This window comes from Chamaea fasciata, unplaced genomic scaffold (genome assembly GCF_029207755.1).
Source record: "Chamaea fasciata isolate MVZ Bird 193981 ecotype frontalis unplaced genomic scaffold, bChaFas1.0.hap1 SCAF_6, whole genome shotgun sequence".
In the NCBI taxonomy this organism is placed as follows: domain Eukaryota; kingdom Metazoa; phylum Chordata; class Aves; order Passeriformes; family Sylviidae; genus Chamaea; species Chamaea fasciata.
Genome location: NW_027094091.1, coordinates 14866399 through 14988294, shown reverse-complemented (window position 1 = coordinate 14988294; position 121896 = coordinate 14866399). Strand labels below are relative to the sequence as shown.

Below are 121896 nucleotides of genomic sequence, written 5' to 3'. Positions count from 1 at the left end.
TGGGAAAAGCAAACCCGCCTGACCTCGAACCAACCCCCAGAGGCAATCGCCAAGAGGCGATGCCACGGCCATGTCCAGGACGGCGAGGGCGGGATGTGCCTCGGCGGAGCCCGGCCACGGGTCCCGGCGTGGCGGAGCACCTCGCCCACCGGGAACAGGGATGCAACAGGTCACCGATCGCTGCGCACTCACAGGGGTGAGGCTGCAGCCTGACCCGCTCGGCTGCGTTAGAGCGCCCGCGGCAAGGAGCCTATCGCTATCCCGAGCTCCGCTCGCCCAGCACATCCCACCGGGGTTAAACCCCTCACGCTCCTCCTCTTCCTCCCCCCACCATCCCGGCCTGTCGGGGTGGTCCTGCAGCCCCGGCCCGGGGCAGAGCCCGCCCTCCATAATCCATGCGCGGGCGGCACCGCCACCACGGCTGCCGCGGCGCTCTGAGGCGGAGCGGAGCGGGCTGTGCTGTGCTGGCCGTGGCCCGCCGCCTCCGGCTCGCTGTCCCCGCTCGACCGGTGAGTGCTGCGGGCGGGGGGGTTCGTGAGGAGGGCTCCCGGCCAGCTCCGGCGGGGCCGTGGGGGGCAGCAGGCGGGATGAGGCTCCTCCGCCTTCTCCCGCTGCGGTCGGGAGGTCCCGGCCGGGAGCGCGCGGCCCCTTCCCTTGCGGGAGGAGAGCGTCGGCGGGCGGGGGAGCTCCGTGGGAAGCCGGATGAGAGGGAGCGGTGGCCGTCGAGGGAGGCGGGTGCCCGAGGGAATAGGGCTGCCCGCGGGAAGGGATCCCAGGGGGCTCGACAGCGGGTGGGAGAGCGACCTGTTGGGAGCGGCGGGATGGAGGCGCCCTGGGAGCGCGGGGTGAGGCGGGGGCAGAGCGGCGGCCGGCGTGCAGGTCGGTGCTGCGGGGGGCTGGGGAGCGGGATGGCGGGAGAGACGGGTTTGGCCGCGGGGAGGGGGCTGCGGCACGGCGGGGGAATGCGGCCGGTCCGCGGGGAGCCAGGGCGGGTCCGCCCGCCGAGCAGAGCGGGGCGGCGGGCACGGGGTGCGCGTTCCCTCCCCGGGGGTCGTGTGTGGCGTCGGCGGCTGGGGAGAGGTCGGGGACAGCTGTGAGCCACCGGCAGATGAACAGAGAGGAGCGGCGGGAGCTGGGCGGAGAGAGCCCCGGAGATCTCCGGGGAGAGGGGAAGCCGCTCCACGGGGGTGGAGGAGGAGGAAGAGGGCGGCCGCTAAGGGCACCTGCCCGGGGCGAGGGGGGGGAAGGCGGGCAGTGGGGCTCGTCTGAGCTGTCTCGGGGAGGCGGACGGGGACGGGGCTGTGCTGTCCTCGAAATCGGCTCGTCAGGGGCGGCAGGGGGGCCAGGGAGGCGACCCCCAGGCTGGGCTCTGCGGTGGATGTCAGCGGGGAGAGGGCCCGTGCGCTCCTGCGGGCTCCGCGCTGGGCTCGGCAGCGCTGCGGCGGATGCCGCCCGCCTCGCAGGAGTTCCCTGAGGCGGCGCTGCCGCTGGCTGCTCGCTGTGCACCTGGGCAGATCGCGCCAGCCCGCCCCGGCTGGCCAGACGTTTTCCTCAGCAGAAGGGAGCTCTGCGGTGGGCCGGGGACCTCATCCGAGAGCTGTGGAGAAAGGGCGGTCGTGGTAGTAACTGTGGGCTGTGTCTCCTGCACACAGATGCAGAGGAGCCGGTGAGGCAACTACCGCTCGGTCGGTATTCCAGCAGAGGCAGAGCTGCGGTACCCGCGCTCCTCTGCAGTTTGCAGATAAGGACGAGGCAGCCTGTAAGAGAAAGAGGTCTCTACAGTTTAAGCAATTGGAAAGAAGGTGAAGGAAGGGCTTGGTCTCAACTAGAGGGAAACATGTGCATCGTGTTGCGGTACCTTGGTGTTGGGACGTGTACGCAGCACTTACCAGTTCACACTTGCCAAAAACTGCCTGTTTATGGGCTGGACTTACTGTGTTTTACAATTTTCTGTGTGATGCTGAAAAGTAATTTAACAAAGAACGCTCTATGAATACTGGAGTAAATGCACCACTTAGAATCAAGTTAAGTAATTTTTTTGTTTGGTTGGTGAAAATGTACTTTAAATATTCAGGCAGTCAGCTGAAAATCAGACCTGCTTATACCTGGGGGATGGTATCTCACCTGGAGTTTTTACAGTTGTGCTTCTGCTTGCAAATGGCTGTGGCTTGTAAAACAGAATATTTTTTATGTTGATTTTTTAGTTTATTAATTTTGAAATTAGTAAGAAGCTGCTCAAAGCAAACTGGATTCTGGATATATAATTTTTCCTGACCTGAGCACTTACTTGAACATGTAGCAGGCAAATCAGATGGGTATCAAGGCTGCCTTGTATGGGAGATGCTGTTTGTTTACAGTTTTTCTCAGTGCTGCCAAGCTCTGTTCTTCAGTCCCTAGTGTTTATTAGGTTTATCTGCTTCATAATCCTCCTGTGGCAACAGGTTGTAATTGTTGGTAGGCCTAGGCAGATTTTGGAACAGAAAACTGTACCTTTTTAACCTGCCAGTATCTAACTTGGCTTGCTGCGTTGGGTCTCCTGAATGGGAAGGGAGTGGTGTGGGTTTGGGTTTTTTATGCACTTTTAGGAGTTTCAGTCTGCCTGTAACTGTTCTGTGGCTGTTTTAATTTCACCTCTGGCGGTTGCTGGCATGGTGCATGGGGATTATGGACTTGGATTTTCAAATGTGTAATTGACAAAATGTAACAAATTTACTCAGAACCCTTGTGTGGGCTTCCTATGGACAACTGCATCTACCACTCTCCCAGCCCATCCTGGTTCCCTGCCAGCAGGGACCCTCATTGAGCTTGAGCAGTCTAGCCCCTGGTTGATTGAATTTCAGTTCACGGGGTTAATCGTGGTTGCATCACTGCACTGCAGTGTTGTATTTGCATGGATTGCAGTGTTAAACAGAAGGAGGCCAGTCCCACTGGAACAAAGAGCTGGACATCATGCCGCCTCTGAGCTCTGTTATTCAGAGCTGATCATGGAAGTTGCTGAACTAAAGCATCTAGCTCCGTCTCCTCTTCCCTTGTTAAACTTAAAGCAGAGGTTGGTTTTGGAAAATATTTTTAGTAACAGGTATGGGATAGGATATGTCTGAGATGATAATGCTGCTGTATATTTGAGTGATGGTGTTCTCCACAGGTAGTGTTTAAAACCCCAAGGAGTTATGCTTAGTGACGTGTATGTATAGAATATTATTGTCAACCACAGAGTAAAATGCAAAAGTTTGAGTCTTTTCCAAATGGACATTTGCAAACCACACATAACAAGGAAATTCTTTAATTTATTTTAACTTGTTAAGTACTTCACAGGGTTTGCAGTAATGAAATTGGTAGCTTCTTTGATAATTACTCTAAGCATTTCAAAGTTTCACACAGCTTCTTTTCATTCACTGTTTACTTGAACTTGGAGAGAGTTGTACTGGCAGTTCCTGTAACTCATTGACTGCAGTGATGCCACACTGTGTCTGAGGAAATGAGATGCCCACATGCTGCAGTGAAGATTAGCATAAACTGCTATTCAGTTCTCTTTATTTGTGTCACTCCTGTGTATGTCATTTTTGAAGTTCTCAGAATTACAGATTACAGGGATAGATTTCTCCTGTTTAATGCTGTTTGTCTAGCATATTTAACTACTAATAAGCTCCCAGCTAAGTTTCTTTTAGATATCAAGAAAAGGAGAACTGCTGGAAGCTTTTTACATCTGAGTTATTTTTAGCTAGATTGAATACATATTAGATGCTCAGAGGCATCTTAAATTATAGGTTTAATAGTGTTTCTGCAAGTTTCTGATGATGATTATTATTATTATTAATGTAGCCTTGAAAATATTAGTGTTTTATGTAGTATAGAGAAGAACTGGTGTCAGTCTGGAGGAATTGCTCAGTATAGATTATAGTATAGTATATGTCATGTTTACTGTGATATATTTGCCAGCAAAGGGAGAAGAAGAAAGTATGGTCGTAATTCTGCAGATTTGTTGATTTTCAGAAAACTCACCTGAATTTTATAAATTCTCGACTGAAAATTGTGTATAGTTGGAGACTTACATGTTTCCACTTAGCAGAATATTGTTAGTTTTCTTCGCAGTACGGGGAGTGTCCTTGCAATTTCAGTAGTGTCCTTGTCTTAAAACTGCCCACTTCATCTTGGTTAATACATGACTACTTACTTCTGGAAGGTGTAGTGATTGTTTTCCTGTATTAGAGGAACATTTTATTTACCTGTTTGTGCAATTAGATAGACTTTAAGTTGGTTTTAATCTGAAATCTTACAAAAAATTGTGTGTGTACTTTACCATCTTCTGCCCTCTCTCTGATATAACAGAGCACACTTCAGAGAGCTTTGCCTTAAGACTCCAGTTAGAGAAGACATCATCTTCTCAATTTCATCTTTCTCAACCACATTTCACTAACATTTCACTGAAATGGATGCTTTTGCATCTGTTTCCTTAACTGTTGGAATCAAGGCTCAGTTACCATGTGTGAGCCTTTTCTCCTGACTCACTGAAGTGTTGCAACTGTACTTGAGAAATCTCCAGAACACTAAACCTGACTTAGAAAAATTGTTGAAATCTCTTTCCAAGGAAAAAATTTGAACTGTTGCCTTTTGAGCCCCAGAATCAAGAGCCAAACAAGGTTAAGGGGATAAAAAGTGGTTACCATTTAATGGAGGTCCCTCCAGGTGCACAACATGCTGACGTGCATGCTGAAATTGCATTGGAAGTGTTCAAGTCATATAGGGCTTTTACACTTTTATAAGTTTAACAAATTAGCATAATTGACAAGAATCCCCAAACAGAAGTACAGTTAATGAAGTAATTCCCCTCTTGGTTTGACCCCCTCTGAAACCCCCCAGCCTTGCTACTAGCTATACCTTGTTTATGTCTAGAATACGAGAAAGTGTCTTGGGAAGGTGGCTCGGCCTTGATTCCCAAAGAAGAAAGATTAGAACAGGCCTTCAGAAATTTGCCTAATAGGAGAAGTACTAGAGTTAGCTAGGAAACTCTATAGCTACACAATAATAGTCCACAGAGCCGGGAATACATATGAAGGATAAATGTAAAAGCAAAGATAATTTTAGCTTTAGAACAGTAGTGTATCAAACTTGCACAATTTTCACTGTTCTACCATGAAGGCAAAATGATTTTTTTTTTCACCTAGTTGTGGTCTTGTGATATTTTGTCCTGTATTGTTTCTGGAGATTTGAAAATAAACTGCAGCCTAAGCAGTTTTCACTTTTTGACCATTTCTATGCCTTTTATTTGGTTGGTTTTGGTCTGTTTCCTCAGAGCCTGCTGTGACATGAAGTGAAGGAGTCTTACCTGGCTTCTTGTTGATGAAGACATGGTCACTTGATTTGTTGGAAACTCAGGGGTGTTTCTGTTTACATTTTTTAAGTAGCAGTAGATTAAGCTGCTGTGATTTTGTAGATTCAGAATGTTCTTAAACATGTATAGCCATCCAAAGTTATCTAATGACATTCAGCTTTTCCAAGCTGTAAATAAAAATTGTTGACTTCTCCAGTTCCTAAGGAGAGCCTTGAGATAGCTTGAATTAATAGAAAGTAATTGCTGACAACCACTGTCGTCTGTCAGGAGGGTGATATTTTGTTGGTTCAAGGTGGCTTTTTTGTTTGGTTTTGGTAACTTTTCAGTGATGTATAATTTTTTTCCTCAATTTTGGAAGACAGTTGAGAGTATCTAGGATTGAAGGTTTTGCTAAAAGGTGTAAATTAAAGAATTACAGGGTATGACTTATGAGTGTCATCAACTACAGAACTATCAGGTGGTAATTAAATGCATTGTGTAATTTTTGTGACATGACATATTGTACTTAGTCAAAAGCGGAATTCATACAATGCTCCTTTAGTTTTGTTTCCCTTGGAGCTGTACCAACGTTCTGCTTTGTTTTTGAAAACTCACTGACCTGGAACTGTGCATAATTCTTTTTCCACCCCTTTTAAGTACAATGTATGTCGTATAACATACTATTCACAAACCTCAGTATTTTCTTCTTCCTGTCCTATCAGGCTCACTTTTGCAACTGTTGATATATTCAATTTCCACAGATGATTGCAGGTTGTCTTGCACTTTCCTATTTGCTTACACACACCTTAATGAGCTGTTTCTTTTTTTGCCAGAGATGATGCGCTGAGTCATTTTCAAGAGAGGCTGCTGTATCCCTCTGAAGTAAAATTACTCTGAAGGTGTGAGAGTGCACCAGCGTTCTCCTGGCTAGAAAGCTGCCCCCAAAGTGAATGTACTGAAGATTTCTAGACCTGGTTGGACAAATATCTCTACCTCCAATTTTATGAATACTGCTCGCTATGGCTGTGGAACTCTGTTTGCTGCTGCTGCTGTTTTGTGGAAGTACGATTTCAGAGGTACAGCCTATATACAAACCACCTCCTGGAACTTTGGATTTCGGATTTGTACCATCCAAGACGTATGATACAGGTGCATACCATGAACCTGGGGCAATAGGAGTTCTGTTTAAAATAGTACATGCATTCCTGTACTTAGTGCAGCCAAATACTTTTCCTCAAGGTAAGCAGATAAACTACTTTTGTTTAAAATACAGGTTTGTTCTTGATATATTCACCCTATTGTAGATACCAAGGCCATAATCAGGAAGTAAAATGTATGAAGGGCCTTGTAAGTAGCACGTGTTACAGCTTGGAAATCTGTACAGTTCTGTATAAAAGAATATTTTTCTGCTAAGCATAATGGGGAGGAGCCTGTGAATGAAAATGAAATGTTGGTGACATTTCACAGAACTTTGCTTACATATCTCAGAGCTGTCACTGATGGAATTGAGGTATGTTTTCTTACCTGAAACAGCATGAGATAGAAGTAGAGGATAAGCTGCTTTGTATTTAACATTAAATCCATAAGAGACAGCTTAATGTTGCATATTGTAATAAACAATCAGGTGGTAATAATATTACAAGATGTAGCCCAGGAAATCTGAAATAAATTTAATTTGTTTCCATATATGTGCCTCCATGGTCAAGTTTTATATAAGAGCAATTCCTTTACATAGCCATGTGTAGCTTCTTATGCCTTGGAAAGCTGTCAAGTTAAAACTTGGAACTGCACTTGTTTTAATGAGACTTTTTTTCTCCATTCGTTTCCTACTAAGCTGTCCCTTCTAAAGGAAACCTTAAGATGTTGGAGAAGTGAGGTTGCATTGATTAAAAGGTGCTTTTAGAAAGTGTGTTTTTATGGATGTGGTAATTTTATCAACTTTTCAAAAGGCTTTTTGTTTCATTGAGCGCTAATAAGTGCTAATGTGTTTGTATAATACTGGCATTTATATTATTATATATAATATCTATTATTTATAAAATTATATCAAGGTGCACTTTTAATTATATCTGAGAATGGGTTTGGTTTGTAACTGATTCCTTTTGGTGGTTTAGCTCCAACTGTGTATAAAAGCTGTTTATATTATTTTGTAATACAGCTTTCAATTTATACATTTAAACTTTTAGTAATCTAAAGCCTTAAATTCTTTACTCTAATTGGTCACATACATGTATGATATCTGTGAACTACTGTATGGTTGGATTTTTGACATTTCTTCTTACATCTCTGACATAACTGTAGAAGAATGAGCTCAGCTGAACTAGAATGAGTGAATTCTCTTTAGGCAAGTGCTCAGAGTCCCAGGGGTTAACCACAGAATAATATCCTGGCCTGTTTTTCTGCAGGATGTGTCTTTTGAGCAGGTCTTACACAAGGTGTAATGAGGGCAGTTGCATGAAGGTGACAGTAATCTCACCTTTGGGAAGCACTGTTTCCAGATACCTCTGCTTGTTTTGCCTCTTTCCTTCTGATAAATATGCAGGTGAACTCCTTGTGTGTCTCTGTGAGGCCTGATTCTGAGGATTGCCATCTGCATTCAGCTCCTAGAAACAGGCCTCCACTCTGCCTAAAGCCCTGCTTGAATATTTTGTTCTCTTATGATTGTGGAAACTTGATTTCACTGAGAGGTTTACTGTGGTTTTATATTACCGAGAACTTGGTCTGTAGTCTTGTATTTCAAAATTAATATCCTGTGTCCTAAGCATATGAATAATTAGTGAGACTTTATGGTCAAGGTTATTGTCCAGTGGGACTGCTTGTAGTAAGTTCTGCGTCAAGTTGGTATAATGCTGGAATTCCAACATTACAGAAGTCAAGAATTTGTTCTTAGCTTGTAAGCTTTAAACATTTCATACTTCTCCTTACTTCCTCGAAGATACTTTTTTGCCAAATCAGTTATTTTCAGAGCTTTGCCTTTCTTATTTGCATTAAGTGAAGTCATGTTCCCATGGCCCCACATACTTCACTGCAAAACACAGATTTGATGGATCATGTTGGCTTGAGTCATACCATTTAATTGGCTAATCCCCATAATCTCTTTTGCCATATGCTGTTCTATTTTCACATTCAATGTATTAATGGTGCAGTTACATATTTAAAATGGTTGTTTTGTTTTGTTTGGTTTTTTTAAGTTCTGGCTTGAAATAGAGTTAATTCTGATTCAGAGATGAAAATAAACATGATGACAAATGGGCACAGAAATCAAGTCTTTTAATGTTTCTATTTCAGACTTCATCATTCTGATGGGACTGGTGCTTCAGAACAGTTAGCTCCAGGTTGATGCCCCAATGTATTGCATATAACCAGAACATAGAGAAGTATCATTTGTGTGTAAGCCTTGGCAGCAATCACTCAGACCTTTGATCTTAGTAGTCTTACATTTTTTTCCTAATACTTGGGAGTACTCAATGTTCAGTTTTCCAACCTATTAGTACTCTTACCTGGGAGAAAAATAAGTGATAGGATTGTCTAATTACATGTAGATACTCCTGCTTTGCAAGTCGTCTTCTAATAGTGCTCTGATGGGGCTGAATATGTTGCAGGAAAACATTTCATACTCCTTCAGTCCAAAGCATGCCTTTGTACCTTATGCTTTATACTGTATAAATATATACAATATATTAATACATATACTATAGGCCTTTATGCTTTATACTGCTATGATAAAACAAGATATGAAGTATATGAGAGTCTTTGGGAGATGTTATTCTTCATTGCATGCTGCTAAGACTCAACAGTTAAAAGGGATCACTTAAAGAAGAAAATCAGTCACTTTCACTTAAAGAAAAAGAGAAATACTTTGTGAGATGGTTTTCTTTTAGTTACATCTAGATACACAATTATTTATTCCCTTTTAAATTTGTTCATGCCATCAAGTTTGTGGAAATATAACTTTAACCTAAGTTTAGATTTAGTAAGTAAGTTATTAATTAGATTAAATTTAGTTCTCATATAAAGTACAGTAACAGAACCAGGGCAAGGAACTGTAACACCTTTAAGATTTTTTAAATTGCTGAAACTTTACTGACCAGCGCTGTGTTTTTGGTTATGGTAAGAAACTAGCTCTAAAGAAGTGAATTAGGATATCTGATTGCAGTGCTTCAGCGGGTCTAAATAGATTCTGCTTTCAACTCCACCAGTCAAATATTTTTGTACTCATTACCAGATGATGTAAATAGGAATGAGTTTACTTAAGTGTGTGCTGTTATTCAGGGAAGCAGCCTCCACTTGGAGTTAATGATACGCTGGAGTGGAAAAGACTGTTTTGTCACTGATTTGCTACTTGAGGCTCATTAGGTCACTTTAATCTCAGTATGCCTTTGTTCCTCCATGGTAATGATTGCGGTCCTATTCCTTTTGTTGAGAACTGTTTAGGATAGAGGCATCGTTTTCCTTCTTGTTAATAACACCACTTAAAGAGATGATAATAGGAAAATTACAAGTTGCTTCTATCACTTAGCTAAGAAGGAGGACTTCTAACAAAACGAATAATCAGTCTTTCTTACATAAAATTTTTCATAAACTGTAGCATTGATTAATTGATAAATAATGTTAAATAATGATAAATATTGTCATTTCATGATTGTGAGATGATGCATGTCATCTTTTGTGTTGGAAACCTTCAGATATGAACTTGATATGGACAGGGCATGGTCAGCGTGATGCTGTGGCTGCTGTGAATTATCGTAGTTTTCTCTTTGTTCCCATGGAAACAGTTGTTAGTTGCAATAAGAGAATGTTAATCTGAGATTCCAGTTGCCAGCAGGATGTGCCCAACAAATCTTTGGCTTCACAACTTGTGTCTTGTAATAAAAATACTAAGCCTTCACAAAGGAAAGAAGCTGGGAATAAAGCTCCTGCTCCTATTTTTAGGCGAAATAAGCCAAAAATTTACAAGCTTGTTTACCCTACTGTAGCTGAACATACTGCAGAACAATTTTACCAGTTAAGTTACAACTGCTTTTCTCCAGCTTCTGACCTCTACTCTAGGTAAACATTTCTGCTGAAGTGGGAGTACAGCTTTAACATAAAAGGCAACTGTTGAATGCAGGTACTTTCTGGGCAAAAGATAGTATGAAGAGTTAAATGTACTGTTTGCTGTGGGGAGCAAAACCAGGATGATTTTTAGACCTGAACTACACCTCTCAGTTCTTTCTGACTGCAAGCAGCATCTTGCTTGGTGAACAGTTTAATTAGACTGAGGATCAGAACTTGAATATTGTAATGTCAGGTCCTGTGTTTGACCACTTTTGGTCTTTCTCTCCTCATCTAGTCAGCCTTTAAAGCAGCTGCAGATTGTGAGGTTCAGCAGGTTAGTCTTGTGTTATCTCAGTAATAAATCATGAGTGTATTCAGCAATTAAATTATTTCCAGATATTTTAAAGAAGAAACTTGTAACTTGCTGTGAAAATAAACTATATCTGTAGCTAGTATAGCTGTAATAGAAAATGCATATGCAAAACCCTGTTGTTTTGGGTAGGTTTGATGAGCTCCTAGGATACTGACTTTTTTAATCTGTTGCCTGTGTTGAGGTTCTAAAGCAAGTAATCAGAACGCTTTATCACCCCCTCACTTAAACTTAGTAAGGCAGAATTTTTTTGTGTGTGTGTCAAACTAGCTTCTCTACCTTTTATAACTATTTCTTCAGTGCTCATTTTTACTTTAATTTTGCGTCCTGTTAGTAATAAGTCTTCCACAGCTCCCCTACAAGAACAAATGCATGTGTCTGGATGTTGGAGCTAAGCTCAGTTATGTGTAGTTGGTAGTACCCTTATATTTTTAAATTTAAGATTTTCCCAGGGATGTTGGGTGTGTCTGCAAAAGGTGAAAGGACTGTGCTCTGGCTCTGACTCTGCAGGTGCTACAACCCAGAACCATAAAATTTTTGCACAGGTACCTGTAGCGATTATGACATTTCATAAAAACATAATTTAGGATACCCTTTTTTCCAGTTGTGTGAAGTTAGTTTTAGTTTGGATATGATTATACCACTTTTTTGAGCTAGTGTTTGGTAGCTGCCCCCCCATGCAGGTAAGTTAGTTTTCTCAAAGCTTACATCCTGGAGCTGGGTTGGGAGCCCAGGTGGAACCGGTGCAGGATCTGAGAAGAGGGGAAGAGCAATCTCCCCATTAGTAAGTTAGCTGTTAGATTGGCCTGTTAGATTGGCTCAGTTCTGTTGTCACTTGACAGTCAGTGCCTTCACTCCATCCCTCTGGTGTTTTTCCACAGCTGTGAGTAGAGCTGTGGTGTGAATTTAGAATAGTGGCTTAAGTGTGTACATCAAAAATGCAGGTACACTACAAAATGCAGGTGATATAGACAGTGGTGGTGGGGAACTAGGACAACAATGCTCCTTTATTTGGAAATACAGTGTATACATTGAAAGAAATTTCGTGTACATAATGTTGGCAATGCTGGGGAAGATGGAGCAGCAGGAAGATGAGATAATTTAGCCTCTTCTTTTCTGTGCCCACTCATATACATTTAAGAAAATAGTGTTAAAAAAAATCACTGCTCATTTTGTGTTGGGAAGTTAAGAGCTGCTCTGCTTGGTGACATGCCCATGTAGATGAGGAGCAGTCTGAGAACATTTCTGAAGCAGATTTAAGGCTGGCTTTTTAGTTTTCTTAGGCATCAGAAGAGTAATTCTTTTCCCCCTGATTTATTCAAAACGGCAGACTAACAGATTGCTTGTCAAAAGGACTTTCTGTGGGCAGGGAGGAGGCAGGGGTTTTAGGGAGGGGAGGTTTGTATAGATATCTACTGGAGATTACCACAGAAAACTAGGGTTGCAAATGTTAAGGGTTCTCTGATGCCTTCCCGCCTCCTTCTTTTGGATTATGTAAACAGGGAATCTCATTTGCAGACAGGCATTTAATGGAAAATACGGAAGTAATTTTTTGATCAGTATAGCACAGCTGATAACCTGAGATTCTGGCTCTTTATGCCCAACTGGAATCCTTTCTCTACAGTATCCTCTGTGCTTGCCCTGATCTGGTATAATTCTGCCTGCCAGCTGTGCCTAGGAGAAAAAACATGCTTTGACAGCAATTGGAAAACATCAGTTCAGCTTTACAATTTCAACACTTAGGACAGAAGGGAGAAACTAAAGAAAACAAGCCTCAGGTAGAGCTTGAGGGCATTGGGTTACTTTCCATGGGAAGGGTACTCAAAAGTGGCATTAGCACAGGTGGCTGTGGTAATTCCTGCAGGGTGCCTCAAACAGGCGTGCCTCTTGGAGTTAAATAATAATCATAAATTGAAGAGCCTTGTAGTTGTGTGGTATTCAGACAGTTCATATTTCCCCAATCTAAACTGCTTTCTCTCTGTTCCAAATGAGACAGCTGCATATTTTCTGTCTGTGGGAACATCTCTGGCCAGTGGGTTGAGCATGTTCTGCGTGGAGTGCTGAGGAACTCAAGAAACCCGCTGATAGTTACAGCATGGACAGTCCTTAAAACTGTCCTGACCTTGTTCTGTTTGTCTGTGGATGTTAGTGGGAGACACACGGTATAGCCAGAGAGCTGATCAGCAGCCTTTCCTGCTTCGGTGCACAGGGGATAAATTCTGGATGCAACTGAATCCAGGAGTGCTGGTTACAAGGAAGGGAAGGGTGGGAGTACAGGACGGTATTGTCAGTGAACATGGCCTTCTTGTTTGTCATACTAAGTAGAGTCTTCATTGGTGGGGTTTGCATATTTTTAAAGAAAAAAACCCAAAGGTACCATGTTCTAAAAATGCATATATTTAGAGAATTAGCACTATTGTACTTTTAGTACCACTAAAGGCATGGCAGCTTGTTTGAGACTTGGAGAGCATACCTCCAGCATCTCCTACAGTGAGAAGTGGGACAGAGCAGGTTTTGAATCAGCCATATTGTCTGGAACCATGGAGGAGCCTCTTCAAAAATTACCAGCAACTGCAGACATCTGCGTTTCAGGCAGCTCTGCTGAGGCACCATGGTTTCCCAGCTTAGCTGTGGCTGCTGCTGTGCTCTCCATCCTGCCCCTTCAGTTAATTTTTACAGGCTTATCTATCCCCTTAGTGCTGAACCTCATTCTGATTTCTTACTTGTAGCTCTGGAGCCGATAGGGAGAGAGAGGGGGGGAATATCACTGAACTTATTGGAATTATGTTTGCAGAAGCGTCTAAGGGACTTCTCAGTTCTTTCATCATCTTGGCTGTTATGAAGCATTTTGAGTTAATCATGTGAAATACTGTACAGACACTGCCTGCTATAGGAAAAACAGTCATTTGAGCCTCTCTTTTCTTTGTTACAGACCATCATAATAAGATAGCACAGCCCTATTATATTTGTCTGGTAATTTGCTTCGGTGGTTGTTCTCAGAGCAGTAAACTCCTAAGTCTTGTTAAGTGGTGGCTTTTTCTGTCTGATGTCAGCTGAAGTAAGGACAGCTTGATAGATCTTTGCAACAAATCTTTCCACCATCCTGCTAGTCAATGTTTCATTGCAGTGAAAATGACAAGCAGTATTTCTTCCTCTCCCCTTTTCTCACTATTGTTTTTGCTTCTCAAGATGGTCTCTGTAACTTTCAGATCTTAACCAAAGTGATGCCTTTTCCAAGTGAATATGCAATATTCAAAAGTTGTTGGAGCAAAATAAATGTGTAAATAATAATTATAGTGGGGTTTGTAATCCTTTTAACAGTATTACAGTTTTCCATATATGTATTAAAGCTTTTGAGTATACATCTTCCTTTTTCCAAAAGTGAGTTATCTTCGTGTTAGAAGAGAAACCAGGTGCCACAAATGTCAGTCAGTGTAGTTTAAGCTGACTAATCTATCAGTATATACATTTTGGTGTAAGCCTGCCAGTTCTAAGTCCCACAAACCTAGTTTGGTACCTTTTTCAATAAGCACATAAATTTCTTACCTAAAAACAGTTGTGTGATTGAATTATGACTTGTATTGCATGATGACATAGTCAAGACCTTTCTTTTGACAGAAAATATACAAAATTATTTTATTTTGGTGAGCTTTAAAATGTGATTATGGTTGTGAATGTGAATATTGCCACTTCTATTAAGTATCGCTTTGGCTGTTTAACTCAGCTGAAAGGTGACTGTACATGTACCAAATAAATCCAAGCATCAGGCCTAATTAGCTCTCTTCAGAGTAGCAATCTTTACTTTTGCTTTGATTTTGGAGTGAAGTAGTGGTCTCTGTAGTGAACCATAACCCAGTTATCAAATGTATGTGGAAAGCTGTGGCTCTTGTGAAAATGGGGAAGCAGAGAAAGGGAGTCCTGAGGAGTCTCAGGGAAGCTGCCAGAATGCCAGTCACTGAGGTAATCTGGTCAGCAGGGCTCCAGCATGTCATTCCCAATTAATTATCTGTGCTCATATTTCCAATAATCCAAGTTATGCAAGAGAGGATTTTCTGTGCTTTTCTCAGTTTACAGCAACTCCTGAGGAGATAAAGGGAGAGAAAAAATGTTCATACAGTCCAAATATTTACTGCTTCGATCAATGTTACAAGTCCAGTATGTCTGCACAACTCAACCTATCAAGAAGTTGCTCTGCCTGTGCAGCGTGCTAAACCAGACAAACTTACAGTGCACCAGGTTAAATCTTTGCATGTAATCTGTTGTAAATCCTTACCAGATGGTGGCCTAGGGAGAACTTGAGGTAGCTACTGCAAACAAAGCAAGTGGCGAAAAATAGCTGGCATGGCACAGTGTGCTACAGAAGTTTTGTTGCCTTCAGAAAAAGAGAGAATGTAGTTTCTGTGTGGAATACTTCTTCAAAGCTTTCAACTTCATTTTGTGTCTGCGTGATGCATGCAAATTCATTGCAGCCTCCTAAAGAAGGATTTTTCTAAAGGCCTCACTTTCTTTTTTCTTCTTCCAAAACTTCAGCAAGAACAGAACTTTCTTTGTAGCAGGGAACAACTAGAAAGCCCCTGCAAAGGTTATGTTCAAAGGAGAAATCTTTCATTCTATGTGGCCTGTAATGGTTGATACTGTGGCTTTTTCTTTTTTCTTCAAACCTTTTCCTTGGCCGGGCTCTTTAACGTTGTCTGTGCATGTCAGTGGAAAGCAGAATGTGCCTAAAGAGAAAATGTGACTGCACTGAAGAGTGACCTCAAGTTAATAACCTCAAGTTTTACAGGGACAGCTGTATAGTGTGAGGATTGCCTGTGGAAGACTTAAATTACCTGTTTGGTCTTCCTGACTAATAACTTCCATTTTGGGGAAATGGGGAACTTTTTTGCGTGTGGAAACAAAGTTCATTGACTGTTACTTTTATCTGATCCAGTGCTGTATAATTTATTTCTTCAGTAGACCAATTTTATTTTCTGTTAGGAAAGGTATAAAGGGAGTCCCCTTAATTTCACATTCCAGTTTCCTTGGAAGCTGTTGCTGCCATGCAGTTCCTTGTCTTCAGCAGTTCCACCATGCTTAGTTCTACCTGTGCCCTGGCTAAAGCTCTCCCTGCTAGGCCACTCCAGGTTTCAACCCTGGTCATAGCTGTTCATCTCCTCCTTACTACTTCATATTGCTGCTCCCTGCTGTCTCTCACATTGCTCCACACTGCATGCAGTATAAGATAAGGTGCACTTCTAGGTGCTCTAGTAGCTTGTCCTTTCAGAAATGAATAAAGCAGCATATGCTCTACAAATCTGCTGAGACCTTAAAATGTATTTATTGTGGTTTTACTTGTGTCATATTTTGTGTTGTTGAATTTTTTGACAGCCAGAGTGCTGTAGGATAACAACATCTAATTAAAGAATGCGGAGTCAAAGAATGGGAATGGACAGTGATCACATTGATGAGAGGAAACTGCATGCTGAAGGCAGAAGAGGGTGGCAAGACAGATTGCCATAGCAGATGAGAGGTTAAAATACTTAAGCAATTGAGTATGTATTTGTTGGATTTTAACCTCCATTCAAACAAGTTGTTCTGGGCATTGTGTAATAACAGGTTCTAGGGCTTTATTTTGCACATTAGTAGTGAAATACAGCAGCAGAGTTTCTTTCTTACTTGCCTTTTTCTCTTGTCCAAAGGACATGGTGATTTTTTGCTTGTTATTTTTTTAATGCACATGAATAGGTGGTTGAACAGAGAATTTCCTTTCAGCACCTCTGTAATGGAAAATGGGTGATCTTGTGTTTGGGCTGCTGAAGCAAGGGAAGATCCGTGTGTTGTTCAGGAGTTGTGCTCAAAGGGAAGAGGGTGAGAATCCACTCTTGTGAGGAACAAGAGGGTGGAAGCTGAAACAACCTGATGTTCCCAGTTACTCAGTGGAAAGAAAACAAGTGAATTGTATAGAGAGAGACTTTGCCTAAAAAGAGGGGGTGGGGGGGGAAATTATCTAAGGAGCCTGTTTGTTTGGTCTTTTTTAGTTAAGGACAAGAGCTATGTCCCAGGCCTGTCTGAGGAAAATATTGTGAAGAGGGGAAGGGAAGCTTTTCAGTCTGAAGTTGGAAAGGCATAGGGTAGACTGTATGAGTGAATGCCTGGATTAGATTCCTTGTGTGTGCACCAAAGTGATCTCTTATTGTGCGGGAATTGGGATGATCTCCTTGTCTATGAGACTTCCCACTTGTCCTACAGAGTGAGTTTTCTTCCTGCTCTGCACAGAGAGGGCAGAGCGCATGGCGTGTGCAGTGTGAGTGTATCAGGGCCCTCCCTCTCTGCAGTCACCAATCGTGCCTGATGGATTCTCGGCAGCCATCAGCATTCCTGAGCTCTCACCTTGCTCTGCAGTGGAACCAGAGGGAAGTGATGCTGTGGGATTAGGGACACCAAGAGTGAGCAGAGCCCTGATGGAGGCAGGGACAGGAAAGAGGACCGAAAGTAACCTTGGTTACCCTAAGGAGACCTCTTCAGTGGGAACTGAATCTGACTGTGGTAGAGGCTACTGGCTTGAGGCTTTGGGGAAACAACCAAAGTTCCACTCAAGTCAAATCAAGTGTTTTAAAATGTCAGTAAACTGAACTTGCTGTAAAACTTGCTTTCAGATACCTGGAAGGTTTTGTCTCTGATAAGTCTGGAAGGCTTTCCTGGTTATCTGGGCTTTGCAGGAGATATTCATTAGTGTGACTCATAATTAGGAAAAAAAAAACCCCAAGTTTGAAGTCATTTTAATTCATTAATGTCAGACTAATTGACCTACATTCAGAGAGGTTCTGAACTGTTCAATGTGTATGTAGTCCATTGACTCTATATCTATTACAGATGAACAGGAATGAACTGAAATATTGTTTTATACATGAGAATGTTACAGCAATAAAGCAGTTACTGATTGATCATTTGTATTATCTATGAAATTCTCCCTGGTATTCATAGATCATCTTCTTTTAATTCAAAAAACACCTTCTGTCTGTGCGATATGAATGCTTCAGTCATGGTTCTTACTGGCTCGTTTGAAGACCTTTCAGAATAGAAGCCTAATATATTATATTATGCATAATTCCCTAATATATTATATTTATGCATAAAAAAGCCAATAATTTCTGGCATAATTTGATTAATGCTAGAGTTACACTACAGCTGAACTGGCTCAATGGAATTTTTTGAGTGAAGTGGAAGCATAGCATTCCCAAAGGTTTTACTTCAGCTATTTTCCTGTCACCTAGATTTGAAAAGCTTCCTTGGCAGAAGAATTTTAATTAATTTATATTGGTACTTAATAGCCAGACAGCTTATTTTTAAATCTCTGGGTTTTTGCTATCCCTTTCTTTAGAGCAGTTCTAAGGAGCACACTTAGTGATAACCTCATTTTCCTGCCAGAGTAATAAGATATTGAGTCTATATACACAGTACTCTTGCAATGCAGGAGTTAGTGATTATGTTTTCTTAACTGGAGATCCTCAGAGGTACTTAATATTTCTTCACAAATTGCGTTGGTAAATTAAGAGTTCATCTGGCTAGTTAGATTTACTAGGGCAGATGGCATTTCGCATGTGTGATGAGAGTGGAAAGGATTCAGCAAAGCAATAATGTAATTAGCTGTGTAAATGAGCCTCACAAGGTAAATCTCTTTAACCCCAATGATAAAATGTGTTTTGTGCTAAAGCCGTGGATTACTGCTCCTGTGAAACAATGTGTACAGCTGGGCAAGCCAAGATTTCAGAAGTAATCCAGTTAATTTGAAAATTAGGGGACACCACTTTTTATCACACCTTCCTAACACTTTTATGTTGGAAACAGAAAGCGGCCTCAGGATGTTGCTTTGCAATAATACAAGAGAGAGTTTTGTGGAGTTACCTGAATTCAGTTGTAAATAAAAGCTTCTTTGAATGCTAGAGGTGAGTTGTTCTAGCTAGGGAGGAAAGATGCTTCATAAAAGCTGACCAAAATCCCAGGCTGAATAAAATGTGACCTGAACTGTCTTTTCATTGTGCTACAGTGATCAGTGTAGCCATATGTAGCTCCTGTTTACACAGTACCTGGCACAGGATGTTCCCCTATTTAACCCTTAAGCTCTGCAGTAATAACTGTGATTATCATCAATGTGCATTAAAACCTGTAAAATCACAGTGGTTTGGGTTGCAAGGGACCTTTAAAGATCATCTGAGCAGGGAGGATTTTGGTGCTGCGAATTCACCGAGGCCTGTTTGTGTGTGCAGTAGGTGAGTAACTGTAGGTAATCTCACATTCAGTTCTAGCCAAGAATATTTTTTATGGAATATATACAACTTCCACATTTCATTTGAAATTAATCAACTGGGGAAAGTCTTACTGTGTTGCTATTGAAACCTATTGAAATTACAAATTCATGGTAAAGACTGGTCAATCACTGTGTGCTGCCTGGTTAGAAAAACACCCTGCAGCATCGTGTTACTTCTGAAAAAATCATCCCAAAGTAATCTAAGTAGTGAATCTTTATTCAGCAGGGCAGTCTCACATTCTGTAAAATTCAGGGGAAAAAATGGACTGTGTAGCAGCCCTTGTGTTGTGCATGAAACCTGTATTGTTCTCAGTATTAAATTTACTCAATCCATGTGGGAACCTTTTGTACCAATTTTCAGGCTTTCTTGTTTATTATTAAACCTAAAGATGTTTTACTTTCTGATGAACAAGCTTTAGACTCTAAATTTCAAAAAAAGATACAAAGTGCTATTTTCTGCATAAGTTTGTCATAGGGTATTCAGGTTGACTTCTGTCATTTTTTTTACTCACAGGCTATGAAATACAGAAACAGTATAAATAAAACTGTGAATCAGGAGCACTGAGAAATTTAGGCATATCACAAGAAATCAGAGCGAGTTTTGGGATGTTTTAGTTTGATTTTTTTAAAGTATTGTCTCTTCTATTTGGCGATACTCAAAACCTGACCAGACATGACCCTGGGTAACCTGTGGGGGGTCACTCTGGCCTGAGCTGGGAGGTTGGACTGGATGATTTTGAGGGGTCCCTTCTGATCTCAACTATTCTGTTTCTTTTAAGTAGTTGCTTTCATATGCATAATGTGGGCCTACAGAGGTCCATAAATCTGTGTGGTTGTGAGTGTGGGTGTGGTTGTGTGTTTATACAAGTATGTAAAACTTCATGTAGCATGTTTGAGGGGTTTTTCTAATGTTTAACTTACTATGGGGGCAGATACTCAACTAGGAGAATGGGTAAATGCCTTCAATTTTTATTTAACAGGAAAAGCTAATGCTTTTAAGATTTTCTTGTACCAATTCTCAATAGTCGGAAATGTATCAAAGTACATTTTTGTCAATAATAAAATCTTGATTTCTTACATGCTTCCTGCAGTGTTTTTACTACTGCACTAAATACTTTATAATAGAAAGTCATTATGATTGCAGGATAACTTTGGAATAATTCTCATTGGAAGGGACCTTTGGGCATCATCAAGTCCAACTGTTTTCCAAAGCAACATCAACCTCGAAGTTAGGAGCAGCCTGGAAATGAGAGCAGGTTGCTGGGGGCTCTTCTGGTTGCCTTCAGAGCAGCATCAAGGAGAGTGATGCCAGAGAATCTTGGACAGTTGGCTCCTGCATCTGATCACCTGCACACAGTCTGTGCTGCTTCATGCATTGAGGAGCACAAAAGCTTTTCCTTTTTATTCCTTCCTATCACATTCTATTTGAAGCTGGTCAGTTTCTCATCAGTGGCTGTCACACAATGCTAAATAGTTGAATCAATATGTAAACAAGAGAGCTAATTTCTATGCCATGTAAAAATGTTTTTTTAGAAGAAAAAATTGTTACCTCTGCTGAAGAAGAAAAAATTGTCTAACAACCAGTGTGAATTTGGTCTTTGGGATTAGTGCAGCTTTGTCTCACTTAGATTTGTGTCTCCTTGTTAGTGAAATTTTCAGAGAAACACAGATGCTGCCAGGGCTGCTCACGGGGCAGGGAGGACTCTGCTGGTCCCAGTGTGCGAGATGTTACAGAGTTGCAGCAGTGGATCAGTTGTGTGTTGACTGTACAGTGGTGTGTACCCTTTCTTTCAGCAGTCTCATGATTCCCAAGGTGCAGAGTGTGAAAGGAATTGCAGAGATTGTAACTCTTTTGTGCTTTCCAGGCGCTTATTCCATGTATGTTTTGGTTTTATTTCTCTTATTTGTGGCATTCTGCCTTATCTTGTACTTTATGTATGGTCTTTCCAACATGAGGCTGCTTCAGGATAGAGTCCTTGCTTACCAGCATTCTCTGAGTGTTTCGGAATGTACTCGCTGTGCAAGGAATGATTTGTGGCTTGGCACTTCACCGATGCATTAACAGATTTTTATTTTTTAATTGGCAGTCTTGCGGGCTGCAGCTCCCTTGCAGGGACTACATGCCTTAAACCAGCAGTTGGTGCTTTGCTGTTGTGTGTTTTCTTTCCTTGGACAGTTTTCTGTGAGGAAGTCTTCAAGATCCCTTCAATCAGTCAAGTCCATGTTCCCACTGCAGGGTGTTGAGGAGGCAGAACTATGGCCACTGCTTGCTTAGGAATTTGTATTCCTGAGCCATGTGTGGGGTGAGAGAGGACTGAGATCACAGCCCCTGTGGACTCCCTGAACATACTTCACAAGTGCTACAATAAATTCTGAGAGGCCTTGTATTTTTGGGAGCTGAACAGTGAGTTTTATGCCTTCAGGTCCTTTATGGATCCCCAGGCTAGGCAACTTACTAGAGGTTCTTATCCTTCAATTGGAGGTTGTTTATTAACTATGTTAATTTGCACACGGACAGACTAAAAGTAAGGCAATAATAGGATGAAATCCAGCTCTGTATGAGCATAGGGGTAGAGTTCTTCCTTCAGCTGTTTGGGGTGTAGCGTGCTCTTTCCTAGTGTGCTTCCTCCTCATCAGAGGAGACCAGAAGTTCGATCAATTATTTCTCCCAAACATCCAAGCACTGTTGCTTCTACACTGCCTGGCATGGAGCATGCCCAGGGCCACTGGTGCTTCTCTGAGGCAGAGGGTCTGCAGAGCTGGTGGTGCCCCTCTCCTTCAAGTGCAGGGTGTCACAGAAGTCACCAGGAGCCACAATTCCCAATTTAGTTTCCAGAGGGTTGTCAAAACCTCAGTGATGGTAGGCTGGTGATGTCCCAAAAAAGGAATCCATTTGTTGCAGCTGCCAGAGTTTACTGAAGGTGGCACTAGTTGTGTTAAATTCCTACCTTTTTTTTGTGATTGCTGTATTTTTTGATATTGTGAATAAGTTACAGTGAGTGTTGAATCAATGCACAGTAAATAGTAACATGTTAGGCTTTCTGATTTGTTTTGGGTTTTCTTTGTACCTTTCAGTCAAAAAGTCATCATGAGAATGCTTGTTTTACACTTTACGTATCTAATGCTGTGTGTATGTATGTATATTTATGCATGTATGTACTTGGCATAAACATGAAGCAAAGCTGACAGCCAAAACATTGCCCAAGTAATTGATAGATTTGTGATGAAATTATTTTATGGTACAGAGGAAGACCTCGGGAAAACCTTCACTGTATTTCAGTAGCAACTAATTAATTGATAGACAACCTGGCTATATTCCTGTGAGCTCATAAAACACACAGTTGATTAGAAATGTTGTTACTAGACAGATTTATGGGGACACTTATATGCTTGCCTATACTGTTGATTGCTGTTCTTAATTTCATCTTGCCAACCTAACAGTAGAATTCATACTATTCTCTTTCCTTTGCCTTTATAAACTATGTTGTTTAAAACTGTGGAATATTCTTGCTTATTTTCAGATCTCATCAGAAAACTAGCACAGCAGCAGTTTGGAAATACACAGGGCGATTATCAAAAGGTAAATTGTCTATGTGTATCTGCATAAAACAATGAAAATGATGACTTTGAAATTCAGGGATTTTTCTAAACATTTTAAAATGATATGAACAGAATAAAAATATGATTTTTTTTTTTAGTAATAAGTATGATGTTTTAATGAAAAATGTGAGACCAATTATAAAGAAAATTCCACAAGCCTCTGTAAAGAAACTACTCATGGATGACTTAAAAATTCCAGAGGTAATGGGATTGTTGCACGGAGATTGATGGCTATTTGTATTGAAAAATGTCACACTTTGGGACACGAAAGAATGAAGCAGGCAGCAGGAAAGTTCTATCTTTAATTTTCTGACTTCATCTTATATACAAAATCATCAGGAGGCCCAAGATTGGCTACATAGTTTGCCACCTCTTTGACCTCATTGGTGAAGACAACCATCAGTCACCTTTCTCCTCCCAGAGAAGCAATACATAAACAAAGAGATAAATTCTAAAAGTAAGCATTGTTTTCTTGAAGCTGCTTGAGAACAAAATGCAAACTCTGAAAAGCTGGCAAAGTTAGGGCGACAGAAAATTACTGTTTTTATTTCAAAAATCTTAGGGAGAACCATTACTGCTTAGCTCTGATGTAAGCTTCAGCTATTGTTTTCAAAAACCTGATTTATATTATAAATATACTATTTATATATTAGCAAGAAGATGGAATGGAATGTGCATGAGTTTTAGGCTGTCCTGGAGCAGTGTTTCACTTTTGAATCAGGAGTTGAGTTTCTGCTGTAGGAATTGAACTATGCCCAGGCAATGGACAAGTTACTTCATGCGAGCTACTCGCTTCTAGTCCTCAGAGTGTGGTATCCCCGTCAGGAGGATGAGTGTGGTGCTTGCACACAGACAGACACTGAGCTATTGCTGTGACCAGGATGGCCTTACTGGGCTTCCATGTCTTCCCAACCACAAGCCTGTTTCTCCAGTAGCTTGATAAGCTCTGCATGACATCCTGGTGTGTGGGTTTTGTTGTTCTGCTGCATCAGGTGACTCTTGCTGATCCCATGTGCTTGCTTGGTGGGACTCTAGAGAGTGGTGCAGAATGTTCCTGCATACCCAAGGATAGGTCTTGGATAGGAGAGTCTCAGGACAAAACCGTTAGACTGTAGGTAGTATCCCTGACCACAAGCAGAGTATTTCGTAAGTCATGAGAAATCTGAGACTAGTCCTGTGTAGGAGATGTGATTATAGGGTGGCAATTAAAATATTAGGAGTGCTTAAGAAGCAGAACAGATACAGGGCATTCATCAGTCCAAATTCTGACCTGAATACAGTGCAAAGCCTTGAAACAAATTTGGAAAACGAAAATACATCAGGACAAGTAGAGTGTCCTTCAGAAGACAGAAGCATCAGTGAGAGTCAGCTGTGAAGCAGCCAGCATGGCTGTAGATGTGCCCCTGGAAGAATTTCCAGTGGAGCTAGGGTAGTGTGAGTGTTGCTGAAGGTTGTGAATAACTAGTTAGAAATGTTTATCTGTGGTTTTGATCACTCCAATTCAGGGAGAATGAATTCAGACTAGATTGAGTTCAGAAAGTGTCCATTAGGGTGATCTGGGAACCCTGTGGATCTTCAGAGGAAACTGGAAGAGTTTGCTTAGTTTAGGAAAAGAGTTGGTAAGGGGTGTGGTTACTCTTTTAATATATTTATGGAGAGGAAGCGCTAGGAAGAAGGTTCTGCTTCTTGGGCAAAATGCAGTGCTAGCACAGAAGCATGGGGGCTGAAATGGACATGTGAGAAGACTTGCTCACCAAGAACTGAGAACAGCCCTTCAGTAGCAGGAACAGGAAATCTGCTTCTCCTATTTATCCTGTTAAATTTCTGCTGTCATTCCTCTGTATCATTTTTTTTAACCTGTTTATAGAATGTATTAGTGACCCAGGAGGCCCTTCCAACTTCTGTGCTCTGTGTGTGCTCGTGTTCCCAGCTGGATTCTAACCATGAACATCTCCCTGTGCCCTGCCAGGGGAGCAGCCTGCCAGGTCAGCCCAGCAGCTGAGCTGTGCCTGCTCAGGGGAGCCAGCTCGCTGCTGCTGCCATTGCATTGCTGCTGCTGGGAGGCTGCATGCTTGAAACCTTCAAAATCATACTTAAGATTAAGAAGGGAGGGGAAGCATTAATTATCCTTCCATTGATACAGGAGAAAATATGTTCAAAATACGATTTTGAACATTTTAAGTAGTACTGTACAGTAGAGGTTTCAAAAGGATGCGTGTGATCCTGATAAATATATCACTTAAAACTTGAATGTTTCTGATTATCACACATCAGACTTTGGGCTGAGGGGTCTTGCCATCTTTAGCTTGTCTGCTTTTCTTCCAGTTAGGGGAAAGGGGAAGGCACTGTCAACTGTGAATTTGACAGACAGAGAAGAAGGGGAAAATACAAGAAAATATTTTCCAATGTAGAAACAAAGGGGAAATAGGGTTCTTCTGAAATTCTGTCATTGAATATTTAGTTTTCAGTGTATTTCTGGTTTACAGATTAAAAAATAGTTAAGCACTGTTAAATAGATTTCTTTGGTCTTTCTTGAATGCCTTCTTTTCTTTTGAATCATTTAAATTGAATCTCTACATCGTTCATTAAAAGTGAGTGAATTTTGTGTGTAATGTGTTAAAAAAACTGCTACTGGAGCTACTAAAATAAAATAAGCACTGAGAAGAAAAAGTTAGTCAAGAATATCATATCAGTTATGACAGGTGGAATTCATGAAGAAATCACCAAACCACAAAATAAAGCAATCTCTGGCCTTCTGTGAGATATATTGGGAATTATATGAAACAAATGCTCAATGTGGAAGTAACTGGTCTGTCATTGTTTTAAGATGAAAGTATTTCTTGGACAAATCCTAGATTCCTTTCATTCACCAAGGAAACCAGAAAATAGCTGCCATGTCTTTTATTGTAAATATTTTTCCATAATTATTTAATGGTGCTTCTGTGCATTATTTTACTTTAGTGGCCTGTTTTTTATTGTTTCTGTCTTGTTAATTGTTATGGTCTAGTCATGGTTAATTATTCATTATTCATGGGATTTGTTTTTTGTGCATGCTGCCTGTGTATTATACACATTCTCCATTTGTTTTGACTTCCACAGCCAGAAAATGTTGTCCTGACTCTTCAGGTAACGTCTCATGGTAGATGTACATAACTTTGAAAAGAAACTAACCATGTCTGCACTGCTCCTGTTAAAACAATCATAAACATTTTTAATGTTTACTTTAAATACTGTTTTCCTATCTAACCTATCTTAAAATAACATAAGCTTGTCATATAATTTTAGAAGTGTTCAGCTATATACAAAAGAAAACAGTGATTGTGTTGTAAAATCCAGCCAAATTCTTCTTTCAAGCTTGTAGTTCATATTCTTCAGAAGGAAGCACGTTTTAACAAGCAGTTAATAATAATTAAAAAATAGTTTTCATACTAGAATTGGTAAATAGGGCAGAAATTTGCAACTCTGCTAATGGTGGTAGTTGCTGTATTTGGCTCAGCTGGTAATTAGGAAGGGCATCAGTAAAGCTGGAACTAGAGCATGATTGATATCGTGAGAAATTGTAACTTATTTTACAGGACAGTTATGCAGCCTCAATTTCATCTTTTGCTGCCAAGTTGCCCTTGTGCTGGTGAATCTGTAAAACAGAAGAGGACTCAAAGTACTAGTGTGAGAACCTTAGTTCTCCTAAGGTTGGGAAAGGAAAGGAGAAGATAATTTGTCAGGGAAGAGGCGCTACTGGGGCGTGCCCGCACTGTGCTATCCTGTGCGCAGACACCTCCCTGCTCCAGTTTTGGCTGGATTGTGTTTTCGGCAGAGGGAAGCAGTGTGGCCAGCTCACAGCATGTCCCCTGGGGGCCACACTGCCTTGTGTAGGGCCCTGCCAGGGCTGCCTGGCCCAGCTTCTTGGTCCCAGGGCTCTTGCAGTGTGAAAGCAAGTCAGGGTATTGCATTGCATCGTTCCCTTTCACTCCTGCCAGCTTTTGAAAGCGTCCTTTTAGTTGCTGCTGCTTTGCTGTTTGGCAGCAGAATGAATGTCTTTACCTGAGAGATCTTGAAATCTGTCTGCTTCTTCATGTTTTCCAGTCCCTAAGCAGTTTTAAATTCAGCACTTAGGAGTAACCTCTGCCATTGTAATCGATCATCCAGTGAAATACTTCCCTTTGGGGTTCAGATGAATTATTCTACTCTTAACTGAATAAAGAGGAGAAAAAGTGAAGCCTCCTTTTCCCCCTGATGGGGTGTTGCTCTAGTTAGCCTTGCTGACATTTGTGGAGCTTTTTTGGAAACAGATGTGAGAAACAGTAAATTCATGGTCTGGGAATTCAGATGTGTTCATTTTTAACCTGTTTCCATTGCATTGATTCACATTTATATCTTGTGACCCTACTTCTCTCTTAGCACTCACTCTTGTAGTTTGCCTAGCTAATACTCTAGTGAAATAATTATTAGCTGTCAGTAGCTACAATATTATGTATCTTTTTGTTAGAAAAGTTGTCAATTATTGACAAAATATACCAAGTCCATAACCTCAGTAACCTAGCAGATGGTTTAGTCTGTAGTTTGATTTTTAATTATTTGCTCTATATTGATTGCAGTTGCTGTGTGATATCTGCTATTACCACTATTTTTGTCTGAATTACAGGCCATCTACTATGAAATCGGTTTTATAGTCTCCGCAGCCTTGGGATTGCTATTTATTTTGTTACTGCCTCTTGTGGGACTTTGCTTCTGTATGTGTCGTTGCTGTGACAACTGTGGTGGGGAAATGCATCAAAGACAGAAGAAAAATGCTGACTGTCAGAGGAGCTGTTTTGCAACATTTCTTTTTGTTGCTTCTTTAATAATAAGGCAAGTGTGATAAAGAGAACAATATGAACCTTGGTATAGCACTTATTTTGCAGTGTCAAATGACAAATAATATTACTGTATTAGCCTAAAGGTGCAGAAATTATTTTATTCGATTAAGTAGTATTATTCCTTATTAAAGAAAATGTAACTGCATTATAAAAAATGCTGCCACCATTGCTATCCATAGGTCATTACGTACTTACTTAAGCAGAATGTAGGTGTGAAACAAACAAAAAAATTATGTTTATATTGGGCAAATGACATTTCTGCCAGTCTCAAACCAGCAGTTTCAGAATGTTACATTACACTTGTGAACACAAGAGACCATGTCCTGTGTTCAGTTCCCATCCCATATCAGTTCCCAGAGAACCTGCGATATCACATACTGCTTTGTTCTTAGTGTTGTAGTGGTGAAAAAAGCAAGTGACTTCCTTCAGTATTTGCTGTACTCCATGTATTTATACTAGTTCAAAACAATGGGTTTTCCTCTGGGTCTTGTGTTATTTAAACCATGCATGGATTCCCGGTAAATCTGGAGTTTGGAGACTTATTTGCACTGTTGGTGTTAGAAAAATACTCCTGTGCTGGGAGTGTAATGGGTGATGAGGAGCTGCAACCAAAACTTCTTCTCACTTTCAAAATACGTTGTTTGCTTTCAGGCTTCCTGTTTTCCTTTAACTTCTTCATGTTTTCACCTGCCTACTATCCTTATTTTGTGCTTTTGTTAAAGAAGAAAAAATGTTTTGATCTATACAGTCTGACTGTTCAGTCGTGGGATGTACTTTGTCACTTCACTGTAATCTAATTTTTTTTTTTTTCTATTACTGTGTGTCATGACAAATGATGACCTTACTTATGCTCAAATAGAGGACAGGCTGATATCAGATATGGGAACATGCTCTTTTCTCCCAGACATCACTAACAAACATGACCCTAAAGAATTTGAAGACTCGAAAACTGAATGGTGTAGGGTGATAGGTGCGTCCCTGCCATGATGACAGGACAAAAGTTCTTTATGGTTTAAGCGTGCCTTGAAGACAGTAAGTTATTAAATTACCTCTCAGCATGTTGAAACTGGAGGTAGGTCACAGAGCTTGCCAGCTGTCTTTCCACCACATTGCAGGATGCTGTGTTGCAGGATGCTGCTTTCTGGCTATAATGACTGGGAAACATTGCCTGTTTGAAAAGAAATTAAGACTGTCCCACGTGTTGGTCTCTTTAACTTGTGTGTTTGCTGCCAGCTGTCCTTGTGGGATTAAGCATACCCAGCACAGGCAAATGCTTCTTCTCAGGTCTTGACTGGCAGATCAGTGATCCCTAGTAATGTGCTTTCCAGAACTAAGGAAATTACCTCTTTAATTTCTCCTTTTCCCCCCCCTCCCCTTTTTTATGAGTCATCATGATGTATCAGATGCTTCCCCTAAGCGGGGGGTGTTGCCTGAAATCAGTCTGCAGGTCGAGTGGAGATAATCTCATATGAGGACTCCGCGGCTGAGTCTCTAATGCTGTGAGTGATGTGCAAGGCAAGATAGAGCTTTACAAGGCTAATATCTACTGATCCCAGACTGACTGAGGGCTCAAATCTCCAGTATGCCTCTGTACAAAGAGATTCTCCTGCCCTTCCTGGGTCTTCTTTAACAAGGGACGAGAAGATGCCATGCCTGGATTTATTTAAGCCCATGCTGGGTTGCTTACTGCTGTGCTGTAATACAAAAGGACAGTCTTACTGGTAGCCATTGTCCCAACAAAAAATATTGGAGGAAGCCTGAGGTTTACTTAAAACTGTTTCTACATGTACTGTTTGTACTGTACTCAAAAAGTATCCTTGTGGAAACATTATTACCTGCTTTTCCTCAAAGTTCCTATGCAATTTCAGCTTAGGTGGAAGATTTACCTATAATTCTTCCCAAAATTACACTTCTCAAGGACTGTGCCAGAGCTGAATACATAAGCTGTGACAAAAACCAGAAGAGTTTAGTCCTGTGTGAGTAAAACGCTTATGGCTGCTTGCAGACAGAACCAAAAGAAAACTTGAATGATCTCGAGTTACAGTGAGATGTGCAATGAAATACCTGTCATTGTTTGGGTATAATTTCAAGTTCATGCAGCACAGGAGGCCTTCTTTGGGAGTAGGTCTCTCAAATCCCTGCCAAGTGACTGGAATGCCACAGACTTCCTTCACCCTGAACTTTGCTGCTTCAGAAGATGCATTTAGCAACGCTGGCGTCTCTCAGAGCACCCTGAACCCACACCTCTTCTACTGGAGCTTGCTTTAAAGGCACTCCTGTGGAACGTATAGGTAGACAGCTGCTGGAGAGCCTGGGAAGGATACCTAGGAGGTGGACTTCTTCAGGATTACCATCTAAGTGTATGTTCTCTCTCTTGCAGTGCCAGGCGTTCTGGGATTCTCTCATTGAGCCATTTTTTTCCTTTTTCTTTTTTTTCCAGTCCTTGATATCGAAAAATGGTTTCAAACTGTTTTTCCTTGGCTGGGAAAGACAGCTTAAATGCATGGTGGGGAGTAATGGCAGGGGAAAGACTGATTGTGGAGCTTGCAATGGACTGTGTATAGAGGCAACAGCTCTAGAAAACTCTAGTAACATGGGAATGGGTTTTCTTGTGTGTCAGGATACAAGTTCACACTGACATACATATGCTGTTAATGCAGATTTTACAATATTTCAGCCAGTAGATTTTAATCATGATGAACATTTCTTCTCAGTTTTCCACTGATGATGTGCTCTGGTAATTTAGAATGAGGTTTTAGACTCAGCTTACTGGAGTGATGTATAAAGGAAATATAAGTTCGGGGTTTTTTTTCTTTCAATTAAAAAAAAGGCTCCAACTAGATCTGCTTTCTACAGGTGGGGCTTAAGGTGGGAAGTACATTTTCCTCAAGGAGGGGTATAAGAAAGAAGTCAGAAAACCTGTGATTATATATGCAGTTATTTATCTTAATAGATATTTAGGGTGTCATTTTCCAGTATGTGCACTTTCTGTTTGAAGTATTTCTTTATAGATTGAGTCAAAAATACACACAGTGTTTTTGATAGTTCACAGCTTTTATACATGAATGTTTCCCTACAAAGTAGGATTCTGTTTCTGAACAGCGGAGGATGTAGAAATAATCTATCAAATACATAACTAAGTAGATTTGATATTCCAGACTTAGCATGCAAACAGTACATACTTTTCTTCACACGTTAGCTGAAAGTTTAGGGACAGAGGCCTGCTATTACATCTTACTCACTAGTCATCTGCAAGCTTAGGTAAACATGTTTTCTCTGGGAAAGAAATGTAATTTCATTAGTTCTTGTACATTATAAAGGCGAGGGAGGAACATTTGATTTTTAAGAAAGCAAATATTGCAATACCAAATTTGCTGGTGATGGAAGATGTCCGGGTTATTGCATAGAAAAACATATAGTCAGTTTTCTGTGCCTCCAAGAGAGGTTGTGTTATAACCTCCTTTTTGAAGTAATGAATGTTAGGGAAAGCCAAGTCTGGAGGAAGGAAATGGTGTTTGGCATCTTGGCAAGTACCTCATCAGGCTTCACGTGTCCTCTTGGCTTTGTACGATTGGTAATATGTGTTGTTCAGAACCTGGAAATCAATAGTATCTAAAGAATTGGTGGAAAAGTTGATACAGAAATCTCTATACCATTTTCTTAAATTTATTATCTGGTAGCGAGGAAGGGGTATTCTTCCAATATGTAAATAAGCTCAGGGTTTCTATTTTGTGACTTGAATTTTTTTGCAAGCTCATCTAAAGAAAAGATTGGGATTCCCCCTGCAGCTGGTTTAGTAACATTTATATGCATCTGTGAAACCTGACAAGAAACTTGAGTGTGGAATTTTGGACTCCTGAAGAACTGTTAAAACAGTTTTCTTAATCTGTTACAGAAGTGACATGTCCTTTTTATTCCTGCTTTATGACTTTCTCCTCATAGCTGCTTATTGAATGTTGACTCAAGGCTCTGTTACATAATAAATAGATTCTTCCTCTCATGTTGTGTGTTTGTTTAGTTACATTCAGAGTATAGTCACACTTGTTCTGAGTACCTTGGCTGCTTGAAGTGTTACCACTATCTTGTTTCCTTCCACTCCTTCCATTTAGGAAGCTAAAGAGAAAGATGGTTGTGCTGAGATTTACAAAGTACTGCTTTGTTGGCTTCCAATTGACCTTTCTGATCTCTGAGCATAAAATTGAAAGGACAAAAATGCTGTCTGTCTAAAGAATGAGGATGTGGTTATAAACTCTGAGCCTCAGAGCAATATATGTTTGCTTTTCCTGATAGCTTGAGATAGTTTGTCTTCTGAGTAACAAAGAGAAGCTGAAAATATTTTGATAGCAGTTGCTATCACAGTAGGGTGAAAAGAAATAATATATTGCCTATATCCAAAATTAAACTGTTTACTATGCTTGTCATAGAATTATAGAATGGTTTGAATTGAAAGTTTCTCAGTTCCTTGGTATTTAGGCATTCTGAGTTCGCATTCCTTGGGTGGTAGCTGGTAATAGTGTCTGCTTGAGTGTTGGTCATAGTGGCAATAAAACGATGCCTTTTGCTGTAGTTTAAGTAGGAGGATAAATGTGTGTGTCCCTTTGCTCCTTAGTGACTTCTGGGAGGTTAATTAACAGCCAGTTTTGAGGACATAGCTGTGAAATTTTGGGTAGAGAAGCAACCTTTTTATGTCAATCTCTATCATCCTGTCATGAATATTTTTGGATGTTAAGAAAAATGCTAGTAGAGGAATCCTAGTAGATCTGACTTGGAGCATATAGTCCTGCCATTTCTCCCTGTGACCTGCTTTGAAATTAGAATTTTCCTTCAGAGAGTATTATTCAGAGCAACAAATTCTTGCACATGTGACCAATTTTTATGAGAACAAGCCTTTGGAAAAGCTAAAGTTGGAAAAGCAAAATAAAGATAATGCTTTGGTATTGATTCACCAGGAGATGAGCATCATAAATCATGGTGTTTGCTCCTGTCTTGCCAGGATACACCGGTCGTGTTATTTTCGGTTCCTGTTCGCTCTCTATAATTATTTTATGTGTCTGTATTATGGCTTCCTTGGAATGCATGTTCTTTGGGGCAAGAGTTATGCTTACCATATATCTTTTTCCCCGCAGAAAGCCTGGATTAGGTTTTCTGTAAGTCTTATTTGAAAATACTGGTATCCAAGTCTTCTTGACACCCCAGCTTAGGAAGTTTGACAGTCGGGTGGGAGTACAGTACAACTTGTGTTAGTGGTTCCCTTCTCCTGTGTTGGGGTGTCCATAATGGCCTTTCAGGGCAGTGCCTCTCTAGTATTGAGCTGTTGAATTGCAATAAGAGACTTAACAAATGTGCCAGCCAGGAATTGCCTGGTTGTGATGTGCCTGACTGCAGCCTCAAGGCAGTGTCTCCCCTTTAGGCATAAATCCTGCCTGTGGTGAGTGCATCTCAGCTTTCTGCTGGTTGAATCTCAGAGATAGTGCTTAGCCCATCAGATGGGTTTGTAGTCTGCCTGGTTTTGAGGCTCTTACCACTCTGGTGGTTACTCTTGACTTTTCTGGTACTTGTCTGCAAGGTTAGTCGTTGTGAACGTGAGATATTTAAAAGTCGTCCTTCCCTTTAAGTCTGTTTTACACCTAAGCTAAAGAAAACACAAAACATGTATGATGAGATCTTTGGAGTCTCTTAAGGGACCTTTAATTGCCTTTTAACTTACTGTTTGTGCAGGTCTGCCATGCCATAACAAGAACTTTACAGTGAGGAGGGATCAAATAGAAAATAATCATCAGCAGTGCTGACAAGAAGCCTAGCTCAATTTCCACCTTTTTTTTCAGTATCAGGAAATGCATATTATTTTAGCATTACTGGGGACTATTTGTGTGCTTTTGAATGATCCATGCAATTATGTAAATAAATTATTATTTATTGTTATTATTAATAAATCTTGCTGAAGTTATCAAATGAAAAATAACTGCTTTTCACAGTTAACTGGCAAGCATTTGCTTGTAGCTGTGTCAAGGTTAATGATACTTGTAAAAGAACCTGATGTTTCTAAGTCTTATACAATTTGCTTTAGCTGTACACATTTTCTGACAGCACCCATGCAAATGGATGAGTAGTTGTACATAATAACTTTGGAAGACTTAGGGGTAACATTGCTCTTCCTTTCTTTTTTTTGAATTAGTAGTACAATATTGGCCCTTTTGGCTCAGTCTTATAGTCTGCCTCATGGTTTATGTGAGAACCTGTAGTAATTTATGGAGACCTTTCTTTCTTTTGATAATATTGACCTTTTTTGGCTATAATTTTTGATTGTTAGAATGTGCACTTACATTAACAAATATCTGTTATCTATATTTTTTGTAGTGTTGGAGTGCTCTGTGCATATGCTGCCAACCAGCATTTAACTAACCAAGTCCGAGGAGCAAAGAAACTGGTTAACAGTAATTTTAAAGATCTGAAAATTTTCCTTAACGACACTCCTGCGGTAAAGATTTTTTTCTTTATGGGGAATGAGGGTGGGAGAGAAGAGGTATAAATCAGGAATATTTCAGAAAACAATTCTTTCTTTCTGTACACCTGCAGTATTTTGTTTATTCTTTGTGTGTGAGTCTCACTAAGTAGAATAAACAGTACAAGGTAAGATGTTTTCACACAGCAGTAAGTGCTTGGGAGTTATCCTGGTGGATCAGCTTTCCTTGAACAACTTCTGAGCTGTACTTTGGGAGTATGCTGCTGTGATGCTTGTAGGCCCTTTTCCTCCTACTGAACTAGTGTAGATCACAAGCAGAAGAAAAATAATTTTGAAAAAAAAGGTTTTAAAAGGAAAACATCAAAAAAAGTATGATACAAAAACTTGGATTCCTTGTTGCTCTTTCCATTTTCCTTGTATTTTTGGCATACTCTCTGGGGCAGAGCCACAATAGCTTCTTTTCCAAGAGTGTTTTGGACTGTTTCTTCTGTATACCAGAGTCACAGTGTACGACACTGAACAGGAAAGATTGTTTTCTTTCAAATTTTCCTTAGACTTCCATAAGCAGTCCTCTGCATATCTTGTTTTGTGTTGGGAAAAAAGAATACTAGTTAGGAAAACTTATAGACAGTGTGCAATTGCAATTCTTCATCAATTTTTAGGGGGGAAAAGAGGTTTGACGGTTCTATTACCTTGGCTTTCATTAGTTTTAATTATTTGAATTCAGTTTTATTAATCTGTTTTACTTCCACCTGAAAAATTAGAAATAGGTGGAATTCATGTAGTTATGTGGAATCTACAAGTATGATAGCATCCCATTGACGGTAATTCTGAGGTGCTTTTCTGCTGACAAGGCCTGTGTGAGAACAGGAAACATCTTGGGGAATGCCTGAAGTGTTTTCCTGTCTGGAGTTGTTCCCCAAACTTAGTTTGCATGTGGTGTTGTGACAGATGGGTGGTGGAGGTATATGGCAAGAACTGGAGGTCATGCAATCCCTCTTGAAACAGAATGCTCTTGGTCATTCTGGAGTTGATGCTGGGCACAGAAGGATCAATCCAGTCACATCAGAAACCACCAGAGTCTCCTTGACAGTGTACTTGGTACTGACAACTGGGAACCTCAGAAGAGAAAATCTGTTATGTAGAAGAAACTACCTTGAGAAAAAAAATAGACACTAGCTAAAATGATAATAAAAACACTTAATTATTAAATTTAAAAGTGTCAGGACTTGAACACTTTTGCTAGAGGTTAGTCAAAGTCTCACTTAGTAGCTTTTTAGTGTCAGTGTGGGATTGTTACCTTTTCTTTTTTAGACTTGGTGTTGATGCAGTCATCAGCTGTATCTTCTGAATCATTTTGTCAGACAAGGTGCATGAGTATCATGTATACACATTTGTAAGAATTTCTTGAGGGAAGGAGAAGACCTACAATTTTTTGAAAAAAGTTCTAGTATCCAACTAATTGTCTATAAAGCTCTGAAATTCGAACTTATGTCCTTGGGTCATCAATATGAGGTGTGTACAGCGTGTAAGAGGATTTGAAAAAGAAGTCCTGTGTTAAGAGTTTGTGTCACAGGAGATTTGCAGACTGTGAGTGCTGAGCAATAGCACTGTTAGTTACACAGAATTTCCTTTTGTCTGGGATATTGCTGGAGACAATGCAAAATGTGTAGCCCTGCAAAATTTTAGTCCTTTGGTTAACCTAGGCAGACCAGTACAACAGATTGGCAAAAGTAGGCCTACAGCCTTCTTAGTAAGAAACTGAATTATTTTTGCTCCTGTTTTAGAAAAATGAGGTCCACTCTCTACTTTGTCATTTAATTAGATTCACTGATCAATAGGTTGTTTCGAGGGTGGATTTTTTGTCTTTTTTTCTTTATTTCACAGAAAGTTTGAGACAGTAATCCAGATAGACTTTGGTACACATTTGAATCATTCTTAAAATTGGAAATCCATTTATCAAGTGTGTTAACCTTTACACCACTTTAGCTTGGTTGGGGTAGAATTCACCGTGCATTATTTTAAATATGCAGAAATCGATAATGTCTTTTCAAAATTAGTGTAAGTTTTCTATGTGGGGTGGTTCTTCATAGGCCTTTTCTCCAAACCCAGGATTTGGTGGTAACTGAGTTGCTGGTTTTTATTGTTATGATATCTTGGTAGAGCTCAAGTTGAGACTGGGCCAAATGCACTTGGGGTAAGGAAAACTATTTATATTAAGACAGAGCAGTCAACTCTTTTCCACCAGAGAAGCTCTGAGAAGCTGCCCAAATACAAATCCATTGGGTTGGTGAATTGTTTCAAAATTGCCACCACATCAATGCCATGCCTTTCCATGAAAGTGGAACTGGTGCCAAGAGGAGATCAAATAACAAAGGTGAAGCCACCACAGCACTACCATTCCTGCTACTTAATATTTTTGAGCTGAATCATTGATCACAGAGATGTTGCAATAAAGTAGATGTCCCTATTAAATACTTTCTTTATGTGCAGTTCTGTTAAGCAAATAAAACAGCTGAAAACAGTAAAAGGCCAGTGTTTGGAGGCCTTGCACAAATATTTTGATTGTTGCAAAGTGACTATTTGACAAAAAATTACTTTTTTTCAGTTCTTTTACTGTTTTTTTTGATCGTTGTCTTCTCAGCAAATTGACTACTTGGTGAACCAGTACAACACAACTAAGGATAAAGCACTCTCTGACCTAAATAGTAAGTACTTTTATTTAAAGGGGGTTATCAATGTGTGTTTTAAAACTTCAATAAGATAATACATTATCTTAGCTCATAATCCAAAGTGAAATTTCATTTATGAGGATATGGTTTTCAAATAGAAGTGCTTTTCTCAGTGGTAAATGAGACTAAAATCCTTTTCACATAAAATGTCTCAGAGCTGGTGTAATGCTTAGTATTTCCCAGAATAAAAGTATTTTATTAAATTTTTATCCAATAAGTCAGGCTGATACTTTATTTTTCTTTTCAGTTTTGTAATATTTGGAATATTTTGGAATATTTGTCCTCAGTTCTTAAATTGGAGCCAAATATCAAGTAACAGAGCTACTGGCTGTTGTGATAGTTCCAATGAGAGAGATCTCTGTTTATTTTTCTTGTTCTACCTTTGTCCTCTATTCAGCTAGGAGTTGAGGTATAATCTTATCTTCTTTCTAAAGCTGCTTAATGTATTTGCCATTTCAGAACAAGCAGTTGAAGAGCAGGAGATAAAACTTGAACTGCTGCACTTTCCCCTTCAGTACAGTTACAGTATGAGACATCACTTCTAAAGCTCTCAGTAAACAAAAACAACCAGAGAACTCACCCTTTCTTTTTTGTAATTTAAGATTGACTTTCCAGAATTCCCAATAGAAAAGACTGACCATAATCAGTACACATAATGATTCAAGGTGCATTGTTGCCAGGTATTAATAAATGCATACAGGTTTGCATTGTTGGATTGAGGGATTGTTGCTGGGATCAAACTGGGCAGCTATGGCATTGTGCCACTTACAATAAATAGATTCTCATGCCCAGAATCTCTGCTTCTGTGTAGGTTTAAAATGTATATTAAAAATAGTTTTCAATTTGGCCAACTTGGCATACCCTGAGGTTAATGTGTCTTATCTGTGTGAGGCTTTATTGTACATTGAATATGCCTGTGAAAGTAGTAGGAGCAGTAGTTAACTAATCTTCCTACTTCATTCTCAGCAGGACTACTCTGGTCTGAAAAAATAGATGTAATCTTTAAGTCCATGTTAATAATAATGGTAATAACAAAAAAAATTGATGTTTTTATTTCATGTATTAGCTTGAAGCTTCCTAGTCACTTCTAACTGAAATTTCAAATTAATGTTTATTTGTTCTCAAGGCAGATTTATAATGTTAATTAACAGAAACCACAGGATCTGTGATGAGAGCAGTCATCAAATAGAGATAGCTTTTATTTTCTTGAAATACCAAAATGAAGTGTGTTACACCTTAAGAGAATCAATAGTAGCAGAAATCTCTAGAGAACTGTAGAAGAGTTCAGTTTGCCCACCGTAAGGAAATGCTGAAAAGTGTTTTCTGCTTGGTAGAAATTCTCATCCCAAGCTAGACATGATAGTGCTGACAGGAAGGGATGCCTCTGTACCATGCAGCATTCCCATTTCATCAAAAGGAAAACAACTGAAAAATCAGTTTACTGTGATCTGAAAATGGAGAGGACCAGGTGATTACCTAAAGGATGTGTCACATTAAAACGCTTCACCCAGCTCTGCTCAGCGTTTCTCAGTTGCTTTGCTGAAGCAAGGTTCATTTGTGTTTGTGGGCAGCGAGACCGGAGGGTGTGGAGGTGGGCTAGCTGGGGCTGTGGGTGTCTGTGCGGGATGTACTGCACCAGGTACAGGGGCTTAACGCGCTTAAGGGATTTCAGCAGAGCTGACTGCCTGCTCTGCCTTGTGGGTCACCTTGGTGTTGCTGGGTACATGAGGAACAGGAGAAAGGAGAGGAATCCACTTTTAGCTTTCTCTTGCACCATGAAAGCATAGTGTGTAGTGAAGTTATGCCACAAAATTCCTGTCCAGATGCTGGACTTCTTTAAGATAAATTGTGGAAAAAATCCTGTTCCCAAAAAATAGTAAATGCAGTGAAATACATATTGTGGGGTTTGTTGAAATTCTTGTATGTCTTTACCCATGAGGTCAAGTGTTAATGAGTATTTTCCACCAAACTTTGTTTTACTTCTTTCATTTATAGGCCTATAGCTAGCTAAAGTAGAACTGTCTCCCTGCATTACCTTCTGTCACTTAAGTTCTGACTGTCAGTCCTTAGAAAAATTTCAATAATATACCTGTATTTATTCATATGTATATGTATGTATAAATGAAATTGTATATATATAATATATATATATAAGCATACATATATTTATATACATGATACATGTATTTGTTAAGTAAAGAGTCTGACAGCAGGTGGTTTAAGAGACAGTTTAAATTGAGCTAGTGTGTAATGTGTTGGGGCTTTTTATCTCTCCATACTACAGATGTTGGACCTGTGCTTGGAACCAGAGTTCAAGAACAGCTGGGAAAAGAAGTACGTCCTGCACTTGATGCAGCTCTGACGATGGCAGGAGGTAAAGATGTACATGTTGTTGTATAATGTTCTGTTGCCATGGTAAAACAGGCACAGCATGGAATGGCTTTGTGCAATACCATAAGTCAACTTACCATTTTTCTACATGCCTGGATATTTCTTTTAAACTGAGGATTTCAGACATCTTAAGATTTATAAATACATTTAAAAGCTAAATCAAAATTTACGTGCTATTGTTGATACTTAGTTTTGGCAGTCGTTGGAGAGAGATGAAATCTGAGTTTCCTGCTTCAGGTTGCTGTCCCTTTCTATTGAATATAAGGGAGACTAGGAAAACGGTCCTTTTAGAGTTGCCTTATTATAGCCATAACTATTTGCAGATTAGTCTTTAACAGGTCAGGGATTTTTTCCTGTACACTGCCAAGATTGTTATGAGAGTGTTAACCAGAATTTCTTCATTATATCTTTGTGTTTGGCACTGCTCATTCTTAGTTCTCTCTCCCTTTAGTGAAAATATCCCTTTATTATTTTTCCATTTAAGGCTTCCTTTTTCAGGAATCAGATACAGCTTACAGAGCAAAGGGAAGGCATCTATGAGCTTGAGTCACTTTGGTTTTGGGGTCTTTTTTTACCCATGAATTCCTTCTCATTCACTTGTCATCGTTTTCCTTTTTTTTTTTGCTTTATTTCTGTTATTTGTCTTGAAGTCAAAGTGGAAAGGGCTATCAAAGGTAAAAATCACGATAAAACCTTGTGTGGTGTGAAGTGCACTTCATTTTTGTCACTCTGTGTATTCTTAGTTGTGTCTGTGTGGTTCCTTGTGTACTAAACACCTGTTCAGTGTTTGGGGTTCTTTTCTTTCCTTTGTTTGGTGTGTTTGGGATGGAATCTAAAGCCAGACAATGTGGAACACTAATAAATGCTTGGCTGATGCAACATGATCTCCTTACCTTTCATCTTACAGCTATGTGATTTCTGAGTTGAATTATAAGGGAAATACTGAAAATACAGTTTGATGGATATGGGCTTTTAGTTTCTAATGACCAAGTGTTAAAGTTCTTTACTGAAACCACTCAGGAAGGAGAGGTGGAGAAACGATGGAAAAGTGGGAAGTGGATGAAATTTCAGTAAAAGTAACCTGAGCACATTAATTTCTTTGTAGGAAAGCATAAGTGGTATATTTTTATATGCAATGAGTACATACTCTTTGCTAGAGGGTTTTTCTGGGAGGGAGGCAGTAATTAAATCAGTATTGTTAAGATGATGATATAATTTATGCATGTACACTTTCTCTGCATGTCTGTATCTATAGGCTGCTTTCTAACAAAAGTGTTTTTTTAAAAATTTCACATCTTGGCAGCCATCAGAGAAACGAAGGAAGCTCTGGAAAATGTGAGTGTCTCTGTAGAGGTTTTGCAGGAGGGAACAGAGAGACTTCATGCAAACTTGACAGATGTTAAAATGCACCTAAGCAACACCCTCAATGACTCTGCGTGTAATGCGGCTCAGGCTGCCTCAACTTGCAATATCATCAGAAATTCATTAGATCAGCTGGACATCAATGCCAATTTTAGTGGGGTGAGATTTTTTAATAGTATTTTTTAGATTCTCAAAGTGTGATTGCCTTGAATAAGCCCAGTAGGATTTCTGCGACTCAGTGACTTGGTTTGTGCTGTCATTTGTGAGATGAGTGACCTTCCCTCTTTCTGTGTTTCTGGGTAATTCCGGTCACTGTTTTCATCTTCTGTGTGGGAAAGGATAAAATGTGTGTCAAGCTATGTTAAAAGTGATGGTCTGGGCAGTGAAATAATCTGCCCTCCCAAAAATGCTGAGAGTTAAGCTTTGCTTTTGTACAGCAGAGGTGTCATGTGTGTTTAGGAATATTCTCATAAAGATCACTTTCATTTCTTTACCCTCTCTCCTAACTTTGAAATATTTACTGAATTAGCAAAACTGCTATTTCGATGTGACTCAGGCATGTTTTTTTCCTTCCCAGTTGCCAGGTGTGAGCTCACAGCTTGCAAAGATCAATGATGTCCTTAAAATAGACCTTTCTAGTCTGGTTCAGAAGGTATGTTTCTTGACAGATTTTTAAACTGTTAATGAATGAACTGGGATATGTGTATCACTTGTTTCCACTTGGTTTCTCAAGCAGAATTATTTTGTTGCCACCTCAACCTTCTTCATGGTTGGATATCTCTTATTGTTTGGCCAAGATTTAACACTTGAAAGTATGAATGTTGTGCTTTGTATGTCCAGGGTAATACAAATGTAAAATGTTTTGCAAGTTGTCTGCTTGAAAGAACAGTCCATAAAAAATGAAAAGACAGAAACATGGATCCAGTAGCATGCTCTCTACTTTTTGGTTCAAACTAAAGAAATAAAAAAATCCAGGGTATCCTAATGAGTTTTATTGTATTCCAGCTATCTTGAAATATTTATTTCAAAGTCTTTATGTGCATATTTAGCATTAAATCTGGTGCAATGGACCAAGTGTAATGGCTATTAGTATTTTTGCAAGACTTTCCAAAAAAAAACCCCTGTGATTTTCGCCAAGAAAAAGAATGGCTTTGTTTGAGCAGTTGAAAAATCTAGGAATGTGAAAACATGTGCTAGGAATAGAAGGGACTTTCTGAAACCAAAGGCTGTGTGTAGGGGTTGAGACCACTTCCTGCTTCTGCAGTGATCAGGCTTGCAGAGAGTAAGGCTTCAAGTATCCACTGCATTGGTTTCTCCTTTCTCTCCAAATGAGCTACTGAGCTTGGCCGCCATAGTGTGGACCCCTTCTTTCCCCTTCTCACTGAAGAAGGCATTGCAGTCTCTTTAGAGGCAACTGGATTTCATTGTTTGTAATATGCATTTCATGTTTGGAAGGCAAAGACTTGGAAACAGGAGGTGTTAGGCTGGTACAGAGTGACTCCTTTCACTTAGTGAATCTTCATATATGCGTCCCTAGCTTTTAGATGAGCTAGATCTGACAGGCAGCAAAGTTTGACGTGTCTGTGACTGATTTATGCATATTTAAATATAGATGTTTTTTTCTCAAGGAATATTTTGGAGACCAAACTAAATCTGAAATATACTTAAAGTTGCTATTTTTCGTTCACCTTTTCTTATATGCAGTGATTAAACCATATTTTTCTTAGTATTACCATATACATTTTAGTATGTGTGTACTTTTGATCCTTGAATAAAAGGAAAAAAAAAACCTGCAAACAGTTTGACAGTGAGAAACATGCCATAATTTTTTCACCTTTTTTTATAGGGTTATGCAGCATTTAATGATACTCCAGACTTGGTGGTGAATCAAACCAGGAACATTTTATCTGGTGAGGACAGACTATCTTTTCACTTTGTTTAATGTTTTTGTTTTCTTTTATTGGTAATATGTTTCCTTGGCTAAATGTCATTAAAAATGGAAATGTGAAACTTAGGTATTTTTTAAAATTTGATGTCAGTGGAAACTGTGTCTTGATGAGGACTCTAAAAATAAATCTAAAATTAGACCATGTGGTATTTTATGGAGTTTTATCTGTTAGGCTTTTTGCTGCTCATGTAATGAGCAATCTCGTGATACTCACTTAACACTGATGCTTTATTTGTTTGAAAAACTAATTTTCCTTGGCTGATGTGTTTGTGACATATTTAGGAGTGGGATGTTAGAAAAACTGACCCCCCCCCCCCCCCCCCCCCGCCCAGCTGCTGTATTAAAATGTGGCGGATGGCAAAGTGAAAGTCAAAATATGCCTTAAGGATAACTGAAATGGCTGTCTCGGTTGTTTTGTTGCTTGGGCTTTATGCTTTTTGCTCTTTGACTGTACCTGTATGGTAGTATAGCATATGTATACTAATCTGTTTTAATTTTTGTTCTTGCATTGTGGACCTGTTCTGCATTATATATAAGCAGCTGTTCCTTGTAAGTTTTTCCAGTTTGGTTTTTTTTCTTCCCCTCCTGGGCAAAATGAAGCACAGTATAGGTATAAGCATAGTGTACTGTGTGAACTTGTTTGTAGTGAGCCAGTTTTCAAAAACTGACACTACACTTCTCATTAGGAAATCTGGAGCAGATTTACTCATTTTCCGTATCTGAGATGTGTAAACACAAACAAAATATCTTAATTTATCTATTTATAAATTGTTGGGGTTTTGTTTGTTTAAAAACTGAATTTGAGTTACAAAAGCAAATAAAATAAATAGGTTTACTAGAAAAAATTGCATTTATCTGTAAACTTCTAAAACAACTGTGATTTGTTTACCTGTTGGATTTGAGGAGTAATCATCAAAACTTGCAAAGGCTTGTCCAGTTGTGTTTTGAGAAAGAAGGAAGTACTGCCTACCATGAAATTGCAACCTGTAGTTACACATCCTGCTTTTTCAAGTATGTTTGCAGTTAAAGGAAGGGAAGGGTATAGAGAAACTGCATTTTACACATAGACAATATGTATAACAAGTGAATTAATCATGTAATTGTAAAACTAAAGAGTGTCTATCTAATCTGTAAGTAGAGGATAGCATGTTTGGTCATAATCTGAGGGGAAAATGGCTTAAAAGAGGGTTACCTCAGGAGTGTTACTAACTAATTGGAATGAGACCATTTAAGTAATCTCTTTTAATAAGAATGAAAATAACTAGTATAGATTCTCAATATAGGCAGCTGAATTTCTTTCACAGTGTTGTATTCCCAAGGCATGGAGTTTAAATAGGTTTTGTTCTTCTTTGTAAACTTGGTGGCTAATTGTCTTGCTCAGTGTTGCCATTTGCAATATTGCATGAAAAGCAAGATTTAGGTTGGCTAGATAAAAAGTGACACATTCATTATAGTGAGAGCAAAGAGGAAGATCTCTGGCTCAACTCTGCATCTTGAATCATTAAACTGAATGCTAAAAACCAAGTGTGCATTTTGAAATGCCTTTGTGCTACTTTGAAGCTTGATGCTTTTGTTGCCTGCTTGTGTCTTCCTCACACTTGTCCTCATGGCTTGCTTGTTACATGTGGCAAATGGCTTAATAGCATTTTGTAGCGCATACGTGGGATGTAAATTTCCTCTGTGGATCTGTAAAAGTGAAATATGTTTGTTCTTTTAGATATCAAAAGTGTGCTGGAATCCATTGGTTCAAATATTACTACCTTCACAAGAGCGCTCCCTGTTCAGAAGATTTTGGCAGATTTGATGGTGTATCTTACACAGAGTGAGGCATACGTTCAGGATTATTTTCCAGTAGTGGAGCAGTACGATTTCTACAGGTATATACAAGAAATAAGGCAGGACTGAAGCTCTTCCTGTTGTTTATACTTTGTATTATTTTGATGTTCTGTAAAGGCAAGTAAAGTGGTGATGATGAACACAGTGAAAGAAAGATGTATAAAGCAGTTGTTTGGTACTGGCATTTTGGTAAAAGTGAAAAACACAGCTAATCAATAACTGGGTGCTGTTTCTCTACAGAGCAAGAGGTAGTTTCTACTCTGTAGACCCTCGGGTCCTTTTCAGGAAGGATAGATGCAGGCAGGTATAAAAGACGTAACACCCAAAGGAGCTGATGATTTCATGATGCCAGGTGACCTTTTATCTAGGTCTTGTTTTCTTTGTGTTGCTGGTAAATTGTGAGGGCAGAGGACCAGAGGGGCCTTGAAGCCAATCCATTGTTACTACACCTTTGGTACTGCAGAGCAGGAGTAACAGGGATTCTGCTTCACATCTTGTAAATCTTCTTGCTTGCCCCTACTGGTGTAGTACTGGTCTTTGCGGTTGATTGTACCTTGAGAAAAATACACTTTTTGGGACTTTTGTGTCTCTTACAGTTGAGTAACCTCCTATTTTGACATGTAAAGATTTTCATTTCATATGATTTATCTTCCTCCAGAGTTAGTAATTTCTGTCCACAAGCTCATCAAATTCTCCCTACATTTTGTTTGATACTTTTTAGTTGACATTATAATCAATATTTGCTTCTGTTTTTGTGTCATAATCACTTTCACTGCTATAGAATGTGTGTTGCTGGCTTTAATGCAGTGATAAATAAAAGTGAACAGAAAACTGAACTTCTAGAACCTTGCTTAGGATCTTACCTTTAGCCCATTTCTTATGTGACAGTTTTTGTGGTGAGCCGTATTTTGACAAATTTATTGATATTTTCATTGAAGCTTGTATTACATTTATTCAAATGAATATATTGTTTCATTCTGCTACAGTAGAATGTCTCATCTACACAGCACTTAAATACCTGGTTTTGTCAAACCTAACCTAACAGTACTTCAAGTACAAATGAAACCAATAAGCCTGTAGTTGTCCAAATTACTTCTTGTCTATTCCTTTCTTAATTACAGGTGCACTTTTGTAGTTCTTAAGAAGTATCCTTTTATAAATATGCCTGTCAGCATTTGTTTTTTTCTTTGTATTGGCCGTGCGTGTTCATTACAATATTTCTTTTACAGACTTTTCTCTACAAAAGTACAGGGAGGAGAAAAGGGAACTTAAAAAATAAAAGCTGAAGAAGTGACAACAGAAGGGAAAAAGAAGTGCAGAGGGCACTGGGAGAGGATGAAAGAATATATATGTGAATAAATGGATATGCTCCAAATACCTGGACAGATAGAACTGTTACATGATGTAATTAATGAAAATGAAAGTTCATTTCCTATCCAAGATTGTTCTCCTGATCAAGTTCTATTAACTGTTCCATACATTGAAAGCAGTCCAGCACAGACACATAAAGCCTAGGTTTTTACAGCCTTAAATATAGTTATTTACAATTACAAGCCTAACACGCTGTGCAAAATGTTAGTAAGCCTCACAGTAAGGGCAACTGTGCTTCATGACTAATGGCCAGTTCACATTCATAATTTTCTCCATTTATTCTTGAATAAATTGCTGTTTGAACATCTACTTCATTTGAGTAGTTGTTTGCTCCACTTGCAGCACTTTGATGCTTCAGCACAGTTCATCTGCATTAACTGGGGAACACCTTGTTCTGTGGTGTTTGTTCTCCAGTCCTTCGGTAGCAGCTGACTGCAATCCAGCAATGACTGTGTGCTGGCCCAAAATACATGCCACTGTGGCAAATATGTTTATCTTTGCTGACACTGGTTGCTCAAACAGAACTATGAGTCGAGCATTTGGGAATACAGTATTGCATGATGTCTCCTGAAGGTCTCCAGTGTGTTCTTTGTGTGAAAATAACCAAGAACTTTATCTTTTATTCCTTAGGTGGCTGGGTTGTCTCATTCTGTGCTGCATGTTGGTCCTGATTCTGGTCTTTTACTACCTTGGATTGCTATGTGGCACCTGTGGGTATGATAAACATGCTTCTCCAACAACCAGAGGCTGTATCTCCAACACTGGAGGAAACTTTCTAATGGCGTAAGTTTCACTTACCAGGGAAAAAAGGAAATAAAGGTAGACAGTTGTTTTGGTTGGGTTTTTGAAGGACGTGTATATGAAAAAAATTTGGTTTGTTACCTAGGTATATCTGCTGAGAAAAAACAGAGATAAATATTGATTTCACACATTTACATTGAGGGACGTGGGGATTTGGGGTTGTTCCTTCATTGAGGATCACAACTGAAGGATAAAACTTCTGAATTTGCCATTGTAATGCAAGTGCTGTGGCTAATGAGTTTCTTTGCAAGTCTCTCTGGAAACTGCAAAAACTGGGGAGAGACAACAGAATATATTAGGGGAAATTCATAACTTTCTAGTAGACTTGGAACGTTTCTTCAAAGTTGCAATAAAAGCCATGCAAGGAGACAAGAAAAGCTTGACCTTCTGAGAGCATTTCTCGATGTTTGGGTTTGCAAAGTGCCTAGGGGTTTAATGTCATTTCTGCTAGGTGCAGGAGAAGATGGCATCTAGAAGTCTAAATTTTTTTGAGAGCACAAGACTAGAGAGGTGAATTTAAAAAAGAAAACTGTATGGTTTTTTGTCCCTTAATTGTAATTCTTAAAGCAGTTTGCATTCCCAGTGCTAATGTGAGGTTTCAAATGCATTTTAGCTAAAGACTTTACAGGGCTGAAACATTTAAGATGTTTCAGAGGGCAAGAACATATTTGGAAAACAGATCTATTTCAATCATCAGTTACTTTTCATATTTCTGTTATAGCTGTTAACTGTTGTCTTCACTGTTGCCCCAGATATGTGTATATATATATATACAAAATGTGTTCTGATAAAGCAAAAACTTACTCAATTTCTTTTTCAGTGGTGTTGGATTCAGTTTTCTTTTCTCCTGGCTGCTGATGATTGTAGTGGTGCTCACTTTTGTCACAGGTGGAAATGTAGAAAAATTGGTCTGTGAGCCCTTTGAAGATAAAAACTTATTCAAGGTGAGGGTATTCATGTTATTAAACAATTAATAGGATCCCCCTGAGTCCTAATGATCTTGTCCATTCTGTATGGCATATCATTTTTATAGGACACTTCAAGTGAATATGGATCTGACTTTACTTCTTCTTACAAACCAAATAGAGACTTTCATCCCCTCTTGGTTTAATTTGCTGTGCAGTGTTAATACTGCATACCTGTCTTCCTTTGGAGACATATTTTTCTGATTCAGTTGTTCCTTGGTAATGGGGACCTTTAATATTCACTTTCTGCACCAAAGAATTTGAATTTGCTGTTTTGATTTGTATTTTCATTAGTGGGTAATAAGCTTATATGTGGTTATGTGTTAAAGGACCACATATGAAAAAATACATAAAGAAATCTGGAATTATAGTAACATTACTGAATTTTTTCTTCTAGGTTTTGGATACACCTTACTTACTAAACAAGCACTGGAAAAACTACCTTGCTGGCATCATCTTTAAAAATCCAAATGTTAACTTGACTTTTGAGAAAGTGTACAGGTATTAGAGTTATGATTGAGATTTAATTCGGTTCATATTTAACTCTTTCTTATTTCATTCAATTTATACATACTGGTTCTATGGTATCTTCTGTGCTTCATATTTCAGGCACATCCAAAAATTGCATGTGTTCCACAAGACATTCTGTTTCTAGTGATTCACAAACAAAACCACTTTGTTCCTATATATGAGTTATTAGAGATAGTCAGCATACTACTGGATGACAATACTAGTCAAGCTGATTGATAAAATACTTTGCATCTTTCAGAAACTGTTAACCACTTTCCTTACTGACTGAGCTTCAAAAAATATAATCAGTATTTTGTTTTCTAAAGGATTGATTTTCTTAGAATAAGAAAACATTGATAATCATTCTGTTAATGCTTGGTCCTCAAGGTGGTTTTTAAGCTGATCTGTGTATTTGTATTCTTCCAGTGATTGCAAGGAAAACAAAGGAATTTATACTTCTCTTCACCTAGAACATCTCTTTAATATCAATGAGCTTCTAAATATTAGTATGGTAAGTAAAGAAACTATGAGTGGTGCATGATTCTGAAGGATGTTGGCTCTTGAAACACCATGTAGTGTATCTGGGGTTAATGGGATTTCAGTTTTTATACACAAAACATCCTACAGGGAGGCAAGAGCTGTCCAAGCTAATATGAAAGAAATAATTTGATTTACAAATAAGATATTTTTTACCAGTCTCAGTGGGCCGGGGAAGATTTTCTGGTGTGCTTTTATTTATGTGCTGGTAATAACGTTGGTTTTAACTTTGAAACTTGTGTGGAAGGTTGAAGTCTGTCTTCCAAAGACTACTTATGGTGCTCAGTGACAGTTTCCTTATCATATAAACATCTGTCTGGGTGTGTTCTCCTCTGATTTATGTTGATCCAGGATATGATATACCTTTGGTTTTAAGGGTTATTCTGGTTTTGGTTGGAAGTAGTTGGGGTAAAACAGTCTTTTCAGTTAAGCTGTAATGATACATGACTGCACTGTCATTACAGGACTGTACTAATTTGGGATTGCCTGTAATAACTGTCTTCATTACAGCAACCCCTTGGGGATACATGTTCCATTCTGCCAGGCACTGTACCCATGTAACAGATACAGTCCCTGCCCCAGATAATGACAATGAAAATGAACAAGGCAGATTCACTAAGAGGGAAAGTTAGTTTGAATTTCCACAGTGGACTAATGGAAGAGTCTGCAAATGAATTCAGATTTTCAGATTCCTCAACTATAGCTCTGCTGCCACTGCAGGTAACATAGTTTTGCTGCAGTGCAGAAAGGTTCAGGTAACAATAATCAATCACCTTTAGTCACCACTAAAGATGTTTTGAGGAGTCTCATCCAGTCTTGTGGCAAAGAATGTCTGTCTGAGACAAAGAGTGTCTGTCACAACTGAGATACTGACTTCTCTAGGTTTCCTTTCTTAGGGCCAGGGGTAGATACATTCCTAAAGGACAACATTTCCTGAAAGGATGTTAGTTAGAACAGAAGGCAAGTAATCCATTGATATGAAAGAGATGAAGTGTCTTGGTTTAGAAAGACAGGTGTCTGCCAGGGAAAGCTGGAGCTTCCCTTGGAATGGAGAATGTAAACCCCCTCTCTCCAAATAATTATAATTTTGCAATTAGGGCCTTTCAGGCAAAGATATGGGAATAGGAATAACAGTTCTTTACTAGGAATATTAAAAATACAAATGTAGTGCAAAAAAACAAGCAAACACACAAACAAAAATCCTAGAAACCCTGACAGAGTCAGAATACAACCTGACACCCTGTTGGTCAGGGTGTTGGAAGCAGTCCAAATAAATCCTGGAGTAGCAGATGTGATTCTGTTGGAGTAGAGATGGTCCTGTAGGAGGGTCCAGTGGTGGCCAGATGGGTCTGGTCTTCCTCTAGGAGATCCAGTGGAACCACAGGCTGCCTGGTGTTTCCGAGTCTCAGTTTTTACCTAGATAGCAATGGTTTGGCTCCCCCCACTGGGTGGAGCTTCTCACAATGGAATGATGTAGTTGTATCAGTCATGTGGTGAGCCTTAATGGCCCATTAACAGAAGATACTCCCCTGCAGAGAGGATGGGTCTTTGAAGAGATAAGGAACATTGCTCCACCTGGTTTTAACAGCTGGCCCATTAGCAGAAGGCACCTGCTCCCCTTCCCTTCCGAGGAATGGGTTATACAAGAGAGAAAGAAAAAAAAAAAAACAATCCACAACACCTCCCCAGCTGCTTTCAACAGATGGAAAATAGAGTGCAGATTTTTGGTTACATATTCCAACCCAAGACACAAAGGCAGGTTAGAACATGGCCTGGTAGATTCTGTTCAGCTTAATTGAATTAAACTGATGTGAGCAAAAAATCAATGTGTGCTTCTTCCTGGAAATGAGGAATCAGCAAAAGCAGGATGCTTTGGGCCAGGGCTATAGCAGCATATGTGCTGGTTGCAAACTACTTTTGTACTTTCTTTTGTTTCTGTCTCAGTATACGGAAGATGTAGCACTTAAAATTGAACACATTCAGATAAACCTCAGCAAAATCATTCTGCTGGATGAAATTGGGAAGGAGAATCTCCTGAATTTCAGCTCTTCAGGAATAGATGGGATAGACTTTTCAGCATATTTGACTGAGGTGAGACTGTAGTCAACTACGGGGTTGCAGAACAGCAAAATCTGCTTTTGTGTGAAACCATGTTTTGGAGGTTCATACAAGTTGGGAAAGAAGCACTTAAGAAGTTAACGTTAATAAATAAAAAAATAAAGAGTAGACAGAGTAAGTGATACAGTTAAGTGCAAACTATAAATAAAATAACAGCATACTCCTTTTCTTACTGCTCACATCTTGTTTCAGATCAATAAAAGTGTTACCAAGGTTGATCTTCTCTCATTTGCTAATGATTTAGAAGCAAGAGCAGACCAGCTGGTAAGTTCAATTCAGCAATATAATAATACATAAAATATATGATTTATATACCACGTAAGTATAAATACATAGCCAGGTACACTTTATACGGGAGAATGTTTGGACTTCAAACATTTACGTACATGGTGCAATGTCATGTAAGGAAAAACTTTGAAGAACAGTGTTGCATATGAGCTGTATTTTAATTGTTGCTAATTATTGATTTTTTTATACTCTTGTACATTTTGAGCTTTGACAGTGTATTTTCTTAAATTACACTCTTTGCTTGGGCAGTGAGGGGAATGCTCCATTTCAGTATTTCCTATTATGGTCTTTACATTTTAGGGTCTCAGTTGGAAGAAAAATTGATTAGATCATGCTGGAAAAAATTATTTGAATCAATTTTTTTCAGTTAGTGAGCAGGAGATTTTTTAATTAGCAACAAAATTAATACTGTGGCAGCTTGTAAGGACTGTAATGAGAACTGGAGCTCCATTGTGGAGGGAGAATGCACAAAAGAAACTGTCTTCTCTAAAGGGCTTTTTGAATGCAGGACAATGGTCAGAGGGTATTGTTACAACATGGCCCAGAAAGGAATCTGCAAGTGGCACAGATCCGTGTTAACAGTGACTGTTCAGTTGATCGGTTTGTTATGCATGTCCAGGTCAGGTCATGCTCACTTTTCAGAATGAGGGTCGTGGTTTGGATGCTGGCCCAAGACAGATTCCTGCGCTGTGATGCCGGAGGAAGAGTTATGTTGTACATGTGCTGCAATTGCTTGGGTCGCTGAGGGACACAACAGAGTGAGACCACCTTGTTTGGAGTTTATCAGATATCCATCCCTCCTCAAGTGGAGGAGGGCACTAGGGGAAGCTCCTGGTGTGTTTGCTCTAGCTCTTGCATCATTCAGTCATACTTGTTGCTGAGTTTTTTTGTTCGAGGGTTTTTCCTGCCACGTGTGCACTCGTGTCAAGGTTAGATAGCTCTGGGTTTAAGTGAGAGCTGGGGTTCTTCAAACATAGTTCCACAAAGGAAAGTGTATTGTGCTGGTAGGTTGCTTTCGCTATTTTTTGTAGAAGACTCTTATGGAAGTATCAGAATTGAGAATAGATCAGACAGAGTAATTTCTTCATATAAAAGAAATAATTGTGTAAATAAATAAATGTGTTCACTGTTACAGAGTATGTTTTTATTTCTTCCTTTAGATGTAATTTATGAAGTGGCTTCAAAAAAGAGGCCAAAACTTGAATAATATAATGTATTTTAGAAGTTAGATTGTTAAAAAGATGGCACTGGTTTCCAAGGATATTTTATAATCTCACTTTGTTACTAGTGATAGCTCTTAGAACCAATTAAAAAATAAACTAAAAATTTATGGAATTAATTAATTTTGCATGTCTAATTTGCATCTTTTGGCACCTTACACAAAATCGAAAATAACTTTTTAGACTGGAAAGGAGCAAATGGAATAAAAACTGGATCAAACCAAGGGGTCAGGGTATGGAGGAGGGAGCAATACCACCAACATGTGGTGTTAGGTAAATTAATTCACTTGTCAGTACAGGAGATGAAGCATCCTGAAACTGCTCAGTGACCCAGCTGAGTGCTCACATGAACACTTCACCGGAAGCAAACACACCTCTGAGCACTGAGGTCTGCCATTATTACATACCCAAAATTGAGTTTTCAGAGTGTGTGCAGGGAACTAAATGGTTTTGCCACCAAAAGGAAATGGAAAATAAATTTATATCTGAAATTAAAACTAAATTTTATGGTATTTGGCAATGGTCATGAGCTCCAGACAGGCATTTGGACTTGAAAATGAGAGCAGAAACTCACATCTTCTGACAGAAAGGTGGGAGCCACAAAAATAGGAAATACCCTTCACAGATCCCTTTCCAAATGACTGGCTGAAAATACTTAAAATTCTGTGCCCCTCAGAAAGCAGAGGGTGCCTCAGGGTGATGTCCACATTTCCAAAACAAAAGCAAGTATCCATGAGTGGGAGATGCTTGTCCCAGCTGGGGTGCAGTGCTGCAGGGTTCTTGCAGTCAAGTTTGGCTTTTGGTGAGTGCAAGGGAGATGTGCTCACTCTTCTGTATTTAAAATGACTTAGTGCATCATGTGAAAATTCTCTTCAGTTAAATCTGTCCTGATAATGTTATAGTCAGAAAAGCAAGGTAGTATATCTGGTTTTGTTGATGAGGTTTTAATTATTAATAGAGTGATTTTTTTTTCCCGTCCTTGTGTTGAGGAATTCAGTTTGCAATACCCCAGTTTTCGCATGAGCTGTTCTGGAGTGGATACGTAACTTTGATTGTTTTATGCTTTGTTGAGGTTACTGAACAATATTGCATAATTGCATTTTTTGCAGCCCAAAGGAGCACTGGAAAATGCCTTAAAAGGACATGCAAACAACATTCGAATGATTCATAACCAGCAAGTTGTTCCACTGGAGCAAGCTATGGTAAAACATTAAAGCAATACTGAAACATACTTGTAGGAAATACAAATCTCTACATCTCTTAAAGAGGTTAGAAAGCTGGACTTGTATAAGCACGGATTGTGTCAATGAAGAGTAATCCGGCTGAAGTATGTGTTTAATAAATAGTTTTCTTACTTAAGATGCTACTGTTTTACACAGCTGTCTAAAATAATGGCCTTTTTCTTCCCCATTTTTTTCTGTAGCTATTTGTGATTATATATGACTAGAAGAAGAAGCAGGGGAGAACTTTACAAAGCTCTTAACCGTAAAACCCCCTAAGTCACTCCTTTTCTTTTTTTGCTTGTCAGTGGTCTTCACTAATAAAGGCCATTATCACTTCAACACTTTATTTCTTGGAGTTAGCAGTCACCTAAGAGTATTGGAATTGGAAACTCCTGGGAGTAGTTTGTCGAGCCAAAGTCTTTTTTAATTGATGCTATGAAAGTTGCAAAAGAGCTGCTTCTGCCTGATTTTGACACAGACTTGTGTAGTATCAAGTTGTGAATCTCCTGCATGTTAGGTGTTGCTTTTTCCTCTACATAACATGTAGACTTTTAGTTTATCCTAGCATCTGATACTGAGTGTCTGTACCACTTAAAGAAAAACACTATGTCTTCTGGTCCACTGTGATTCTGTGCTGTTCTTTCCTAATTAACTCCTAATTATTCTCATCTCTTTTTTCTTTTACAAAACTGACTGTCAAGAAATATGTTAAAGCTAGGGTAAGTGCTTTTTCCCTTCAGAAACTGCACAATATACAATTCTCTGAACACTTGAGTTTAACTGTTCCATCTTTCCTCCAGTCTTACTTAGTTTATTGTATCTAACTTTAGTTAAATCAGTGCTGTTGGTAAAATACTGGTTCAATGATTAAACCCACAATGTATTAATTTTAATGCAGCTGTTGTTACTGTTGTATACTGTTGTATAATGTGATATGTAGTATTAATAACAAAATAATCTGTAGAAGATCAAAACATGAATATAAGCTTAACACAGGTGGGCACTTACCTGCAGTAATGACTTGAAGCTTTTTTTTTCCCCTCCTTCCCAATAGAGCACTTTAAATCAGAGCATTAGGTTACTGAAGAGGACATCATCTGAACTTATGGTAAGCTTTTCTTTCTGGCAGCAGGAACATTTTTGTGTTTTAAAGCCTTCTCCCACATATGCAGGGCATATATTTTCAGTACAGTTTACTGAAAGTAAGTTTTTCTCTTTCTAGCTGTTCCATTGCAAGAGATTGTTATACATTGAGGAAGTAATAAGGATTTAGATCTCTCTTCTGCGTAAAAAGAAAAATAAAACCAAGAACATTTGGGATGGTTTTGGGAGTATGAATTGTAAACTGAACTGTCAGGTGATAAAATAGGCTTTAGTTCCAGCCTGTACAGTGTGTTATTAATTTTCCTGAGAATGTAAGGATTTCTTTTCTAGAATCCTTGAAAGCAAAACCTGGGGGGAACAACCATGAAACAATACAAAAGTACAACTGACAAAAGACAGCTTTGTGATTTACATCCTTAACTACTTTCTGCTCCATGCCCAGCTCCCACTAGGATCTGTTTCTTTGTGTTGTACTCATTACATTCCTGCTTCTGCCATCAGCCTTGCTCTGGGATCCTGGATCTGTATAGAGGCTTTTCCAGGGCGGCTCACGTTTCCCCTCTAAGTAGTGGCTGCACCACAGTGAGACCAGCTGGCTTCACTCTGCCACAGAGTGAGCAGCAAGGCTGCTTGCTTTCCTGGTAGTAAAGCTTTCAGCCACCAGCCTGCCTTGGCCCTGGTAGCAAGAATCCAGCCACAGTAGTGGCATAGTTATAGTCTCAATAGCATTATGGGCCATACCTACCTTAGTGCTTCTCTTTACAGTTTTCACCCATCCACAGCAGCAGAGCAGCTAGATATCTGTTAGAACCTGTGATTTGAAACTGGGTGAGGAGGGAAGAACCCATGACATAAGGTATTGATAAGAAAGGGATGTTTGACTAAAGTATATTAAGAAACATCTCTGCATTTTTAGGCTGTACATGCACTGTCTTTTATGTATGAGAGAATTTATGGGGTTGTGCATGTATTGAAAAAACATCTCAGTCCTTCAGGTAATTGGTTAGTGGCATATTCTGGCTGTGCAGAATCCTACTTCAGTCATCAAGAGTTGTGGTGGTATATGGCCTACTGTTTTCTTCCTGTGCACTTTGTGTGTCTGTGGTCTGTATACAGACATTGATGTAAGGAAAGAGAGTGGAAGATAAAACCTATCCTAGTGTATAAATTATTTTGTAGATTCCTGGAAAAGATACCACGTCATAAACACTGACACATCCTTCTTCAGAATGAGACAATATTGAGATGATCATGAATCCTTAGGCAGGCTAATGTTCTGTCTGGTTTGTCAGGTTTTGACAAGACAGTGACACTGATTTATCAGGAGAATAGGTTCCTGGCAGTGGCCATAGAGCCATTGCAACAGCCTGAAGGGGATTTGTGTATATTAAACACCATCTCTTCCTGTCCAGGTTAAGGTGAAAAATGTTATTAGCGCTGTTAATGCTGCCCAGAATCTCATAAATAACAACGCTTCTCAAGTTATTGTCCAGGTAAGCTCTATTTGATCAAAGTACATTAATTTATCATGTCATGGAGGTAGAGGTTAACTTGCTTTTTTGTTCTCTTTGATCTGGTCCTAGGAGACAAAAAAGTACATGGATACCATAATTGGCTACTTTGAGCAGTACACTGAGTGGGTCAAGGAGTCGGTAAGGTGCATCTACTTTATGGAGAGAAGCTGTGTTTAAAAATAAGAAAGCTAAACAGTATTAGTAATAAATAAATAATAATAATGTTACTTTGATAGTGTGTTTTACAGTTTCAGGTTTAAATACATTTGTACTTACTGTGAGTGGGAAAATCAGTTTCCTATAGTTTGTTGCATTTGCAGAATGGAAATGATGAGATGTGTTGGTTGGAATGCAGTGTAAATTTAACAGCATCATTTTCAGGGCTACCTTGAAATCTACCATTTGTGCTAGTACTGCACTGAACCTGACCCTGCGTAGTTCAAATTGATGTCATTAGCATCTTTTTTGGTTTTTATCTCTTTGGCTGCAGCCTTTGAGAAAGTAAGCTGATGTTTAAGACTTTCAGTTGATAGTATATCCTACTGTTATTTATTTTGAATCTGTATAGGGTAAGATATGACAATTTAGTAAGCCATAACTATAAGCAAGTTTAGAGATTCTTGTTTTATTCTGTTAGATACTTAAAACTGTAATTTTTTAATCTTTTATTTTTTCAGATTGCCATGGAAGTAGCAGCATGCAAGCCTATTGCCAATGTAATAGATACAGCAATAGATATTTTTTTATGCAGCTATATAGCTGATTCTGTGGTAAGAAACGTTTTGTTACTCAGAATTGGGGCATCAAGGGGAAAATTCTTTCAACATACATCTGTGTTTAATTATTCTGGCTAGACTATTCTGAAGTAAGATAATAAAGTGTCACATGCAAAGTTATGCAAGGAAAATGTTCTGATCTGGATCAAGTCCAAAGACAAACCAGTGCTGAACTTTCTATATTTTCAGTAAACTTAAGCTTCTATTAGCAAGAATTCTGTAAAATTAACTGATTCTGAACCACCTTGAAACAGAAAACGGTAAAGCATAAAGATCTGAAGCTTCATCTGTAACTGTTGCTAACTTACTGGGGTGAGGTGCATGCAGGAGGCGAGTGGAAAATACCAAGGAAAAACTTTTTCAGGTATCTTTCCTGAAATCTAGAAAACCTGAATGAGTTTTTATCACTAGACTTATTGCAGACAGATCTTGATTAATTTCTGTACATTGGAGACATTGAGCATGACTTCTAGCAGGATAGAAGGGCCATATTGGCTTTTTCATCTTGCCAAAAGAACTTGGAAAGAGGACAGCATGTATTAAAAGTAAAGTAAGACACCATGTGCCTTGGAAGTACCTAAAATGCCTCCTAACTATTACTGAGCTTTATGGCACTTTTACACAGATCCTAATCACACTACCAGTCAGACCTGTAATCAGTCAAAGCCAAAACACTCTGGCCTTGATAATGCTTAACCATTAAATGTTTAATCTTGGTAATTCTTAACCATGAAAACCTCTTATTCCATGTTGTAGTCATTGATTAGCTCATACATTACAGAGCTTCTGTTCTTTGTGGAGCCATTACCCATCTGGTGAGAGATGGACCATGATTTTCCTGATGATAGAACTTAGCTGAGTCACTTGGAAGTCAAAATGCCTCCAGCCAATACAAATCAGATTTGAAAAATCATCATTTTAACACCAGGTGATAACTCAGTTCAACTGTATAATAATGAAATTAATTACACAAACAGGCCTGCAGTTTGTAAGTTATAAAGTGCCTTGAGAAAGTGCTGGAAACTTATATTATGACAAGAAATGCAAGAACTAATTTCTACTATGTTCTTTTGGTGGCAATGGTTAGAATATCAAGCAAGGGTTCAGTACTGATTACTTTTCTCCATGACCTTTTTTCCTTGATTTTCCTATTGCTTTTGTTTCAGAATACCTTCTGGTTTGGTTTGGGAGGCTCTTCAATGTTTCTAATTCCTGCCATAATTTTTGCTGTAAAACTCTCTAAATACTATCGTAGGATGGATACAGAGGATGTTTATGATGAGTAAGTATATATTCCAAAATAAGCTAAACAGCAGATGGATTAAAATGTTTTTTCTAGTGTTTCACATGAAGGCTCTATAATTCTTAAACCTGTGCTGCCAGATTAGAGCTGCATGGTCATGTGTAATGCTGCAGGTTTGGGTCAGTACCTGCAAAGTGCTTCATGCAGCTGGCCTTTGGTAGCCTTGACTTGCCATGAATGATGATAGTCCTGGCTCTGACTTTAAAAATCTTATGTCAGAATGAGGTCTTCAGAGCTTTGTGGGCAGCATTTATCTAAATAAGTTCCAAATGTGCAAGTTACTAGCTTTGCTAAGTAACCTGTTAAAGTGAATTGTCCCTGATTTCTAGTCTCCTTGAATTAATTATTTGCTTTCTTGCTGTCTTAGTTATTCCTAACCAGTCTTTCCTTTTTTAATTGCAGTTCCTCTGTCTCAGGGACTTGGCATTTTACTTTATGATAACTATTCTTACATATTTTCCTATCAGTTTTTTTTTCACTGTTTTCTTTCCTGTTCTTGTTTTGCTCATTGTTCAGTTAGCCTGTGCACTGCATTTCTCCCATTTCACAGTGGTTGTTTTTCATTGCACATTCACAAGTCAGTAGAGCAGAAACAGGCATGTACAGTTGAAATTACTCACTTATTAGTGTCTAGTTAATTACTCCTCCTTTTCTGTGTTTTTTAGTTTCGAAAATATACCCATGAAAACGTAAGACATTTTTGCTGATTTTTATTAAAATTATTTTAATAATGTGAGAAGGTTTATATTTTTAATGTAACTTGTTACTTCAAAAGAGGTAACATGTTCTGTTTCTTCAGACTTGATACATTGATTATATTAGAGTCTCCAACTCAACAAGAATAGAAAAATAATTGATTTTTGGAGAATATAGAAATACTATAAAATGTAAAATTTTAACTATGACATAACTCTTGAATGTTACAAAGGAAAAGTTATATTCTATTGTACAGACACAGTTTATCTTTGCATATAATGCCATCATCCATGTACGTGTCTTAGAAGCCATATTGTACATAGTGCATCTTATAGTTAACATGGTCTTTCTCGGTGTATTTATTTTATTACAGTACGGAAAATGGTAATAATGGTTATCATAAAGAGCATTTATATGGTATACACAATCCTGTTTTTACAAGGTAAACCAAGTCTGAAACTGCATGCCTTCATGTGTCCTTACTTCAGCTTTTCTTTCAATCACATTTCCAATTTTCTTCATGCTTTAAAGTGAATCTCTTCATTCTCTGGGGGTTTTTTTGCATGATTATTCACTATAGCAAATGATGTATATGTATGATGTATATTTCTCAAATATTCTTTATATAACGGCAGATATAGAAGTAATTTCCTACAGCTTAACAAAGTGGTAAATTTGATCTTAAAATCCATGTAATCAGGTATGTAATCAGCACAGTGGGTGGTCCTAAATTGACAAACCTATTAAAATACTCTAATAGCAGATGAAAGTGATAGGATGGAAATGCATTTGTACTCCTGAGTAGTTTTACTTTTTAAATGGTGAGAAGAGCTCTCCTGTGTAAAAAAGGAAGTTTTCCAGGTGTGCAAAAAGCATGAACATAGAAAATGGGTGTTTGTGCATGGGTAGGACTAGAATGTAGCATCACAAGGCAAGAAGCTCAAGTTATGTTTAAAAAAAGGAGCGCATTTGGGTTATTTCCTGCCTCTACAGCTTCTGTGCTGTAAAACATTAGCTAGTTTCCAGGGCGATAATATTCTATATGCCACAACTTCATTATTTAGTTTTGCAAAATTTGCAAGTTGCTTAAGAAAGGTTTAAATTTATGAATAAAATCTGTAGCTCATTGTGCCTTACTTTGCAACTTCATGAATGTATAGGTTGAGTATTTATAGAGAAGATACCACTAAAATTTAAATAACAGGTGAATAGAGAGAGCTTCAAGTTTGGGTCTTGCCAGAGTTCACGGTTACATCTGATGAGGAGGAGGAGGAGGATGGTCATTATTATTATTTAGAACTGTATTTTACAATAATTATTTACTGACCAAATCTGCATTCCATATCTTCCTCTGAAGGAAGTCTTTATATAACAATATTTTTAGTGATACTTACTATCACAATTGTTGTGGTCTGTTCTGCAGCTTTAGGTTGCTTACTCCCCACATTAACTGACAAGGAGTTGAAGTCCAAAAAAACTCTCCACTGGCTTATCTAAGGACTCTGAGTTTTAAGGACTTTCAGTATTTTACATAAGAGAAAACTAATAATTTCCCAGGCTTTAGAATTCCTTTTCTGATCTTTGAATCTTTAATATGACTGTTAATATTCTTGAGGTTCATAACGTGTTTTCTTACGATATTTCAGTCATTGATAAATAGTTTAATTCAGCGTTGCTGAACAACCTAAAAATTAGTAGCATAAAATAATCTTTTACACAAAGATCCACCAGTTCAGTCCTGACTGACTTTGATAAAATGATAGCATTTAAAGATTCAGTTTGATGCAGTTCTGTCTTCTGATGTGCTAACAGAGGTAATTTGAAAAACTGCTAATTATGGCATACATGCTTTGAATTCCTCAGTATGGTATTCCCATATGAATAAAATCTTGATTTTAATTTTCATTTCAGCATATTCTTTGCTTTTATGCTATCCTTGATTTTTCTTATTTCCTACAGATTATTTTTGAGAGACATGTTTTTGAATAGATCTCTGTACACCTGTACTTTTTCAGGTTTAAAGGATCCTATAGGGTTGGGCTTGGGGGTTTTTTATCCTTCAAAATCAGCTGGATAGTTTTGCTGATAAAAGATGCAAATATTTTTATAACACTAAGATATATAAGTACAAGTAACAGCTACATGAGGTATATGTCACACAGGTGTTTTTATACACATGTCAAAGACACAAATAATCTCAAATGCAGCCACCATTTTTGTGAGAGCAAAATGTGAGGCTGGATTTAATTCACAAAGAAGGGCTGTTGAATAGACAATGCAATTAATTATTTCTGTCATGAAACAAAGATAACCTGAAAGGTTGGTGGGGAAAACCTTGAATCTATTTCCTCTTGTTTGAAAAATGCTTGATTAAATCAGTAAAACTTGGAGAATATCTTGGGCCAACTGAGCTTGTCTCTCCTAAGTTAGTCATAGTATTTCTGTTCCATTTGCGGGCGAAAGAAAATGATGTGTTTGTTTTATGTTTTGTTTTGTTTTGTTTTGTTTTGTTTTGTTTTGTTTTGTTTTTTTCTTTTCTTTTCTTTTCATGTAGCTCTGTGGAACAGTGGTAACATGCTGGAAATCTTAAGGGGTAAGTAATAAGCTTAAATCAATTCTAGATCTATTACTGCTGTATTATTTTAGGAAGGCAGCTCTGATTGCTGCAACATGAGTGGGCTGTAAGGTCTAAAACCAGAAAAAATTATTCAGTCATATTGATGTTCATATTAAAATCTGTCACTTTGGTCTGTTTAAATTACATTTAAGTTCAGTCTTTATAAAATTTTTCCTAAATTGTTTTTTGTTATTTTTTGCAGGCTGTATAATTGAGGCTCAAGACTCTTCTATGGGAGTACATCTTTATTCTTTCAAGCATATTGGCATTTCCATTCATCTGACAGATCTGAGCCACTTGTTTTATGTCAGCTGTACTGTAAATCCCAAATGTACTATTGAATGTTATGCCATAAACTACTGTACAGAATATTTTGTGATCAGGGCACTGCCTCTCAAATACCACTGTTCAAGGCTTGAATTAAAATGTTTTTTTGGTTTTTTACTTTTTTACACTGGGCTTTCTACCTTACATCACAGTATGTAAATTAATTAGATTAACAGCCTTTGCCTAGCAATTCTCTTAAAATTGTTCAAGTTCTTCTCTTAAATGGTTGATTTGTGTTAAATACAGTACATACACGTTTACATAAAAATACATTTTGTATACAGAGACTTTTGTATATACATTTTTCTTAAAACTTCTAAGTGTTTAGTTAAGATTTTAATATTGTATAATACTCTTCACAAATGAATTTACCAGCATGATCAGTGTTGCTATTTGGTGCTCTTGAATGACTACATTGGACTAAATTTGGATTGTAGTGGGGTCCATAATGTCTCTTTGTGTGTCTGAGAAGCTCAGTTGCAGTTTTGTTTTCTCCCTCTTTTTTTTTTTTTTTTTTTTTTTTTTTTTTCCCTTAACTATTTAATATTTAGTGAGTTTTGCTGTATAGACCTGAAAGGGACTTTTTGGAGAAGTTTGTTTTTAAACTTTGGGTGGGAGGGTTGGGAGCGTGCAGGATGCATAATATAGTGAAAAAGCTAAGCTTTCTAGAGTTCAGTAGTACTCAAAAAGAGCATGAGGGATGTCCTATGTTGGCAATTTTTAGAATGCTTTACATTCTCTATCTTCCTCTTCTTCTTTCACACCTACTTCTGTAATGTCCTTAATAGTATCACTGTGGCTCCTTTGGAGGCAGTGATAGTATTTTTGCTAAATACTATTAAACTGTGATTTACAATATGGAAATTCAAATCTGTTTAGCAATTGGAGTTAGCATTTGTACTGTTAGAGTTATTTCCTTGAATTTAGGCATATGGTTGAATTGCTGAATTAGTTAACAGCAGACTTTATCAACAAGGCCAAAACTATGTTACCAGTGTAAAAACTTCTGGCAGATGAAATAGTCGATATATTGATCTAAAATAGTATCTCTTCATCTATCAGTATTGTTAACTTTGTTTCAAACAGGGTTCATTGTTTTGAAGTAGCGATAATCCTGTACATCATTGTTATAATTTTAATGAAATGCTGAAAAGTGATACCAGTCTTTAATCCGGAATAACCTTAAATTTTTCATTTTTATGTCATAAATGGAAACATTTCTAATTGCCAGTATGTAGCATATGTGTATATGTAATGTTCAGAACTGCAGATTTTTAAAAGTTTCTATTTTTAATTTGAGAAAATATTCCCAGTTCATTTAAATAAAAAAGATCTTGCTTAACTACCTTATGTTTGGTTCTCCTTGTTTTGTTGTGCAGGCATCTCTCAGAAGAGTTGCACAGAGTTAAAAGTTTATGAGAGTGAATTTCTATACCCTGATTAAAAATTTTTGCTATATTTGACTTTCACTTTTGCAGCAGGAAGAATTGGGAGAACTTTGAGTCTGGATGAGGGAGCTTCCAACTTCCCCAAGAATGTGAATTATGCAAAAATGGTAGGATTCAAGCTAATGAGCTGTGCGGGGTATGCGTACAACGTGTTTCTGTATAGCACTGACAGCAGAATTAAACATTTGCTAGTTTTGCAGCTCCCAGGGTTCACTGCTGGCATCCTAGCTTACTTCATAAAAAGACAGTTGTTTTCTACTGATATGAGAGACCACAAACTGTTTAATCTGAAGCAAAGGTAGACAGGACTGAAATGTCAGATTAGAATGAGACAAACGCTTGGTGGGAACATAGTAGCTGTAACACATATATATATATTTGAGTCCAAGCTTTGATATTTCTCCTTATCCTTGTAGTTTATTTGTTCTCATTATTAGACTTGAAAAACTTTGAGAACAAGAGATCTGAAACTGGTATAAATTAACTTTTGAATTGTTTTGGACTCTTCGGCAAATCTAAAAATTCTCAGTGCAGTTGTGCATAACAAAGTGTAAACAATACATTTGTCAAATATTAGGAGGTATTTAAGTGCGTGCAGTAGGGAGTTGAAATCCTTGAAATTGAGTGTGAGGTGGGTAACCAAGATTCTTTTGTCCGGCTGGCTGAAGGATGAGAAAACTCCCCAGAAAACGACAGAAGAGTGAATGGTAAGTCTTAAGTAGGCTTATGCCGTTGTTGTCCTAAGACTTTGCTGGAGCCACACCACTGTGTCTTGATAGAGAAAGGAGGAACTAATGGAAAGAAGCTAGAGATGAAATCTCTGCTAAAAGTGTTATTGAAATAGACATGGAGGAGGAAGGAAAAGAAAACAAGGTTTTTCTCTCTGTCAAATGGTATTTAGTCATGGGAACTTGATGGCACATTGACTCAAAGAACAAAGTTAGGATATCCAGAATGGCTGTCCAGGTGGCTACATCTTTAAGCAGGCAGCTTTCATGTTATCTGGGCTGCCACAGCACAGCAGCAAGGGACTTTTGGTCCCTCTTCTATTAATAAAGCTTTTGTTGTTCATGTTGTTCTGCTTTGCCATCGGTGTTCAAAGGAATGGTTTTGCCTTGGCATTTTGTTTAGCACTACCTAGTGAGTGACTACACGAAATGTTGTTCTGTTCCATTTTGTATGGCCAGTCTTAAACCCAAGGTTTCCAGCACCCCACAGTTATTGAAGCATACCTAAACAATCTGATAGCCCTTTCCAGGTCAGGCAGGCTGTATGTAGCATGTATATCTTTGGAAGAAGTGCCTAGTGGGGGTCTTACTAGCTAGAAAAGTACTGTGGGTTGCCACAGCAGGGGAAGGATTTTTCCTCGAGACTTGGATTTTTCCTTAGCTCTGTTTTTAGTTACTGCAGCAGCAAAAGCTAGGACAGGATTCTGCACTACAAGATTTCTGTTCTCCTGCCTTTGTTTTTACAGCATTTTTACAGTTCACTTGTTATAAACAGGAAAATATCTATTTAAAAAAAAATTATTAGGCACAAGTATCGTCTGACATGGTCTGTGGTCTGTTCCCTGCTGCTGAGAACTGTGAAAAGTTAGTTCTTCTGTGTTGCTCTGTTGGCTGAAAGTGACTCGTGGTATGAAAATGATAACACTTACAAATGTTTGGTGGGTTTTTAGACCTGTAATACCTTATTTTGCTCAAGCTTTATTTATTTTTCTTGCACACATATTGCTTCTCTGATTCAAAGTTGATCCTTCCATGCATCCCCACTGCATGTCATGTATGGACAAAAAGAAGAAAAATCCACAGAAAGCCCATTCCACGCATCTTTTTTACCAGGACGCTTAACACTACCAGGACATTTATAATCATTCAGATGCAGAGCTTGCTTTGGCACTTCTATCTTTTTTTACTTTGATATGGACTTACAGGCTCTAGCATGAAGATAGCTATAAAGCAGCTGGAGAATGGAAAATATCTGTTAAAAATCGAATACGACATGTTCATCCTAGATAGGAATGTGCTTCTCAGTTACACAACTATCATTCTGTATTAAACTGCGTTTACAAGACTTGTCTTGTTACCTTCTTGGGAGTTCACACTCCCAAGGTTATTCAACACTCCCTCAGGGTATAAATTACGGGCACTTGTGCACTGAAGTGTGATTTATTATTTTTATAAAAATGCCCAACCCTTACATCCCGTGTTTTGCTGTAAAGAGGCTTCTTCGTGCACCAAGACTTTAAATTGTGAGCAGCCATTTACTTACTGCTTTCACTTCTTTGGATCGTGTTATTCAAGAATCTCTGTTCACTCCTCTCACCATGAAGAGCTTTGCTCTCCTTTTCCTAGTTGTGATATGTGGCATGGGAGGATTGGGACACAAGCTGAAGCCAAAGAAAAGGAGCAATGGTGAAGAAATCAAATTTCGGACTAAAACCAAAGATGTTTGCACAATGACCAGGAGTGGCGATGATGAGGAAATGAAGCTTAGAATTGAATGCAAAAGCCAAGGCATGTCCTACTGGTGTGAATTTACTGGCAAGCCATCAGTCTGCCGTGCTTTCAGAAATAATCCAAAGATTTACTGGAATCAGATTGCCGCAGAACTCAGAAAGATCCCTCATGCTTGCGAATCCACGGAAGTGTTGAAGACCACTATGTGCCAGAAGGCTCCCCCAGAGGCTCTCATGAGGCAAATAGCTGCTGGTATGGAGCCAGAAGATCTAGCAAACCAGGAAAAATCAGTCCTGAAAGCTTCCATTCCTATGAGAGAAGTGGGGCAAAATTCTGACCCAACCCGACGTGGTCAGGGGTCTGAAAATGAAACAGAAGCAATGAAACTGGCACGGGAACATTGCTGGGAATCTCTGCATGGTGTCTGCTCCTACATCATTGGCTTCTTCAGGGGTTAAGGATTTGCTTCAGGTAAAACTAATTTGGAAGCACGGTAGAATATACGTATGAGTAATTCTGTTGTACTGTTATTTTGATTTGGGGGTCTCAGGGATGTGGACAGGGAGGGCCTAAGCTCTCTTGCTGAAATCTAACGCTACAAGGCCTGTTTTGTGGCTTTTGAGGGGCTGGGCAGCTTAAATTTTCATTGAGCCGTATTGGTTCAGGACTCACGTACAGCCTCCTGTGAGGTCTTCACTATGTGCTGAGATGTTTTCCCTTTCTGTTGTTAATCCTATGGTATTTCAGTTTAACTGTTTGAATTGGGCTAATTTTTGCCTTCTGTCACTCCTTCCCTCTTGTGCTGACTTCTGGATTTATGCCAGGGAAGTAAGATAAATAACAAGTGCATCACTTGCAGCCAAATGCATCAGTTAGAACAAACTCCATTCAGAGACTGAGGGAATAAAGCTTATTCATCAAACCTGCTGGTTAATAACAAAATATTTTAATCTAAAAAGTCAGTTTATAAACACCTTGCAGAAATGAGTAAATGCAAGTGGACTGTCTTAGTTTGCAAGTATGTCACTGTAGAGGCAATAGGGGATCAAATGCAGGTGTTGGTTGGTAAGTCTCAGGTTTTCAGGCAGCATTTAAAAAGGCAAAGCCCTTTATTGCAGAAGTGATTGGTTTTATATCCACTTCTGTTCCAGCTCAGAGAGAAAGCCAGGAGCTGGTGAGTGGACCTGGCAAACTTGAAAGAAATGGAAATATATGCAGTGTGAACTGCCAAGCGTTTAGGCTGCTAATGATAATTTATACCTAATACAGCGAAGTGACTAATTATTTTCCTTTTTTTGTTTTTTTTTTTTGGTTTTTTTTGTTTTGTTTTTTTTTTTGTTTGTTTGTTTGTTTTTTTTTGTTTTGCAGAGCAATGATATTACAGCTGAAGAAGGGTCCTTGCTGCATTGTAATAATTTAGACGTAAGAATTTTGGTTAAAAATCTGTAATTTCAATAAATCTTTTAGCTGTTTCCTTTTTAAAGAAAATGAAACTTTTTAACACGTCTGAAATAATTTACAAAATTGGAGTGACTCTGCTTAAAGTGTTAGGTGAACTAACTGCCCCTAGGCTTATTACACACCAAAGTGCATTTATGTAACCAAGGATCTGCTTGACTTTGCATAGGTTTTTGTGTGTACTGACTTGCTTCAGTTTGTTAGAGTTGAAACCTGTAAATGGTGATACAGTTAGTGCAAAAATAAAAATAAGATTTTTGAAAAGGTACTTGGTGTGCTTTCTTGAAATTTTAACTGGTACTGTTTATATAAAGTCACAGTATTTGACTTTTTTTTTCTTAAGAGATAGTTGGTAGAACGTGTAAGAAGTTACAGGTCTGAATCATTGCTTTCCCACTGTGAACAAGTTTGCATGAATATTAAGGTTTTCAGTTTTATGAAGTTTATATTACAATAATGAGTTTCAGCCAGCAGGAAAAAAAATTGTAGGAGAGTAATGTAGTAATACATTTCTGAACATAGCAGATGAAAAGTATTCACCAGTGATGCATCTGCAGAGTTCAGTATTACCAGGACCTGTTAATGGTACTATTAATGTTTGGTTTCAGTAGATATTCTGCAAAGTAACTTACTTGGCAACTTGAGCACTTGCCTAAATCTCCTCAAAACACAAAACAAGACCTGTTGTCATAGTGCAATACAATCATTTTCAGATTATTATTTAACAATGATCTGTTTTATTCCCAAGTGTTTCACAGCAGGGATGTAACTGGAAATACTTCATACTGTAGAATGTAATAGTGCTCTGTGTTTGCCTTGCAAAGTTTCTGCAAGGTGTTGCTCACTGAAGTACTTCTCCAGCTTTACTGACAGATTTTTAATTCTCACTACACAATTCCAGATCATAGTTGTCCAGTCATTAAACTTTATGCCTTGTACCAAAAAACTTTAAATAATTTTCTTTCTTCTAACATCTTGATATATATGGAAAAGAATAGTAAGTCGTGAACACAGGATCAGAGCAGAAGGTTGTATGTACAAGGCAGAAATATAATTTGAATGCAGATACATGTGTAAACTGTATTTTTCTCTGCCATTGATACAGTGTGGTTAATTTTCACTTGTGATCTCAATTACCATTGCTAGGCTCTTGTGCTGTGAGTAAAAAATGTAGTAGTACACCTACTCACCTAATTCTGTCATAGAAATTAATATAATTGCCTGATTTGCAAACATGCATAATGCATCAAAGTGATATTGGGGAACTGTTTGCAATGTTAAGGGGAGGTTGAGGGTTTTCTTGAGGTGTGCTTTTAAATATTTTAAAACCCCTGTTACATACAATGCAAAATTCATTCTGCAGAGTGAGTATTTTACAATAGTATCCACAAGAGTAATAACCTCAAAAACAAGACAGCGACTTGTGTTGGGAGAAGTCTGGGACGCTCAGTCACCCACCATACTGTTAGCAGGAGAAAAGAGGCAGTTTCATCAGTTCACCAAAAGAACATTTTCCCCTTCATATCCTCTTCTCTTTGTGTACACAGTGAGCTCAGGAGGCAGCAGAGTTGTCTGTCACTTTGTAGAACTCTTGACATAATCTAAAATTTGCGGCAATCAGTAATTCTGCTCAGCAGAGGACAAATGTCACACACACCAGCACGCTGTTTCCCAGGGAGCTTGTGTCTCATTTCAGTAGGGCAGGACTCTGCAATGGGCTCCCTGTGCTGCCTTGAATGGTCACCTGAAGTTTCACTGTTGAAAGCAGAAATGCAAGTCTTGCACTTTAACAAAATGCTTTTTTGAGTGACATACTCAGGACCATAGTTGAGTATCACATTTTAGAAAGAGATGAAGGTGATGCATGCCATGGATAGAATTTCTTTAGGCAATGCTCTGCACCCTCAGCAAGTCAGAGTCAGTTAAATATAAAGATCTTCATTTCAAAATGTTTAAAAATTGGATGTTAATTGAAATATTCGACTTCAAGGTAACAACACTGTGACTATTGGCTACATTACCATTTACTTGTATTTAGTGCCAGAAATGTGACATTTCAGTTTCCTTTCAAGTATGAAAGTGCTATTCATTAATGAAAGGATGAATTGAGAAGTGTTTGTGGTGAGTTTAGTGCAATTTTGGGGTACCTCATGAATGAATGAAACCTGCTGTTTCATTCCTTTTAGGTGAACTAGTTAGCCCTCTATATGTAAGTAGCTCAGGAAATCTGTCCAAGTGGAGGTGGAATTTGTCTTTATTTTCCTGACAGAGGAACAGCAGGCAAAAAGGTTTGTCTGAATTCCTGCAGACAGGGAGACCATTGATACCCAGGCCTGCTACTTCTGCTGATAATTCAGTGCAATGTGAGGTATCCACCTGCTTCAGAATTCTCATGTTTAGGTTTCCACAGAAGCATCACAAGTACTTGCCACTTTGATAGCAGAAGCCTCAAAAAACAAAACAACCCCCCCGCCCCCCCAAAAAAAAACCAAAACAAAAACCAAAAAACACACACAAAAAAACCCGAACCAAACAAAAAAACCACCCCAAAAAACCCCAACAACCAAAAAACCCAAAAACAAACAAAATCAAGCATTTGGAGAACCTGTGTATGCAAGGATGTGTCTTTCACATACATAATTAAGATCAAAAAAACCTGGAGTGAGTCAAATGGAAAGCTATCACGATGGTCACGACTGGAGCACCTTCCTGTGAGAAAAGGGAATGGGTTTTGTTCAGCCTAAAGACTTGGGGAGGGAACCTAATAGCTGACCCTCAATCTGTATGAGAAAGCTATAGAGAATACAGAGCCAGGCTGTTCACTGATGTGTGTGATGGGAGAAGAAGAGATCCTGGTCAAAAACTGATGGACGTGAGGTTCTGACTAAGTGAAAGGGAAAACATTAAGGAAGATAAACACAGGAATGGATTCCTCAGAGCTGCTCTGGAATCTCCGTCTGTGGAGCTTTTCAAGAACCAACTGGACAAAGTTTAAAGCAACATGTTCTGAATTGACAACAGCTACGCAGTAGTGCACTCTAGTGTTTTCTGAGAGAATTGTTTAGGTGAGTTCTCTGGTCATTCTTGCATTATATGCAGCATTACATTTTGCATTCTTGATTTTTTTCAGTAGATGTCATAGTTAATATGGCATGGATTTTAGGGAGAGATATCTCTCACAAAAGGGCAAAGGAAAAGCTAAAATTTCCCCAAAGTTTCCCATTGCTGCTCCTACTTCTCTAGAGGCTTTATGGTTGTCACTTTCGGTTTTTCTGTTTCTCTTGCTGTTGCTTTTCCCAGTCTCTGCTTTCTTCTTGGAAGAGGAGTCAGGCACAGCACAGGAGATTATTTTTTGAGTTCTCTGCTTTTCCCCTTACCAATAAGAATTGTTCTAATCAGACTTCACAGATAGTGACAAAAAGTATGTGGTACATACATAGAAGTGGTATATACAGGAACAGGAGTAAGAACTCAGCGTGGAAGAGGTGCAGTCAGTAGATGACACGACACTGGGTTATCTCATGGACATGATGTTCACTTTCCCATCTTGAATACAAATTAAACTGTTAGAATGATAGGCAGGAGGCTAGGTCTGGATTCCCAGAGTAGCTGTGCTACTGCATGTACAGAGCAAGAATAAAATGAAGCAGATGTCTGATTTGGAGCGGAAGTTCATGTTCCCCTCCCCGCCGCCCTCCTCAGCAGGTTATAAAACAGTTTGTGTAAGCCACTGCTCCCACAGGCATCCCTCCCACGGTGGCTTCTGCTGCCTTGGGCTCACAAGGATTGTAGTCAGGAAGGGAAGCATAGGTGTCCTTTTAGATTCTGCTAGCTGCAGATGTAAAAAACCCCGCATTGTTCTGTCACTACTTCTGTGGCCCATAAAAATTAATGTGCTGGTGGTGACATTGATTGCCCCTTTATTTGTCTTACTGGTGTACCATGAGGGCACTCCAACAAATGCAGCTGTAATAAAGTGAAGAATGTGCCTAGGGTCTAGGTTAGAAGCTTCACGACGAAGGAAATGGTGAGCAAAATTCGGGCTCTGACCTCTCCATTTCCTCTGCCAAACAGCCCAGCAGGAGGGCAGGAGTGCTGCCCCCGTCCTCCCCTCTCACCCCACTCCAAGGCATGTGCCGACAACATGGGTGCTCTCACTGAGGTACTGAGATGACCCCCCTGGTTCTTAAACTCCAGAAACTTACCATGGGAATCCACAAATGTGTGTTTGCAGCTGGGGAGGGTTATGAGATGCCCTCGGAATCATTTCGGCGTGGGAAGGTGACAGGAGTAAGGACCATGGAGTAGGGTTTCCACATCCGTGTGCAGAACACATCACCTGAGGCTGTCATGGCTGTTTGGTGCCTCAGATGGCACAAAAGCTGAAGCCCAAGTGTTTGAGCAGCACCTGTCCCAGCATGGGAGGAATTCACACACCGCCATGAGCGAGCTGCCGGCCCGGGAGCGGCTGTGGGGCGCTGGGGGCTGCTCCTGGAGCGCTGTGGGGCCCTGCTGCACTGCTGGGGCTGGGCCGTGCCTCTGCGGGGCTGAACGGTGCTGAGGCTGGGCCTTTGCTGCCAGGTGTTGGATTCCGGCTTTTCTGCCGGGACTGCCTGGGAGCAGCTGTGCTCAGGGGATGGGGGGCTGCAGGACCCTGCCGGAGGGTGGAGGCCACGGCAGGAGAGACATCAATGTCTTTCAAGTCACGTTGGTAAACTTGGGCCATGGGCAGGTGGGTTCGCCCCGAAGGTGGGTGCCAGAGCAGGTGGAGGTGTGTTTTTTCAGAACAAGATGTCTGTCTTTTACAATAGACCAGACCAGGAGATGTAAGAGCCGTTAAATGACAGAACATCACCTGCAGTCGTACGCTTCTCCTGCCTTCTTGGGCCTGAAATCTTTTACATGGCTGGAATCAGTTCAGTAGCCTTTGGTTTTGCTTCACACTGATTACATGGCATCTGGACATCTCGGCTCAGGGTAAGTCAGCAGGTGAAAGAAATCAAAAACACCATTTCCCTTCACCTTAGGGAACTATAAAACTTTTATAGAACTCTACATATTTCATTTCAGCAGTGTTCTTTGGCAGGAACATACTTCATTTGAAGTACAATAGAAACAATCATAATGATTTGATGGAACAAGGGATATTTTTTTCTTCCTTACTATTAATTATTTTTTTTTTTTTTTTGGTGGAGGATTGTGTCATAAGTGTTTAAAGATTACTTTTAATCTTTACCACCGGAAAAAAAAAAAATCTTCTTCTGTGTATCTCATGGCCCTTTTTAAACATCTACATTTTAGTTTAACTCAAATAGCCAAAAATAGTATATGGCTACCTTGCAGCTACAGTATAATTTACATGAGCAAAGAAAAGTCAACTGTCTTGGACTAGAAAGCAGTGTAGAAAACTGACCAACTTTAGCATCTGTGAGAAAAAGGCACATTGTAAGTATCTGAGAGACAGAAAGAAATTCATCTGAAAAGGACATCCTCAGGTTTTCCATGTCTGTGTTTCTTCCATGTGCCATATATAAAATTTATTTAAAAAATAATTCTTGCCATATAAAGACACATATAATATTTTAATTTCTAGTGTGCTTTCTACAAAGCTTCATGTCAAGCATCACTTGTCAGCCCATAGACCCGGAAAAGAAAACTGAATGCTACAGAATACTGTTCTCAGCTACAAATTTCTCAGTGGTAGATGTTGTTTATAAAGGTAATACATTTTATTTCAACATTCCCTTCTATTTGTACATTTCAGGATATTTAAAGATAAAAAGAAATATAAATGTGTCTTCTTGCATCTATGTGACATAAATGTGCATCTTTAAAAGATTAGGAAAGAGAGATGTGTAAGAGCGCCTCTGACAGCAGATGCGTCAACAGAAAATAGGATGTTAAAGAGTTCTACAGGTATATTAAAGCAGAAGCAAAAATTTAGCACACAGTTTTGTAATTCTGCTAGATGAGTACACACATGGGAGAAAAGCCTGTCCCTCACATGCTGCAGCTTTGGGCCTCAAACGTGCAGTGAGGGCTCCCAGGCAGAGCCAGCCTGGCCCACAGCTTGCCTGTCCGTCATCAGGGGCTGATGTTTCACAGGGATGCAACACTGCCCTGCAAACCATCCCTTTCTCAGGTCTTGCTGTTTGTGGTAGTTTCTGCCTGCATACCTTTTCTTCCAAACATAAATCTGTCATGTTACAAAGTGCAGATTAATATATATAGCGTGCCATTAATATATATGTTGTGCCCAGTGAATTCAGTCCTGCCTATGTGTGCCAGCCTAGGGTTTAATATAAATCTCCCATCTGAATGCAGCAGTGTTTCTCTGATTTAGTTATGTTTATAATTAATTAAAACCATTACTCTTCACTTCTTTCTGTTCATCACCTTAAATACAATGATTTGGAGAAGGGAGAAAAAGCTGATAAGAAGAGGAACGAAAATAATGTTTAAAACTTAGTCTTGTGTTTTTTATATTTTAAAAAAGCTTTGTGCAAATTCTAAGCAGCTAGTGTGGAGTGGCTGGATCAACAGAGAACATATTTGTGGGTTAACAGGAAATGGACTTTGATGATGCCAAGGTTTCACTGATTGTTCCAAAACTAAAATTTACAAGTGTCTATATGGCAAGAAGACAGCAATGAATAAAGTGGCTTTTGCCCTCTGTAATTATTCTATTTTATGTAATGCTTAAATAAATTATTATTTGAAATTATTTTGTGAGATCACTTCATGGATTTTGTTGACCTTCAAAAATCTTTTTGTCCTTTCGGAAGCTGTCCAAAGGTTGCAATTTTAATTCTTGATCCTATCTGGTGCACCCTATCTTAGCCCCTACCACAGCAGTAGGTCAGCCATTGAGCCCTTTTCTGGTGTAAACCATAGTTATACAGAACACTTCAGTCAGCAGCTTGTCCTAGTTCAGAGCAGTTTTAGGCTTTCAGTGGTGCTGAAATGAGGTAGGTCTAAGGGTACTTTGCTGAGCTGAACAATACTGTAAAATACCCTTGTCAAAAGGAATTGGGTAGCTCCATTTATCTTCAGATCTGAGGTCAAATCCTGACCTAGCACCACAGTGTTCACCACTAAACCGTATCCCCAGGTGCCACATCTACATGGCTTTTGAACGCTTCCAGGGAGGGTGATTCCACCACTTCCCTGGGCAGTCTGTACCAATACCTGACCAACATTTCAGTAAATAAATGTTTATTAGTACCCAGTCTAAACCTCTGACAGAACTTGTGGCTATGACCTCCTGTTCTGTCACTTGTTACCTGGAAGCAGAGGCCACCCTACACCTGGCTACCACCTCTTTTCAGGTAGTTCTAAAGAGCGGTAAGGTCTCCCCCAGCCTCCTTTCCTCCAGACTAAACACCCACAACTTCCTCAGCTGCTCCCCATGGAACTGCTCCAGACCCTTCCCCAGCTCCACTGCCCTTCTCTGGGCACGCTCCAGCACCTCAGTGTCTTCTTTGCAGTGAGGGGCCAAAAACTGAACACAGGATTTGAGGTGTGGTCTCACCAGTGCCCAGTACAGGGGGACAGTCCCTGCCCTGTTCCTGATGCCACACTATTGCTGGTACAGGCCAGGTGCCATTGGCCTTCTTGGCCACCTGGGCACAGCTGGCTCATGTTCAGCTGCTGTCACCAGCACCCCCAGGTCCTTTTCCACTGGGCAACTTTCCAGCCACTCTCCCCAGCCTGTGACACTGCCTGGGGTGGTTGTGACACAAGTGCAGGACCTGGCACTTGGCCTAGTTGAACCTCATAAAATTTGGCTCGGCCCCCTGATCCATCCTGTCCAGAACCCTCTGCAGAACCTGAAGTTATTTGGACTGCGTCATCCAGAATACACATATAATACTCACTATCTGGCAGTGAAAGATTGTGTAAAATCGTCTGGGACTCCACTTCTGAAGGCTGTGGACAGGCAAAGTGGGAAGTGGCTATGGAAAGGCTGTTCTTTAATAGATACAGCTGTCAGCCCCATTTCCAACCAGCAGGTTTGTTGACAAGGACTTAGGTACTTTTTACCCACATACAGGAGAAAAATCTCTGAATTCCCTGATGACATGAAGTAGGACATAGTTGTGAGATTCCTCTACAGGCACAGAAGAAAAAATAAAATTAAAAATGAGTAAAAGGTTACTTTGGTGCAGTTCATGTGATATCAGAGGGAAAAGTGGTAATTTAAACTAGAACTGGAATTGTAATGCTGCACTTTCAGCAGTGACATTCGGATGCATTGCTTTTCACCCATTTTCAGAAAAGCTCTGGCTGAACAGGACTGAAATAGTCTAAAAAATGCCCTAAATATTTAGAATATTGCTAGTTCTCTGCAAAATCATTAAAATGTATTAATACCTAATGTTTAAGATTATTAATTTCTGGTCTGTTGATGGTCTCCACATGGAGGAGCTGTAGAGTTAAAAAAGATCCAAGAAAAAACACTTCAGAGACATCGTATCTTCTCCATTTCCTTCGTCCTTTCTCTGTGCCTTCAGAGGGTCGTGCCAGATGTGGAAACGGTGAGAGCTGCCAGCCCACACAGCAGCTGTGAAGTGCAGACCTCTATGGTCATTCTTCTGACTGGCTGAGTTTTCAGCAGGAGTTTTCAGAGCCCCTTCCAGATGTGAGCTCTGGTGCCTTACAGCTTATACTGTTTCAAGGATAACCCAAGGATCATGGAGGATAAACTTTATGGCTAATCCTGTCAGTGGTCAGGTCACACTTTGGGGCTGACATGCTTTGTGGAGCCCAAGCTTGTGTTAGCCCAAGACCATTTTTTCTATGTAGCTGAAATAGCTTCTTCAAAAGAAGAATAATCTAACTCAGTCAAATAGTTGACACAACTGTAACAGCACCTTCCTATTGTCTTTGCTGGGACAACTGCTGTGGTTTGGGAGCCAAGGCAGTGTCAATGTAGCTTGGACGTCAGTATTTTTAGTGACAGAAAAGTTCTGGGAGTGAACCATGTGTTGGTTCCTTTTCATCTGGAATGCACTGAAATAAAAATTCCTGTTATTTGCAGGATTTAGGTGTGATGGGTGACCCCAGGCACCACAGAAACCTTCCACAGCCACTCACTCACTCTCTCCAGTGGGATGGAGGAGAGAATTGGGAGAGAAATAGAGAGGGAAGAATGTGGGTAGAGATAAATACATTATAATAAGTGAAGGGGAAAGGGGAGAAACAGCAAGTAATGCAAAGACATTTACTTTACACCTCCCCCAAGCAGGCTGGTGTTCACTACATCTCCAAGCTGGGGTTACTCTAGAAGGACAAACACCAGTTTTAGTGCAATGTCATACAGCATGGAATATCCCTGTGGTCAGCTGTGGTCAGCTGTCCTGGCCGTGCTCCTTCCCTGCCTCTGGCACACCCCCAGCCCCCTTGCTGGAGAGGGGCACAGTCAGAAACAGAGAAGGCCTTTGTGCTGTTCAGTGACAGCTAAAACATGAGTATGTGTTATTAGCACTCTTCTAGTCACAAATTTAAACACAGCACCATATGAGCTGCTATAAAAAGCTAAATCCATCCCAGCCAGACCCAGAACAGTCTCCTACACCATAAAGTCCCTGGTTTTCCAGTCCTCTTTCCTGTTTTCCTTTTCCTAGAACAATTTCTTGGCTCCTGTTTCCATTTTCCCACTGTACTTAAAAAGTGTGCCTGAAAAGAATGTCTATTCCATAGCAAGTGTTAGAAACGTCTTGCTGGGCTTGGAACCAGTTCTGAACTTCACAGAATTATAAGGCAGAGATAAATGCATGAGAGTATTTGCAGTATAGTTTCTTACTCAAGGTGGGACCATCCATTCTTCTCTTTCCATGCAGGATATGCACCAGTCTTTTCAACAAATATACAAATAAAACCACTAATATTAATGACCACTAATATTAATAACAGAAAGAAATTACTCAATGCATATTACATGATATGATATGATATGATATGATATGATATGATATGATATGCTGTTTATATATGCACATGTATATTTATTGGTACAGCTTAAATATTTACTGACTTAAGCTTTATGGAAAGGGTCATGAGAGTAGATGAAGACCAGAGTTATCACTGATAGAGTTACCAGACTTTTGAAAGTCCATGTATTCTGACCAGGACTTCATTAGATCAAAACTAGAAAGGAAATCCTAATGTCTTTGATTTCTGAAAGTAAAAAGTTCAGATCACATGTGGTTTACAGAAGCCCAGACACAACCTCCAAAGAAGTTGTCAGCAGCTAGGGAAGAATGTCTCTGTAATATACCACATCTTGGCCTGTACATACTGTCTCTTCAACTCTTCTTATAATGATCCTGTGTCACTTTGCAACACCACAGTGTGGAAGAATTTCACCACTGATCTAGTTAGTACTTGAAATGTTCCATACTATAACTCTTCACTGATTTTGGTTCCTTCCACCTAGGCAGGATCAATTAGTATTTCTGCTGCATTAGAAATTGGTAGAAATTCGTATTTCTACAAAGTAATTCAGTACTGACCAGTGCATACACCAGAAAAAACCCCTAAAACAAGTACCTAAGTAATTTAAAATTCCCACTAGGAAAAATAAATCTTACCTTTATGAGAAGGTAGATTATAACTAGAAGAGGACTGAATCTCATTTCTTACCTTCATCCTCCTGAAGTAACTCTACAAGTATTGTCCTAATGCAAAAATGCTTTTCTGCCCCTCAGCTGGAAGCATATGGGTACTTTTTTGCTGCAGTGCATTAAAGAGAACTCAGGCACTCATGAAAGCTGAAAGAGGTTGGAGCCTCAGGCTCAGTGCTTATGGCAAGCAGGACAATCCTTCGTGTTCTAGTGACACTGTCTGATGATTTCATGTAATGTGTCAATTTCTGCCTTCTCATAGTTATTCACAACTTGCAATTACCCTGAGCGGACTAAAGGCAGTCAGTAATTTGCAACAGCATCTTTTTTTTTATTTTACTCACTTTATCTCTCTATAAGACACCCAACCTTTGTCTGACCGTATTTCTGAAGCTTTTCTGGGCAGTCAGAGAGGCTCTTGCCTTGCTCTAAGCTATGAAAGTCTTATCAGACTAAGACAGCAGTTGGTCAATAGTTTTTTTTCCCCTGGTTGCCAAACCAACTTGAGCGTGTCCTAAATATCCTGAATCTATGCTAATAAATCTAGCACCCAGACTGCTCAAATAAAACCACAGGACTTTGCAATGACTGTTCTTGGAGAATCTTTAGCTCTGCTTAAGGGAGAGAAGTGATTAAGTTGTACTAGAGCCAAAAGTAAATGAAAATATACAAATTCAGGTTTTGACAATAAGTTCTTCCTGATATAGGAAAGATCACTATGAAACACATTTCAGTCTAGTATCCCTTTGTTTCATGTTATTTTTATTCTGAGATTTTTTTAAAATATATAAAATGTATCCTGTGTATTCTGTGAAAGACAAATCCTACAGAAGAAGAAAAAACAGTTGTGGTTTTTTATCTATCAAATACAATCTCTTATTTGGTGATCCTGTAGCATTATCAGAAGCAATCAAAATCTTAAGGTCTGCTCAGATTTGGATATATTTACTGCCAACCTTTGTGTCTTGTATACTAATAATCATTTTTATCATGGCATCAGCATTTAATATCCTACATAAAAGAGGGCAATCATATTTATTTAATGGCAAATATTTATACTTCTTTGAATTGTTTCAAAATCAAGCAAAACTTTCTTTAAGGTTGGTCTGACATACTTTCACAATAAAATTAAGGTAGAGGAGACATCTCAAATTTCCTTTGTTTGAATTCAGAAGATCTCCTCCTGCCAAGGTGAAACAATCTGTAAACTCCATTTAGCATCAAAATTTTGGGTCTTCTGTATATTATGTGGGCTTTTTTTTTTCCTGTATTATCTCATTAAACAGGAGGAATTTCCTCAATATTTCAGAAACATTCCTCCATCATGGGCTTGGATCTGCTTAAGTTAGTCAAAAGCACTTGTATTTTTGTGAAAACACTGCTGTCCTTGCCTACAGATATAAAGTAATGCTCTGCAGGCCTGAAAGCAAACTCTGCTTTTTGCAGCAGCCCGTGACAGGATGTTCAGTGAGCAGGTCAGTAACAGATTAACAACTGCTGACTGCCACACATGAGCTGCGAGCCAGGAGGGCTGAACCTCTGCTGAACAGAACTGTGGCGGTGATAAACGTCAGGATGTTTTAATCAGAATGTTGCCCGCACAATGCATCACGTAAATAAAGAAGCACTACAAGTTAAAACTACTGACTTCATAGATGGAGAAAGTAAACAGTAATACTAGACTTAAAAATGATGGATCAAATGATGGATAAAATAATTAAGCTGTTAGTTTCACTTAGAGATAACCACTGTAAGAAGCAGGAGTGTTCACTCAATTGACTAATGTTTCAGGAATGTAGCTCTTAAACGCAAATGTGAACCTCTGCATGAACTGGAGTTTGCTATAAAATAACCTTACTATTTAATCTTGTAAAGTGATTTTTTTATTAGCTTAAAATATGAAGCAGTAACTTGACTTCTGTTGCTCTGTGATTAGCTTACAGTTATTGCTGGTTTGAATTAACTAGTGTTTGTTTCATTTGGGTTTCATGATATTAGTTTTCATTTGGATGCTATTCTGCCAAATTCAATTGCCAGTTTTGGCCAGTCGGGAAAAAATTGGACAGTGTTACAGACCCAGTGGAGAGAATCTCATGCCTTTTTTTCCATATTTATTTAACTAATATGAATTTAACCCCAGGTCAGAAATAACTGAAAATTGTCCACTGATGAGTTTGCTTCTGCTTCTTTCAAATAATTGTGCCTCCATATAGAATAATTAATTAGCAAATCTCAGTGCGCTGAAACCATCACCACATTTTAAATTAAACAGCCACTTCCAGAGAAAGGCCAATAGGCCATGGAATATTCTCCTGAATATCTCCTGGGCACAGGTAGCGAGATGCAGAAGAGCTGGTGATGGCATCACTGCCTGTGTGACAAGTATTTTGTTGCTGTTTAAAAGGGCTGCAGCACTCAGGGCTGTTAGGTTGCTGTCCTTTGTAAATCCTCAATTCACACAATCAAGAAGGAAATCAAGTTATGAGTTCCCTGCCTGAAGCTTGTTTACCTAGGGATGGGAATGCCATGCCAGAGAACAGCCCACAGCCACTGTAAAAAGTTTATTGCACTGGGAGGTAGAGGTGTGACTGCCACATCTGTTAGTTAACACACTTAGTCTTTCAGCAGGTATTCCTAGGGAAATGATGGACACCTACAGCCTGTGCCTGGTTGTATTTTGTTAGTGAACAGCACAAGAACAGGCTACTTTCTCTTAATTACAAGAAGAATTCCGTATTGATGATGTGTGTACCTATACACCAAAAATTTTTTGAATGCTGCAGGACAGTACTGATGGACCCTAATTTAAAATGTAAGTAGCTCTTCCCATCACTGATGCAGGATCTGTTTTAATTTGCTCTACCTGAGCATTTGCACAGAGAAAAACATCCTGTTGTCCACACATAGGACTGACAAATAGATGATATTCTGTGGAGACCTATTTTTAGGTGGTCAAAGGAGTTCAATCAACTATTTACTATTTATACATTAAATTAAAGTTTTACTGTTTTTATATAAAATGTTTTTATTCTGTGAGGAAAAAGCTATGAACAAACAAGAGCCTCTTGACGTCACAGAGACGAGACCACAAGAAACTGCAGTTTGCAAATAATGCATCACTGCAACTAGTAGTATAAATGGTAATAATTTCCTATACAAAAAATACATATATGTGGATAATATTTAAGCAGCATTAAGAACTAACTGAGAAAATACCACACCAATGAATCATAGCTAGGAATAGGGATAAAACCTCTTCCCTTTGCTTGAACAGCAGAATTCCATTATTGATTTAATTATAACAGTTCTGATAAAAAAATAAAGACGCTAATTACCTGTCTGAAGTTTCAGTCAAAAGGCACAAGAGTATCTCTGGACTGAGATTTTCTGTACAGAATTTACACTGAGATTTGGGTACTCATGTTTGCAATTCTCAATGACTACCTTTATTTGCTAGTCTTGCCAATTTTTTCCTATGCCTTTTTATTTTCATAACTAAACAGCTCTCCATAAGTTTTACCTTGCCAAATTAGCTATTCAGGTCTGACATTTGTTCCATGGATCAAATTGTCTTTTGATGAATTGTCTGCACTATTTGTTCTGTGGCAAAACTGCGTGTGGTTTACAAGCAAACAGCAGTTCAGCTTGGCAAAGGGCACAGCTAAGGTGGATTTTTAAATGTGCATGACAGAAAGGAAAACATGCTTTTTTGGAAATCATATCATAAACAGGTCTTTGCTGCAGCTTTTTGTTTGCAATTAGGTGCTAATTAAGCATCCAAGAAATTGAGCTCATACTTTAATTTTGTGTACTTTCTTTTCAAGATGAAAATAGAAGTGACTGTTCTGATCACCTGATAGGACAGCTCCCAGAAGGATTTCTGAGGTACAGGATGAATATGTACTTTATACCCAGGTAGGAAGAAGACATCCACAGAATATCAGTTCACATCTAATGATAACAAAACAAACCAAAAAGATATTCTGAGGGTACAGCAATAAAACTGTCTGATGTCCAGACCAACCTCCATAGACTGAGGCTGTTTTTTATGCACCGAAATATGTAAATCTCGGTTTACTGAGATTTGGAAATCATCTAAGCAGGTCAGGCAAGAGCTCCAGCTGGCTCAAGACAGATTATCTCAAGGATGATAGGGCCCCTGTCAACAAACACTTGAGTGCAGAATTCTCTACAGAAGCTTCTGCACGACAAAGACAGGAAGAGCTGACATGCCACAACCTCAGGGAGGGAGTGCCAAAGCAGCAGAAAGCAGATCTTCACTTTTGCAGCCTTTTCTTTGCCTGTCCTCGCCCATTTTTATGAAGTAGTAGGACTAGGCTGATATGTCCTGTCGACAATGGGGCAGCTGAACTGAGATTGACATTGAAACTTACTTTGCTTGTCAAAGCCATCAAAAGAGGGAATTTTGGAAGTGATGAATGGTGAAGTGCCTAAATATTTTCAGTCCCTTTTGGCTGGTTTCACCAGTAAATGGCATTTTGTAAACACTGATAAAAAAAATCATTGTAACATCATCTATAGGATATTCACTAGGAGACGCTAGATATTCTTCACCCTCTCCAGGCGAAGAATATTTGGCATTTCCTAGTGAATATCTCTGAGATAGTTTGTGACAGAGCTGGAATAGGAATACATATCTCCTTCCTGCAAATCATGTGCTTGGTCACATTTCCCCATGGTTCTTTACATACTTGTAACCTTCATTACTTACCTATCTGGTGACACAGTTCAGCTGCAGTAGGAATGTGTGTCTTGGTGGTTTGGAGAGGTTTTTGACTTTGGCAGTTCCCTGCCAAAAGAGCAGCTTGCTCAAAGCTCTTATAGCTGAACCTACACCCTCATCTGTCAAAATATTTCAATTTATAGTATGTTTACCCAAGCAATTGGGCATGTTAAAACTCTACCTAAATTAGTACCAGAACATGAGGTCATCATGGCCCTTTGGCTTTATGCTGTCCCCAGAGTAATCGGCCCTGATGAGAGGCTCATTAACTACAGCATCCAGCCACACTAATGCAGCTGCACAGTTTTGAGGATCCCAGCTAAATACTGAATACTTCAGATGGTACTGTGCCTACTATGTGGTATTAGTTTGGGGTTTCTGAGCATGACAGTGCCTCCCCTACTTACTCTTACATTGACCCGCTTCTCTGAGTCCCTTGTACCACACATTATTATATATTTTCTGATCTCTGAGTTATCGCTGCCCCTAATGCATCATCCCTTGCCAGTGTTAACTACGAATCTTTCACAATTAGTGGACTCTTGCAAATAGTTTCATACATACTCATGCCAACCAAAAGTGCACAAGGCATATTTGATGGCTGAACTCGACCAAAAAACAGACATATCTTAGGAGATAGTCCTGATATACAGACCAAACTGTTTGAATTTCAAGTAAAAGCATCCCATTCTCTACATTTCTGTCCTGCATGTGCTGCAGAATTGCACTTTTTCTTCCTAATTTTTTGTTGGTGATTTTTTAAAAAAAAGTTAACAATCTCCTCATTTCCAAAACAGTCTAGACAATGCCTTGCCTGTAGCTCTGTCCCTTTGTATCATTCCATTCATGTTGGATGGGAGAGAGCCAAAGAGGAATACGTGTCTATATCTTACACCAATTTCTGCTTTTCTCTCTTCTTGCATCCTTCTTTTATTCTGATTTTCCCCAAGCATATACAACAAGTGCCTTACATTTCTTCAGTAAAACCACCTGAAGCAACCAAACTACAAAGAGGGATGCCTATGCCCAGCTCTGAATCTGTTTTTAGATTTATCTAATGCTTTTTCTTTCAATCTGGTCCTGTAATGAGCACTCATGATGTAACCCACATCTTTACACACACAAAAGTTGGCAGAGAGGAGGAAACGTGTCATTGTTGTACAGCTGAACCTTACACCTGTCACTAATTCTGCAGGAGCTTGAATTTGTTTCTGAGTTTCATGCTTATGAACACTGTCCTAAATGCAGTCATATAATCAGAGAATCCTAGAATGGTTTGAATTGGAAGACACCTTTAAATACCATCTAGCTCCAAGCCCCTGCCATGGACAGGGAATCTTCCACTAGACCAGTTTGCTCAGAGCCCCATCCAGCTTGACCTTAAACATTTCTAGGGATGGGAAGTCCACAGCCTCTCAGGGTAACCTATCCAGTGTCTTGCCACCCTCACCATAAAAAAATTTCTTCCTCATTGTAACTTTCCATCTTATCCTAACCTCTTTCAGTTTAAAGCCATCATTACATGCCTTGTACAAAGTCCCTCTCTGGCTCTCTTGTAGGCCCCCTCTAGGTACTGAAAGGCTGCTGGAAAATCTCACTGGAGCTTTCTCTACTCCAGGCTGACTCACCCGCCTCAGTCTGTATTCACAGGAGAGGTGCCCTCTGATAAGCTTAGTGGCCCCCCTCTGGACTGGTATTCCTTACTACTCAAAGAGTTACTTATTTTGGCTGTTTGAAGCTCTTCAATACTATTTTTTTTTTTTTGTGACACAGGGTAACAAAAAGTTCAAAAGGTAACTTTGAAATGCTTTGTGGAATTGTTTTCATTATCAACATCAAATTCTGCTAAACACAATGATAGTGCAACATGCTGAGGGCATTGCAGGATACATCCCTCAATAGCCGGTAAAAAGCATTTTAGAGAAGCTCATGATCTGAAAAAGTTTCTATCATTGTTCAAGAGGGAAGGACTCGGCTAAAGGAACACCTAAATTACACAAGCTCACCTTGTCACCCCCACAGCTGAGTGCTTTTTTTGTACTAAAAATGAGAACTGGCACTTTTCCAGGGAGGTGTGTCAGAGGTAAGAGAACATGGCACTGAAGTATCCTATTGTGTTGTAACAGTCTTTCTGGAGAGCCGAAGGTGTGTCCCTGCCTTTATAAACACCGCGCCGCTCTTCCCACCAGCTCCGGCGCCTTTGAAAGAGGGGAATTTCATCAGGAATTGTGCTTGGGTGTCTCCGAGCCCTCTGCAAGGTATGTGCTTTAGTTATCTTACTTGTGCACTCTTCCACTTGCAGCAGAAGGTTACTGTCAAATCGTTATCCACTTAAACGTTATTGTTTGCTGTGTTTGCAACAGAACTGTGAATACCATATGAGGTTCCCTAAAGAGAGTTTATGAAGTGAAAATTTGTGTATAGTATAAAGCTTGAAGCAAGTCGACTAAGAACTAGGTAGAACCTGCTCACATAAGCTGCTACCTGTGTATTCTAGATTCTAAACTCATGTAACTAAGGATATTTGCAGATGCCTGAATGTTGAAATAGATTCTTTATTAGTGTGGCTGCACATGAATTTCTGCTTTCTAACACAAACTTGGCTACAGAGATAACTATGATGGAAACATCTAAAATGTACATTTAGGGATTTAATCATCAAAATGCCAGGTTTAAATCCCTCTCTGATTCTGAAAGCTGCTTTAGAAAGGCAAACACCTACAGAAATAAGCATGCTCTGTGCTGAGCAGATGCAGGGATCAGCTTGATAGTAATTTTCTAGCTAGCTACATTTCAAGACTGAAGTTGCACATTTATCTCTGGAATTTGGAGGCTTTAAACACAGCCCAGTACACTGCAGGTTATCTTCAACAGCAAAAAGGTAGTTCTGTTTGTTTAGCAGTCAAGATGGAAAAGAACGCATCAGTAGTTACTTTTTGCTGTCTGGAAAGACAACCATAACTTTTTCTCAGAGTAAATCTGGAATACTGGCATAACCAGTGAATTACAAGGACTTTCAGGATGCCTACAAAATGGTTTTATTCAACTTGAACCAAACAGTTTCCTTTCTGTCTGGCATATTTTTGAAGAATAGCCAGAGGTTGGAGTCAAAAATGCTTATGAGTCATTTTAGAAAACGGGAGATTGTGGGATGAACTGCCTTATTGTTATAATTTAAGATATCTATCTGAGATTGACAAATCCCAGGTTCAAATTCCTTCTCTGACTGCAGAAGAGATTTTAATTAAAGCACCTCAGTCACTGGGCAGTTGCATGTCCTGGCAGTGATTCTTCTGTTCCCCATTGAATAGATAACAAAGTAATTCGAAGTTGCTCCACAGTCTCTTACAAGGATAATTCATAATGGTATTTAAACCAAGTATTATTTAGACAAAGGACAGATCATTTTTCTGATAATATCACTTTAATAGGTACCAAAGAGCAGTGCGGTGCCATGTCTGAAAAACTTCAACTGTCAAATATAATAGGGCATTAAGTGAAAATGTTTTTATCCTTTTGTTTGTTTGTTTGCTTGCTTTGAAGGCAGATAATAAGCAGAACAGAGACCATGAGGATCAAAAGCTTTGGACTGCTTTGTGTGTTGATGCTGGTCACCCAGATGCTACTAGCCAACTGTGAAAGACAGAAGGAAAGAAAAAAGGGAAGGCAAGGCATAGAACATGGTGGAAAAAGACAAAAGGCATCTAACCAAGGAAAAGAAAAAGTGCAGAAGTCAAAAGGAGGAAGATCATCTCCTAAAGGCAAGTTTGAAACCAAAGAAAATGCTGAGTGCACCTGGTCAGTGACGGACACAAATGCTGTTACTGTGCATGTACAGTGCAAGAATGGTGACAGTGAGTTCTGGTGTGAATTCTCTGGAGACCCTTCTAGCTGTGCACAGTATGCAGCAAACCAGAAATCCTACTGGAAACAAGTCTCCCGATCCCTAAAGAAGCAGAAGCAGATTTGCCAAGACCCCAAAAGTGTACTAAAATCTAAATTATGTAGGAAAGGCCCACAAAGTGCTCACCTCAGGTTGACTCACTCAAGCCTACTAACAGCAGTGGCTCCTGCCAAAGAAAACACAATGCATCACACAAAAGAAGTTGTTCAGACTCCACCAGATGCCTCTGTGACTGAAAAAAGGCTAGAACACAGTCCTCAAGATTGTGTTGAAGATGTAGATTACATTGACCAGAAAAAGGTGGCTGAGGAATACTGTCCAGAAGGCTTGCTTTCTTTCTGCAACTTTTTTATCACAATGGTCCAAGACAAACGATGCTGAGGAGGTGTTTCTAAAGCTCTGAATCATGAAAGTCCGGTCTCTTTTAAGTTACTACAAACCATTCCAGATTTTATTCTCATGTTATATAGTGTATATAAGCAAGAAGGAATATATTTTTCTGATTTTGTACATACACAACAGACTACTCTAACATAGCTGAAGATGTTATAGATGTTATGTGCCCGCAGATTGCTACCCAATGGATGTGTTACCAGTGGATGTTACGTACTCTGTGCAGAAGTGTATCAGTAATCTCCTTGGCCCTCTCTGAGCTGTGCTAGCCAAAGTGATGAATTCAGTGCCATGCACTTCTTGGTTGTGTACAATGCTTTTGACCTAAAAATTATTCAGAAAAATAAACTTCAAAATACATTAAAAATATTCCCCCTCTCTCTCTGTGTATTTTGCTAGATTTCTCTGTAAGTTATAAACCTTTGTCAAAGAATCATCTTTCACAATATCAAGGTGAAGTGTTGCTTATAAAGTAGTTTTAAAAATCCTTCTGCAGCTTTGCTCACTTCAGCTTTTGATAGCGTGCTACATTATTGTTAGATTTTCATCATTGTAGTAATGAAGGACAACAAGGTTTTCTGAATTGTCAATAAGTGTGCAAGTCTTCAGTTTTTAATCTCACCAAAAAACATCAGAACACTCTGAAAACATCAATTCCCTCTTTTCTCCTACAGTCTGAAGCACATTGTACAAACGTTTTTGGTAGATAAACAGAGACACAGGGATAGAATGAGTTAAACAAGTTTGTACATAGGCCCAGGACTAGATCCCTTATTCAACAAATAAAGAGCCCATATTCCACACTGCCTGCATGGGTTTTTTTGAAATGCCATATTCTTTTATCTTTCTGTATGAAGGACACTAATATTTTTCTGTTTGTTAAACTTCAGCTGTGTTAAAAAACCCGAACGAACAAACAAAAACCCACAACATAAAAATCCCCCACAAAACCCCAAGAACAAAGACTTTTAGAAAAATGTAAAGCTAAATAATGACAGCTGATCTTTGCTAATTTTTGAAAATTCAGCTGGAAGAACTTTAAAATACAACTTACACTTTTCTTGTAGATCTGAGCACAGAAGAATGGTCTTCTGCTGGTGGTCCACTTGAGGAAACTTGAAATTTCATGAAAAATAATTTCCCAGATAATTTCTAGCAAATTAAATTAGCATTTCCATCTCTTGAGAAAACATAGCCTGTTTCCTTCTGTTAATACGTTACTACTAGAATATTTTTAAGATGAGTAGTTATGAGTTGAATGTGGAATGCTGCGATTAGTTAGTCAAACTGTGTTTGACAAGGATTCAGATGTATTTTACCAAGTAAAAATGGCAAAAATGAAGCAGATTCTTCTTACTGAAGTTTTATCCTCTGCATACCCTGTGGAAACACTGGCTGTTAGCAGGCCATGCAGGATAAATTTGACTGGACTGGTGCCCACAACAAAGAAAAATTCCAGTAAAAAGGGGCATCAACACTAACACCTGTGAGGCTGGAAGACACAGCCATTTCTGTACCAAGTAGGGTGGGAAAACAGTTACCAGCTCTTTATTATTACATAAATACTGAGAAGGCAGGTAAGTTGCAGCTGCTAGACACTTTGTGTGTTGGCCTACACCCCTTCACATTAGGAGATGATTGAGATAAGTAAGTAAAAAATGCAGAGGAAGTAAGAGCTTTATTCAGACCAAGCAGTCAAACACTGCAGTAATTCATTATTAATGTCCACGCTGGTATACAAACACCTTTCTATTAGTTCCAGATTATAACCAGAGCACGGGGCAGGCCTGGCTTAAGAGGCTTACTTGCTCCAGATGTTTTGGAAAATGTCCAATCCTACCTACCTTTATCTGCTGTTACTCTCAGGAGCACTATGGTGAGGACTTTGTTGCCCGAAGCATGATCACTCTGCTCTGAATTGCCAGAAGGCACTTCCGTCCCTGTGGCTGCCAGCCAGCCAGGCACACCGAGCCACTGACATATCCCAGAGCAAATTCCAGCCCAGGATTCCAGACCTGTGAGTTACATCTCCATGTGCAGGACTGTCAGCACCTGGACCCACGTGCTGGAGTTGCACGTTCCTCTCCTGGGATGCATTATATTTCTTCTGCCTCATCTTCTTGGTTCCATTCAGGGCTGACTTTTATCTTCACATGTGGCTCTTTGTAGAAGGAAAACATGCTCATTCTCAGCAGCTCATGGGTGCATTTCACCTTCAATGCAAGCAGTTGTGCAAGGATAGTGTGGAGCACCAGAAGAAAAAGAGGATCTCTGTGCAGCCTTTTTCCTCAGAAGGTGGGCTAATGTGAGAGTGAAGATCTCAAAACTTTTTACTTCCATGAGTGTGTGGTTTTAAATGTTCCTCAGAAGGGTGCATTTCAGAATAGCAGGGTTTGAGGCAAGTGTATCTGGAGTCTAACTTCATTACAGCCTGTTCTATAATTGTACTGACCACAACTCTGTGGCTAAGAGGGTCTAAGGTCTCATTGCACTTAGCAAGCCTTGGGTTTTTTTCAGCCAACATCCACAAAGCAATCACTTGACAGCAATCACATGTGAGTCTTTCTTTGGGGCATTTACAGAGTCACTGAAGACAGTATAACTTCGGTGATAACAACATCAATAAAACATTCCCTGGTATTGCTCATCTTAGGACCCTTGCTCATTATGAAAAAGTTCACAGCTGAGCTCTGTTCTCTGACTCCTTGTCCCAGGTGCACCAGTTGCTGTTGTGTCAGAACTTCATGCCTGAAGAACTTGATGGTAGTGACTTTTCTAACACCTTTTCTAGTGGGGCAGGCAGGACTGCAGGGAAGGAAAACAACAAATGGGTTTAAATTCTCAGTGCGTGGTCCATGTCCTCTGTCCTACCAGATTGAAAACCTAACAGTCTCATCCTTCTCAGTGTTAATGTGAGGTATGGAAAAACCAGCCCTATTTTACACCTGGAGAAACAAAGTACAGGAAGGCTGGATGACCTTGACAAGCATGGAAAGAGTATCAGAGGCTGGACCAGCAGCAGAGGTCTAGAGTTCCAGTGGTTCCCTTCTCCCATGCCTCATGATTAGACCATTCTGCACAGGAACAGCATGGATTTGTTCTTGAAGATATCCAGCTAACTTCTAGGTATTTTAAAATTATTAGGAGTATCTTGGTGAAAAAATGATTACTTTCTAGGCAATATAGTTTGTTTTCCAGACAACCCTGGGTGTTATAACTTGAATATTTACTTGGAAAGAAAAATAGGGCTTTTGAAGAGAGGAAACTCATTTTAGCCACAGAGATGAAGCTTCAGGGAGTTTCTGTTCTCCTGCAATACAGAATACATATTGGTAAATGCTTTAGATGATTGATGATCTTTTTAGAGGGACCCAACTCACACATACTCCCACAAATTCTTAAACTCTCCTCAAACTTAGGAGAGTCAAGAAAGCAAATTTTTTTAGAAGAGAAGAGGCAAATCTGGAATTTTCCCAACAGTTATCCCCTAATGTATGATGGTTTTACATGGAAAAAGTTTCATATTTCTTTGTATTCACTAGGAAATGGCAAGACATTTTTAATGCCCAGCAAACAGCTCTGGCAGTGCAGCACTACTTAAGAATCTGTAAAATTTCAGCTCCTTGAAAGTTTCATTCATTACTATTTACTGCAGTGTATTTTATGCCCACTTTCATACACAATTTCATTTGAATGAGTTTCCGTTCCTTTTGCAACCTCCCTTATTCATTTCCCACTTTGGCAACAGGACAGATTACATATCTAATCTCGTATGTTGCTTGACTACATGAAGGAGAATAAAATCCAGTGACTCAACCTTTCTGCCTCCAGGAGCTCCCCACCCTCCTCTTCCCCTGAGGGGGCCAATGGGAATCTGCCACCTGATATCACCTCACCTGGAATTGACCAACCGTAGTGGAGACTGTGTTCAGACAAGACACATTTCACACTGCCATGCTCCTTCTGTGTAGACAGAGCTGAACCTAGATAATAAATTCCCCTCCCTTTTCCACTTTTGCATTTTTTTTTTTCTGAAGCTGCCCTGAGCAAGGCAGCTCGACACTTGTTGGTTGCTGCTGCACCTCACTTGTACCTTCGCTGGGTTTGCATTCCAGTTCAGTGTATTATATAGTTTGTTCCTCCAGGCTATTCCAAGAGTGATGCCATAACAGGAATTGATCAAAAGGGAAAATCCAGCTTCAAGGATGGGAAATTCAGCAAGTTCCAGCCTGCAGGGGTTCCTTGCAATCTTGTCACTTGGATGATGCTCCTAACGAGAGCATGCATGTCCTCTGCCTGTTATCACCATAAATGCTGCAAATCCTAGGGCATTTCTGTGTTCCAACATCCTGGAACTTCATCCTGGCCCCTCCTTGACCAAACAGGAGAACTCTGAACCCTGGCTGCAGTCATCACCTCTCTGCAAAGAGCCACAGAGAAGAAGGCAGAATGCAAGGCTCCTAGTAAGGTTAGGGTTATCAGACTCTGAACACCTGGAGGGCTCAGAGGAATCTCTGTGTCTCTCCTGCTCCTTCCATTGCTATTACTACAGTGAGACAATACAAGCTCACAGACAAAGAGAGTGGACTGCCCATGCCATAAATCTTTCTACCTGTTTGCAGAGCTTTGTAGCAGGAAAGGATGCATGAGGGCCCAGCTTAGCTCTTAAACAAGGATTGATACATAAGGGATTTCTTTTGAAACATACTGCTATCCATGGAAAGTATGTGTTTTATTTAGCCACCAGAATTTCTTCAACCTTGCTTATCAACCCCACTGGAAATACCTGGTTTTAAAAGAAATAATAGTGAGCAAGTGGAAGAACAGTGAAATGTTCCCATCAAACCAATGTTACCTGCCTGCCTTGGCCACAGGTCATACCAGGCCCCATGTGGAGATGATAAACTTAATTAACCCGAAGCTCCCAGTCTCACATTGATTTCCAGGCAACAAACAGACACATCAAAGGGACTTTGTTATATAATGAGAGTCTATGACGTTCAAAACCATTCACCAGTGTGCACATATAAGTACTCTGTGGTGTTTTGTGTATGCCAAGGAAGAGAGTTGTTTCAGCCAGCCAGAACGTCTGATGTTAAAATTATTCTTAAAATGAAGGAATTACAATATTATCTGTATCAGGAATGTACTCTATACATCCATAATATGTGCACTAATTATATGTAATAAGTGTGCTTAATAGAATATTATTTAAATAATATGAACTACCTTTACGTCTTTTGCCTGAAGGTACTGTGGTCTCTAGAGTCACTCTAGAGGTGGTGTGGTTCCCTGAAAATTCTTGCACTGCTTTTGGGCACATCAGCTGAATCCCTACAGATGTATGTGCCCTGGCAGCTTTGTTCCTACAGCTTGTTCAAAGCCTGCAGCCCTCAGTGTCCAGCAGGGAGGCCTCCAGGTGAGTGTTAAACTCAGAAATGCTCTATTCCTCACTCACATGTGCAAATGACACAGGAGAGAGCTAAAGAGTAAGCTTGGAGACAGACAACAGTTGGAACACTAGGGATACTGGATTTTGTGCAATTCCAGAGGAAGTATTGTCTCCAAAGAAACCGTGACACATGGGCTGCATGTGCTGGTGCAGATGGGGTGTTGGGGTGCACAGTCCCCCATCTGGGTTAGTGATTGGTTTGCTGCTTGTACAGGGTCTTTAGAGCTCCCAGGCCACTCTCACTGCCAGGACATCAGCTGATGATGTCCTGGCCAATGTCCAGAGAGGTAATTACACTGTGCTGCCCAAGGTCTTCTCGGAATTTCAATCAGATGCAGCTTTATTCGCTGTCTTAAACTGCTTTGTGCTCTGATTGTTAATACTCTGGTGTGGCTGATCTCACATAGGCAGGGGACTGGAATAATATTTACAGAAGTCCCCCAAGTCTGAAGGAGGATCAGTAATTAAGGCAATTTTCAACTGTTATTTAGAGAGAAGATATTAAAAAAAAAAAAAGAATTAAAAGTGATGGTTAAAAAACATGCAGAGAAATCGTTGTTTTCAGAGAGGTGGATTTATAATTAACAATTAGAAACATAGTTTTCTTATCCAGTGGTTTTATCTTGAACATCCTTGTTCTTGATGTTTCATTTATACTACAATCCACAGAATCCTATGGAAATGTGAGTATCTTTGCCCTCGAAGTGTGAGCAAGGCTTAAAGACGTAAATTAAATCTGCATCAGCAGTTCAAAAGCCAAATTCTAAACACAAAGAGTCCCCTATTTATTATTACCTTAAAAATTTATTTAGAACCTAATCTCATAAGGGTGATCCACAACTTTTGAGTACTTTACACTGTGAGGAGAGGGATACCAGGCAATCAGTAACGCAAGCAGTATTAGTAGAAGTTGTATTTGTAAAGCTGACTTTTTCTAAAGAAAGGATCAAAAATGTACCTGCAAAAGAAATGTTAAGAAATGATCACATGAGATTCTGTGGGAGTGATGCTTAGTGGTGAATAAAAGTGTAATTTGCAGAAAACAGAGACTGGTAATGTAGGAGCTTGTGATCCTACCTGCACGGCTCATCTGACTTTGCCCCTTACTTGCTCCTGTAGACAGGTCTGGCGAGAGTACAGCTGACATTTCCATTAGTGTGCTGGCTTCACCCTCTGGAAGCATAGGAAGGTATCTGGAGATCAAAGCTGTCTTACTTTCCTTATACCACTGGTCTACATATCACCCTTCCTGTCTCTTGAATGTTGAGTTTGACTTCTCTTTGCATTTGTGTTCCTTGAGTGGCCTTGTGTTTTCCTGCTGAGCTCCGCCCATTTACAAGAGCACTCTTTTCAAGGACATATGCCTAGTGAGTGCTAATGAAGCTCCCCTGGACTCACGTAAGCACAGCTCAGAAGTAACTTTGGCTATCATTAGGATTAGTTTTATCGTTTGAAATAGCTACTGCAATTTACTATTGATGAGTAAGTCAGAGGAGGCCGAATAATTCGGTGCTTGCAAATAGAATTAATTGAAAAATTGAAAACAGGATCAAAGGAGAAGGTAGCAGAGGCACAATCAATGTCTATCTCTCAACAGCTCTCTCTTTCCACACTCACATGTCATGTGTTTTAGGCCATGTCTTTTAGGCTTCTTCATGAATACAAGACACAACTGCTGCAGAAGTTCAGCACACACTCCAGTCACTATGACACCACAGGTACCTAGAGGTAAGGTACCTGACCTGATGGATCGGCAACCATTGTCTGCCTAAAAAGATCCAAATGTGTTCATTCTAGCTGGGTTTGTGACTGGGACATCCAGTTATCATGGAGTGTTAATCCCACTCTTGGGCTGGGGGCTCCTGGTTTTTGCTGATGATGGGACATCCTTAAGGGTGTTACTCTTCTGCAGCCCAAAGTTCAACTGATCTTTGGTAGTGAGCAGTAGTGCAATCCAGTGGCTGCTCTCACAGTATTCCTCCTAATTTAAATACAGAAGAAAACAAACTTCACTGTTTTCAGCAGCACTTGGAATGTTGGCTTTCTTTAGTCATGTTCTCACTAGTTCAAATGTTCTTGTTACTGCTCACCATAGTCACCTCAGATTTCATCCACCAGTTGCAGGTATGCAAGAGACTACAACATGTCTGATGTTCATAAGAAACATCTTTGAGACTAGGCAATTTCATGGTCCTATTTTCTCTCCTTTATTTGGGGTGGTGCCGTTTCCAAATGTCTCTGGTTCTCAGAAGTCAGTCAACACGCTCTAAAACTTGACCTCTGAACGCCTAATGCCATAACAAAATATATTTTCATGGAATCTGGGAGTCTCTGGCTTTGATCCATCAGATGATGAGTTGGAGGGACCTGTATTTTGCTTCAGAGCTCTGATGGAGGCTGTTTAGTTCTCTTTCTCCTGTATTCCATTTAGTCATATGGTACTAAATCACCAAGCAGACATACTGCTGGTGCACAGAAAACAACAAATTAACAGGAACAATCTGGGCAGTGCATCACAGTGCAAACCATTCAGAAACTTCAGGGGCTCCAGACTGGAGTTATAAAAGAAATCTCTTTTGAAAATCATTGTAGAAAACAATTACCAATGCTCCTTTTGTGCCCAGTTGATTTATTTCACATTGGATATGCATCTGTCTGGCAACAAGTAGGACATAAGAGCAATGCCTTCTTTGCTCTTTCCAGAATCCAGTTTGCTTTACTGAGATTTAAAGAGATGTCTCACTGGGAGGCTAATAGGAAATGAAGTCTGTCTGATGAAGATATCATTACTGGTGAGCTGCTAGGTAAAGTTCAGTTTGGAAAAGGAGTTTGAAAATGCCCTTTTTCACCCAGGGAAATTCATGTGCCTCTTCTGTGGCAGCATCTCAAAATCCATGACCAATGGGTGCAACACATGAAATAAGCCAGCAACCCCAGTCACCACTGCGTGCAGACTTTTAAAATGCTCATGCAAAAACTACATTTTTCTACACAATTTAAAAAGTTTCATATCTTCTATATCCACATTTAAATTACTGAAATCTGTATCTTGCAAGAAATAACTTCCATGACCTCACTGTTTCTTTGGATTTCTAGACTACACTAATAGCTCTGCCGTATTCATCCTGCCTTGGAGGAAAAACATCACATTCCAAGAAAGATCCCAGAGATGGAGGTTAATCCCTTTCATACACCTTACAGCTGAACTGCTTGTGCTTCCACTGCATGGAAGACATGAATTCAAGTCAAATGCCTCAGTTATCACAAAGCTGTACATATAAAATATTTGCCTTCACCCAAATTTTTGGAAAAATCAAAGAGCAGTAATTTAACAATAGAATCAAGTGGTGGTTCCTGGTGCTGGAGATTTCATTTAATGGCCATTCCTATGAAGAGGTGGATCAAATGTGCAATGAAACATTCAAACAGTCACGCCTAAGTCTTCAGTTTAGTCAGAAGCCTACAGTTATTCACTACTCTTTCATTCTCTATCATCTGTTAATGAAGAAAGGTGAAGTGCCTTGGGACATGAGGGACGTGTTTCACTGCGTGTAACCAAATATTTGCTGTGCTTAGTTACAAGCAGCAGTACAGAGTGCCCTAACAGGGCGAGGTGTTGGTGTTTTGGATCAGCAGCAGCAAGACCTGCGAGAGGAATAAGATGGGAAATAATGAGCAGCAGCAGAGCAACAGCAATGGTCATGCTGAGCAGTGTTGAAGAAGGCAATGGGACACCAGCAGCCCTGCACAGGCACTCTCATCCTATCTATTGCATACCTTGTTTGCTAGTAACAGCAGAAACCTGCTACAATAAAAAACAATGAAGATAGGGGGAAAGAGAAATGCTTTGCACCATGATTTTCCTTCGTGGAAATAAACCATAACAAGGTGCACGGCCTTTCCTGAACTTCACCTATTTTTCATCAAGAAATCTAGTCCTGGATTTCTCTGAGGACTGCAGCATTCACCCAGGATTCTGGACACCTTGTAGTTTAAACATAGCTGAGGGAAACCTCAATGCACAGTATATTAACGTATTTTGGACAGACTGGTATCTCTTCACATGCCTCTTTCAACCACAGTTAAGTACGTTATTTTTCTTAGAGGAAACAGAGAGGGCAGAGACAAACTCACAGCAGCTCTAGGCGTGTGTGACACCAATGCTAATCTTATCTGTGCTTCTTGCAGTTTAGACATGTGCCTTTGATGTGTGCCATTGTCCAAGGTCCTATAGGTTACAGATTGAGTTTCTTTTACTTCTGTGTTACTTCATTGAAAGACTTACCCAAAATAACCCTATGGCTTGCAAGCAGCTTACTTTCCACAGAACCTGCTGATTGCAGAAAATGAAAAAAAATTATAACTGAAGCTGACAAGTCAAAATCCAACATTAATCAGCTTTTGTTTGCTTAGTTCTATAGGCAGGAAAAGAGCCATTACCAGAGGCTATCTTGCAAATTTTGCAGGCAGCAACATCCCACGGAGCAATATTTCTATAAGGGAACAGTTTGTTCTGTTTCAGTTGGTAACAAGAGCTGTGGTTTCGTTGAGACCTGTGTTAAGATACTATATCCATAGCAGGGAAATACATCATTGCAAAATTTAAAGTTCTTTATTATGGTAGTCCATCAACATAATTAGTAATGTGTATAAATTACTAATAAATATATACCATTTCATTCGTGCAATGATTTTTGATTTAAATTCACTGTATTTTCTGAGCATCAAAAAACTGTGGGTGTTTGGAGAGCTTTGCTGGCTGCTAAGTGTGAAAATGGTCAGAGAAGCTGGCTAATCCCCCTCTCCTCTGGCTGTGCTTTCAGCTGCAGGGTGCATGGTGAAACCTCTCAGAGATTTCAACACTTTTACCAAGCACTGACTTTTCTAGGGCAATCAAAAATCCTGGCAATCACACAGGGAATAAAGATTCACCACTGCCAATGATGCATCATATTTCTTCATTTGTCCTACAGCTCTTTTTCTGGGAAATGCTGGGTCTCTACTGACAGGGCTCCTATCCAGCCACTGGGGGCCTTTTTCCCTGCTGTGGTTCTTGCTTCCTCTTCCCCAGCTTTGAGCTGCTTGAGCAGGCCCAGGGAATGTCTGATGCTCTCCTTCTCTGGGTAGTCTCCCACTGTTGGCACTGCTCTTTGCAGTGGTGTTCATCAGGAATCCTGGCATGCCAGGGGTTGGGCTGCTGTAGGACAGTGGGGACATTAAAGGCCGTGCTCCATCCATGTGCGTGAGGCTGGGCTGTTTCCTGGTTGGACTCAGAACTGGGGACAAAGCAGCACAAAAGGCTGGGCTCTGTCTCAGTAATGATTAACTGGAATATCCCTGTCAATACTAACCGGGGTTTTAACTGAATTCAGGTAACAACAACACCCTTATCTCTGGGTAGGGATGTTTTGCAACAGACTCTGCCAAGGTTCATTGACCCACAAGTGCCTGTCAGCTCACGGGACAGCCCAGGGGTTAATATTCAGTACAAATCACCTGCTGCTGAAAATAATACCGGGAGTGATACATGAATAATTTCCTATTAATTTTTAATTTAATGCATACAGCTTTATCATGTCAAGTCATGACAACAATAACCTTTCCTGAACTAATTAAAGATTATGTTAGTGAAAAGAGTGAAAGGCGATTTTAGAGAGGCAGACTGGTATGTTTCTACTGTGGGACTGTATAATTTTTGATATTGTTATTAAAAAACAATTACCTTTTAACTGGCATGATTTGTCATGTTGCACATCCCAAGATCAAAATCAGTGATCCCCCAGTAAATTATATCTGGTCCTCTGAGACAATATGGTGAAACTGTGAACACAAACAGCCCAAACCAAAAGTACATCAAACATTAAGTGATTTTGCTCCTTTTCTTTGAAATGCAGATCATCTCTTTTTGACTTCAATGTTCGGTTATATCCCACAGTCCATGTGCTGTGCCTTCCATTTGCCTTACTTATGGACATCTCTGTTTTACTGGAGAACTGACTAAAAACAGCATAAATAGGAAAAATATGTAGAATTATGGCCAAATGGAACACTTGAGGAAGACTTGCAAAGGCACAAGTGTGGCACTTGAATGGGACTGGGAAGCTAAAGGTGTCTGCAGAGCATCATCACATCTACAGCTATGTTTCCATGATTTTCTGTCCTTCAACTTAGTATTCAAATCAGGAAATAACTCAGACATTGGTAAAGAGGTCTTTAATTTCTCAGGATTACTCTTTTTCTTCCGGTAAATTGAGAAAAATGTTGATGCTGGTGAAATCTTTTAAGCTTTAAGGAAGACTAATAATTAAAGCTTGATACATATAATTTGTACTTGAAGGTATATTACTGTGTAGAGTTCTTTTTCTCAAGGAGGATGGAGTGACAAAAGGTCTGGATTAGAAAAATAATCAACTTCTTATAGTTCTGTTAAACTAGAATGTTTGGGCTAATAATTAAAGGGAAAGGTTATTTTGTAATCAATTATCCATGGTCAAATGATAAGAGAATATTCTGGTGTAAATTTGAAAAAAAATCTTGCCTACTATAATGTGTTAATTGATGCCATGATGTTACATTACGAAAAATAATGTGTGAAATAGATCAAATGAAAGATACTTGAAAGAGAGTTTCCTTGAAACATCCCTGCAGCCAAGTATTTTAACTACGATGTCCACCCACTTCTGCTGGTAATTCTAACAGCTGGGTTGGTTTTCCACAGTAGAGAATCAGCCTCTCAACTTTGCCCCTGCAAACTTGTGAATGCTTTCTGTAATCAAATTATTGTAACTCGTTACTGATAAACACAGTAAAAGTAGGGACTGCATTTCAGTCTAGCTGTGTCAGTTAACAGGCCACAGGGAATACAAGATGAATCTTTGCATTACAGAATGATAATGAATGGGTGAGGGCGAAGAAAAAGGATACAGATTTTAATAAATGTATGATCCTGAAATATTTACCAAGGTTGATCTCTCTGATTCACCAGGAAAAGAGCATGAGAATTGCCTGGATTAAGAATCCCTACCAGGAAGAGAAGCTGCCCTTCCCCACAGAAGAAATTATCTTTAACACAGGATACAAGAGGAAGTTGTTAACACCTGAGAATAATCATAGAATGAGTCATAGGACGGCCTGAATTGGAAGTGACCTGAATGATCATCTAATTCCACCTCCCATACCATGAACAGGGACACCTTTCACTAGGTCAGAGCTCAGAACTCCGCCCAACCAGGCCAATATAGGCAAACTATAAATTAATTTTCAGTAATGGTGGTAGGCAATTACTGGAGCAGCCTGTGATGACATGAGCCTTCTCTGCCTCTTGTTATCAGAGAGCATGAGACCAGTGCTGCTCTGCAAAAGTTTTGTTACCTAAAGCACAATTTGAGGATAAAATAGAGGCTTGGCATAGAATGCAACTAAAAAGTCATAATATTCATAACATCAATTATGTATTATGATAACCCATCTGATCTAAAAATTGTAAAATATCAGCTTATCATGCCACCATTCAGGCAGGAAGTCTCAAATATGAAGATTAAATTGTTTGCCCAGTTTCCCACAGCAAGTCCCTAGCAGCCATAGAAATTAATCCCTGCCTACACAGTACATTCAGTACAGCTACAGCCCAAACAAAAATGTAGTTGATTAATGAAAAAAGACTTAAGCATACCATGACCTGCTTAAACTTATCAAGCCATGTATTATTATTTTACTTCTTCACATGAAACAGCCCCACATGCCACACATCAGCAGTGTCTGATATTACTCAAGAAAATTTGGAACACAAAAAATTTGGAAACTGTAACTGTCTTCCTGCATCCTATTTTTAGTAACATTTTTAGCACAGGGAATAAATAATCTGAATTACAATTGTGTTTATTTCTATAATTTATCTCTGTCTAGACCACTTCTTAATGTTTCCCTAGTATAAACCAAGCACATAACCAGAAATTGGTGCTGTTGAAAGTCTGACTTAAGGAAGCAAAGCCGGCTCCTTCTGGACACCTAACACTGGATGTAGCCTATTAAAGCACAAAGTTATGCTCTCTGTAAGGCCTCACCATCAAGAAGTTTGTCATCCATCCCAGTGTGGCTCCAAATGTCTGTTCAGTGAGTTCCACACTCCTGTGTCTGACCCACGGAGATCATAACTTCGCTCAAGTCTTCAGGCAAGAGGCCTTTTGTTCACTCCCTGAAGGTTCAGAACTCAGCTGCAGAGGTCCCAGGTCTAATTGTAATGGAGAGCTATTGATTTAATTAGTATTCCAAGAAGAGTAGGAATGGAAAAATGTTTTCCCCCAGCGTTTTCCCAGTCCTCTGCAAACCGTTATTGTCACTTTCTTGTGTTGACTAATTAATTTCTAGATTCACTGAGAAACCACCCACCCACTCCCCATTTTTAAGCTACCCTTTAAGCTATTTAAGGTGTAAATATAATTTACAGCCATTGCATTTTTACTCCACTAGGCCATAGGAGAGAAATTGTAAGATTTTTTTTTTCCATGGCCGTTCCATACACAATTTTGCCTGTGCTCCTATAACTAAATTGGAAAAAAAAAAGGCCAAAAATCTAAGCAAGGACGGCATGTGCAGAAAAAGAATATCCTAAGGCAAGCAAATGTGATCTCAGTCTTGGAAATTCAGGCAGTCAACAGAAAAAGATATATGAAATAGAGTGAGCAGATTAATAACAATTTATTTTTCTCTAGCAGAATGCAGATTTTCTAATTAAAATTCTAATTTCTGCATTTGATATGCTCAAAAGATTTCATTATCACACAGTCAGTTCCTGAAATCATCAGCAAATTTTAGGACTGTGGCTTTAAATACTCAGAAAATGGATTGTGAAATTATAATTTTTAAATATTTTGCAAAAACCTTTTATCTGCTGCATTTGAGAGGATGCTTAGATGTCCTTTACTGCTTTGCAGTATTTCTCACAGGGGAATATATTTGAGGTTAATTTTATGTAACTTTATCCACCCGGAAGATAATTTTATGAATTTGAGCTGATAATCTAGGAAATTTTCATAGGGAGTGGAGAGAGATAAGGATCTTGTGTTGGAGTGCACATCTCCCCTGTTGTGCTGCCCTCACTGCTGCAGAGGAGGATAAATGCTTTAAGGAGGTGCCTGGTTTGTCCTTCTGTTTATAGAAAAATCTGTACAATCAGGTGACAAACCTTAAATAGCAGGAATCCTATCTAAAGTATTTAGCATGGATTTTAACCCTCTCTGCTCTACTCTCCCTCCATGCACACCCAAATCCCAGTAATTAAGTGAATTGGGGGTAAAATAGCTGTGTTGCTGTGAAATATGCTGGTGTGGAGCACATGCTGTTTTATATGACTCTTGAGTCTTCTGATTTGGGCAATCACTGCCTCACAAGAGAGGAGGAACAGCAAGCAGGCAGCTGCCCTCTCCTGCTCCACAGTGCAGTGCTGAAAATAAATATGCTCTTCAAACTAAAAAGTTTTTATTTCCACTAGATATAAAATCTTTTTTTTTTCCTAAGCAAGGAAAAAAGTATTATCTCAGACTATTTGCCTTTCTTGGTTCATCAGGAATTTAATAAAATTTCTGTTGGCAAAGCAGAGGGATAACCACTCAGACATACAATTTGTTTTTAATCTTTCCACTAGCCTTCATATTTTACATGCATAGAATTTTCTTTAGATCGGCCATTGCTCCTTTCAAGCTATTTGATAGGAAGGATCAGCCTCTTAGTGCATTTAATTGTCATTTTAAGCCTGAAAATGCTATTGCTGTTAAGAGACAGTTTCTGAAATTCAGCCTGTTTGCAGGGCTTCCTACCTGAAGACTTGCTGATCTCATCTTTTTATTTTTTCTACTGAGCTCTTTTGTGTAAGACAGTGTCTGAGGGTCACTGTTTTGAATATCAGGGAGTCTTCCCAGGTACCTGCATGAAGGGTAGCCCCCAAAAGAGTAAGGGGAAATTTCTGCCTCATACTGATAGACACTGCAGTGCTGCCATTACCTCAGGTTCCATCCAAAACCACTCCCCTGTTGCCAGAGTCCAGGGGGACCCAGACCCACTGCACAGTATGCTGCCAGTATACATATAAACAAAATCAAAACCCCTCTCAAAGATTTTCCTCCGTATTACAGAGCTCAAGGCCAGGCTGAGTGGGGCTTTGAGTGAGCTGGTCTAGTGGAAGGTGCTCCTGCCCATGGCAGGGGGGTTGGAACTACGTGATCTTTAAGGCCCCACCCAACCCAAACCATTCTATCTTATATAAAATCAAACATAAGGCCAAGTGCTGGGCTGCCGAGGAGAACAAATCTTTCTGTATTTCCTTTGTTTCCTAACAAGGTTAATGATTGCAGGCTCTGGTCAGGGGAAGTGCATCAAAGACCCGGGGAGCAGCAATGCTGCTGTGATATGGTCCTAGAATTAGCTTTTCCAGCTCTGTGTGGTTCTGGGAGCGACAACATTGATATCACCTTATCACACAGTAACTCAGATTCCTCTCGTGTTTCTGGGCAGCACTCTTTAGCAGTGCTTGATGTGGGCCTGAGGCACAAGCCAGCCTATTTGACTTGAACAAGTTATGAGAGTTAGCTTTTTCAGCCTAAAAGCATATTTTCAAATCCCAACATTTTCCAAAACATATTAAGAAACATTTATTCCAAATAGTGGGGAAAATGCATAATTATTTTTCCCTTTATTTATTTTCTGTGAATTTGGAATACTTTGTACTGGTTTGTATTGTATTGTATTTGTACTATTTTTTTGCTTGGTAAGTCTTTAGCAAAGCGACAGGATTCTCAAGTATACTTTTCTGGTAGAGCATGTCTACACGGCATTTCAGACGTGTGATCACGCAGAGTAAAAGTGTTTGTTGGAAATGAGCTTGCTCATGTTCTGCCATGCATGTGATCCCAGCAGCCCAGACTTGCCAGCCACCTGAATTACAGAGCCAGCACTTACTCCTGCAGCACAGTTGCCCATATTAATTGTGCACCTCAGCTTCCAAAAGCACAGTTTGCTTCTTAGCATCTTGCTACACAACCACTGACAAGAACAATCACCTTTCTTAACTCTTATGGGCAAGAACAATCTATGCTCAGGATAAAGACTCAGGATGCTTCATTTCCAGCCACCTACAAAGACAATGACTTCTTTGTATTGGATGGAGAACACAGCGTGGGGAGGATGTGCTCTCTTTCTCTGCTCTCCTGGGTGGTTGAATATAATGTGTCATACACTGAAGAGATTTCAGAGTTGTTTTTAGGAAGTGGCCTATTTTGGTCTTCTGAGAATCTTTCTTTCTTAACTTTCTGCGGTTATGTACAATGTGAAACTGAATTAAGAACATTTGTCATCAGCAATTTTATTATAGATCTTGATTTTACAGTCAATATTTTATATTGCAACAGAAGAGGTACAAAAGTGAATATGAAGACAAACTTTTAACTGATAGTCAGAAATAACCTATAGGAAAGTATTGGTATGTGTCTATGTTGATTCACCTAAGTAGTTACATAACAGCAGGCAAATAAAAATACATTTCACTTAATGTAAACATTATGGGTGAGGTCTTGGGTTGGTCCAGCCACGCCCAGTGCAGGCCTTCTAATGCCACTAAAGAGACAAGGTTTATCTAGAGATGCTCAAAAGTGCACCAGCTTGTGTAGTTCCATAACCATGTTTTGCACTCTGGGTAGTCACTAAAACACGTGGCAGTACAACCTTCTCTCTGTGGGATCATGGAAACCCCAGTCTGCCTAAAGGTTTGGCAACTTCTGGTCACACTGTCACCTCAGCACCTAGGAGTATATCTGCGGCAAAGCCTGCTCTGTTCTCTTAATGTCAATGGCACTGCACAGAGGCATTACAGCCATGGCCACAAGCTGGCCTCAGATATTTGTTTTGCTATAAACACTGCACTTGAGACTGGTAAAATAGAAATCAAAGGAAATCAGTGAAACCTGCTGTTTCAGGGCACTGTGGTGTGTCAGTGCTTGGGAATTATACACCTCAAGGCATCACCTTTCACTGTAAAAGCTGAGGTCAAGAGAGACTCCTTATTGTGGCAACCATTTGATGTTTGTTTCTATTCCAGTGGATGGCCAAGTCGTGGCCTGAGGGACCTTTTATGGAAGTTGGAAGGCTAGTGTTTATGCTATATTAAGAACAAAATGTAATCTGACCAGCAATGGTGTCTCCAGCAGGATTTTAATGAAGCTGTCTGAGTCAGTCTCACTATTTTCTCTCCCAGCTGCCAACTGCACACTCAGCAGTTCTTACAGGTGCAGGCAACCCTCTGAGCAGTTTCTGGGTTTTTCTTGGCTCAGCTCAGCTGTCTTCCCACCAGCTGCTTACTGTGATACCCATTAAAAGGCAAGAACTGCTCTGCCTATTCCACTGCTTGCTTTACCTGGTCAGAAGTGTCACAGTACCCGGGAAAGCCATGATCTATACTGTGTGCCACTGGGCAACGTTCCCCTCTGGGGAAGGTTTCACTGGGATTCAGGGAAAGTGTAGCATGTCCTGGTTATTTCCTGCTTGACCTTTCAGCAGGAAGGAAGGTGAGCACTGATCCAGGCAAGTTCTGCCTCTCCTGGAAAGTCTCTTTCTTCTCTGTGCATGCCCCAGGGAATCCCTGCTCTGTGCCAGTGGGGATCTGTATAGGAGGGAGAAAACCAGGGCAAAGCGCCTGCCTTGAATCACTGACCACAGCTCCGGCCCACCTGAAACAGTGTTTGTGTGTGTGTGTGTACAGCATCACACCTCAGGTATCATCTCCTGCTATTTGGCTGTTAGTATCACAGCAAGGATTTCTGGTTATGGCCTTAGGACACGCCATGTTACTGTTATCACTCTTAGCTATGTAGCCACATCTTCTCCAGCTTTACACACAAGTAACGAAATTCTTCAGCAGCATGGAGAGTTCTGTTTCAGGGAGTTGCTGTGCTGTTGGTGCAAAGCCTGCAGTCTGTGTGGTCAGGGTTGTGCACACACTGAAGGAGCTGAACAGGCCTGAAATAAGACACAAGACCAAACAAATATTTAATAATCGCTTTGCAAGTACAACAGAATTTCTTCACAGTTACTGAATGCAATGTGAAAGTCAAAATGCATGTTACATCCACACTTATCAAGCAGATGAATTTTCTGAGGGTAATTCTTTTTGATCTTCCTGCAGAAAGGTAACTTTGGTGTTTTTAGGGACAAGGGCATCAGTACAGAACAAAGTAGGATCTGACCTCATAGCATGTCTACTATGCTGCAATATAAAAAATAATTACAAAAAAAGAAGAAAGATCTCTTGCACAGACCGTGGAATTCCTGCTGTGTTGGAAGTTCACATCTGTCTTACTCATTGGTAAACCCTGCTGCTATTTCATCATAGACTGAAATAATCTGTGCCTACTTATAGGTCCTGGGAGTATTGGTTAAAGGTTCCATTTATCCAAAGACAAAGTAAGCACACGATCTGGTAGATTTATGCACCACACCAGGGCTAACTTTTTCACAAAGTGCAGAGCACCCATTAATCAGGTTCAGCAATACCTACACAGAAATATATTGCTCTGCCTTCAGATTTAAAGACCTATCATTTTTCTCCTTTGCAGACCAATTTTTCCTTACTTAAAGTATTGTCACAAACTCAGAAGTTCATCGAAATCCACGTTTACTTTGGAAATGTTCTCATCCAAGTATGAGTCCTTGACGCTGAAAAGCTGTTCCTGACAGATAAGATACGAGCAATATTGAATGTTTTCTGCTTTTCTAATGTCTCCAAAGAAACATTAGAATGTCTCTAAAGAAACTCTTGCTCTGTGCGAAGGTCTCTGAACCCATGCATTGGGATAAAGGGTCTCTGGTTTTTGTATTTCCTCAGCAGGAAGATGGAGATTTCAGGCAAGTCAGGACTTGGGCTGCTGTTTCCCAGACTCCTGTTTTTTGCTCCTGACAATGGTAAATTATAATAATTAGTAATGCTTATCGTGTCTCATGCCTCACTCTCCGACACAGCAGCAGGACAGAAAGCACACTCAAACTATGGTGAAGGAAGTAAGGACCACCCTTGGCACCCTGCATTATCTGTATGCAGCAGAGAGGAAAGCTGTCTCTTTGGTTCAGATTATTTTAAGTAAAAGACCAGTCAGAAGAAAATCTGGTGGCTGGATTGCCCCCTCCCTGAAAAGAACTGAACATGCTCAATGGTAAGTGTAGGGCAGACAGCAAGCCTCAGACCCAGCCAACCCCAGGGCTGCAGCCTGGCTGGAAGCCCCTGAGAAAGACCCAGGCATGCTGGAGGGATGTCATGGCAGCAAGGAGGAAGTCTGCTCTAGCTCACTGTAAACCTGCAATATTAGTTTTGTGTTAGCAAAGTCATCAGCAGTAAGAGTGGATAATTACCTGTAATTGTCTTCACAAATGATCTTAAAGTTTCGCTCCTCCAAAATGTTTATTAACCTCTGAATGGAATGACCTGAGCAGGATTCACTGTGGAGAAAAGACTTCAGTTACTTGTGTTCTTTGTGTGTACAAAATGCTCACCTAAATTCCACAGTGTCACTGCTTTATCATAGGAAAAAGTTTTCAAAGCTTGTTTGCTAATGTGCTGTAAAGTGCATTGGGTTCCTGGAGCTTTGGCTACCACTGGGCCCTTGCTCGTAGAAACTGTGTTATGTTCAGCTCTGCATCTTGCATGAGAGCTTTGTGCAGGAGGATTTCTGTGGGACAGGACTCAGTCCCATTCACAGTTCAGGCTGCTCTAGAACTGCTCCATTGTTGCTGGTGGCTTCCACCCACAGCAGCACAATACAAGGCTTACTGAAATCTGTCAAAGAGCAAAAGGGTCAAGTCCTCTATGTGATGAGAAAAGGCCAATCATGAAAGCCAGCAGCAAAGATAAGATAGGAGGAAACTGATAGAAAGCAGGGGAGGAAGGAGGCTATGAGCACCTCCTGTATGTTTGACAGTTCATGGCTGCTGCTGCTGCTGCTTTATTTTGGCAAGGGGCTGTTTCAATCATTTTTTGTTTCAGCCCAGGAGCCCTAACTTGTGTATTTCTTTCCCATCCAGATAAAGGTTTCAAGAATCATGTAGCACTCTCATACCTTCAAGATCTTTATCTCTGTGTTTAATTTAATAGCCCAAAGGCTCCAAAGCTGTAGTGAGAGGCTTGACAAATGTCATAGGCACAGACAGAGACACAGAAAAAGCTTGTTACCTCAAGGTAAAAATCATCTCATCAGGAGTATAGGACTCACTTCTACTACTGGGAACAAATCCAGTTCCTAACATACGACATTACTGGAGAGCACTGCCAAGTCTCCTTTGTTCACTAGTCTTGACAAGTTATCAATGATTCAACATGGAATACAAATCAGAAGATATAAGGAATACATACTATTGGTGCTACTCCCCCACTCTCTCGTTAGAGGCAAGCAGAATATAAAAAGGAAATTGCTATGAGCTTGTCACAGGAGGAAGATGTGTCCAGCAAGAGGGCTTGAAGGGCACTGCCTTGTTGAAGCTGTTGAGGGGGAACATGGTGGCTTTTCTGATGCTGGGAAATCACGGGACAAAGGATCCAGTGCCATGTCCGGGGAAACGGATGTAAAGATTGCTCAACGTCCTTTTCTTCAGCAAACCTTTATGCAAAGGACCACAAGACTAAGTCTGGTATGCTGACCAGAGCATAGATGCACACCTGTGAACCATGGCAGGTGTGTCAGCTCGTGTGGAAAGCGGACACTTCTGAGTGTCTGGGCTAAGGGAGGAGCTGCAACACTGGAGCTGGAACTGTGTCAGAGAGTGAAGCTGTCTGAGCAAGGTCCACACTCCTCCTGAGCTGGACTGCATCATCACAACCTGCTTCCTGATCCATGGCACCAAAGCTGCTGTTCCTGTGTGGAGATGGTTAAGAATGGGAAAAACTGTGGCAGTGCATTATGACCATGTGAGCCACAGAACTGGCTCCCAAAGGAGGGGTCAAGGGCACAGAGCCTCATGTTTCATGTTTCAAATGTGGTAGATCTGCAAATGAATTTGATTGCGATGAAAAATATCATTCAGAAATGCTCAGATGTGATTTGAGGTTGCCGTTCTGGTATCGGTAATTCCATGGTAAGCATTTCAATTGCAGCTGAATGAACTACTGTTATTAAAAATCACATAATCATTTAGGTAAGAAGAGACTGCTTGAGATCACCTAGTCAAACCAATACGAGCTGGAAAAGGTTGCCCAGGTCCCAGTTAGGTTTTGAGCATGTCCACAGAAGGAGACTCCATCACCTGTTCTGTCATTCAAAAGTGGCTGTGCTCAGCATAATTATACTATTCCTCTGGACAAACATATCCATGTTTGGATGGATACATGGACATGTTTATCCTTGCAGACATAGCCTGGTCTCTGACTTCAGTGCTGCACCCATAGCAAAGGTCTGTAGACCTCAGTGGACTTGAAAGGAACTTAAAGGTCATGGGACCCCTTGAAAGCAAGGGAAATATCATTGTGTTTTACCAATAACCGTTCAGAAGTACCTACAAAAGTACTAGAGGAAACAACAGTACAAATGTTTTTTTTTTTTTCCTGCAAAGTAAGCACCTAGAAGGTGAGTATAAAGTAGATTTCATGAGTTTAAGACAGTGTTGCTGGCAGACTTCAGCTGTGTCTAGTGCCTTCCACACATTGCTCATCACTGCGCACAAGTGTGACTTACCTTTGAGGTCCACCAATGTCTTGCATAAGCCAAATGTGCACTTCAGAGACTTTATCTGGATCCAGGTTAAAGATCTCAACACTTCCAAAAATGCTGTAAGAATGGAACATGAAACAGCAAAACACTCCTTGTTATCTCAGAAAGATGTAGAGAGTATGCTCCCCAAATACTAGCGCTTATTAGTGCTCCTACAACACTCAGAGAGAGAACATTATCTTGCCAATGGATTTTCATAGACTATTTAATTGCCATAATGCCAAATGTTGTCTCCCCATTCTTATTTCACTTTCAGGAGAAATTTTGAAACTGCCTGCAGACAGAAATCAGCTGAAGTTTTGCCATCTTTAGTGCCTCTTCTCCTGTTCAGTTTCCTGGCTGTTGATTTGGTTTGGTGCCAGGGAAATCACCATGGCTGTTCCCCCAGAAAACATTTTCTTCATCTTTTGATATTATTCACGACTGCACTTCAAGCCAGGTAGCAAAGTCTAGTGAAGTAAAATCAAAGAAAGTGTAATAATCAAGTTACTTTGAGCAGTAAGAGCACACTGGACACCCCACCCGCTTACCCTCTGAAGCATTTCAGCCACAGTCTCTGTGTAGAAGGAGTGAAAAGAATCACAACAGCCAGTGGTGAGTTTACCAAAATCCCTTCTGCACTGGGACTCACAGGCAGACAACCACATGCAGCCCCACAGAAACAGGAATGGTTGTGTGTTGAGTGAATACCTGCTGCTTCTGAAAGCTCCAGCTTCTACCGATCCATTGAGCATCACTTGAACCACACCACATGCTGCTTCTGCGAACTGAACCAAACCAATGGACATTACATTCTAACACTTCATGCAGTGCCATGGCAGACTTGGGCCTGGTAGAATTCACTGATGTCCTCAGAACTGTCTAATACAAGCAGAGGATCTGGGCAATATTTTTGCAGAATATTTCAGTGGGGAAAAAAAAAAAGTCTCTGAAGGCTATGGCAAAACTGTGATAAAAGCCTCATTAGATAGCTATGAATTGGCAGTCTAAGGTTGCATGGGACTAGTGCAGCAGCTTGTCTGGTTTCAGTTTTTATAGGGCTTTCCAGAGCCCCTACAGCTGCAGCTGTCCGTAGTAACTAACAGTAATCCTCAGACTGCTTTAGTTCAGAAAGTAAGGACAAGCCAGAACAGAAGTACCACTAAGTTTAAGGACACACAGACCATCATGTCTTTGTTTCCTTGTGACTCATGCTCTGTGTTCTTTTGTGGATTGGGATTTTTCTCCCTTGAAATTTTAGTAAAACTATCACTGAGTTTTGTTTGATTTGATTTTTAATATACTGGATCATGTAATCACTGTTTTTTATTCTTTAAAACTCATGTCCAAATATTTAAAGACTAAGGTCTCTGAAGTACCTACTCTAGATATATAATCCATTGGTAAGGCAAGGAATTTTTAAAAAGCTTAATGCAGGTGACTGTACTTATCAAATTTTTCATGTCCTCTTAAACAGTGTGGCTCAAACTCAGATCTTGAGAGCTGCAAAGTTTCGGGAAGTCCCATTATGTGTAACTCATGTAATAACGTGAGTTCTAGTAGATCTTGAATTTATATGGAAAGGAAGCCTGCAGCTGAGCAAACCTGAGTCTGTACGTGGTTTTATCTCTCACAGACTCTGCAACTGAACCATTTTCACTCCTAGTTTACACACAAAACAATTTTTTTAAATGGTGAGTAGACTTTTTCTCACATACATGAGAGCTGGAGCATACAGGAATGCTTGTTTTCCACCTGGGCAGTCATCTACTAATAGTCATACCAAGGGTGAAATCTTGAGAGACATGTAAAATTAAAGTAATACAGGACATCAGGTTTTTCTCCGGCACTTTGTTCCTGTAAAGTGCTGACTCAACAAAGCCAGGCTAATTGCTTAACTGGGACTAGCAGGTTCTCATTCCTGTGATGGGAGTTGGCATGTGTCTAAGGGTGGAGACATCACAGGAACCTTGCCAGGTGCCGATGTGGGAGGATGTGCTCTTCAGGTTTATGCCAGGAAGTGCAAGGGGATTCTCGGCCTCTTGGGAAACGTCTGTGCCAATCTGGGTGCTGTTTTCCACATTACCATGCTAAAATAGATTTTACTGTAGCAATCTATGTTCTTTGATTTAATTAAGGTGATTGTTATAATTGTGAATATTACTTGCAGAGCTCCAGCTCTCTGCCAAGGGTTGTTCTAGACACTGACACTCAGCCTCCGACCACAAAAAGAATGCCTGAACTACAAGGACATCAAATGTTGTACATAAAATATGGGACCTTGGATCCCAACACCATGATTTTTAACACCTGAAGCTAAAGCTTCTGTCAACTTCTACTGTTCCATCTTTTAAGTTCTATCTGCAAAATCACATTTTTTTGGCAATGTCAGGAACTTAGTGCCTTTCCTCGCTTTTGGATTCAGGGAGATTTAGTCTAGAGCTTACCATCTTGGATGCCATTTTCCAGAACACAGAGCCGGGGTTGCTCTCACATTCATTTCGTTTTGGACAAGATTCGTAGTTGATTCCTGAGAAAAAATACATTTATAGAATAGCTAAGGTTAGAATGAATATTTTTGGCAAGGCTTATGTGGCTTTGTGAGCAAAAAGATTTGCCCTGCACCAAAGCAAGAAGGTTAAATGGGGAGAGGGCTCTAAAAGGAAAAGGAATTTGCATCTGTTCAAAGGTCTTCCTGTTTGCTCACAGTCATTTCAGGGAGGCAGTTGCAGATCCCATATCACAAATAATTCTCAGAAAACTGAGAAAGGAAAACCCACAGTCCCAAATGTGAGAAACAGGTTGTCTCTTGACAAGTACTGTCTGATTGCATTGAAAAATTAAACTTTGCCCAACACTTTCAGTAATTCCAGCCCAGTTTAAAGGTTCTTAGCCTTAGGCACTAGCCCAGGAGTCCTGTGGGCAGCAATACCCCCAAGGTGCCTGCACACTGACCCAGCGCTTTGACTGGCCCATGGCCAGGGCCTTTTTGAATGACATTCCTGCTTTGCAGTTTTTCCCATAGGGACTGCAGGGTAGAAGCAAGCAAAAAAAGTAAAGGGGGCTAGATGTGGCCATTAGTTCAAGCAACAACTTGGTGTTAAAATAACATCCAAAGTTGTGTTTTTAAATTTAATCTGAGAAACAGGTATTATTTTCAGACTTCCAAAATATTGGACAGTTAAGGTTTTAAATTAATTCACTAAAAAATAATGTGAAAAGGATTGTGTTTAGATGTAGATTACCTGGGGCAGAGGGGTCTCCACACCATGAAATTCTATCAGCCATATAACCCAACAAGGTGTCCTCCAAGGTAAGGAAATTTTGATTGGATTTTGTATAACGATGAACGAGGTCACCTGTCTTGCTCCAAAACAGTGACTGTAAAATAAAGTACAATGTCTGGTAAGTGATAGCTATCCTACAGTTGGTCAGAAATTTTTTCTGGAGAAAACCGGAAATTTCATGATAATGAAGGAGTTTTAGTTTTGTTGAAATGCAGCGAGTTCACCCTAGTGGGTCAGTTCTTACTTGAACACTCTCATTTGCAGAATATTTTGGGTGGGTTGTTTTGGTTTTTTTTTTTTGGGGGGGGGGTTTGGGTTTTTTTTTTTGGGTTTTCTTTTTTTTTTTGTGGAAAGGGACATGTTCAGCTTTTAAAGGATTTTGAAAGAAAGGTTTGACTAGTTTTCATAGGATATATACCAAATTTGTTGTTTGCATTTGAGCAGAACATGGAAGAACAGCTTTCTGGAAGCAGTGTCCCTCTAACAGCATGATGGCATGCTCCTTACAGAGAGCCACATGCTCAGGGAATGGGGACATCCCTGTCACTTCACTAGGATGATCCTGGCTTAAAGCAAGCCTTACACAGGGATGATTCCCAGTGATAGAGTATGGACAGAGTTACTGGGGTCCAAAGGTGTAACTGCAGGACTGTTGCGGTAAGTGCAGAAGTAAAATGCCATCCTGATCAACCTACAGACCCTCACAGTGGTTATGGGTGAGATCCCACCGCCCAGAGCACTGCCCAGACCTGGCATCCCACCACAGCCCACCCTGTGCTGTTACCTTGTTACAGGGTATAGGATGACTTGCTAGCTCCATTAAAGGCTGATAGTCTTCTGGTGTGATATTACAGGGATTCTTGTAAATGAATGCATCTTTTAATGATTCCCATATTTTTAGACAATCCTTATCTCTGCCGAGAGATTTAAACATAGTTAATAAATATTTCTGAGTATTTGTGACTGTGAAAGGTTTTCCCTCTGTTGTGGTCAAACATTCTGGATTGGATGATAGAAGAATTTCAACTATGCTCAGGCATCCAATACATGATCCATTACAAAAGCAGAGTATCTTCAGCACTGAGGAACGAACAGTTCAAAATCATCTTTCTTTCCTCCGTTTCAAATGAGTTTATTGCAATATCTGAATGTCATCTAGGTTTTTACCTCTTAAAATGATCAGTGCTGATTTTACATAACCAAAAGATCAAATTTCTTGATTGTTCCTTATTCACCAAATCACGAGACGCAAATAGCTTGTCAGACTAAAGGTTGTACATTTTAAAAATATGGTCAAAGGATACTGTCCCCTCATATACAGCAAGCCAAAAATATGGTCATGTATCTCCCTGCGGAGAGTTTGATCCTAGAGAAAAAACATCTGTAATTTTATCTAAAACAAAAGCAGCAATTTAGCTGTTTGGGGCCTGAGATTATTTTCATTTGGGTACTGATTTATAGCTATTGACTTCACTAGAGGCACAGTTAATTTTCACAGTATAACCAAGATCCAGATCAGGTGCCACTGTACAATGCCGTCTGAAACTGAGCCTGGGAGCAGGGATAGGGCACATCAGCCTGGAGGGTCTCTAGCCAAGTGGCCAACTCAGGCAGCCCTGGCACATCCCAAATTTTGTGTCGTGTCATGTCATGTCATGTCATGCCATGCCATCTGTCACAGGGCCAGCCCCAGTTGCATTAGGGACCAAACCTCTTGTTAATATGAACCAGATTTACCTCTTGGTGGATAAAGATGAGTAACAATGATGATTTCTCAACAGGACTAATATCTTTCATTGGAGAGCCTAAATGCACTTCCAGTTATATCACTGTAGAAGTCACTGTGGTGGAAGCCAAACTGTGGGTGCTGCAGGGCGCATGGTCATTGTTTTGTGGTTGCACTCTTGTGTCAGCAAGAATTCATGTTCTATGTAGCAGGACTTAACTTAGGTGTATTAAATTTTCTCCTGGAGGAACATTTCTCTGGCTGCAAAGCGTAAATAACCCACAGAGACCACTCTCCAAACTTTGGTACTTTATTTAGGGGTTAAGAAGTTGTAAATACCACTCCCTGCCACTAAGGATTACAATACGGACACACTGAATCATCCAAGAGAGAGGGCTCCTGCTGATTGAGGGGTGACATTAGAGAATAGGCAGCTGTCCCCTTTGCTCTGCACAGTCAATGGTATCATAAAGACAATTTGTAGAGCTTGGCTGTAAGCACAGGCACATCTCACAAGCATTTACATGGCTCACACTTTCTAATTTGTCAAATGATTTGTCCTCCAGGCCGGCATTTTTTTTTTTTTTTTTTTTTTTTTAAGCTACTCCTGAAACCTGCTTTATGTAAGAGCATTAACAGCCATGGGTGACAGCTGGGTACCTGGTGATGTATCCTTTCATATGGCAAAGTTTTTATGCCTGGTCTCAGAAGACAAAATAGTTTTCAAGAAAGCCATTAAAAATCCCATTTTTTTTTTTATTTTTTATTTTTTTTTTCCCAAAGCAGAGAGGTAGGAGATAGACACAATATAAAGCATTCCTGCTGCAAGTCATGGCCATGAGAGGCACAAAGAAAACCATCCAGGTGATTCATGATCATGCCAAGATGGATTGCTGAGACAGTAATCCAAAGCACCAGTGTTCTGTCCTTTCAAGACGTCAAACTCAGCACTGGGTGATGTGAGTCACTGTCACCAATATCTGAGAAAAGAGTCTTTAAGCACAGTCCTGGCAGAGCTGAGACAAATTGTATCTTTAATGTCATAGAAGCTGGTAGGTCTTATCGTGCAGGTGGGGGAGGCTCTTCTACAGCTGCTAATTGGTGTGATACTGTTGGTTGCGTTACAGGGAAGAATGGTAAGTCATGAAGATGGGCTTTTATGGATACTAGGCAACTTCAGCATTGCTTAGAAATAAAAATACAGATCATCAATGTAAAAAGTGCATAAAAAAGCTAAACAACCTTTTCTTTTTGCTGTCACCGCCTATCAACATGGGGTTTTTTTTACAAATTAATAATAATAAATCACTGATTTTCCACTGGAAAGCTATATCTTTGATATGAAGCACAATTTTTTTCTCACATCCTAAAGAGGTTAACAAGCACACAGAACTGTGATTTTGGTTTACTTATGACAAACAGTGACAAGACTTGAGGACCTGCAAATCCCAGCTCCAGCCAGATACGCCATTCTTTCCAGTCTCACTGTTGAGGTAGATTCTGTTAATAAATTTTCACCTGACCTTTTTTCAACATAGAAAGAAAATACCTGTCTGGTGTGCAGCATTTATCTCATGCCCAGCAGAGGTGAGGGAAGAGGCTTTCTGTAGCTCTGGGCCTTCTGAAACAATATGAGAAGTTTGCTGGCACGTGGTATGCTAAAAATTCCAGCAAGAACAGCTTCAGGTTGAAACAAGAACATGTGCCTTGCCAAAAAAAAAAAATGCCTGAGAAGCAAACTTTTCTCTTAAAGATGCTCCCAAGTCATAGAACATGTTGTTGTAGAGTTCCTTCCGGATTTACAGAAGAAAGGAAGGCCGCAAAAGAGATCCTCTCTCTACCAGTTAATTAAATTTATCTAATTCTGGAGTCCATGGGGAATACTCTCATGTCCTACACTGCTGTGGGCCTTGGGCACTCTCCTTCTCTGGGTTTTGTTTGTATATTTTGGGTTGTATATGAACTAATTCTGCATCCTATCTGCAAATACCATATAATCTCTTCAGGCATAATGGCCTTCTTCCTTTGAGGCTAGCTTTGTTTATGCTGAAATATCTAAGGCATTTTATTCTACTAAAGACTTTGAAATACTGTATCCAAATTCAGTGATATGTAACATAAATATACTCTAAATTTGTGTTTGATTATTTTAAAGTTTTATTTTTATGAATAGAGTTTGGGCAATGCTGGTAAACCTGAAATAATAACTAACAGAAAGAACACAAGAAATCTTCTGTAAACATAAAAACTGCAACATTTCTCTGGAAAACAAGGACTGAAAAACTTGCCTTAAGACCTTTTTGACCAGAGACTCTACCCTGAACTCAGTATAGCAGACAATAAGGGTTGGGATACAAATAAACTTTTCCTTAATAAATCCAAATGTTATACATACTGCAAAGCATATCCTCCATTTGTCCTTACATTGGGGTAGAAATTGCATTTTCCAATAAATTTGAGTATTTGTATCCATTTGCCTTGTATATGAATATCACATTAATCTATCAAGTGAAATCTGGGGCCAAAAATATTTCCATTAGCATCTGTTCCAGCAGCCAAATTTTAATGTGCATATTAGAAAAATGGACAGCTTCTGCATCATTATTTCTTTCATATCTATACACTGTTCTGGCTAACCTTGAAAGAATATCCTTACACTGAAAGGAACAGGACAGCATTGAAATCTGGTAAGTCACTGTTACTATACATTTTTTTTCTTTGCTTTAGATTTTTTTTTTCTTTAACTGGGCATGACAGAGCAAATTCATCCTCAATTGAAACTGATTTAATTGGTATTAATATCAAGCATAAGTTTCATCCCCACTGATTTCAGTTACATCATGAGCAACTGTTCAGCACTGGACTGACACTGAATGCTGAAAACATCTTAAGAAGGGCAGTGTTCCCTTGGACTGTGTTGCCTCTAGTTTTCTACTTAAGAATTTGAGAAAAATGCTTAAAGTATGGGACCCATGTCAAATTTACCAGTAAAGAATTACTCCCAGACTTTGTTCTGGAGAACTCAATCAACTCTGCCCATGTTTTTAAATCACCCTTGAAGGCAGAGACACTTTTCTGGTGAGACCTGTTCTCCCCTGCAATGAATATCAGCTTTTCCAAGTCCAGAATTTTATTTCTAAAACACTGCAATGTCTTCAGGCGACGCTGAGTTTTTAATTGTGACCCTATGGTGAAGCTCTGAAGTTACAGCTGGACACAGTCCCTTAAGCCCAACCTGTGCAGTGATCAAACCTCTGCAATTTGTGTAGGAAAATCCTCATTTGCTGCCATCACTGGCCAAAACTGTGATGAACCAAAGCACTCAGAAATCTGGTTCTTTAAAAAGTCAGCGAGATGTTTGTGGTTAGAACATAGCTCCTTAAAGACATATAGCCAGCTTTCACTCTTGTGGGGACCTAAGGCACGGGCTTCACCTGTAAAAGCCCATGTATCTCAGAAGGAGCTAAATGGTGGAGCAACATTTCTGCATCTAACAGACCCATCTTTGCCTGTGTCAATTTATCTGCTGCATTTTGGTAAACTGTGATGGCTGTAGACAGCAGTGAAATTTAGATATCCATAGTCAATCTGTGTTTTCACGTGAGCTTACGTGTAGCTGTGTCTATATGTCAGAAATTATACAAGGACCAGTAACGTTTATGCCAGCGCTGAGCGGAAGCCCTCTGTAACTTAGAATCCTTTTGATACCTTTTCTGCCCTAAATACTTCTGGAGTTTTATTTCTTCAGCTTTCCCTTCCCTACTTCCAGCCTTGCAGTGCCTCTCTGCTGCTTTGGAGCAGTTTTTTAGGAGGTGTTGCCAAGGACAGCCCAGGCAGCTGTGGTTTGCCGCCTCTGAAGCGAAGCTGGGCTGGGAGCTAAAAGCAAGGAGAACAGTGCCATCAGGTGGGAGAAGGAGCTCCTCGGGAGCAGCAGCTGAGGTCAGCTCCAAAAGAATGGGTTCTCCCTGCCAGGAGACCGCGGGACCCATCTCCAGGGCACGGAGCTGGAAAACGGGGACGTGCATACAATGATGGATCGGCTTCCTTATTATTATTGTAGCACCTAAAGCCTCCCATCAGGGGTCTTCGTCCTAAAAATCAGACAGGTATGAATTAAGAGCGGTCAGCCAAAGCAGTACCTTTGCTGAGGATTTGAGGACACTACCGCCTGCTGGTTTTAGCATTAGGATAATGGAAAAGGGGGGGGAATTAGCAAGGAAAAAGATGAAGGAAAAAACCCAGACCTGTGTCTGAAACAAATCAATCTCAGTGTCTTCAACAAGCACAAGCCTCTCGTTTCCCATTTAGTTTAATTATTGCCAAGTGTCTGCCACCATATCACGGCAACAGACTTTTTGTCAACATGACAATGACATGCTTGATTTTTTTGGCAGCTTGATTTGGTAAGTATTGCTTTCTGCTGATTAAATAGTTCAAAAGTCAGTAAACAAAGCATTGGAGGAACTGACAGGGCATAGAGAGGGAGATCCAGAACGCTGCCTCGCAGGAAGATGACTTCTGGAAAGGTTGCCTGTAGGCAGAGCAATTAAATTCCGCACGGCAAAGAGGGACAGCCTGGAGGTCTGGGAAAAGAAGCACGAAGTGAGATTGCTGCTGGCTGCACCTCAGGGCTTTGTATGCTCCTGTCCAGCAAATGACCTGGAGCAAGTGACAGCTCCTCACCACACCAGTCCTTCACCTTTGGCAGCAATAAGAAGGTTTTAAGGGCAGGCATATTTGTGGCTTTGGTTTATAGCTCCTGAAGTGTTTTATGTGAGTCGGGAATTGGTGCTGCAGGACAACACTAAGCCTTATCACCCTTCCGGGAAGAGCTGAGCCAAGAGGTGGCAGCTGTAACCACTGAAAGGTTCATCTACGCAAGCAAATTGTTTTGCTGCCTGGATTTCAGCCTCCCGGGGTGAAAAAACAAGCTGCTAAAGCAGGTGGTGTTTTCAGAGATGCTCTGTAAGTGGAACAGAACCTCCAGAAGGGCAGCAGTCTCACCTGGACTGCATTTTGACAGAGGGTTATAGTTGCTCTATAGCTTAAGCTTCCAAGTGAGGCCCATGTCATCAACAGATATAGAGGGAATAAATTTTAGCTGGCAGCTAGCTTACCCTTTGATCAGAAAGGGTATCTGTAGAAGAGTTTAAATGTTAATATTAAACTTCTAAGAACACTTCTATAACAGTCATCTAAATTAAAGTACATACAGGGAAATATCCAGTGGCTTAATACACTTTAACTTTTTCCCACCCACAACATGAACTTGCACTACATTGTTTTGTTTTGCTTGTTTGTTTGTTTTTAATAGAACTAAAGCTGCTGGGATGTGGCATAAATGCAGTAATTTGGGAGAAGTCCCTGCTTCAAGGGTGGGCTCTGTCAGCAGGACACAGACAAGGGAACAGATCAGAGATTTAGTACATCTGTGAGTGAGATCCTTGATAATTCCTTATTTTGTGGTCATCTCCTGGGAAGACAGAATGCATCATTTGCATGTTTTTTTCCTTAGACAGTTGGGACACTTTCATTTGACCCTAGAGGGAAAGAGGATCTATTCCTCCTATCCCTATGGATAACTAGAGTTTTATTTCCTCATGGTGTTCGGAGGTGTTAAACAGCTCTTCAGTTTTAACCATACCTTGGCAATGACAGCTGAATGGTATCACCTCTGAGTGTGGGGGTTTTTTCATTGACATCTCTACAGATGTTACAGGAGAACGGAAGCAGGGAAAAGTGGGAGAGAACAGTATTCCCCTTTTCAGCAACAAGCCCATAAAAGCATTTAATAGTTTCAGTCCTAGGGCGGTGCTATAATTTAGACAGCCACCAGACATTGCCCTGTATAGCAAATTCTATAAAATCAATAAACAAGAAAGATGGTAAAGTACAGGCAGCTGACTGCACATGACTAAATAGCTGCAAAGAGTTACAGTGGAAAACTAAGTTGAAAAGTATTTCATCAGCAAATACTTCTGATGAACATGTAGAAGGTCAGTACAGACAGAAAATTATTCTCTCTAGTATCTGGGATTAAAACCAAAGGAAATTTTGATTGCAAGGATATTTTAACATAGAAATGCAATATGTGTAAACTAACCCAAATGTGAAAAAAATTTTGAAATCCTATGGAATCTTGCAGAAAGAATCATTAAATATCTATACACTGTAAAATTAAGGTAAAATGTATGTGTATATGAGAAATATAGAGACATTTAATAACGATTTTTATATAATAAAAACTCAATATGGAAAACTGATAAGTCAGTTGACATATGGCTGTCAAGTGAGAGATAAATTCAGATCTCAACAGCATTTTTGTACCTTAGCAGTACATTGATGTTGGCCATGGACAAAAGACAATGTACCTTTTGACATCTCCCTGTTACGCTTGCTGGACCCTCAGACCTTGGGTTGCCTATGGAGGTACAGCATGGGAGGGCAGATTTTCAGCACAGAACTGAGCCTGAGCTTTGCACAGAACTGGATGGCTTTTCACAGCGTAGGAGTGGCATTTATACTCCAGAAGAGCAGAAATAAATATGCTGGTGATTAATTATCTCAAGAACAAATAAATGATAGCTACCCACTGCCCTATGAACTTGTCTCTTGCTAAAAAGAAAATTTATTCTTTCTGATGAACTTCTTTTAGAAAGAGACGGCAATAAAACCCAAATAGAATCCTACCTTACAGCCCAGAGTAGTTATGGAAACTAGCTTAAGCAGCATGAGGACTCTTTCGGAGGACAAACTCCAGAGCCAATAACCCTGCCTCCATATTCTCAAGTACTAATCACTGTCTATTTGTGCCTACTATATTCCAGTTCTCCATTAAAGCTCAGTACAGCATATTTCAATACAAGTGTACTTTTAAGTAAGACTCAAACAATTGTTAATATTTATAATATCTTTGCTACCAAGAAATTACAAGAACAGTCAAAGTCACTTGTATACAATTTAGGGAAAAACAGTTGTAAAAGAAAACCTTGTTATAAACATTAAAGGATAGAAGAAATGAAAAGCAGAGCAATTCAGGTTTCATGTAACAGCGGCTTTGGCAGCAATAAGCCAAACCACAGAAAAAGTTTTAAAGTCAGCACACAGGCACATGAAGTAGGGAGGGGAACATTAATGGCATACACAAAGGTTAGGACTTGGGTATTTTAATAAGCAGTGTGTTATTATGATGATATAGTGACCATCTTAATGCTGAGAGACAAACCAGATATAGGAACAAAATATCATCACCATTTTCATTAGAGATGAGCCAAAACATTTCTTTATTGCTGTTTGTCCTAGTTTCCCAGGGGACTTCTTACAAGTCTAAAAGTATTTCCTAAGAAATGAAAGACAAGGAAGGCACTTCTGGTGATCATCTAGTCCAACCTCTGCCTCAGAAAAGGTTGGGACCAGGATCTGTCTAGTTTTGAATATCTCCACTGACAGAGCCTCCACAAAGTCTCGAGTGAATCTGTTCCAGTCTTTGACCACCCTCACTTTGATCAACCCTGTTTTTTTCCTGTGTTTAAGTAGAATTCTCTGTACTTTAATGCCCATTGCCTCTTGTCCTGCAACTGAATACCGTTGAGAAAAGATTGACTCTCTCTTCTTTACCCCCCTCATCTGGTATTTTTCACCCTGAGCCTTCCCTTCTCCAGGCTGGACAGTCTCAGCGCTCTCAACGCCTCTCTGTATCTCAGACACTTCAACCATCTTGATGGTCCTTCACTGGACATGCTCCAGGGGTGTCCCTGTCTCCCTTGTAGTGACAAGACCAGAACTGGACCCAGCACTCCAGATGCATCTCACCAGGGCTGAGCCAAGGGGAAAGGTCCCCTCTGTCCCCCTGCTGCCAATGCTCCTTCTCATGCAGCCCACTGGCTTTTGTCACAAGGGCACACTGATGGGTCACATTCAGCTTGTCACCAGACCCGTGTGTCCTTTTCCATAGACAGGGCAAATTAAGCCTTTTGTTTGCTCTGGGACCAAAAAAGATGGCACAGCAATGGTAACAGATTTTTTTTAGAAAGCGTATTCTCACAGACAAAGAAACACTAAGTCCTTTGCAGTTTGATGGATATCAAATTAGGAACCTTTAGAAATCTGCAGAGCTCTC

General features: G+C 39.8%; 4 protein-coding genes across 10 annotated transcripts in view; 3 read left to right on the top strand and 1 right to left on the bottom strand.

Annotated features, from left to right (window-relative positions):
* The first annotated feature begins 342 nt into the window (after positions 1–342).
* On the top strand, positions 343–62167 carry PROM1 (prominin 1). 7 transcript variants are annotated; one of them, XM_066185490.1, is made up of 27 exons: positions 343–509; positions 6145–6550; positions 22527–22585; positions 27248–27453; positions 33819–33939; positions 36569–36632; positions 38941–39030; positions 40351–40568; positions 40987–41061; positions 42256–42319; positions 44075–44234; positions 46195–46347; positions 47186–47309; positions 47728–47831; positions 48267–48351; positions 50322–50468; positions 50688–50759; positions 53113–53205; positions 53928–53945; positions 54281–54334; positions 55743–55823; positions 55914–55982; positions 56522–56614; positions 57787–57902; positions 58993–59061; positions 61174–61212; positions 61439–62167. In XM_066185490.1, the coding sequence occupies exons 2-26, from the start codon at positions 6331–6333 to the stop codon at positions 61190–61192; spliced, it is 2574 nt and encodes an 857-aa protein (XP_066041587.1). In that variant the 5' UTR covers positions 343–509; positions 6145–6330; the 3' UTR covers positions 61193–61212; positions 61439–62167. The 7 variants fall into 7 exon arrangements, with proteins under 7 accessions (XP_066041587.1, XP_066041593.1, XP_066041589.1 ...); XM_066185496.1 differs by lacking the exon at positions 53928–53945 and adding an exon at positions 25705–25731; XM_066185491.1 differs by lacking the exon at positions 343–509 and adding an exon at positions 1769–1802.
* A 3170-nt stretch (positions 62168–65337) lies between these two features.
* Positions 65338–65928, top strand: FGFBP2 (fibroblast growth factor binding protein 2). The gene has a single exon (XM_066184942.1). It carries the CDS (start codon positions 65338–65340, stop codon positions 65926–65928), a length of 591 nt encoding a protein of 196 aa, XP_066041039.1.
* Positions 65929–84474: 18546 nt separating this feature from the next.
* On the top strand, positions 84475–86974 carry FGFBP1 (fibroblast growth factor binding protein 1). Its single transcript, XM_066184940.1, has 2 exons — positions 84475–84555; positions 85841–86974. The coding sequence occupies exon 2, from the start codon at positions 85866–85868 to the stop codon at positions 86580–86582; it is 717 nt and encodes a 238-aa protein (XP_066041037.1). The 5' UTR covers positions 84475–84555; positions 85841–85865; the 3' UTR covers positions 86583–86974.
* A 16418-nt stretch (positions 86975–103392) lies between these two features.
* The window catches only part of LOC136290983 (ADP-ribosyl cyclase/cyclic ADP-ribose hydrolase 1-like), a 23700-nt gene continuing 5196 nt past the window's right edge, over positions 103393–121896 (bottom strand). Inside the window, exons 2-8 of the mRNA XM_066185489.1 lie at positions 112836–112965; positions 112010–112145; positions 111212–111294; positions 109476–109552; positions 108750–108842; positions 106438–106524; positions 103393–105051 (exon numbers count right to left, since the gene is read on the bottom strand). Coding sequence (XP_066041586.1) covers positions 104970–105051; positions 106438–106524; positions 108750–108842; positions 109476–109552; positions 111212–111294; positions 112010–112145; positions 112836–112965 — 688 coding nt within the window. The 3' untranslated portion in view covers positions 103393–104969. The remainder of the gene's footprint in view (positions 105052–106437; positions 106525–108749; positions 108843–109475; positions 109553–111211; positions 111295–112009; positions 112146–112835; positions 112966–121896) is intronic.

Bases quoted from the DNA above. Each gene is read 5' to 3' on its own strand.
- PROM1 (XM_066185496.1), top strand. From the start codon at position 6,331: ATGGCTGTGGAACTCTGTTTGCTGCTGCTGCTGTTTTGTGGAAGTACG. The intron at 44,235-46,194 runs GTATATACAAGA...TTTATTCCTTAG, and splicing joins GAGCAGTACGATTTCTACAG to GTGGCTGGGTTGTCTCATTC. The intron at 48,352-50,321 runs GTAAGTAAAGAA...TTTCTGTCTCAG, and splicing joins AGCTTCTAAATATTAGTATG to TATACGGAAGATGTAGCACT.
- FGFBP2 (XM_066184942.1), top strand. From the start codon at position 65,338: ATGAAGAGCTTTGCTCTCCTTTTCCTAGTTGTGATATGTGGCATGGGA.
- FGFBP1 (XM_066184940.1), top strand. From the start codon at position 85,866: ATGAGGATCAAAAGCTTTGGACTGCTTTGTGTGTTGATGCTGGTCACC.